The following is a 144,179-nucleotide window of genomic DNA, read 5'->3' on the forward strand; positions in this document are numbered from 1 at the left end:
TTATTCAGAATATATTGGACTTCATTCTGTATTCAATCCAATTAATCATAATTAACCTTTCAATATTAGTTAATAAAAAGCTTTTCTATTTTCTCAATAGGCTAATTGGTTTCTGATGCAGAGACAATGCTTTTGAAAGGTGGCATCAGCTGAAATGAAGGCAATTGTCATATTTGTCGATCTATTTGATCTAAATAGCAAAGAGCACTGCAGTGCAGTACAGGGCCTTTGGCCCACGATGCTGTGCTGGCCTTATAACCTACTCTGAGATCAATGTAACTCTCCTCTACAGCATAGCCCTCCATTTTTCTCTCATCCATGTGCATACCTAAGAGTTTCTTCAATTTCCCTGATGTTCCTACCTCTATCACCATCACTGGCAAGGTGTTCCACGCACCTGCCATTCTCCGTGTATAGAAACTTACCTTGGATACCTCCCCTATGCTTTCCTCCAAACACCTTAAATTTATGCCCCCTTGTATTAGCCACTTCCATCTTTGGAAAAAGTCTCTGGCTATCCACTTGATCTATGCCTCTTAAAAGATGGTTCAATTTTACAGAATGAGAACACTGATGGCGCTAACTCTATTAAAACTGAAGTAGACTGTTTAACTCCAATGAAATATGGTCAATGCCTGTTCAAAAGAATCTGTGGTTTGTTGTAATAGCCCGTGGAAGGAATCTTATTCATTAACTCTCATTATGCATATGTCAAGATGATATAGGTCTATTCAGTTTCTTTGCCTCATTAGAAGTAAATAGGTAGAGCTGAGTCCGACCCACTACTCGTACATATATGGCTGCAAAGACAAAGCTAATTCCTCCCAGGGCACAAAATTCTGCTGCATTACTCTTGAAGTTCATTGTCCTCACCTCAAAACCGCTGTGTAGTTTGGACAGCTGTTTTGTGCTATGGCAATTTTGCCAAAGGCTGATTTGGTGAATGAATCTCTCAACCTCTTTAATTATATGAATTGAAACTCTTTAAAGATTTGAACAGCTGGTGTTGGATGCTATTGTGTTTGGTGTTGTAGAGTCCTGTTTGGCCCGTTGCTATGCCGTTGCTAAGCTTTGTCTCTGTCTGTGTGGCTTGTGTTCAGATGTTACTTATCCAGCAAAGGACAATCTGATAGAATGAAGCAGATGGTAGGAAAACAGTCCCAAAGGAGAAATTAGTCAAGAGAAATCCTTGAGTGCATATTCTCATAAATAATGGAATATAATTTACCTTAACATCTAAAGGAAGTAGAGCACTATACTTTTTCCATCACATAAACTTTACATCTGATTGTTCTGTTAAACATTTTGTGACATGCAATAATTTATAGCTAGCGATGATGATGTTTCTAACAGCATGGAAGAATTAACAAATAACCTTTGAAGCTTCTGGGAAGTATAAGAAAAGCACACATCTGTAACACTGAACTCACTGAGAAAAAGAGATGACTCAATTTAGAAACTTTACCACAAGGATGGATTTTTAAAATTCATTACAAAGAATTATTGGATCATGGAACTGCTACAGTGCTGAATGGGGGTGGGGAATGAGAGTGTTGCCATTCAGTCTACTGTATCAACACTACATTCTAACAGAGCAATCCATCAATTCCATTCAATAAGTCTTAGAGATTTGCAGTGGAAGCAGGCCGTTCAGCCCAACTCTTCCATGCTGATCACGTTATCTTCTTAAGCTATTCCCATTTACCTACCTTTACCAAATCCTTCGAAACCGTTCCAAAGCATGTATCTGTAAAAATATCTTTTAAACATTGTATTATCTCTTTCATTGTATTTGTAAAATATTCTTAATCTTCCTCAGACAGTGCTTGATAGCTCTGGGCCTGTACTCGGTAGAATTTAGAAAAAATGAGGGTAAATATCATTGAAGCATACAGAATAATGAACGGCCTAGATAGAGTGGATATAGCGAGAATGTTTCCAATATTGGGAGACTCTAGGATCAAAGGGCTCAGCTGCAGAATGCAAGAACGTCCTTCCAGAATAGAGACAAGGAGGAATTTCTTTAGCTAAAGGGTGGTGAATCTGTGGAACTCATTGCCACGGATGGAGGCCATGATTAGGTATATTTGAAACTGAGATTGATAGGTTCTTGATTAGTAAGAGTGTCAAAAATTGTGGGCAGAAGGCAGAAGAATTGGGCTGAAAGGGATAATAAATCATACAAAATCAATTGGTGAAACAATTAGCCAAATATTCTGATCCTGCTCCTACGTTTTATGGTCTTATCTTGGGAGCTTGCCGAAGGCCTGGCTAAAGTCCATAAATACCTGCTTCAAATTATGTTCATTTGCCTATGAGTTTTCTTTCAGAACCCCTGGTTCTTTTTCCTGTCTCCACTATCTATGCAGGTAGTGTGTTCTATATCATAAGTATTTAGAGTAAGAAAGAATTTTTCCTCATAGCTAATCTAGAAAAATACACCACAGAGGCAGGCCCTTTGCCAACAATGTCTGCACTGACTATAAACTAATCCCATCTGCCTGCATATGGCTGTATCATTCTATTCACTGCCTTTTGTCTAAATGCCTTCATACCTGCTTCTAATTTCTCCCCTAGCAATGCACACTGGACTCCTACAGTATGTGTAAAATAAATTTGCCTTGCCTATCTCATAGAACATAGTACAGCACAATAACAGGCCCTTTAAACTTTCCATGTTCATCTTAAACTTTGACATTTTACCCCGGGAAAATGACTGTCTATCTTATCTATATGCACCTCATGTTTGTATGCTTCTTCCAGGTTATTCCTCAATTTCCAACACTCCAAAGGAACAATCTAAGATTGTCTAATCTCTCTTTATTGTTAACGTACTCTAATCCCGGTAACATTTAGTTGAACCTCTTCTACACCACATCCCTCTCCCCAAGCCTTCACATTTTTCCTAGTGTGCTACCAGAACAGCACACAATACTCCTAATGTTACCTGATCAACACTTGTACTCAAGTTTTCTGCTGACTTCCTCAAGTTTCTATTTCTTTGATAAGTTTTGAACCTGTAGCGCTAGTGATGACAGCATTCCTCTATTTACCTGTTTCTACACTAGTCCTGTTCTTGAATGATTTTATTAAATCTCTTTTCAAATGTCTTTAGTACAAAAGGAATAATTCCAACTTCTTGAATCTAATCTCACATTTTACATATCATAACCCTGCAGGTAAACTAGTTAATCTTTTCTGGACACTCTCTGAATCTGGAGTCGATGTTTAGCAATGAGCCTTAGAAAAGCAGTCTGGTGTCTGAAAGTAAATGCATATGATGTGACCACAAGCCATTATTTTATTGTTGTATCTCATTTTACATTTGAATTCCAGTGCATCGAACCATTACAGCACTTTGCCATCATTATACAATTCACAGCACTTTTTAAAAAGTAATATATTGGTAAAGCAAATCTCTAAAGCAAACACTATGTATTAATGTTTCTTCTGAATATGCTTGAGAAACTGGTAGTGGATTTTCTTCATGATATGCAGGACTATGAGAAGTGACAGGACTGCTGCAAAGCCATTAGCCAGCAATGGCTATTTCTTACAGCCATTCAACTGAAGGATGCATCACAGAGAAAAATGAAACTCGTTTAATGGGAGTCATAGTGTGAAGCAGCGATAAGGATGCAACAAAACAGTATATATAGTGTTCAAAATATATTTAAATTCATTTTTGCACCTTCCATCTTTCAAGTGGCATCCCTTTTTTGTTTTATATTTTAATTATAATTAAAGCACATAACTAGTTTGTGCTTTCTAAGCATTCGATTTTTTATCATCTATTTTTCAAGATGTTTTTCATTTCATCTTGGAGCTTTAATTTTTCCCCAGTGTTCTGGTTTCTGTGAAGTATTTCCTCGTACAGGCTTGCTTCAGTTTGCTGGCAATAGATACACGTATGTTAATGAAAATTTCTTCTGTGATTGAGACTGACAGACACGCTCAGTATATTAAAAAGATTAACACTAATATAATTCAAATAAATTACAAAATATATAAATAGTATCTTCTTGTCTTTGAAATACTAAAATACAGCATTAAATTTTAATTTAATTTAGTTAAAATTATGAAAATTCAAAATGTTTATCTAGCCACTAATGACATATGTTCTTCTGAATACAAATTTATAAGAAAGTTTAGGCTATTATTTTATTTTGGAGTTGATTGGATAGTGGAAGCTTCCACTCTTCATTTCCACCTTTCATCAGGATTAAACAACCTGCTCATTTGAGTCAACTGTTAAGTCCATGTGCAGCATTGATAGCAACAAGAACAGGTGACAGAGCTTTACTCAAAAGTGATGATGACGAGAAAATCTGCAGATTCTTGAACCTTTGGAAATTGCCCCCCCCTTTCTCCATTCCTATTCTCATTTCCCTTTCTCATCTTATCTCTTGACCTATCCATCACCTTCCTCTGGTGCTCCTCCCCCTTTCCTTTCTTCTATAATCTTCTACCCTCTCTTATCAGATGCCTTCTTCTCCAGCCCTTTATCTTTCAACTATCAATTTCCCAGCTCTTTACTTCATCCCTACTCTTCTCCTGGATTCACCTATCACCTACAGACTTGTAATTCTTCCTCCCCTCCCCCCACCTTCTTGCTCTAACTTCTCATCTTTTTTCAATCCTGATGAAGCATCTCAGCCCAAAATGTCGACTGTTTACTCTTTTCCATAGATGCTGCCTGGCCTGCTGAGTTCCTCCAGCGTTTTGTGTGTGATACTTTACTCAAAAGTGATTGTATTTGCAGGGAAGTGTAACATGACAATGATCAATTGTGAGCCAATGAAGAACTGAGACTTCATCTTTGCTTCTCCAGATTGTACGTTAAAATAGTCACTTAGTACACGGCTTAAAATGAATCCTTATTGGAGTTCACAGGGGGATTCCTCATTGCTGAATGAGTATGGACTTCAATGCTTTGAAAGTCTAGCCTCTCAATGCATACCCATACCCCTGACATTTCAAATTGATCGATATGTTATGACTTGTTTCAGATTCATTTGCTTTGAGGGTGGCTAGCCACTACTGATACTGAATATTGTCTGAAGTTTGTAAGCCTGCTGCTAATACTTGCAGAATCATGATCCTTTAAGGAAAGTATGATTTGTGTAGATGTTAGTTATTTTTTAAAAATAAGGTGTTGCTCATCAAGGGCAGTGAACTGTGATAAACTATTGAACTAATTGGACCAGGATATATTGATTATCAGAATCAAAATTAGATTTAATATTGCATGAGTGTGAATGTGGACCTGCACAGCAAGATGTGAGATGATCTTATGCATCTTCATTCAGCAGAATATTGGTCTAATATGTTGATTATAATTTTATGGGCCACTTATGAAAAGCATTTCTCTATCATGGAGTCCTTCTTTGCTGCCTTCTTTGCTCAGGATTCTGAGGTTAGAGTCATAGTTATAGAACGCTACAGAACACAAACAGGCCCTTCAGCCCATCTGGTCTCTGCTGAACTATTAATCAGCCTAGAATCGTCAACCTGCACCCAGACCATAATGCTCCACACCCCACCCACCCATGTACCTATTCAAATTACTCTTCAATGTTGAAATTAAACCTGTATCCAACAATTCCACAGGAAGCTCATTCCACACTCTTTGAGTGAAGATGTTCCCTCTCATGTTCCCCTTAAACATTTCACCTTTCATCCTTAACCTATAGTCCCACCTGTAGTCTCAGTAGAAAAAGTCTGCTTGCATTATGCCATTGATACCCCTCATAATTTTGTATATCTCTATCAAACCTCCCCTCATTCTTCTATGCTCTAGGGAATAAATTCCTTATCTATCTAACCAGTCTGTCTAACTCAGGTCCTCAAGTCCCGGTGACATTCTTGTAACTTTTCTCTGCACACATTCGATTTATTGATAGCTTTCCCGTAGGTAGGTGACCAAAACTACACATAATCCTCACCAAAGTCTTACACAAATTCAACAAAACATTCCAACTCCTATACTCAATGTTATGATTTATGAAGGCCAATCTGCCAAAAGCTTTCTTTAAAACTCTATCTAACTTTAGCAGCACTTTCATGGAATCATGGACCTGTATCCCCAGATCCCTCTGTTCTACCACACTCCTCAGTGCACTCCCACTCACTGTGCAAATTCAACCCTGATTTGGCCTTCCAAAGTACAATACCTCACTCTTACCTGCATTAAGTTCCATCTACCATTTTTAATCCATTTTACCAGCTGGTCCAAATCATGCTGCAAGCTTCATTGTCTTCCTTGCTGTCTAGAACAACAATCTTGTTGTCTTCCGCAAATTTGCTGATCGATTATACCACATTATGACCCAGATCATTGATATAGATGACAAACAGCAATGGATCCTTCACTGATCCCTGGACACACCAGTAGTGCACAGCCTCCAATCAGAGAAGATTCCATCCCTGCCACTCTCTGGCTTCTCCTGTGAAGCCAATGTCTAACCCAATCTACTACTTCTTGAATGCCGAGCCTATGAGCCTTCTTGAATAAGCTCCCATGCAAGACTTTCAAAAGACCTTGCTAAAGTCAACGTAGACAACATCCACTGCCTTGGCTTCATCAGTTTAATTCAATTCGATTCAAGTTTAATTGTCATTCAACTATACAGCCAAACGAGACAGTGTTACCATGGGGTCAAGGTACTAAAACACATTACCAGCAGCAACACACGAGAACACATTCATGGAACAGAAGTGTTCCAATACACACCCCACCCCATCCCTGCGCGATGCCCAGTCTTCGCACATACAAGTCAACAAACCCATTATGAATATTAGTAAGCTACAATGACTCACATTATGCATGTATATAGTCCAGACCTCCAAACCTACTGAGATCATCTCTCAACTGGCCACGACAACCACAAGGCGACACCATGGCTTAGAGGCCCAGTCCTTGCATAGGCAGGTACATAGAGAATGTTAGTAAAGACACAAACAGACAAATATGTATATAGTCCAGACATCTCACTCCAATTGAAATCTTCAGTCAGCCACAAGTGCACTGCGCTTCCCGAGAAGAGTGTGACAGCTCAGATATCTCTCCCCAGTAGCTGAGAAGCAAGTGACCCCACACTTTCCCTCGGGATCAATAAAGTATGTCTGTCTGCCTGTCTGTCATTTTGAGGCCCGAGTCTAGAGAGTGCCACCAAAAAATTATGCAGTCAGCCACAGAAGAGCTTGCCTAACGCCGAGCAAAACACCGAAAGGGCAGCACCAACTCAGTTCTGGACGCCGCACCACACCGCTCCTGCTGAAGTGCAATGACTTCATCTCCTCACCCAATGACTGCAAACAGGTGACAGCAAGACTTCAAGCTTAGTTCTTACTATGACCAAGGCCAAGGAGATCCTCCGCCGCTCTCATCCAATAAACCAGTGAATCAAACTTGTGGTGCACCAGATTAGCAGTGTCCAAAGGAGACTAGCGATCACAAGAAAAGCGAGCATGACAGCCACTCACTATTTGACTATAAGCCTCCATGTTGTACAGCTCCTTCATTATCTCCACCAGTGAGCAACTTGCTGATGGTGTAGGTCTGCAGAACTTGAATTTCTTAATGTATATCAGGATCTTGCAATCATTAGCAGTACATTTTTGTAGAATGGCAGCACCTTTTGTTGATCCTATAGAAGCTGCTGCGACAAAGTGCCACTATCTTTCCAGAAGCCTTTCCCGGTAACTTCCTCAAAAAATCTATAAGAGTGGTTAGACACAACCTACCATGCAAAAAAGCCCAGGTTCTTGTCTAATCAAATACTTATGTATCCAGTCCCTTAGAATACCTTCCAATAACTTAGCCACTACTGATGTCAGGCTCACTGGCCTATAATTTTCTGGCTTATTCTTAATAGAACAACATTAGCTATCCTCTGGTCCACTGACACTTGATTCATGGCTAAGGATGTTTTAAGTAGCTCTGCTAGGGCCACTGCAATTTCTGCAGTAGCATTCCACAGGGTCTAAGAGAACATCTTGTCAGGCCCTGGGGATTTATCCACCCAAATTTGCCTCGAGACAGCAAACACTTTTTTAATCTGCATACAGTCACTGCTGCTGCTTTACCTCATTCCTATGGACTCTATGTCCTTCTCTTGGGTAAATACAGATGGAAGTATCTATTTAAGATCTTCCCTGTCTCTTTCAGTTTCATGCATAGATGACCACTCTCATCTTCCAGAGGACCAATTTTGTCCTTTGCTATCCTTTTGCTCTTAATATATCTGCAGAAGTCTTTGTGATTCGCCTTCACCCTAACCTCATACACTTTAGTCCTCCTGATTTCCTTCTTAAGTGTTATCTACTCATGAAGTACCTCATTTACTCTTTCCTCTTGCCTATATCTACTATATACCTCCTTTTTATTCAACTTGAAAACTAAGGATCCCGAAACTTGTTATTCTTGACCTTTATTCTGACAGGAACATATAAACCCCATTATCTAAGTATCACTTATGAAGGCCTCCTACTTACTAACTACAACTTAGTCAGAAAACAACCTGTCCAATCCACATTTGCCAGATTATTTCTGAAACCATCAAAACTGGCCTTCCTCTAATTTAGAATCTTAACTTGAGGATCAGACCTATCCACTGTTATTATCCTGAAACTATTGGCGTTATTTTGGGAGAACACATGCCATGGCAATCTTTATTTTACATTTACTCCTCCTGAACTTGCCTGCCTTCATTTGGTACGGGCTGCTGTTGTACATTCCACAACAGTAGAACACTAAAAAGTATATTCTGCATCTCCACAATGTATAGTCCAGAGTTCCCCTAAACCAAAGAAGACAATGGGATCTCATCTTTTGAAGCCCATTAATGTTCTTCATGATGACACTGATACTTGTGTGAGTCTGCTTTCAGATTCTCTCAATTCAGATTCCTCAGAAAGAAGGAACCATCCACAAGAGGATACTTATTGTCAAGAAGTTATCCACAACCAATTCAATTATCATGGCCGGATTCTCTTTTTGATCATTTAAAAAATCTAGGGTATTAATCAAAGCTGCTTTAATCTGCTGCAGCTACCTGTAACAATCCAGTCTTCAGCAAATTGAGAGCCACTGCCATCTTGACCTTCAGTGGTCTGAGAGCAGAAGAGTACCTAAAAGTTTGAGTTTTGAGTTTGAGTACTGTTGGGGGGGACAGCCTACCTGGTGGAAGTGACAGTGGCCGGGCCTCCGGCACAGAGGACGTCCCTGTAGCTCAGAAGGGTAGGGATAGAAGAAAGAGGACCATAGTAATAGGGGACTCAATAGTCAGGGGTTCAGACAGGCGGTTCTGTGGAGGTGATCGGGAGTTCCGGATGGTAATTTGCCTCCCTGGTGCCAGGGTTCGGGACGTTTCTGATCGCGTCCAAGATATCCTGAAGTGGGAAGGTGAGGAGCCAGAGATCATGGTACATGTAGGTACCAATGACATAGGTAGGAAAGGGGAAGAGGTCCTGAAACGAATGTATAGGGAGTTAGGAAGGCAGTTAAGAAGAAGGACCGCAAAGGTAGTAATCTCGGGATTACTGCCTATGCCACGCGACAGTGAGAGTAGGAATAGAATTAGGTGGAGGATGAATGCGTGGCTGTGGGATTGGAGCAGGGGGCAGGGATTCAAGTTTCTGGATCATTGGGACCTCTTCTGGGGCAGGCGTGACCTGTTCAAGAAGGACGGGTTACACTTGAATCCTGGGGGGACCAATATCCTAGTGGGGAGGTTTGCCAGGGCTACTAGGCAGACTTTAAACTAGTAAGATGGGGGGCGGGAATCAATTTGAGGAAACTATGGGAGAGGAGGTTAATTCACCAGTAGAGCAAGTAAAGAGACAGTGTGTGAGGGAGGAAAGGCAGGTGATGGAGAAGGGATGCGCTCAGCCCGAAGATGTAGGGGAGAAGAAAGAAAAGGATAATAAATTTTAATGCACTGTTAGGGATGAAAAGAGAGGAGGAGGTGGAGAGTATCTTAAATGTATCTATTTTAATGCTAGGAGCATTGTAAGAAAGGTGGATGAGCTTAAAGCGTGGATTGATACCTGGAATTATGATGTTGTAGCTATTAGTTAAACATGGTTGCAGGAAGGGTGTGATTGGCAACTAAATATTCCTGGATTTAGCTGCTTCAGGTGTGATAGAGTAGGAGGGGCCAGAGGAGGAGGTGTTGCATTGCTTGTCCGAGAAAATCTTATGGCGGTGCTTTGGAAGGATAGATTAGAGAGCTCCTCTAGGGAGGCTATTTGGGTGGAGTTGAGGAATGGGAAAGGTGTAGTAACACTGATAGGAGTGTATTATAGGCCACCTAATGTGGAGCGTGAGTTGGAAGAGCAAATGTGTCAGGAGATAGCAGATATTTGTAGTAAACACAAGGTGGTGATTGTGGGAGATTTTAATTTTCCACACGTAGATTGGAAAGCTCATTCTGTATAAGTGCTGGATGGTTTAGAGTTTGTGAAATGTGTGCAGGATAGTTTTGTGCAACAATACATAGAACTACCGACTAGAGATGGGGCAGTGTTGGATTTCCTGTTAGGGAATGTGATAGGTCAGCTGACAGATGTATGTGTTGGGGAGCACTTTGGGTCCAGTGATCACAATAGCATTAGCTTCAATATAATTATGGAGAAGGACAGGACAGGACCTAGAATTGAGATTTTTGATTGGAGAAAGGCTAACTTTGAGGAGATGTGAAGGGATTTAGAGAGAGTGGATTGGGTCAAGTTGTCTTATGGGAAGGATGTAATAGAGAAATGGATGTCATTTAAGGGTGAAATTATGAGGGTACAGAATCTTTATGTTCCTGTTAGGTTGAAAGGAAAGGTTAAAGGTTTGAAAGCACCATGGTTTTCAAGGGATATTAGAAATTTGGTTCGGAAAAAGAGGGATGTCTACAATAGATATAGGCAGCATGGAGTAAAGGAATTGCTCGAGGAATATAAAGAATGTAAAAGGAATCTTAAGAAAGAGATTAGAAAAGCTAAAAGAAGATACGAGGTTGGTTTGGCAAATAAGGTGAAAGTAAATCCGAAAGGTCTCTACAGTTATATTAAAAGCAAGAGGATAGTGAGGGATAAAATTGGCCCCTTAGAGAATCAGAGTGGTCAGGTATGTGTAGAGCCGAGGGAGATGGGAGAGACTTTGAACAATTTCTTCTCTTCTGTATTCACTAAGGAGAAGGATATTGAATTGTGTAAGGTGTGGGAAACAAGTAAGGAAGTTATGGAACCTACGACAATTAAAGAGGTGGAAGTACTGGCGCCTTTAAGAAATTTAAAAGTGGATAAATCTCCAGGTCCTTGAAAAGTGGATATTCCCCAGGACCTTGAGGGAAGTTTGTGTAGAAATAGCAGGAGCTCTGACGGAGATCTTTAAGATATCATTAGAAACGGGGATTGTGCCGGAGGATTGGCGTATTGCTCATGTGGTTCCAATGTTTAAAAAGGGTTCTAGAAGTAAGCTTAGCAATTATAGACCTGTCAGTTTGACATCAGTGGTGGGTAAATTGATGGAAAATATTCTTAGAGATAGTATTAGTAATTATCTGGATAGACAGATTAGGAGTAGCCAGCATGGATTTGTGCGTGGAAGGTCATGTTTGACAAACCTTATTGAATTTTTTGAAGAAGTTACGAGGAATGTTGACGAGGGTAAGGCAGTGGATGTAGTCTATATGGACTTCAGCAAAGCCTTTGACAAAGTTCCACATGGAAGGTTAGTTAAGAAGGTTCAGTCATTAGGTATTAATGCTGGAATAATAAAATGGATTCAACAGTGGCTAGATGGGAGATGCCAGAGAGTAGTGGTGGATAATTGTTTATCTGGATGGAGGCCGGTGACTAGCGGGGTGCCTCAGGGATCTGTTTTGGACCCAATGTTGTTTGTAATATACATAAATGATCTGGATGATGGGGTGGTAAATTGGATTAGTAAGTATGCCGATGATACTAAGGTAGGAGGTGTTGTGGATAATGAGGTGGGTTTTCAAAGCTTGCAGGGAGATTTATGCTGGTTAGAAGAATGGGCTGAACGTTGGCAGATGGAGTTTAATGCTGAGAAGTGTGAGGTTCTACATTTTGGCAGGAATAATCCAAATAGAACATACAGGGTAAATGGTAGGGCATTGAGGAATGCAGAGGAACAGAGAGATCTAGGAATAACAGTGCATAGTTCCCTGAAGGTGGAGTCTCATGTAGATAGGGTGGTGAAGAAGGCTTTTGGAATGCTGGCCTTTATAAATCAAAGCATTGAGTACAGAAGTTGGGATGTAATGCTAAAGTTGTACAAGGCATTGGTAAGGCCAAATTTGGAATATTGTGTGCTGTTCTGGTCACCGAATTATAGGAAAGATATCAATAAATTAGAGAGAGTGCAGAGACGATTTACTAGGATGTTACCTGGGTTTCAGCAATTAAGTTACAGAGAAAGGTTGAACAAGTTAGGTCTCTATTCATTGGAGCGTAGAAGGTTGAGGGGGGATTTGATCGAGGTATTTAAAATTTTGAGAGGGGTAGATAGAGTTGACGTGAACAGGCTGTTTCCATTGAGAGTAGGGGAGATTCAAACTAGAGGACATGATTTGAGAGTTAGGGGGCAGAAGTTTAAGGGAAACACGAGGGGTATTTCTTTACTCAGAGAGTGATAGCTGTGTGGAATGAGCTTCCTGTAGAAGTAGTAGAGGCCAGTTCAGTTGTGTCATTTAAGGTAAAATTGGATAGGTATATGGACAGGAAAGGAGTGGAGGGTTATGGGCTGAGTGCGGGTAGGTGGGACTAGGTGAGATTAAGAGTTCGGCACAGACTAGGAGGACCGAGATGGCCTGTTTCTGTGCTGTGATTGTTATATGGTTATAAGTTGTGCTGTGATATTTTATGCATCTCAGAATGACAGCCTTGGAAAAACTGAGTCTCTGGATATGTTGCTCATCAGACAAGTCCAAATATAACATGCCTCTGAAGATTCTTTTTTATTGGGCCTTTGTAGATGAGCATATAAGTATGTTAGGATCCAATAACTGCTAGTAAATTACTAGGTGCACAGAATACACTGTTTTGCACTCTTTGGAGTCCACCTGTCTTGAGGTACATTAGCACTTTCCAAACCTCTCATCCTTCCCCATAACAGACCTTAGGATGTGACAGTTGATAGTGCAGAAACAAAATGTAAACCTTCAAATTGTAGTCAGTAGCACATAGAATCTGGAGAAGTGTCTCCGGTGATTCAGCCCTAGGCAGATTCATTTAGAATTAAACAGTATACTATATGTCCTTTAATGACAATAGAGTTATGTCAGAATCTGTTTATTTGTTGCCCTTTGATGAATTTATTTTTATTAAATCATTGTTTCCATTTCGGTGAATGGAAATGTCCCAGTTTTTACTGATTTAGTTTTGTTCAAAATTTCCAATATCTGTTATATTAATTTTAATCAGTAACAAGACTCTTGAGGCTTAGTCAGTTGCTTTGAAAATGAATGTTGGCATAAATATAATGTTTCATTATTCATTTACCTTACAGTTGCCATGTTTCAAAACTGTCATTAATGCAAAAAGAAATGGCAGCAGTTCAGGCTGAATCTTTTACATTTTATTGTGTTGGCATTTTTATTTAAATATTAAAGACCTGCACATTAAGAAATATTTTAGGTGACCCTAAAAGAAAGTAAAGTGCACCCTATTGTGCAAAACATGAACCTATTTGTAAGTGAACAACTTTGCTATCTTTCTAAATCAAGCTTTCATAGGCATCTCCAGTTATGAGCATTGGGGAAGTTTTCCTTACAGAAATTTAAAATTGAATTTACAGATAGTTTTATTCTTTTCAAATGCAATGGTATGTGCAGAACTGCCATAGCAAATATTCTTTGTCTATGGCTTTCATAGAGAGTTCATAAAATTTTGTAATCATTATCTGTACTCTTCTATCTTGAATTTAGTTAACTCCCACAGCAGTTTACCATATAATCCCTAAAAAAAATTGAATAATCCTTGCATCATTGATAAAATTCATTATTCATCCAATGTAGATTTATTGGGTTTTCACTTTCAAGATGTGTTTTGATACCATTCATTCTGACTAAGTCACTAGCACATAAAGTAGGTCACTCTGTTCCATCATTCAATAAGATCATGGCCAACGTGTATTTGCTCTCCATCCTTCTGCACAACTTCATATTCCTTAATACCCTTATCTAGGTGATCTCAAATTAAAAATTATTAATGAAATAACATATGTTTTCTGAGAGAGATTGCCACATCTTTATCAACCTTTACGTGCAAAGGTGCTTCCAGTCTTTTCTTTCAATTTGACCCTTGCACTGGACTCAACATTAATTTAACGATTTTCTTTCAACTAGGTCATTAGTTCCTTTCAAAACCCTAGAAACCTGCAATATTTCTAAGAACACAAACTGTTTAAGTTAACAAATCTCAGGATCCATTCCTTGGAACCCTGATAATATTCTTATTCATCTGCACTACACTTCAATGTTTTCCAAGAAATTCTGCCAAGAATCGTACATGATATTCCAGATGTGGTTTGATCAGAGTTTTGTAAGGAATCCATAAGGAAAAGTTCCCACTTCTACATTGTAACTTCTTTGTACTCCTGCTTTTTCCAGATCCATCTCCAAGTTGCCCTATCACTTAATTATTCATTTTATTATTAATTTTATTTATGGCCCAATGAACCTGTGCTGCCCAATTAGACCTAGTGACCAGTTAACCTATTAACCTATATATTTTTGGAATGTGTGAGAAAACTGGAGTGTCCGGAGGAAACCCACACAGTCACAGGTAGAGTGTACAAACTCCTTATAGATAGCGCTGGGAATTGAACCCAGGTAGCTGGCGCTGTAAAAGGATATGCTAATCGCTATGCTACCATGCCATTCTCATAAAACTGCTACTTGGTCACTGGGGTGGAGGACTGTAGTTCTTATAATATTCACATCATCAGCAGCACATCTGCTGGCTTGATTGGGCCAATCACCCTTTCCCAGTTGGTTAATGATTGAAAATATACTTCTGATGGCAATGCCAAGATTTCAACTTCAACTCCTCTGATAGATTTTTCCTATTTCCTGCTGCTACCTCTGGTGTGCTTAAAGCTTCTATCTTATTCTTTGTCCGCAAATTCAATTATGTCATTTGGAAGCATAGGTTCATTTAACCCATGCATAAACATAGAAAAGCGATCATCAAGGAGTACAGCACAGGAGGAGCCCATTTGGCCCACCGTATATGTACTAAGCATGACGCCTGTCTAACTAATCCCATCTGCCGGTATATGATTAGATCCTTCTATACTCTGCCTGTCCATTGTTTGTCTAAAATTGTCTTGAACGTTGCTGTTGTACCTGCTTCACCCATCTCTCTGAAGGCACGCTTTCCATTCTCTGTGTAAAAGTTGGTCTCACAAATTTCCTTTACATTGCTCCCTATGGATTGACATGGGCTGTTTCTATGTTGTACAACTCTGTAAATGCAAAAACAAAAATACAGGTTCATCTTTCTGCCTGCATCTATTAGTTACTCTTTGTTCACTGTTTGTCTGGTATCAAGCCCTGGATGAGTCTGAATTTGATTAAGTTTAATATCCATGATACAAAACATTTGTTCTAAGAATGTGTTTGAACTACTTCATTGTTCATAAGGCCATTATCTGAAGAGCACCAGGAGATTCTTGGAATTTAAAATAAAACACATTTTGTGTGACATCAATGGAAGGGACATAGAGAATGGCAATAGGTTACTCTGGTATTCTAGAAACCAGCAAAGAACAATTAAAAGTTGATAAAATTGGAGAAAATTGAGTATGAGAGCATTCTAATGAGTTTTAAAGACAGATTCTAAGAGCTTTTGCAACTACATACAAAAGGATGAAAATAGCCAAAGTAAACACTAGTCCTTTAGAAGTTGGGGATGGGGAATTAATAATGTGATCAAGGAGATGGCAGAGACAGGAAACAAGACATTAAGTTTTAACAAACAAATTGGGAGATACTCTGCCAAAAATATTAGGACATACTAAAGTACAAGAAAGGTATCAATATAATTCAAGAAAAACACCATGTAAAGAGTAAAGGTTGACAAATTCTCTAGGCCTGATGGCCTGCATCCTGAGGAGTTAATAGTGTTTGTAGAATGGAAGCTATTTATCTATCTATCTATCTATCTATTTATTTATTTATCTATCTATTTATTTATTTATTTATTTATTTATTTATTTATTTGATATTTCCTCACAGATACAGCCCGGACTTTCAAGTCTGCACCACCCAATTACACTCATGTGCAGAATAAATCTACCAAGCCACAGTCTTCGGAACGTGGGAGGAAACCAGAGCACCCGCAGGATTGGTGTGACCTTTTAACATTCCTATAATTGAGGAAAGATCCTAGTATATAGTTGGATGATGAAGGATTCCACAATCCTGGCCTGTGCTCTATACTCAAACGCTAATGTCAAGGAGCGCGTGCAAACAAGAGGCACAAGGAGGCATGGGGATGGCAATCGGCGCTCACGGACATTGAGTCTGGAGTTTGGGCTCTCGTCATTGGCATCGATATTAAAGACTGAAGCCCAAAGGTTGATCAGAAGTCAAAGCCTGATGGCTGAAGTTTGGAGATTGGAGGCTGGAAGTTGGGGGAACAGTCTGTGTGTGTGTGTGTGTGTGTGTGTGTGTGTGTGTGTGTGTGTGTGTGTGTGTGTGTGTGTGTGTGTGTGTGTGTGTGTGTGTGTGTGTGTGTGTGTGTGTGTGTGTGTGTGTGTGTGTGGGTGAGTGGGAGGAAAGGGACTTGTTTTGGTGTTGTTTTGTCATTAGTTCTGTTCTGTGATGTTCTGCCCAGCATCGTGGGCATGTTATATTGGTGCCGCAATGTGTGACAACACTTGAGGGCTGCCCCCAGAACATCCCTAGGTTGTGTTGGTTTTAACACAAATTACGCAGTTCACTGTATGGCATGATGTACATGTGATAAATAGATCTCAGTCTCATTATTGGAGTTTACTACTCAGAAATAATAACACAACACTTACAATATCATTATATATTTGGCCAGGGAAGCTGTGTTGTCAAATGCATTCGATGTAACGAATGTAGTTTTGTCTTTTTGGAATTGAAGCTTTTGACAAGGTGCCACACTAAAGGCCATTATTCAAGATAAGAATCCAGGATGCCCGAAGTAATACATTAGCATCGATAGAGGTTTGATCACTACAGCTGACTGAAAAAAGAGAGTTGTGCAAGTAGGTCATTTACAAGTTGGCCAGCTGAAACTAATGAGGTATCACAAAGATCAACAGTAGTCCTTAAATATTTATAATATATATTAGGGCCTTAGAGTGCATTGTAGCTATTTACTAATATAAAGGCAGTTGTTGGAAATATAAATTGAATTGAATTGACTTTTTACTTCTTACATCCTTCACGTACATGAGGAGTAAAAATATTTATGTTACATCTCCATCTAAATGTGCCATGTGCAATCATAGTAATTTATAATAATTTATAATAAATAGAACCATCAATGTAATATAGAGCATGAGTTCATCAGTCTGATAGCCTGGTGGAAGAAGTTGTCCCGGAGCCTGTTGGTCCTGGCTTTTCTGCTGTGGTACTGCTTCCTGGATGGTAGCAGCTGGAATAGATTGTGGTTGGGATGACTTGGGTTCTCAATGATCCTACGGGCCCTTTCTACACACCTGTCCTTGTAAACGGCCTGAATCATGGGACGTACACAACTACAGCTGTGCTAGGCTGTGAACAGCCAGCAAGAAGTGCTGAAATAGAAATGGACAAATTATGTGAGTGAACAAAAAGATGGGAAATGAAGTAAAATGTTTAGAAATGAGGCTGTACTTTCAGTGAGGATTAGAAAAATAGAATATTAATTAGATGATGCGAAACCACTGGATGCTGGTCTTTAAAGAGATCGTGTCCCTTGATATTTAAAACACAGAAAATTAGCATGCAGGTAAAGTAAACAGGAAACCAAATTATATGTGTAATTTGTCTCAAGAGATTGAAGTGTAGAACGATAGAAATACGACACCTCAGTTTTGTTTTCTTTATTAAAGGAAGACTATATGGACTACACTGATACAGAAGTTGCAAGGAATCAGACCGCAAGATCATACAAAGAACAGTATATCCGCCAAGAGGATCATCAGGCCCTTTTTGTGACATTAACCAGCACCACTGCAGACAAGGGCCCAAAGCATTGCTGAAGATGAATACCACCCATTACACAATCTCTTTGGCCCACTACCATCAGGAAGGAGGTACAGAAGCATCAGGACTAGAACTGCCAGAGTGGGTAGGTAATAGCTTCTTTCCTCAGGCTGTGAGACTAATGAATATCCCACCAGCACCGAAGTCCTGTCACTTTGGCAACAAGCTGCTACTGTACTGTTTACTGCTTACTGTTTACCTGTGCTGCCCTTTACCACATGCACTTTGAATTATATTTTACTAACTTAATATTTTGGTTTATGTGCTATGTGCGGAATATGTTGTGTGGGTGCACCAGGGCCTGGAGGAATGATGTTTCATTTGCTTTTATATACATATGTACAGTCAGACGACAGATGAACTTGAATTTGAACTATATTTGCAAAGCAGATTGTGCAGAGAAGGTTTACTGAGTTTATTCCTGGGGTAAAAGGATTATTTGATGAGGAATGATGAAGCAGGTTGGACTTATAACTCTCTGGAGTTTGCAAGTTGAGAAAAATGACTACATGGAACCATTCTAGTTTCTTGATTGTCAATCTCATGATAAAGGATTGCCTTTTCTAGGTAGAGGAGGAACTTCTGCTCTCAGAGTACCGTGGATCCTTAAAATTCTTCATTTCTGTGATCTCCACGTGCTGAGTAATTCAAAAGTGAGAAGGAAGATGTATGAAGAATTGAGAGTTATGAGGGCCAGGCTAGAATACAGAGCTGATGTCAACAATCAGATCAGTGATGATCTTAATGGTGGAACAGACTGGAGTGCCCCTATAGCCTACTCAGAGTCCTGTAAGTTTTTTTTTCTGTAACCTGTTTCCATGGCAAAACTGAGAAAAAGTTAGTAATGATTGGAAAATGTCGAGCACTTCAGATACGTTGTTCCGAAGAAGAATTTCCAAAACCTTGCAGGTTAAGGGCCATTCTATTCAACTTGCTTGCTGTAACACTCCACAGATTTTGGGAGTGACAATAGTTTTCAGGTAGTCAAGCAGTCCAGTGATACACTGTGAATGTTTGTTACCAAGCGTAGTTTTGGGATACAGAACTGGCTGATGCACTTTGTTTTCCTATCTTCGTGGCATTCAATAGTATGTCTGAACTGACTTTCTGTGGGTGGATAGGTTGCTTCCAGGTGGGTAGTCTGTTTTATCGTTCAGGTTGGCCGCCAGAAAATGTCTTGGCTTAGGCTTCCTTCCAGTCTGCACAATAAACTGAACTTGGCTAAACTAATGCAAAAGAGTGGGGAAAATAAGTAAGAAACACAAGGGATTCTGCAGATGCTGGAGATCTTGAGCAATACACACAAAATGCAAGTCAGGCAGCATCTATGGAGGAAATAAACAGTTGATGTCTCAGCCCAAGAACGTCGACTGTTTATTCCCTTCCATAGGTACTGCCCAGCTTGCTGAGTTCCTCCTGCATTTTGCATGTGTTATTGTAGAAAACTAAGTGTAAGCTATGTTGAGCAATAAGTCAGATAACTGTGACCTTAAATTGTTTTCAACTAACATTTTCTAATTGCTAATGAAAAAAGGAATGTTATTTTTGCCAACGTGAAACTACTCAAGAAGGATTTTCAGACTGCACCCATGTCCTTAAGTACGCAGGCTCAAGTAGGCATATTTCAGAAGTTATCACATGTAATAAAAACAATTTACAATGAAATTAATTACTGTTTATTAAAGAAAAAATGAATAGTGTAATTTGAAGTCTAGATTTTTTCAAAGTTCCTTTTAAATTAGACCAATTACAGGAGGCAAAGTTGGCATATTAAAATGTTTATCTTTGTGTTAAAGTCATTGCTACCACTCATATACATGTTTGTTTGTTTGTTTGTTTATTTATTTAATTGAAGATACAGCACAGAACAGGCCCTTCCAGCCCTTTGAGCCACACCATCCAGCAACCCACCAATTTAACCCTAGCCTAATCAATGATCAATTAACCTACTAACCTGTATGTCACTGGAACGTGGGAGGAAACCCACATACGTGCACACGGGAAGGAACATACAAACTTGCTTGCAGAGGAAGCTGGAATTCAACTCTGAACTCCGATACCCCGAAGTGTAATAGTGCCGTGGTTACTGCTACATTACCGTGGTGTATACATGGGATTTTAATCTTTAATGTAACTTTAACTATAAATGCAATTAAGGAAAAAAAATCTTGTAAATCGGCTTACCATTGAATTGATTTGGGTAATGGAAGGTGTTAATCTCGAAGCAGGATTGCATTGTGCTGGGCAACTGGCTTTCCCTAGAATAGATGGCAATTGACACCATTTCCAGATAGTTTTCCACCAAAAAGGAAATGTAATTATCATCAGATCCCTGCCATCAGTCACCTTGCAACCTTGACCTGACTTCCACATGGGAGACATATGGGATGACGTAGTAATTCTCCATACAATGTTTCTTTGCCCCTGGACTGTGTTAGCTGCTATTTGGTATTTCCACAATAACGTGGACCATCAGTGTTGTGACAAGCTGAAAATAAATTACATACCCATGGCATGAAACTTCTCTTCCCCTCCCCCTACTTCAACTCCTGCCACCCCCACTGCACTGAAATGAGACTACACCCCACTATTCAATTATTCAAAATCGCGAGATCCCTAGTCCCAAGAATCCCCTCTTCTTGTGTTTAGTAAGATATGAATTCCCCCTTCCTTCTCAACTCTCAATTACCCTTTAAAACATCTCCAGACTTCTCAACATAAAACTTGCTAGGCTCCTGCTCCCAACCATGGTGCCAGCCTCCCACAGACCTCCACATACAGTATTCTTGGATTCCCTTCCGTGAGTCCACTCCTCATTTCCCAACAAACACAATGTAGTTTTGTCATAATGACCCCTCCTCCCAACACCAATCTTCATTCTCCCAGTTTCACTTGTCAGAAACATGAGTGATGATAGAGTAATTGAATAGTCTAAGGCGTAGCATTAAGTCTCCAGCATCCATGGAGGTGTGGGTTCAAGTCCCATCACTACCACTGGGTGTATACGTATCCTTTTTCACTTGGGGGGTGGTATGAGTATGAAACGAGCTGTCAGCAAAATTGGTGGTTGCAGATTCAATTCTAATATTGTTGGGAAGAATTAACAGATGTGTGGGATCAATTTTGGTTGTATGTTAATTTAAACTTAAATTAGAAGGTTTTTTTCTGTTTCTTAGTTTTATATGTTTTCCTTTCATGGGATGGCTGTGTAAATATGCTGTACTGTATCTGCTGTAAGATATGTTGTGCTGCTTTGTAAAATAACAATAAGTAATAATAAAAATCTGAATTACAAAAAGGAAAGTTTGAGTAGGTACTATACATGTGTACATGGATGAGGGGAGGATAGAGGACTATTGTCTAGGTGCAGCTAGATGGAACAAGTGGAAAAACAAGTTAGCATAGACTAGATGGGCTGAAGGGTGTGTTTCTGTGCTGTAGTGCTCCATGACTCTATGACAATCCCCATACACCCCAATTCTTTCTGTCCCAGGCAGAGTTCCTTGCCTGTCTTTCCCCATGGCTTTTGTGCCTTGTCCCCATCCTTCAACCACATCATACTTATCTGTTGCCAATATGATCTCAAACTAGGCTTGGGATGGATGGACCGAATGGTATATTTTAAGCTCTCAGCCTTGAGGAACACTGATGTTTATTGCAGGAGTTGGTGTGATAATGACCAAAAGAGTTATTGCCACTCTGTTGGGCACATTTAAACCATTTTTCGTTCCTATCTATGATTATGCAAATTCTATGGTACGGAAACTTGAGATGCAAAATCACTCTTAAAAATTAACATAATTTCAAGTATCATTTGCAGACAATTTACTGATTGCACCCATTGCAGAAATCATCTTTCAAATTGTCTTAAGATTGTGTTACAATAACATGCTTGTCATGGAGATGTAATATTTCCCATTAACTCTAAAAGAATGTCTGTGTTGTCAGTGCCTCATCATGAAGGAATGGTGCTTCACCGGAAAGAGAAGTATTTAAAAAGAACCAGTGGCTTCAAGGATTGCAATGAAAAGATTTATTCTAACCCTTGGTAAGTAGGGCTGCAGTATAATCTCATGCTATGAAAATAACTTATACCATAACCAATGCTAAAGAATTGCAGCTAGAAGAGTGCCAGTATCAGGAATTCGGTTGTGTGAGGAACATAGAATCTAGAAGAGCACTGCACAGAGCAGGCCATTTGGCCCACAATGTTATACACAACCAGCTAAAAATCAAATCAAAAACACCCAAACTAATCCCTCCTACCTACACAATGTCCATATCACTCCATTTTCATCACATCCATGTGGCTATCTAAACGTCTCCCAAAAGCCTCTAATGTATTTACCACCATACCAGGCAGCGCATTCCAGGCATTCACCACTCTCTGAGTGAAGAACTTACCCCTCACATCCCCTTTGGGCCTATGCCCTTTCACCTTCAATGCACACCCTCTGGTGTTAGGCATTTCTACACTGAGAAACAGATACTCCGTAACTACTCTATGTATGCCTTCACAACCGTGTAAGCCTTGATCAGATCTCCACTCAGCATCCGCTGCTCCAGAAAAAACAGCCTAAGTTTATCCAGCCTCCCATGATGGCAGATGCCCTCTAAACCTGGCAGCATCCTGGTAATCCTTTTCTGCACCCTCTCCAAAGCCTCAACATCCTTCCAATGGTGGAGCGACTAGAACTGTATCCAATGCTCCACATGTGGCCTAAGCAGAGTTTTATAAAGTTGAAAGGCGGAAAAAGGGAAGCAAGACTCAAGCAGGCAAAGAAGAGATGCACTTTTATACTGTTCCCGATCATAATTTACCTCCCTGAAAGAAGCTGATGTGATGAGAAAGTTCCAGTCGCCTTTGCCTTTAAACACATAAGTAAACCCATACTGAGTTTTAGTAAAAGGATTAATGACTTCCTCTTTCTTTTAGCTGATGGGGATCACACAGAATGAAACAAAAGCAACATAATGATTTGTGAGAACAGAAGGAATTCTAAATTCTTAAAAGCAAAATGAATAACTGAAGAAAGTGAATTCTGATGGGGATATGGACCAGCTGTAACTGCTTCAGTGGTGTGTTACAGAACCTTTTAAAATGAATAGTATCTGCTAATTCAGAACAGATGGTAGAGTTCAAAGCTCCAGCTCACAGAGGTGCAGTGCTACATCCTACTGTGTAATATTTTCAACAGTCTTATAAGAACTTAAGACTCCTACACAATATGTTGGTGTATGCATCTGAATTGCTATTATTACATTTATTCACCTCAAGTACTTTTTGAGTATCTGTTATTCTCAGCTGACAGTGCATTTGAGTCAGGTGACCCAATCCACTTCACCATTACTCTGGACATCTTGTACTGCAGTGATGTGATGCAAAGTGAAATTGCAAATCCGGGAACAGCTCTTACTTTTTAAAAATTAATGGAATGGAATTTAAATTACCATACAGCTTATTCTACCAGAAGGAAAATTTGAGTGGATTAAGAGTAGTTGAAGTTTACAATCCAGTCCATTCTTCATGACTAATTGCTAACAAAAACTTCTTCATCTAGGTTAGTTAAATGGAGTAATAAATCTTTTTTACATACAACTTTAATAAATTTCATTATGTTTAATAAAAGAGAATGTATGGTGGGTGTGGAATCAGAAGCTGAAACTATAAGCTCACATTTCTCAGTGGTTAACCATGGAAACTCCACCACAACATGCATCCAATTCTCTCAATCAGCATCCCTTCCTCATCCTTAAATGTCCACCCCCTTTATCTTTGAGCTGTCATGGCTGCAGTGTGTGTCATCCATAGGATGAGAAGCAGAAATCATGTTTAATATCAGTGGCAAGTCATGAAGTTCGTTATTTATGGCAGCAGTACAGTGCAATACATAACAAAAAAAATTATAAATACCTTTGCACAGTACTGTATATATATATATACTGTTTATAATTAAATAAGTATACTGAGGTATATAATACTGAGGTAGCAAACATGGGTTCATTGTCCATTCAGAAATCTGATGGCAGATGGAACGAAGATGTTTCAAAAATGTTGAGTGTGTGCCTTTGCTCCTGTACCTTCTCTTTGAGAGTAGAAATGAGAAGAGGGCACATCCTGGATGATGGGAATCCTGAATGATAGGGCCATCTTTTTGAGGCATTGTGTTTTGAAGATGTTCTGGATACTGTACAGGATAGATTCAATGATCTGAGTTTGCAAACTTCTGTAGCTTTTTTCATTCCTGTGCAGTGAGTGGTCCTCTATACCATATACTGATGCTCTCCAATGTACATCTGTAGAAATTTGATAGTCTTTGGTGATGTAGCAACCTGCTCAAACTCCTAATGCAATATAGCTACTGTTTTGCCTTCTTTGTAATCAGTCCAATATGCTGAGCCCAGGATAGATCTTCAGAGATGTTGACACCCATGAAATTGAAACTGCTCAACCTTTCCATTGCTGATTTCTTAATGAGGACTAGTGTGTGTTCCCTCAGCTTTCCCTTCCTGAAGTATTCCATAATTTTATTGACAGTCAGTGCAAGATTTTTGTTGTGACACTACTAACTGATCTATCTCACTCCTGTACACCTCCTTGTCACCATCTGAAATTCTGTCAACAATAGTTGTGTCAACAGCAAACTTATAGATGGCATTTGAACTGTGGTCTAGTCACACAGTCATGGGTGTCAAGGGAGTGGAGCAGTGGACAAAGCAAACATTTTTGACACACTAGTGTTGATTGTCAATGAGGAGGAGACGTGATCTCCAATTCACTCTGACTGGAAGTTAAGGATCCAGTTTTAAAGGGAAGTACAGAGGCCCAGATTTTGGAGCTTATTGATTAGTATTGTTTTGGTTTCAATTTCGTAAGTTTTTTACTCTGAAAAACTTTGTTCTTGATAGCCCTATTTTACTTAATTTTTTTTTCAAACCTTCTTTGACAGATCAAGCTTTTAGCATATGGAAAAGGAAAGGTATAAAATGTTTTCGTGATTTTTTTTTTGAAGGTAGTTTGATGTCTTTTGACCAACTTTCCAACAAATTTAAGTTACCTAAATCTAATTTTTTTAGATATTTACAAATCAGAAATTTTTTACATAAAGTTCTACCATCTTTCCCTAATCCAACTTCAATGGATTTCTCAGATTTGATTTTTACCTTAAATCCCTGTCAGAAGGGATTAGTGGCTTTTATTTATAATATGATTATGAAGATACAACCAGAAATATCAGGTAGAATTAAACAAGAATGGGAAAAAGAACTTCAATATAATATATCAACAGAAAAATGGGAAAAAATTTTACAAATGGTTAATTCTTCTTCTATATGTGCTAAACATGCTTTAATACAATTTAAAATTGTACATAGAGCTCATATGTCTAAAGATAAGCTTGCTCGATTCTATTCTCATATTAACCCTCAATGTGACAGATGTCATTCAGAAGTGGCCTCATTGACCCATATGTTTTGGTCATGTCCCACTTTACATAACTATTGGAAGGACATATTTGCTACCATTTCCTCAATTTGGAATATCGATTTACAACCTCATTTTATTACTGCAATTTTTGGTATACCAAATGAGGATGGTAATTGGTTTTCCCCTTCAATTAGACGAATGATTGCTTTTGTAACATTAATAGCCAGAAGGTCTATATTACAAAATAGGAAAGAAGTAAATCCTCCTACCATGTTTCAGTGGTTCTCTCAAACTATTTCTTATCTGAGCTTGGAAAAAATTAGAAGCACTATTTTTGACTCATCAATTAAATTTGAAGAAACTTGGGGACTGTTCATTCGACATTTTCATATGAATTAATTTGACCTCTTCCAGACCTTCTCTTTACTTATCCTTGTTCAGGTATGGAGTTCCGGAGTTTTTGACACTATCATATACATATAAACTGTTATTATTGCCCATGTTAGTTTAGTTTAGTGTTTTTTTTCTCAATATATATTTTTTCTTGTATTTTTAATTTTTTTTTCTTTGATGATTATTTTTATTTTTTTCATATATAATTATTATAGGCTTGATTGATTAATATACTATTTTTTGTTGTTAATATTTAATAGGATATTGTTATCTTATTATTAATGCAATTTCAAGTCTATTGCACTTATAACCTATTTACTATTATGTTATGTTTTCTTTATATATGAAATTCAATAAAAAGATTGAAAAAGAAAAGAAAGATTAGTATTGAGGGTAGGATGGTGTTGAACACTGATCTGTAATCAATAAAGAGCAACCTGACGTAGGTATTGCAGTTGTCTAGGTGGTCCAATGCACTGTAATGACAACTTATCAAAAATATTTCCAAGGCTTTTCCCAGACCATAACTCTACCACTCTGGCAAAGGAAGCAAGCACATGGAACTGCTACCATTTCCATATCCCCATTAAGGTACCCTGAATTGGGAAGATCTTTCACTTTTATTCATTCTTGTTGATTCAAACTCCTGAAACTGCCCACAAAAAAAACACTTCTTGTCATAAGATATGATTAAGGATAGACAATCAAGGATGGCATTGTCAGTATGGCTGCATCCTTGTTTTTTTTTCTGTCCATATCCCATGAATGAAGAAACAAGAAATGAAACTGCCTAGCCGCTTGACTCTATAGTGTCTAAGCCAACATAAGCCTTGACATCAAAATAATAAATAAATAATAATGTAAAATTTGACATCTGCTCCATGCTTTGCAGTTGGTGTTATGAATTCAATGATTAAATGAAAGCTGTTATGGATATTTATGAATTAGTCCCTGGAAACAAAGTAATTACAGTGTGCGATAGCATAGGCTTAAACTTTTTCTTCTGAAGACAATGTACTCAGATACAAGTTTAACACAGTTTACTAGAGAATGGGCAAGGAGTTCTGTTATGGTAAAAATCTGCAATATCCTAAAGCACAGGAATGGAGTGTAACTGCTTGCAAGGTGTAACCTTTTCCACTCACCTGTCTTCACTTAACACCTTCCAGCTAGCCTTCTTATTCGGGTATCTTCCCTCTTCCTTCTCCCTTCTCAGTCCTTGAAGGGTCTTGGCCCGAAATACCAACTATTTATTCATTTCCATAGATACTCCCTGATATGCTGAGTTCCTCCAGCATTCTGTGCGTGCGACTTTACACTACTTATTTAATTCTGTACCAGCATCTGCAGGCTTTCTTATGTTTATTGTTACAGAATCATCATTTATTAACAATGTTTATGATCTTATTGCAGATTTCCTGCTGAGCAATTCAAATCCTGAACATAAGAAGTAAATAATCACATTCTGCATCAATTAGGACTAGAACAGGTTTTCGATAACTAACAAAATAAATTTATTCAAACACTGAACAAATTTTTAGATGTATTTGTGTAAATTGGAATCCAATACTGTTCCCAGATGTTCTACAATAAGCACAGCTTGTTTGTAAATTTTTGATAGAAAGTTTGATGTGGGTTTAGATTTTTAGGAAATTTATATTTGATGTCACAGCAGACTCACAATAAATTGAAAAGCTTGATTCTCAAGCTGTTAGCTCACAGCAAGGGAGGACGCGGTAGAATCCCCAGATGTGGATTCAATAGAAGTTAAACATTGATCACAAGCTAGAAAGTCCCTTGACTACTTTTGGCAACAAATGGAAGCTCAAATGTTCAGTACGTAGAACACAAAATAACAATGCAATTTGTCTTGCTTTTCAGATTTTTTCACATATTGATTCAAAGAGTCTGAAACAGATTGTAAACTAATGAACTAATGAATGCATAGAATATTTTCTGGATATTGAAAGACTAAAATGTAGAAACGATTCTGTTAGTTATGCTCCAATGTGTATACATTATTTGCATCAAATATTATGGTTATTTGGTTTTCTTTTTATGTCTTTCTTTCCCAAGACTCATCGAAACCAGTAGTACTCAACTATTTTGCTGAAGTGTCTACTTCTTCAATGCAAAGGTAGGCAGAATGTCATCAGTGATCCTATGACAAAGAGAGCGAAGGGGTCTAGGATGGAAAACTCTAAATATGTGAGTTTTATTTTTAATCATTTCAGAAGTTGTATCATTGGACCTCAAGAAGAGAAGCGTAGTTTCACTCTTTGGGTAATCACCTATCTCTGTTTAGTTGGCATAATATGGTCTTGATAGCCTTCAGAGGTCCAATCTGTGTCCTGATCATTTATGCCAGAATTTGAGATCAACGCTGAGTAACTGTACTCACCACTGACCTTAGAAACAAGTTCAAGGTCGTGCTGTCTACTTAGTGCCAGTATAATCATAATACATTGTAACCAGTGAGGAAAATGGGAAATGTTGGAAGTAACCCCACCTGACATGAACATGGACTAGTGCAGCACAGAAAATGGCCCTTCAGCCCACAATGTTGTGCCGTACCAACTAAATTAGTAATTAAAAATGGCCAACCTAATTAATCACTGTCCATAATCTATTTTCCTCACGTTCATGTACCAAACTAAACATCTCTTATGTTTCTGCCTCTACAATCACCCAACAACTTCCCCCTCATTTCTCCTTTGAAGTTGCCCCCTCTCACCATAAACATATACCCTCTGGTATTAGATATTTCAGTTCTGCAAACAACATACTATTTGTCTACTTGATCCCTGGCTTTCATAATCTTATAAACCTCAATCAGATCTCCCCTCAGCCTCTGCCACTCCAAAGAAAACAGTCCAAGTTTGTCCAACTTCTTGTTAGAGCACACACATGTTCTCTAACCCAGAGAGCGTCCTGGTAAACCTTTCCTCTGCCCCAAAGCCCCAACATCCTTCCTATAGTGGGGTGACCAGGTGTGGCATAGCTGAAGTTTTATAAAGCAGCAACTTAACTCCTTGACCTTTGAACTTAGTGCCTCGACTAATAAAGGCAAGCCTTCTTAACCATCATCCTATCAACCTGTGTAGCCACTTTCAAGGAGCTATGAACATCGGCTCCATGATCCCTCTTCTCATCAACACTTTAAGGGATCGTGCAGTTAAAAGAATGCTGTCTCTTCACCTTTGACCTACCAAGGTGCAACACTTCACATTTCGCTGGCTCCATCTGCCATTTCTCTTCCCATATCTGTAACTGATCTATATCCTGTTGCATTCTTTGCCAATCTTTTATGCTATCCACATCACCATCCATCTTCATATCATCTGCAAACCTGCTAACCCACCCATCTACATTAGCATTTAAATCATTTATATAGATCACAAGTAGCAGAGGGACTAGCACAGATCCCCGTGGTTAATGTCTCAAAGACTTACAGCATGAAAGCACCATCTTCAGCCTACCAAATCTGCACTGACCATTTGGATTAATCCTACATTAATCCTATTTTCTTGTTCTCTCACATTCCCATCAGCTCCCACTGATTCCATCATTAAACCACACAGTAGATGAAACTTACTGCCGTCAATTAACCCACCAAACAATGGCTATTTGGAATGTGGGAAGAAAGCAGAATAGACTGAAGAAATCCACAGTCACAGGGAGAAGCTGTAGACTCTACACAGGCAGCACCCAAGGTCATGGTTTAATCTGATTTGTTGGAACTATGAGGCAGCAGCTCTACTTGTTGTGTTAACGTGCTGGCCTAATATTAGAAGAAATGTTGGAAGAAAAGAAATGGAGTGGGGAACCCTGGATGATGAATGCTATCAAGGCTCTGGTCAGGAAAAAGGAAGGATGGGTCAGGTACAAGCAGGTACAAACTTACGAACCCTGTTTCCATCCAAGGGGTCAGTGTGGACATGGTGGAGGATTACAAATACCTGGGGATATAAATGGACAATAAAGTGGACTGGTCACAGAACACTGAGGCTGTCTACAGGAAGGGTCAGAGCCGTCTCTATTTCCTGAGGAGACTGAGGTCCTTTAACATCTGCCGGACGATGCTGAGGATGTTCTATGAGTCTGTGGTGGCCAGTGGTATCATGTTTGCTGTTGTGTGCTGGAGCAGCAGGCTGAGGGTAGCAGACACCAACAGAATCAACAAACTCATTTGTAAGGCCAGTGATGTTGTGGGGGTGGAAGTGGATTCTCTGACAGTGGTGTCTGAAAAGAGGATGCTGTCCAAGTTGCATGCCATCTTGGACAATGTCTCCCATCTGCTCCATAATGTACTGGTTAGGCACAGGAGTACATTCAGCCAGAGACTCATTCCACCGAGATGTAACACTGAGTGTCATAGGAAGTCATTCCTGCCTGTGGCCATCAAACTTTACAACTCCTCCCTCGGAGTGTCAGACACCCTGAGCCAATAGGCTGGTCCTGGACTTATTTCCACTTGGCATGATTAACTTATTATTTAATTATTTATGGTTTTATATTGCTATATTTCTTCACTATTCTTGGTTGGTGCAGCTGTACTGAAACCCAATTTCCCTCAGGATCAATAAAGTATGTCTGTCTCAATGTGTATAAGGGAAGCAGGAATATACTTACAAAGGAAATCAGAAAGGGTCTACTTTAGATCATTTGGAAAAGAAAGTTAAGGAGAATCAAAACATGTTTTATCAGTATATACAGAGGAAAAAATAAAAGGGGAGAGAATAGGGTCCCTCAGAATTCAAAGGGGACATCTATGTGTGGAGCTGCAGAAGATGAGCAAGGTTCTCAATGATGCAAACACGAGGAAATCTGCAGACGCTGGAAATTCAAGCAACACACATGAAATGCTGGTGGAACGCAGCAGGCCAGACAGCATCTATAGGAAGAAGTACAGTCGACGTTTCAGGCCGAAACATTTTTTCCATAGATGCTACCTGGCCTGCTGAATTCCTCCAATATTTTGTGTGCTTTCTTCGGCTTTCCAGCATCTGCAGATTTTCTCTTGTTACTGTTGGTGGAACTGGATGCCCACAGCTAGGGATGTGTCTGAGGTGTTATTGCTAGGAACATTGATATTTAACATCTCCGTCAGTGATTTGAATGAGAATAAACAAGGCATATGCCCTGCACCTGCCTAATTCCACATCACAAATAGAGGCTGGATGAATAATTTAAGGAAATGTATTTCTGATGGGCTTAAAATTAACAATGTAGCTTCAAAGAAAAATCTTAGGAATATAGAAAGGAATAGTTTCAATGAAATGTATCTGTGCTGTGACTGTATTTTGAATGTGCACCTCTAAATAGAGTGAACTTAATATTTCTTTAATTCTGGGAGATGAAAAGCTGATATACATTATAAAAGTTCATCTAAAAGACAAAAGAAAAATTGCAGAGATAATGTACATTTGTTTTTAATATTCCTTCATCATAAATCGAGAGAAATCAGCAGGTCCTAAAGGAGATAAGTGGATAAGCTGAGCTGAACACATCAAAAGAACCTTTGATAAATAAGCCAGATCCCAATAGTACTGTATACTGAAAACTATAAAAACTTCTGCTTATGATATAACCTTTAATTTTGCCTTCCCTTTAATGTTTCCTAGCCTCCTTCATAGGCTGGGGTTAGTTTCGAAATCCTAAGTTAAGTATTCACAAAATAAAGCTGTCAGAATGGCAATTGAAGGACTGTTCTGATCACCATGGTCTCAAATATTTATTTTTGATTTATTGAGATACATCATGGAATAGGCACTTCCAGTCCATCAAGCCGTGCTGCCCAGAAATCGCCCAATTGAATCCTAGCCCAACGCAGGACAATTTGCAATGACCAAATAACTTACCAACCGGTATGTCTTTGGACTGTGGGGGTACTGTGCATCCAGAGGGAGTCCACGCAGTCACGGGGAGAACATACAAGCTTCTTACAGGCAGCCATGGGAATTGAAACCAAGTCGTTGGGACTTTAAAGCATTGTGCTAACTACTACGCTACCACGCCACCTTGAATTATAGTACTCACATTATGAGTTGCACCACTGTTAAGCCAGTAAAAATGTACTTGCACTCAAACCTCTGGAAAGACAGTTATGGAAGACTTGCTGAATTGGCCAACAGAAGCAGTCATTAAGATTATACCTATGTAAAACAGATGTAGTTATCTTATGCACATGAAAGCAGCCATTAAATAGATAATCTAGCTTTTTTAGCTTCAAAAAGAGGCTAGCAGATAAGGAACAAAGTTTTCTTGGCTTATTTATGTGTCTCATAAATCATTTCATAGAACTGAACTGATTTAGACCTCCGTGACTTTCAGTGAAGAGACTGAACACACAATACAAAGATTCTTGGTTGCGGAAGATCACCAAGTACAGGTCATCAGGCACCAACTGTCTCATCAGCAAGACTAGAGGGCAACATGGAGAAAGAAATTCATGGCCTCACCAAGAAAACACGTTGGATTCTCTCAGCCTTTCCTTGGCCAACTTGGGAAGCTAGCACAATCTTATATTACACATAGTTAAGTAACCCTTCAAAACAATACTCACTAAGTTGTCTTCAGGATAGGAATTCATGTCTCTTAATGAAAATTTCTCAAACTTTAAGTCAGTTCCTCCACATTATTATGTGAATATTCACATGTATCTTACATCAGTTCTCACTTTCTAACTGGAATATTCTTTGACTGAAAGGAAACATGACCATATGTGGAAAGTTCAATAGCATCTTATCTAATACATTGTATTGCTAGACCCAATACTATGTGAATCAGATTAATTTCACATAGGACTCATATATCCAGCAGAAAGCAAAAGATCTGACCACCAGAAAATAAAGGACAATTGTCACAACAAATCCTCTTGAAATTTGATTGTGAATGATAAAATTACTTTACACAGTCAATTAACATTTCCCCATTTAAAAAAAACATACATCTTTGAAAATTATATGCAGAACTCAAATATTTACTTCATAAGAAATGACTGAATTAAAAAAAGTTCATTCAGAATAATATTCCTGCGAAGGAATAGAGAGTAGTTAAATTCCAGGAATGGTGAGTGGGGATTTGGCATGGAATGAATAGTTACTTTAAAATAGTTGAGTGTTTTGGGCATTTTCCAGGTCAGTAAGAGTTTGCTGTAAATAGGCATTTAGATTGGATGGTAGAAATTGAAATCACTAATTCGGATAAATTAACACAGTAAGTAAAATGTTGGCAGATACTTCAACTAATATTGGACATTGAAAAGTAATACCAATCTATGAAATCATGAGTTTTAAGTAAACACGTTTGTAACTTTGAATATAGTAGACCAATATTGCACTAAAACAGTTCCTCAACATCCAAAAAAAAGAAAATGTTTGATTTTTAAAATGGATGGTCTTCAATAATCTTCGGCAAATTTAAGGTAAGATCTTGGTGAGGCCCATTAAACCACAAAGTGTAAAAAGTAAAACAACACAATTAACATGTTAGTCACAAGTCTGACATTCTTTCCTCTGTCTATGTTTATCTTCTGCTTTGGCAATTTTACTTCACTGAAATTGTTGAAACTCCTTGCACGCACACAGATCACACAGCTTCCTGCCTTTGATGGCATCCTTCCATACTATATTGCTTTAGGTTCATTTTGAAACTGTTGGCTTCCGATATAGCTCTGCAATTCTCCTTTGAAGAGCACAGATCAGAATAAGGTAGTTAGATTATTATTCATGTTAGAACAATCATCAGTCCAAATTTTGTAGTGCTAAAGATTGAGAGATGTTATACACAAATAAATTGACCAAAAGCAGACATATCTGTTAGATATTCTGGATACTTTTTCACATAAAATACCATTTACTTTAAGCAAGTATTTTATAAAACATTGCCTTTAGACATACAAAATGCTGGCGGATCTCAACAGGTCAGGCAGCATCTATGGAAATCAAGAACCAGTTGATGTTTTGGGCCAGGACCCTTCTTCAGGACTGAAAAAAAGGGGGGAAGAAGCCAGAACAAGAAGTGGGGGAGGGTGGAAGGAAGATGACTAGAAGGTGATAGGTGAAGCCAGGCAGGTTGGGAAGATGTACATGGCTGTGGTAAGGAGTTTGGGTGAGTACATGATTGAAAAGTCAAAGGGTAGCAGGAATCACAAAGGGGCAGCAATGAGAGAAGGTTTCACTGAATTCCCATGAAAGAAAAGATTTAAACTTCCTCAAGGTTGGCATCTCTCAAAGAGGCGAACTGTGACGCAGCTTTTGAAACTGTTGCTTAAGAAATAGGAAATGAATATCATATAGCAATTTACTATCATTTTAACTCCAATGTAACAAAAAGAAACCATTCTGCAGATTGTAATTTTACTTAATAAGTTTCTTTTTAAGTTGTAGACCTTATTATGATGTGATTGTTGCATGTTTTTACATAAAAAAGCCCAGAAGTCCAACTGGCTCACTGGTATCTTTGGGGCAGATATCCAGTCGGGTTATTATAACATAGAAGTTATTCTGCTAGGATTCACTCTTGTCTTCACCTTTATAAAAGCACAAGTAAGACAAGAAGAGAGCAATTTCTGTAATCTGTACAGAGTCTGGCTAGCCTTAAGTGAATCATGTTTGGCTAGTTATAAGCAAGGTACTGGAAGACTAAAGGATAGCTATTATTGTACCTTTATTTAGGAAGAACAGCAGGGATAAGCCAGAAAACTTCAGTCAGTAAGCCTGACATTAGTGGCAGGAAAACTACTGAAAGGGATTTTGAGAGACAAGATTTATTTCATTTGGAAAGGCAAGGACTGGTTAGGGATAGTCAACATGGCTTCTTATGCAGGAAATTATATTTCACAATTCACACAAAATGCTGGAGCAAATCAGCAGGTCAGGTAATGTCAATGGAGAGGGATAGACAGTCAATGTTTCTTTTGATACCCTTTATCTGGACTGAGTTCCTCCAGCATTTTGTGTGTATTCCTTTAGTTTTCCAACATCTGCAGAATTTCTTGTGTTTGTATTTCACAAATATGACTGGTTTTTGATGATAATATTGATAAGCTCAGAGCAGTAGACATTTCCTTCAACTAAGCCTTTGACAGAATCCCATATGGTAGGTTAGTCCAAAGGATCCAAAATGAACTAAGTAACTGGATATAGAACTGGCTTGATTGGAGGAGGTAAAGTGTAGTGGAGGGCAGACAAATGCAGACAATGATGTTCCTAGTCTGAAGGGCTTGAGCAATAAAGAAAGATTGAATGGACTGGTTCTAGTTTCCCAGGAATAGGAGAATCAGAATCAGGTTTAGTATCACCACATGTGTTGTGAAATTTGTTGTTTATGCAGTGGCAGTACAATATATAATGGTAAATACGCGTGTGTGTGTGTGTGTGTGTATGTGAAATTGTTAAATAAGTAGTGCAATAAAGTAGTGAGGTAGTGATCATGGGTTCAATGTTGATTCAGAAATCTGATGGCAGAGGGGAAGAAGCTGTTCCTCTATTATTGAGTGTGTACCTCCTTCCTGATGTTACCAATGAGAAGAAGGCATGTCCTGGGTGATGGGGGTCCTTAATGAAGAATGTTGACTTTTTGAGGCATCATTCCTTTCAGATGTCCTTAATGCTATGGAGGCTATTGTCCATAATAGAGCTGACGGAGTTCACAACTTTCTGCAGCTTTTTTCAATCCTGTGCAGTAACTCCACCATACCAGATGGTGCTGCAGCCATTTAGAATGCTTTCCTTGGTACATCTATAGATACGTGAAGTGTGTTTAGTGACATACCGATATTTTGGACCCAGGATAGATCCTCAGAGATTTAAACATCCAGAAACTTGAAATTGCTCACTCTTTCACCTCTGATCCCTCTGGATGACTGGTGTCTACTTCTTATACTTTCTGAAGTTCACAGTCAATTGAGTGCAATATTATTGTTGCAACACCACTCACACAGCTGATCCATCTCGCTCCTGTACAGCTCCTCATCACCATCTGAAATTCTGCCAATAATAGTTGTGTCATCAGCAAATTCATAGATAGGCATTTGAACTGTGCCTAGACTCATGGTCATGGATGTGGAGAAAGTAGAGCAGTGGGTTAAGCATGCCAGTGTTGATTGTTAGTGAGGTAGAGATATTATTTCCGATCCTCACCGTCATTGGTGTTCTGGTGAGGAAGTCGAGGATCCAGTTGCTGGGGGAGGTACAGAGGCTTAGGTTTTGGAACTTTTTGATCAGAACGATAGGAATGATGGTGTTAAATGCTGAACTGTAGTCAGTAAATAAGCATCATGGCACAAGTATTAATATTGTTCAGGTGATGCAAGACCGTGTGAAGAGCCAATGAGGTTGCATCTACTGTAGACCTATTATGGTGATAGGCAGATTATAGTAGGTCTAGTTTCTTGCCGAGAGAGGAGTTAATTCTAACCATAACCAACCTCTCAGAGCACTCATCACTGTAGATGTGCTACTGGTGATAATCGTTAAGGCAGCTCACTCTGCTCTTCTTGGGCACTAGTGTGATTGTTGGCCTTTTGAAGCAGGTAGGAAATTCCAACAACAGCAATGAAAGATTGTAAAAGTCTTTGAACACACCCAGCAGTTGTTTGACATAGGTTTTCAGAGCCCTAACAGGTACTCCGTCAGGGAGATGAGATGTGACATGTTAGAGATACCTAAAGTTATAAGAGGCATAGAAAGCGTAGATAGCCATGTTTCAGGGATCTATGACTACAGAGGTAGGTTTGAACTGAGAGGGATGAGGTTTAAAGGAGATCTAAGGATAATTATTTTTGCAGAGTTGCTGATATCTAGATTAAGCTGCAAGGGGAGGTAGCGGAGGCAGAAACATCAACAATATTTGTGATTGGGCTGGAACTGAACAAGGCATAGAGGGACGTGGGATTAATACAGGCAAGTATGTTTAGTATAGATAGGCATGATGATCAGCATAGACATGGTGATCCAAAAAGCTTGTTTCTTTGTTGTAAAATCTAATCCTGAAATTCCACCATAACAAATGACTGGAATTCTGAGAATGACCAAGAAAGGTCACAGCATTCTTCTACAAATAAATTAACTGGGAAGGAATCATTGCTTCACCATCATGATGTTATTACAAATTACTTCAGTTTTCAGACCAGGACATTGCTTTGGCTGATATGAGTGTCTAGGAGGGACCATGATAAAATGTATTAAAGGTTAACTACCATCAGCTACAAATACAGATTGGTGATGGGAAGAAGGGCTATTGATGCTCAATACAACTTTCAGTCTTGAGTGAAAATAGTTGAAGAGTTAATCGAGTTTCTGATTTAATCAGGTGGCAAATGCATAATCAATCTGGGAATTCCTCCCCTTCAGTCTGTCACCAACATGGAAAAAAACAAGTTTACATGTTTTTATTTTATAAGGGAAGAGTGGTAACAAGACATGAAGTACTGCAAGTGTCTGGAACCGAGCAGATTACAAATGAGGCCTGAATATAAAACTCACACTCTAGCCCCTTCTTAATCTATGGAATTCATTGTCACAGACATTTGTGAAGTCCAAGTCCTTGAGTATATTTAAAGCAGAGGTTGATAGGTTCTTGATTAGTCAGGGCATCAAAAGTTATGGGGAGAAGGCAGGAGAATAGGGTTGAGAGGGATAATATATCAGCCACGATCAAATAGCAGAGCAGATCAGATAAGTCGAATGGCTTATTTCTGTTCTTATGTTTTATGGTCTCAATATCATGCTTACTTTAAGAGACTACAGTTCTTTAGATTGTAACAGAATATTTGACTATGTTCATCATACTTAAACAGGTCTATGATACATCTGGTGAGAGAATGAGGAATGTAGAGTGAGAAACCTAAGGGATCACACTTTGTTTAACCAAATCTTTGCTGCAGAGTGTAAAATAATTTCTAAATATTCTAATGTAGGTAAATTACACAACAATGGATTTGGTTTATAAATAAGATGATGTCCTAAGCAGCTATCTTCTATTTAGATTCATGTTGTTTGGCTGTGGATTGCAGAATATGTGATTTTACTGTTTAACTGAAATATCGGTGATGTGAAATAATGATAGTTGTAGCAGCCCAGACTTTCCTAAAGCGTACAGTATTTACTTAGCCAGAGGTTGTGGACCTGTGAATTCATTGCCACAGACAGCTGTTGAGGCAAAATCATTGAGTACAGTTGGCCCTCCTTATCCGCAGGGGATTGGTTCCAGGACTCTCCGCAGATACCAAAAAATGTGGATGTTCAAGTCCCTTATTTAACCTGTCTCGGTGCAGTGGACATTGGGACCCAGCAGCGCAGCTCTGAATCTGCAGCGTTTACGTTCATGAAAATCACGATTGAAAATAAAGTGGATGTAATAAAGCGATCAGAAAGAGGTGAAATGCCATTGGTCATCGGAAAAGCATTAGGCTACAGTCGGTCAACGATCCAAACAATTTTAATGCAGCATGTGAAAGGCCCTGCCTTGATGAAAGCCACAATTATTTCTAAGCAACGCAGTGGTTTAATTATTGAAATACGTGTGTTTCTTAAGTGTTTTATATGCATAGAAAGGTAAAATATATACTATATACTAAGACAAGTGTTTGACTAACTGACGCTAAATAATACCGGATGTACCTGTTCAGACTTCAAATCCGACTTAAAGACGGACTCAGGAATGGTACTCGTTCATAACCCGAGGACTACTTGTACTTTAAAATCATCTCTAGATTACTTATAATACCCAATACAATGCAAATTTTATGTAAGTAGCTGTTATACTGTATTGTTTAGGGAATAATGACAGGAAAAAATAGTCTGTACATGCTCAAACAATGAGTGCTGGAGAGAGAACTTCTGGGTTTTCCCGATCCGCGGTTGGTTGAATCTGCGCATGCAGAACCCGCGGATAAGGAGGGCCGACTGTATATTTAAAGCGGAGGTTGATAGGCTCTTGAATAGTAAGGTTGTCAAAGGTTAGGAGAGAAGACTGGAGAATGGGGTTGAGAGGGATAATAAGTCAGCCATGATAGAATGGCTGATCAGACTCAATGGGTCCATGGCTTATGGCCTAATGGTATTGTTACTGTTTTAGATCACAAATGATAAGTTCAATGACTTTATGACACAAGTAAAAATACTGTTGCTACAAAGTTTTCCATACATCCAAAACAGAAAAATTATTTTAAAGAAATCAGGCAACCTAATAAATATGATATCAATATCATAAGACTGCAGATTCCCAAATAATGAAGGTTCCAGTTTTGTAAAAAAAAATTAGCTTTTATGATAGCTGCAAATTGCCTCAAGGAAAAAGCATTTTAAGAACATTTTACAGAATAAATTTTAAAGATAAATACATATTTAAAAATGTTTTCTAACATATTTGGAAATATATATAGTTACCCTTACCAAAGCATTGGTGAAATAGCATTAAACTGAACTGTAGCTTGTGACATGCATATATCTTAATACTGATATGAGACAAACACAATCAGCACACATATCAGAGAAAATACAAACATAAAAATTAAAAGGAAACAATATAATGTTATACTGCAGAAAATCTTTCGACAGATTAATGTTGGCTTATTTTCAAACAATATTTTTGAAACTAAGTCATTTGCAGAAACACTCTGCTGAATGGCACCTATCTAGTGAAATTAAGGTATTTGCTAACACTTAAACACAAATTGGAACATACATATATAAAGGCACGCACTTTGATTCAAAATGCAGATATGAACAACGTGCATGCATATACAAGGGAACTATACACATATGCACTAATGCATAAACTTACAAGAGCATGGAGATATCACACTTTTTGGTATTTAACTGAATTCTTTGTTGAATTGACTGTAGCTTCAAATAAGATTCCATGCCATTAATAAAGCATAATGCAATCACAAGTGATGTAAAAAAAGTAACAATGCAACAAAAATGTACAAACAAGCAAGCAATATGTAATCATAATGAGGCAATGAAGTATTATGGCCATATAGACATTCAACTGAGAAAGATTGTGCCTCAGAATTCAATGTTTCTGGAAGAAGTTTGGATGACTTATGGTTTGCTTTTCAGTTCGTATTATTTGCCTTTCTTCAGAAGAGCACCACTTAAAACTGAAATTTAATAACAAATACATTTTAACTTGCAATACGCTCATCAATGCATAATGGACACATACAATGAGACTTGATGTCATTAAATCATAAGTACTCTGGAATGCTTGACCTACCTCTCTGAATCCTTGGGTTAGCAACCTGCAACACAAAATTGAGATTCTGATTTTCGTAAGGAATGTCCTTAAAAAAAACAATCAGTTTCATAAGATAATGGATCCATCACTTGTGACTTGATCACCTTCAAATACCAACTCTTTTCAACCCCTTATATTAACATTTTCTCCACCTTTTGCATGCCTCTACATTATACATTAATTGTTGGGTAAATTTCTCACCAACTCACTTACTTATAATCAAATAAGTGAGGAGCTTATTAAACATATTCAGCAGGATGTTGTCCAAACACCCTTGAAGAGTTGCTTCTGATGGATGAGATTGCTGCCTTTTATGTGGATTTATGCTGTGACCTAACAATCTGAGGTTACTGCTTTGTTTACTCAAGAGCAAAGAAATGTTTCTTACCAAAAACCCTCTGCTTTTACTTCCTGAGGCTTTGTATTGAAATAATTGGTACAATTAAACTAGCCTTGAGATTTGATAATATTTCTGCAAGGCACTAACAAAAGTCCTATTTTACATAGTGTTGTTAGTGAAAATTTTAACTGAATCATACCCTGGCAGGCCGGACTCCAAATCGCAGGATATCTTCACTGCTGATCTCCATGCCATTTTGATTTTCTAGTGATCGTCTTGCATCTTGTAAATGAAACATAATATTTGATTAACAGCCAGTGTCTTTGTGCAACAGTGAATTCTCAGATAAACCACTGGCCAAAAATAAATGATCATATACCAATTCTTCTGTAATTCCAAATTAATTCCAGGTACTTAACATTTAAGAGAAGTGGGGATAAGTCCATAGATAGGAGTATAGAGGGCCATGATCAGGTGCAAGTAAATGGGACTAGGCAGAATAATAGTTTGGCATAGACAAGATGGGCAGAAGGGCCTATTTTTGTGTTGTGGTGATCTATGATTCTGATTCTATAACTCAATTTGCATCCATTAGCTTCTTGATTATACTGTCCTTTATATATATTTTTAGATAAAGCACCAAGAAACTCTCCTTGGTGTCTGTTATCTTTGAGTCAGAGTCATATAACATCGAAACAGGATCTTTGGACCAGCAGGTCCATGTTGGCCAAGATTCCCATCTCTAAGCTCGTGTCAATTGCCTGCATTTGGCCCATATCCCTTGAAATCCTTCCAATCTATGTGCCTTTTAAGTATTGTTAATATATCTGCTTAAATCACTTTGTCTGGCAGCTCATTTCACACATGAACCATCCTCTAGGTTTCCATTAAATTTCTCCTCTTTTACCTTAAGCCTATGTCCCCTAGTTCTTGATTTCCCAACTCTGGGAAAAATACTGAGTGCATTCACCCTATCTATACCCTATTTATCTATCAATTTTATACATCACTCCTCATTCTCTTATACTTCAATGAATAAAGTCACAACCTGCACAAACTCTCTCCATAAATTATTTGCTCGAGTCCCATCAACATCCTTGTAAATCTCCTCTGCATTCTTTCAGCTTAATGACATCTTTCCTATAGAAGGGTGACCAAAACTGAACACAATGTTCCAAAGCAGACTCATCAAGATCTTCTACAATTGCAACATAACATCCCAAATTCTATACCGATCTCTGACTGATGAAGGTCAACATCCTAAAACCCTTCACCTTCACCACCCTTTCTCGGCATACACATGGCCAAAGAGCTCACGCGGTCTACACACACTGGCTGTGAGATGAAAAAAGCACAACAGTGTCTCTTTCACCTAAGGTAGTTGAAGAAGTTTGGCTACTATCCCCAAATCCTAAGGACTTTCTACAGGGGCACAATTGAGAGCATCCTACCTGGCTGCATCACTGCCTGGTATGGGAACTGTACTTCCCCCAGTCTCAGGACTCCAGAGAGAGGTGCGGACAGCCCAGTGCATCTGTAAATGTGAACTCACATCTACAGAGACAGGTGCATAAAAAGGGCCCAAAGGATCATTGGGGACCTCAATCACTCCAACCACAAACTGTTTCAGCTGCTGCCATCCAGGAAACAGTACCACAGCATTAAAGCCAGGACCAGCAGGTTCTGGGACAGTTTCTTCCACCAGGTCATCAGACTGATTAATTCACACTGATACAATTGTATCCTATGCTATAATGACTCTCCTGTTGTACATACTATTTATTACAAATTACTATAAATTGCACATTGCACATTTAGACAGTGATGTAATGTGGAGATTTCTACTGCTCATGTGTGTGAAGGATGTAAGAAATAAAATCAATTCAATCCAGTTCTACCTGTGAGGTCACTTTCAGCAAACTACGTGCTTGTACTCCCTAGTTCCTCTGTTCTATAACACAGCCAGGCCCCCAACATACATTATGAGAGTCCTGAATTAAACTCCATTTGCTACTCTTCAGGCCACTTATCTGGCTAATAAAGATTAATGAATGTTGACCTTCATTAATTGCATCATGTTTACGATTGGAAGTTATTAGCTGGAAAGTGTCTTACGATCAATGACCCAAGATATTTTCACATTTTATTGTTCCACAAATGCTGCGTGGCCTGGGGAGGATTCCTAGTATTTTCTTTTTTTATTTAAGATACTCAGTATCCGTTGTGTTTTTACCTTGACTTTAGTTGAAGTTTGTCCTGCACTCTAATTCATTGACACAGTAGTTACACGACATAATTTGCTGTTTTTTATAAGTATAATGTTGCTTACCAGAAGGTTGCAAGACCCTGCCAATAGCATGGATGACACCATTGGTTGCCATTATGTCAGCTTCTTCAACTGGAACTTTATTTACATTAATGATGAGATTTTTCTGAAAGAGAAGACATATTAATCCAACTTAATCAGTGTGTTCACTAAAACAAAACAGTGGAAGAATTCAATGTTATGACCAAATACTCACTGCTCCTATTTCCAAGTTAGCACCTTGTAGGGATTTCAACATCACGATCTTGCTGGCAACACCTCCACTAACCAGGATTTGTTCGCCAATATGATACTTCCACAAAGTGGGATCATCTGAAGAGGTAAAGAAACCAAAACTTCAGCAACATTAAATATTTTGAAGGCTTGAATAACTATATTTTCCTCAGTATAACATATCCATCCAAACAATATGAAAAGAGAAAATGCTGGAGATAGCCAGCGGCTCACTCAGAGTTTCCTTCCTTCACATACAGTTTGTTTCCTGACTTTCTAAATACTTCCAGCTTTTTCCCCTTTCTTACCTTGCATTTTCAATATCAACTGTTTATTTTTCTTTTATCTTTATTTGAATACGTCTAGATTAGCTGAATGCTACAATTTCAAATTCAAAAGTGACTGCTCATCTGTTTCTACATATTTAAAACATGAAAGTTGGCTTGAATTAAGACTGCCATTGATACTCGACTGTAAATCCATTTGTTCTGAAATCTGACCATCTGTTAAGCTTAGATTCAACAGAGTTTCAAAGTTCAGAAGTTCAAAGTAAATGTATTATCTAAGTACATACATGTTACCATATGTGACATTGAGATTCATTTCCTTGCAGGAATTTACAGGGGAAAAAGAAAATACAACAGAATTTACAAAAAAACAATGCATAAATAGAGAAAGACTTGAAATTAAAGGCAGCCTTGTGTATTTCATTGTGTTGAAATACTTAATGGTGTCTGGTGTTATGCATTGGAGTAAATTCCAATGTTGGCATTCATAGCAAAAGGATTTGAGTACAGGAGCAGGGAGGTTCTATTGCAGTTGTACAAGGCCTTGGTGAGACCGCATCTGAAGTATTGTGTGCAGTTTTGGTCCCCTAATGTGAGGAAAGACATTCTTGCCATAGAGAGAGTACAAAGAAGGTTCACCAGATTGATTCCTGGGATGGCAGGACTTCCATATGAAGAAAGACTGGATCGATTTGGCTTATACTCACTGGAATTTAGAAGTTTGAGGGGGGATCATATTGAAATGTATAAAATTCTAAAGGGATTGGACAGGATAGATGCAGGAAGATTGTTTCCAATGTTGGGGAAGTCCAGAAGGAGGGGTCACAGTTTAAGGATAAAGGGGAAGCCTTTTAGGACCGAGATGAGGAGAAACTTCTTCACACAGAGAGTGGTGAATTTGTGGAATTCTTTGCCACAGGAAACAATTGAGGCTGGTTCGTTGGCTATACTTAAGAGGAAGTTAGATATGGCCCCCATGGCTACAGGGATCAGGAGGTATAGAGAGAAAGCAGGTACAGGGTTCTGAGTTGGATGATCAGCCATGATCATACTGAATGGTGGTGCAGGCTTGAAGGGCCGAATGGCCTACTCCTGCAGCTATTTTCTATGTTTCAGATTACATGATTAACATTTGATAAAAGATGTTGCTTTGATAATCTGCTAGTGGTCGGAAATTCCAGACTAGCTGACATATGTAGGCTTGGAGAGACTATCCATCTTACGCCCAGGTTCTTCTGGTAATACTGAACCATGAGCTAAGCAACTGGAAAGTACTGTATATCAATGCAATGTGTCTGGTGTAGTGCCTGGGTCAGGGCAGAACCTGGATTGGTGCAACTCATTTGACACAGTGAATCCGTATCTATACTGTGAATCTGGCTCAAAGATTAGATCAGAACAGTGTATCCAATGTAGAATCTGATTCAATGCGGTAAATTAATCCGCTTCGGTGAGATCACTGCAGAACCATAGATGGTAAGGTGTTCCAATGAATCCAATATGATCAGCATCCCAGGACCTTGAAGAAGCAATTTTACTTTGCAGTACACAGTTGTACTATGGAGGAGGCAAATTAACTATAAGAAGCCAGTACTTGAAAGTAAAGTCTTATTAACCAACCTGAGCCTGACCATGAACCATAGGATATAGGAGCAGAAATAGGCCTTTTGGCCCATCGAGTCTGCTCCGCCATTTCATCATGCTGATCTAATTTTCCTCTCAGCCCCAACCTCCTACCTTCTCTCCAAATCCCTTCATGTCCTAACCAACCAAGAAGCCTCTGCCTTAAATATACATAAAGACTTGGCCTCCACAGCTGCCTTTGGTAAAGAATTTCACAGATCACCTCTCTCCATTCTAAAAGGTTGCCCCTCTATTCTGAGACTGTGTCCTCTGCTCTTAGGCCCTCCCACTGTAGGAAACATCCACTCCAGATCCACACTATCAAGGCCTTTCAGCATTCGATAGGCTTCAATTAGGTCACCCCTCATTCATGTGTTGAGGCTGGGTTTGAACTGCCTCAGACATTACAACACAGAAAGGGCCATGGGCTTGTGAGAATTCATATACGAGCAGACCTTGGGTGCAGAGGGTGTTTTAGCAACTGAGTGAAGTGCTGATCAAATGGATTTTTATTGTCTTGAATGAAAGAGAGTTCCTTAAATATTACTGCAAACAGATGGAAAATGTTCCTCATTTGTGTCTCACTGACAGGAGGAAGACTTGTGGAGTCAGGAAGGGATCTATTGTCTACTGTTTTATAACAGTATTCTGTGGCTGGTTCCATTGAATCTGCGGGCAGTGAGGAGGCACTTAACCGTTGTAGTATCATTGACAATCAGGGGTGGTTGTTTTGATGTCTGGGAGAACTGGTATCATTAAATAAAGTAGTTAGAGTGGCCAACAGTACCTTAAATAACCACACATATAAGACAGCAAGGCACTGGTATAACTCAAATAATTAAGCCAATCATCAATTCAAGCAGGAATAATATTCCACAACTAAATTAGGATCATTAGGTAAAAACTGAGTTAAAGTCTCAGCCAATCCCATCACTTTGTGATTGGTTGGTGAAAAGATTGTGATTGTGCCAGGACTGTTGAGAGTTTCAATGAGGTCTGCTCTCTGGAAATGTTTATCAACATACAATGCTGGTTCACAAAATTAATCCAGAAGGGTTTAGATGGAAGAAAGAGTAGCTAAAATAAACTAATATTCAACAGAGGGTTTATATCACAGAAGCTACTGGTGGTAAATGCTAGGCATTGGGACTACAGACTAAGAGACTCCTGGATGGCTACATGGAGCTTAGAAAAATAGAGGGCTACGGGTAAAGCCTATGTAGTTCTAAGGTAGGGACATGTTTGGCACAGCTCTGCGGGCTGAAGGGCCTGTATTGTGCTGTATGTTTTCTATGTTTCTATGTTTACACCAGTCAAACAATTGAACCCAGTCATAAATGCCAGACAGAGGAACTATGAGGCATATGCACACTCTATTGAACCAGGTAGAAAAAGTCAAGGTAGGTAGCCTACACATACACGTGCTACTAAATCCTGTGAGACATTAGTGAAACTGAAGTTTTAAAGCAGTTTCTTCCGAAAATTTTTATCTGTGTTAACTTGACCTATAGATAGCACACTGCAAGTTTCCATTGGTTTCAGTAAGTCATCATCTGTGCTGTGGAATCTGAGAAACAGGGTTAGTTAAGTTAGTCTCCTACAATAACTGGAAGTGACATGATGACTGTAGTCTAGTTTTTACCCATCATTCGTTTCTGTTCATGGCTGGATAGAGACAGGATAGCATCATTGGTTGGGGCAAAGACGGTGAATGTGCCAGGCCTGTTGAGAGTTTCAGTGAGTCCTGCTCTCTGGATGGCTCCCACCAGTATGCTGCAACAATAAAAAAAAAGACTCCTGAGATTTTAAAATGTTAACTCTTTCCCTTACCTCTGAGTACTTTTCAATTCTGTATGTTACTTCTGCTGAGAATTTGTGCAAGTAATTGATTGGAAGATGGCTGTCAAAGGCATTCTATCACCAACCAAGTTGGTTAGTAACATTTTTGGTATTTATTTCAAACTTTTGGCATTAACACTATTTCTTCTTGCTTCACTGCAAAATACCCTAATCCTTCATCATATTCTTAATCATAATTTTACAGATTAGAACTAGTTCAAGTTGCAGATTGACCATTCCATTATATGTAACTCCATACCTGAAGCGATCATCAGCTTTCAGAATGTCCATGACCGTGCCTTCTGGAGGAGTCAGTATTTTGTCCATTACCATCATGGAGCCATACCTCCCTCTTTTGTCATGTGCAGCAATACATATATTTTCAACACATAATGCCTTGAACAGAACAAAGACTATCTCAGGTAAGAAGGTATTTTCCTATATCCCTTTTCAAAGACGTGACAAACCTTAAAATTCTCACTAACTTTGTACCAATATAGATATGTAGGGTAGAAACTCTGATCACCAATCCTTATCAGGTGACTTCAAGGGTGTACCACAGACAAATTAAGCTCTAGCATCTACTTTGAACCAAAAATTATTTTTAAAATTATTCACATTTGGAGAAAAAGACAATTAGTATTCTAAATATTAAGATAAACAATTTTAATTATTTATTTATTCAGCACTAGAGAACAGAGTAGGCCTTCCAGCCCTCTGAGCTCTGCCACCCCAGCAAACCTGATTTTCCCTAACCTTATCACAGGACAATTTACAATGATCAATTAACCTACCTGGTATGTCTTTGGACTGTTGGAGGGAACCAGAGGACCCAGACAAAACCCATGCATTCCACAGGGAGGATGTATAGAGACTCCTTACAGAACAGCGGTGGAATTGAAATTTGAACTCTGGAGAGCCTCGGGCTGTAATAACATGCTATGCCACCATGGCATCCCTCCCCACCCCTTTGAACGGTTATGTTAATGTACATTGGTAATTGAATTTACAGATGGCAATTTGCACCAGAATAAATATTTTTAATGTAATGCATGCATCACTGGTAAGAGAAGAACTTTTTTGTCCATAATCAATTGCCTTACAGAAGTTAGTGTTGAACTGTTATCTTGATTAACAGCAGGCCCACTTTAGTGTTCCCACGCTGCTGTTTGTGGGGGAGCTTCAGGATTTACACCAAGTGAGTGAAGAATTGATAATATACAAGTCAGGATGTGGAGGGGATCCTGCAGGAAATAATGTTTCCATATACCTGCTCAATAGAGTGGGTTGCAGACAGGTGAGGGCCACTTTACTATTGGCAGTCACTGCAGGCAACATGCCACTGGTGGTGGGGAGGTAAAAAATTTGCTGAGTTTATCAGCTGGGCTCATGTACTTGGATATGCCCTGTTTTGTGAGCTTTGCTAGAGCTGCATCTGTCAACACAAGTGGAAAATGTTTCATTAGACCCCTGCCTTGGGAGCCATAGAAAAGTGTTTCAGAGTAAAAAGCCACATAAATTACCTCTTGCAATTACCTAATGTCTCATTTACCCATGTAGTCAATGTTTATAAGGCTTTTTAAAATTTCTAACCAATGATGGCTGCAGGATGTTAATTAGTGATGGAATCATTGATGGCAAGGTCACTGAACATCACTGGTGGGTAATTAGATGTCCTTTCAGTGGACGAAGCATCAAATAGCTCTTGCCTGGTATAATGACCACATTTTGACTGATATGCCTTTCAGCTAATAACTTCCTGTTACTTAATGGTTCAATTGTTCCATTTAATATCAGACAATGTACACAATATACAACCTGAAATTCTTACTCTCTGCAGACATTCACAAAACAGAAGAAGAACCCCAAATGTCTCCAACACAAAGGAAAATTCTCCTCAAGCAGAAATTATATCTATGATAAAGGAAGATCACTGGAGTTGTTCAAGACCAGCCATCACACCGGTATGACAACCAGAATGGAGTTCCTTGGAGTATGATCAAAGATGGTTTTGAAATATTCAGGTTTTTCAATTACTTTTCACAGAATGAAGTGACCATACCCACATGCAGTGAGTTTTAGACAACATTCACTCATGGCCTAATCAGAGGGAAGGTTCTGGAATGACAAAAATGCAATCCTCTAGCAGGATTTGAAATATTATTAATGCTTTGATTTATGTGTAACTGCTTCCAAATTCCAGGTGTTGGCTTGAAATTCTCATCTAGCTCAAAAATATGTGGGTTAATAATTTATACACTCCTTCCAAATTCCAGGTGTTGGCCTGAAATTCTCATCTAGTTCAGAAATATGTGGCTTAATAATTTATATACTCCTGAGTATATATAAATGTCAATCATGATAAAAAGATGGCACTTGTGTCATGCCACAATGGAAATTGTATTTCATTAGACCGAAATTCCAATAAAATGTTATATTTTATTTCCAGTTGCAAATTATTTCTGTCATTTACAGGATTTTTTGGCTCATTATTAGCACACTATGTATCAGACATCTGTCCATGATATAGCCACCACTAACTTTATGATCTTTAGTTGTAATTAGCACTATTACTGAGTCAGAAGATTTTGTAAATAAGGGTTAAATGGAGGCTGTCTGCTCTGATGTTTGGATGAGAAGAACACACTTTGGAAGAAGAGCAGAGAAATTCTTTCTAACTAAAACCATAAACACAAATCTTCTGAATACTTATCCAATGCTATATTTTGAAAGTATGTTACTAGTCATAAAGCTCTTTGGGGAATTGGAAGGTCATGAAAAGTCCTCTGTAATATAAATCTTTATTTTCCCACAAAAAAGTATCTAGAAATTAGGAAAAAACACATACATTACGATAAACAAAGACTCTGAGTTTCTTGCCACTCAACGTTTCAAGTATCTGCCCATGGTATAGATATTTAGAAGAGAGCTGCTCTTTCACAATGTGGTCCAGCAGAAGTTCCTTTGTTTCTTCATTAATAACCAGAGATTTTTCTATTATAAAACACAGGAGACAACTTTTGATGAAAATTTTCCCCAAGACAATTATAATCTGTACAAAGTCTAATTGAAAACCTGCTTTTGTCCCTATTATAGTCAAATCTGTAGGAAGGGCATAATTAACTGCACCTCTATTAAAAAGGCAGCACCACCATAAAATTTCTAGAAATATCAATGACGATAAAAATAGCATGAATCATACTACAATGGTGCTTAATAAAACAGGTAGAACTAATAAAATGGGCTATGTTTTATTTCCTCTTTTCAGTTTGTTGCCAGCTTTATTAGATTATTAATTTGCTGTTAGCTCAGCACATGACCGTAACCAGCCTCCCCGCCAGTCTGCGCTTCTTACTACCTCAGTGAAGTAACCAACATAATCAAAGACCCCACCCATCCTGACATCCTCTTTTCTGCCCTCTCCCATTAGGCAGAAGATAAAAAAGCCTCAAAGCACCACCATAAGGCTCAAAATAGCTTTTATCCTGCTGTTATTAGACTAGTGAATGATTCCCTAGGACAACAAAGTTGGACTCTTGGCCTCATAATCTGCCTTTTTATGATCTTGCACCTTACTGTATCTACCTGCATGGCACTTTGTAGCTGTGGCATTATATTCTACATTCTGGTATTGTTTTACCTTGTCTGAGCTCAATGCACTGTGTAACTAACTGATCTCTATGAACAGTAAGCAAGATAAGCTTTTCAATGCACCTTGCTACATGTGAGAATAATAAATAAATTCAAATTCCAATTCCAGATTTTCCTCCAGGCCATCCAAGAGAAGGTCACAATGCATCCTCTGTGATGATTTCCTGAGCCAGTTAAGACCAGGAAAAGAAAAATCACAAACAAGCACCAAGATCTTGCTTGGCTGCTAATAAGAAGGGCTCTTTCTGCCGGCCTTCTTGCATATTTGGAATCCCTAGCCTTGAGTCAGCTACAAGGCGATGAGAAAATTGTCTACCTCTGTTTAAACTGAAGACTGGCAAAAAGAAAAGTTCTTCACAAAGAAGACACTTTTGCCTGCCCAAAACTCATTGGTCCCCCAGTACACCAAGATGCCTTGAGTGAATGGAGTTACTTTGCACAACTTGGGCTGCAGGAGAAGGTGCTATGTGACACACTGATGCTTGTGGGGAAGAACTTCAGTCTAAGGCCCCTCAAACACTTGAAGGGTGGGTTGTTCAAAAAAGCCACATAAGCTGCACTGGTGATTTCTACATCAAAAGCATTAACTTGATGATGTATAGACATGAAACACTTTGAATGCATAGACTGGCTGACACTATGAATGTAAATGAAGCCATGTACTGTTTTGTATTTCTTGTATACATTTCTGAATAAATTTTATTTTTGAAATAAAGAAGACAAGCTTTGAGCAAGAGAGAGAGACAGAGACAGAGAGAGGGAGAGAGAGTGTAGACACGAGGGGTGATTGATAAGTTTGTGGCCTAAGGTAGAAGGAGTCAATTTTAGAGAACCTAGCACATTTATTTTCCAACATAGTCCCTTCCTACACTTACACACCTAGTCCAGCGGTCGTGGAGCATACAGACCTTGGACCTCCAGAAAGCGTCCACATGAGTTATACAGCTCTCGTTACATGCACATGCAGGTAAACTCTGAGTGATTATGCAGAAAGTTTGAAGTTAATAACTCATCTCCTTCTACCTTAGGCCATGAACTTATCAATCACCCTTGTATATGCTGAAACTAGGCATCTTTTTCCTATTGTGATCCCTTATAGTTTTGACAACATACACAGTTTTGTAGTTCATAAGACAGGAACAACCTCAGCTCCAAAAACTCTGGGTTAATCTCCAAAGACTTAGGAAATTATATTGTTCAGGTTCCTAATGTGATGAAAATCTATTAAACAGCTCATTAAAAAATGCTGATAAACCTAGAGGTACTTCCATCTAAATGCCATTTGTGTTATTGTGTATATTGTGCATTGCAGGCAGTTCACCAGGAACCAGATGTGATTTTGGTGAACAGGGCAGTCACACACACTCTTAGCAGGCCGGGGTGTCTGGAGTAAAATATGGTCGAGCTGAGGCCATTCTGTAAATCTGTAATTAAAATAGTTCTAGCATTTTTACCCATGCAAGTTTGTCTTTATTAAAGGACAAACATGACGTGGCATGTGTGTGGTTCACCTGGAACCGAAAATGACATTGGTGAATGGGTCACACACATGCTCTTGGCGGCGGAAAGTCCCGGGTAAAATATGGTCAAGCTGAAGCCATTCTGTAAATCTGTATATAAAATAGTTCTAGCGTTTGTCTTTGTTAAAGAAAGACACTATTGAGTGAAAGGACAGGGTATTTGATGGCATTTTCACATTGATATACAGAGAAAATGCATTCAGTGTGAGATGAACTAGTCAATCTACGGCCAGAAGGTGCCGTAGATTGATTGGCAAGAGAGCTGGCAGTTGGAAAGAGTGATCTGATCAGTTATTAGAAATCATACCTTATCAAATTGACATCTCAAATAGTAATAAATATGAGACTCATTCCATAACTCTGGGGAAAGAGAGTGAGAGTATCAACATGATTCAAGTTCAACCTCAAAGTAAATCACCACAGAATCACAAGCTCTATTCTTTTGTTATTTGTCAAATTTCTGAGTCGGACTCTTGTACATCAGGGGGTTAGTTCAATCCTGGAATGTTGTAAAAAGAGTAGGAATGGGGGAAACACTATGTAACCATCAACAACTGTTGCATTACCTAGCAACATTAAATGCCCTTTGCAAATGGGATGGGATCATTAGGGATTTCAGAACCAGGAGCTACAAAGAATGGACTTAGCATAAAACTTTGAACAGTTCCGTACAGCACAGGGCTTTCAGCCCATGATGTTATGCCAACTTTTTAACCTGCTCCAAAATTAATCTAACCCTTCCCTCCCACATAACCCACTATTTGTATTTCAACCATATAGCTATCTCTGAAAGTTCCTTAATACAGCGACCTCTACTACCGTCCCTTGCAGTATTTTCCATGCACTTACCATGCTCTGCAATATAAAAAAAAACTACCTCCAATATTCTCCATCACTTGAAAATTATGCCTTTTCACGTTAGCCATTTCTGCCCTGCGGAAAAAGGCATTGTCTGTCCACACTATCTATGCCTTTTTTCTTATATTTCTATCGTCACCTCTCATCTTTCTTCCCTGTAAAGAGAAAACCCCCTAGCTCACTCAGCCTATCCTCATAAAACATGCTCTCTAATCCAGGCAGCATCTAGATTAATTTTCCTCTGTGCCCTCTTTAAATCTTCCACATCTTTCCTATAATGAAGTGACCCGCACCGAATACAATATTTTTAGCAAGTATGATCTTAACCAGAGTTTTATAGAGCTGTAACATTACCTTGCAACTCTCACTTATTTAAAGATACAGACCAAAGTACCTGCACTACCCAATTACAACCCTATGACCAACTAACCCATGCATTTTGAATGTGTGAGAAAACTAGAGCACTCAGAGGAAACCCACATAGTCATAGGGAGAACATACAAACTCCTGAAATTCTTAAAATTCCTCAAATCAGTGGAATTGAACCCAGGTCACTAGCACTGCAATGGCATTCAACTCAATGCTATGCTCACGCTGCCTTACCATGAGTCTTGAACTCAATCCTTCAAACTCATGAAGGCTAACACAGCTTCTTAACCACCCTATCAACTCACACTGCAACTTTGAGGGATCTATGGCCAAGGATCCACCCCTCCATTCTGCTAAGAATCCTGCCAATTAACCTTGTGCTCTGCTTTCTAGTTGGACCTTCCAAATTGTATCAATTCACACTTCTCCGGATTTAACTCCATCTACCACTTCTCAGCCCATCTCTGCATTCTATCCATGTCCCACTGTAACGCATAACTGGGGCAACATGGTTCAAAGGGCCAGAAGGGTCTACTCTGTGATGTATCAATAAATAAATAAATATAATTCACAAAGAACATTGGCCCCAGATCAGATTCCTGCAGAACCACTAGATCCACAGTATTCTGCTTGGAACCTCCAGGCAGAATACACTCCACCTACTACCACCATCCCCCTTCAGTGGGCAAGTTAATTCTGAATCCACATAGCTAGGTTTCCCTAGATCCCACACCTCTTGATTTTCTGAACGAGCCTTTCATGGGAACCTTGTCAAACACCTTACTAAAATCCATATATACCACATCCACTGCTCTGCTTTCTCATTTCCTTGAGTTCATTCAGGCTGATAAAGTACAACCTGTCACTTACAAAGCTGCACTGACTATCCCTAATCTGACTCTTTCTCCAAATGCTCATTAATCCTGTCTTTAAGAATTCTCTCCAATAGTTTGCCCACTGCTGATGTAAGACTGGTGTATAATTCCCAGGATTATGCCTACTACCTTTTTTGGACAAAGGAGTAACATTTGTCACCCTCCAACCTTCTGATACAACTGTGGCTAGTGAGGATGCAAAGATCATCACCAAAGCTGCTGCAATTTCTTCCTACGCTTCCCTAGGGTATATCCAGTCCAGACCTGGGGGCTTATGTATCTTAACACTTTACTAAAGTTCCTGCACAACTTTCTTAACTATGACATGTTCCAGCATATTAGCCTGTTCTATGCTAATGTCACATTCATCAGTGTCCCTTTTACTCGTGAATACTGAAGCAAAGTACTCATTAAGGACCTCCCTGATGCACCATCAATAACTCTCGGAGACGTGAGGCGAGATATAGGTTTTTATTGGCTGGAAGAAAGAACAAGCAGCAATTGACCACCACACTACATCCTGGAGACTGAGGCCGGGGCTGTGTCTCCAATCGCCTTTATACCGGGGTCCGTGGGAGGAGCCACAGGTATATGGAGTTCACCACACTCCCCTACCTCCTTGAACTCCAGGCACATTTCTGTTAATGGTCAAACACCCAGGGAAAACATAAGGCTTTTAAAGGCAGTACAAATTAATTTCCTAATCGGCAGAAGCAGTAAAACTACTGTATGCTAAAACTAGCAGTGCTAAAACAAAGATACACAGTAAAGATCCCAAAAATTCTTACCTGACTAATGCCTGTTATATACAAATCAAATTGCATTTGTTAATTCTCTTACCTTGTTAAATTGTAGAAAAGACAGAGTCTCATCCAGTAATTGAACTTCAGTTAAAATAATCTTTTAGCTAGATTGCCTTAGTTACAGAAGAGGGTTGTTTTTTGATCTTTATATCTTCTGACAAAACTATTATTAAATTGTGGTGTCTATTCAAAGCAAAAACCAGATGCTAGAGGAACTTACTGGGTCAGGGAGCATCTATGGAGGGAAATAATGGTCAGCATTTTGGGACAAAACCCTTAATCTGAGAAAAAAATTTAGTGGGGAGATAGCCAAGTATAAAGAGGTGAGGGGAGGAAAGAGATGGGGCAAGGACTGGTGATCAATGGATAGATCCCAGAGAGAAAGGGTTAATTGGCAGATGGAGTCCTTTGGGGAGGGAAGGAGCAACGAAAGTGGGAAGTGATACATGAAAACAACAAAGAGCTGCAGAATGTGGAATCTCATTAGAAGCAAAGGTGAAGGATGAAGCCAAATAAGGAAGGGAAGAAGGACAAATTGGAACTGTGGCGGGAGGGGTTAGGGCACCCAGCGGGCGACGATCATATGGAGAAGGGGATGGTGTGGGGAAAAAACCGGGTGATAAGGACCTATAGATTTTTTTCTTGGAAAGAAAGAGGTATATGACAGGACATTGGTAAATCAGAACAAGAAAGAAGGGGATGGAAGGAGTGTAGAGTGCCTGAAATTGGAGAATTCAATATTCATGTCATTGGATTGTAGTTATCTGGGTGGAAAATAAATTGCTCTCCTACACCACACCACAACTGTGTTCCAATTAGGATGCATTTACAGTTGGCTCAGTTTTAGCTATGAATGCCTTGTGTAAATACAATAATAACTGAAATTATGTCAGGTCAGTTACTGGCAGCTAAATGCTTCTTCTTTGCCAAGAGTTATTTTTGACCCCAGTAAACTAAGCCTGAAAAGGAATCAGAGCCTAAACCTAAAACAAATTGGCATGTAACCCCTTCATTGGCATCTTCCACATCAATTCGGAATCATTAGAAATTTTGTTAAGTAACTTATAATTGTTACGACTGTGCCACAACTCTGAGGGGCCGAAGGGTACAAAGTCGCCCCCTCCTTTTTGAGAATCGAAAGATCGCTATTAATTCGGGTCTGGGACCCAGGAAATGAGAGAGAGAGACATGCAGAATCCTCAAGATTTGGAATGTGTCCTGGCCTCAACAAAACAAAAACCCCCGATAACAGCTATTATCTCTTGGAGATGGGTTTGTGTATTGAGTACTGTCCCATTCAATGAAGCCCTCAGGGGATGACCAGAGTGGGCTGGTTGAGGGATTGCATCATCCCAACCCAATTGACATGAGTAAGGATAAAAGAGGGTCTGGGGAACAACCCCATTAGACGCACCTGGAGAAATGCTAGAAATCCCGTGACAGCGTTTAATAGCGACAGCCGGTCGGGGCTCGTGTGCGTCCTTTTCCTTGCCTGGGTTGGCGGGCTCACCACGGAAGAACGGCTTTAGCTAAAGGAGAGGCCACAAGTGAACGGCCACACCAACGGGACTCCCAACGGATCAAAATCATAAAAAGGAAAGCCAGCAAGTTTCTAAAAATCTCTCTCTCTCTCCAACAAAAGGCTGCAGCCTGAATGAACTGAGTGACTTTTATATTTCCATCAGACAATACATTATCCTCGAGACAACAATAGAGCTATTTCTTGTTGATTATTATTATACCCGCACTTTTAGATTTAGTATTGATGATGTATATTATCTGTATGTTTGCATTGATATTATTTTTGTGTATTTTTACTAATAAATACTGTCAAAAATAGTACCATCAGACTTCAACGGACCCCTCTATCTTTGCTGGTAAGTGACCCAGTTACAGGGTTCGTAACAAAGTGGGGCCTCGTCTCGGGATTTGATACCAAATTGGAGGGCCAGTGAATCGGGCTTGTAAGTCCAAACTTGGAGCTGGTTGCACGGGTAACTAGACAGGAAACCAGCAAAGATGGACGTGGATGAATTTATAGAAAACCTGACTCTGGAGGCGCTAGAGGCGGCCACAAAGTCGGACTTGATAAATATTGCGAAAGGACTAAACCTCGCAGAGGTGAGATTGTCAATGAAAAAGCAGGAGGTGCGGAGGGCCATAACTCAGTACTATATTGTGAAGAATGTATTTTCGGCTGAGGTATTGGAAAATATCCCTGAAAAGATACCAGCTAGTGGGATGGCTCAGTTAGAGTTGGAGAAATTAAGGTTGGAACATGAAATTAATTTAAAACAGCTGCAAGCAGCTGAAAAGGAAAAGGAAAGAGCCGAGAAAGAGAAAGAAAGGGCTGAAAAGGAGCAGGAAAGAGCCGAAAAGCAAAGGGAGCATGTGCTCCAGCTAAAGGAGTTAGAGTTGAAGAGGGAGCAGGAAAGAGCTGAGAAACAAAGGGAGCATGAAATTCAGCTAAAACAGCTGGAAGCAGCTGAAAAAGAGAAAGAAAGGGCTGAGAAAGAGAGAGAGTATGAGGAGGCAGAGAAACAGAGGCAACATGACTTGGGTTTGGAGAAGTTAAGGCAAGAGTGAAGAGCTCAAGGGTCAGACCGAGAGGAGCGGTTTAATGTTAGTCGGGAGTTTAGGTTAGTACCTCCGTTTGAGGAGACGGATGTTGATAGTTATTTCTTACATTTTGAAAAGGTGGCAGTGAGTCAGAAGTGGCCCAAAGAGCAGTGGGTGGCGTTGTTACAAAGTGTGTTAAAAATGAAGGCACAACGGGCATATGCGGCATTGTCCATGGAGGAGGAGGAGTCTGAGAATTATGAGAAAGTAAAGGCGGCCATTCTTCGGACCTATGAATTGGTTCCTGAAGCGTATAGACAAAAGTTCAGAAATTTAAAGAAAGGGTGGAATCAGACGTATACCGAGTTTGCCTATGAGAAGGGTGTGCTCTTGGATCGTTGGTGTGCAGCAGAAATAGAGGAAGATGATTTTTGGCATCTCAGGGAGTTACTTCTGATTGAGGAATTTAAAGGTTGTGTTTCAGATGATATCCGGATGTATTTGAATGAGAAGCCGAATAAGTCCATCTCCGAATTTGCTAGGTTCGCAGATGAATATGCCTTAATCCACAAGACAAAGTTTTCCTCGAATAAAAGTTCCCAGAGAGACCGTGGGAATGGTAGAGAAAGCCCGCTGGCTGAGGCAGAGATCCTGCCAGGAGCTTGGGGTAAAATTAAGGAGGAGGAAAGGCAAGACAGCAGGAGAGGTCCTGGCTTGACCTGTTTTAATTGTGGAAAGGTGGTCATATTGCATCTCAGTGCCTTGCTCCGAGGAAGGAGACAGGAAAATGGAAAGCAGCAGTCCCTACAGGATGTGTTGTGGTGATCAGTAAATCGACGAGAGAGCCTCAGGTAGACAGAGTACGAGAAGGGTCTGAGAAATGTATTTCAGAAGGAACCGTGTCTGTGAGAGAGGGAGACACACCAGTTCCAGTGCGGATCTGGAGAGACACGGGAGCTGAGCTGTCATTGATTAGCAGTAATGTACTGGATTTTGGTCACAAGACTGGAGAGGTGGCTTTGAGAGGCATAGGAAAAGGGACAGAAACGGCGCCCTTGGATAGGATCATTATAAATTGTGAGCTGGTATCTGGACCAGTTGAAATAGGGATGTGATCAGAATTCCCGAGAACTGACGTGGACGTCCTTCTGGGTAACGATTTAGCTGAGGGTGACATTTGGTTGGCCATGGAGCTGACGAGCCAGCCTGTAAGTGTTGAGGTCCTGCCCCTAGGTTCCAAGATCTATTACACATGCGTGACCACTCGCAGCATGTTGAGAAAGGCAGCTGAGAACGAGACCAGTTTAAATCCGGCCAGTATCAATTTGGCCGAGACATTTTTACCGACCCTGTACCATGAGGGGTTAGAGGGTGGTAAAACGGAGAATAGGAAAGTGAACGAGAATAAGGGAGAGGAGGTAGTCCTGCCCTTAGCGAGGAGGAAATTTATAGAGGCACGAAGTAAAGACGAGAAACAGATAAGGCTGTTAAAAAGTCCAGGGTTGGATATGGATGATCTGTCTGGTTTGGCAGAACTGTTTGAAGAAGTTGAAAATTCTAAAGGTGTTCCCGATAATGAAATGAGGGCAGTCCTAGATGAAAAGGATGCCATTACCTTGAAGAAGTCTGCTGGGTTGGCAGATGAGGTTGTTTCAGCCCGCAGGGTTGAGTTTACTCCGGAAGGGAGTTGCCCAGAGAGTAACTGGGAGGATCAGGGGAATTTAGAATTTGAAAAGTGTACGGGTATTGAAAGCCTGGAAGAGGCAAATGTCCCGTTTGAGTGTGTTCAAGATGTGGATGCACGAAGTACTGAATCTAGTAATGGAGCTCAGAAAAAGTCTGAGGTATTTGATTCGGTTGAAAAGGAATGCAGTCCTTGTGGGTCAGATGGACTTGGTTCAGTGAAGAAAGGGTTAACCTTGGTAATAGTGGGAAGTGAGAATTCCCAGTTGTTTGTGTTCGAAGGTGTGTTAAAAGTTAGTGAGGAGACAAAAGGTGGTGATGTGAATATTATTATTGAAGGGAAAGGGAAAAGTGTAGTTCCTAAATTGAATGAAGAAAATTTAAAGTCTGGATTGATGTCAGAAGCAGCCACCAGGCTACAGAGACAATGGCTTGGTAATGCGATGCCTGCGAATCAATTACAGGCTGATTTGGAATGTAAAAGTGCCCCACACGCTAATGTTATTCAAGAGTGTGCTGTGAAAAAGCAGAATTTGAAATGCTGTTTGAACAAAGAGTTTAAACTGAAAACTAATAGCATGAAGGGTCCTGAAGAGAAAACTAGCAACTTGCTTAAAATTAAAGAATTGTGTGGAAATTCAGAAAATGGTCTAAGTTTGGAACACATTATTGATAAAATAACTCCTATGAAAGGAGCATGCAGAGGCCTATTCCACACTAGTATACAAGTTGACCACGTGGGAGTTAACTGGAAAAGGGGCGAGGGTTGACAGGATGCCATTTTAAATAACAGGATCTGGTTTTAAGGGATTTCAATAAAGCATGTGAATAATAAAGACAACCCCCATGGAAGATTGACTGTTAAGTTTGAAAGTAACATAAAGATTAGTATTTGCATGAACTTTTGTAATATACACGTAAGCTAAGATCACAACTCTTTAGTATTGTTTGCTGAAGGAAAGGAATAAAAATAGGTGGTTATTAAATTGGAATCTGATGCTATGAGAATTTATTAAGGTACAAGATGTTAAGATATTAAAAGGAAGTGACAATGTAATCATTAACTGTTTAGATGCTGAATTGAATGTATAACTGTATTACTCTGTAGTGAAAAAAAACTTTTGTATTGTGTTAGATTCTAAAATCCTGTAAGACTCTGTATTAATTCATTTTTAACGATGGTAAAAATCTTTGAAGGAAGGGGGTGTTACGAATGTGCCACAACTCTGAGGGGCCGTAGGGTACAAAGTCGCCCCCTCCTTTTTGAGAATCGCAAGATTGCTATTAATGTGGGTCTGGGACCCAGGAAATGAGAGAGAGACACACAGAATCCTCAAGGTTTGGAATGCGTACTGGCCTCAGCAAAACAAAAACCCCTGATAACGGCTATTGGTTCTTGGAGACGGAATTATGTATTGAGTACTGTACTATTCATTGAAGCCCCTCAGGGGATGACCAGAGTGGGCAGGTTGAGGGATTGCATCATCCCAATCTGATTGACATCTGAGACCCCTTGAGTAAGGATAAAAGAGTGTCTGGGGAACAACCCCTTTAGACGCACCTGGAGAAATGCTAGAAATCCCGTGACATCGTTTAATAGCGACAGCCGGTGGGGGCTCGTGTGCGTCCTTTTCCTTGCCTGGGTTGGCGGGCTCACCACGGAAGAACGGCTTTAGCTAAAGGAGAGGCCACAAGTGAACGGCCACACCAACGGGACTCCCAACGGATTGAAATCATAAAAAGGAAAGCCGGCAAGTTTCTAAAAATCTCTCTCTCCAACAAAAGGCTGCAGCCTGAATGAACTGAATGACTTTTATATTTCCATCGGACAATACATTATCCCCCTAGACAACAATAGAGCTATTCCTTATTGATTATTATTATACCCGCACTTTTAGATTTAGTATTGATGATGTATATTATCTGTATGTTGGCATTGATATTATTTTTGTGTAGTTTAACTAATAAATACTGTTAAAAATAGTACCATCAGACTTCAACGGACCTCTCTATCTTTGCTGGTAAGTGACCCAGTTACGGGGTTCATAACATAATAAAGATTTCAAACTTGGAACTGCTAACCATTGTGAGGCAACATTATTTATGCTGCAATTTGAAAAATACAAAATATGTCTTATCATGAACTTTATGATATCATGATAAAATAGTCAAATTAATATGAACAATTTTTAAACAACACATCAGGATGATTTATCTTAATGCACAAAGCGTGATATTTTGACAAACAAGCATTTACTAGCCAGAAAAGATTACAATTAATATCCAAAACTTTCAACGTCCTGAAACTGTCAACAAAATGATGATTTGCAAAACAAATTTAGCTCAGAAAGGAGTTCAAACAACTTAACAAACAAAATTGAATAGCAAAAGAGTACAGGAAAGAGAGCAAGAGCGGGCAACTTGGAACCTCGTTCTCTATTGATAAAAATCATGACTGCTCTTTATTTCAGTGCCACTCTATTGAGCAAATCCAACATCTCTTAATATTCAAACATTATCAACTTGCGACTTTTGTATATTCAGAAACTGTGCCTTCTCAGCCTCTCTGGGTGGGGAATTGCAGAGTTTCATTACCTTCTAAGTAAAGTGATTTTATCTCTATTCTGATTGGCAGACTTCTTTAATTGAGACTGAAATCGCTGATTACTATATATCCCAGCAGGGAAAAATAGAATTTTGACATCAGCCTTCGCAGTTCAACACTTGCCCCCCCCCCAAAAAAAAGATAAACAAATTCTGCATTTAGGAAGATCAAGAACTTTGTCAGTGTGCTTATCAGAAGAGGAAAGTGAGAGTTCAAGACAGGAGGATTGAGGGATGGTGGTCCAAACGCAGGGCAATGGCTTCTGAAGGCACAGTGCTAATTGCCAGTTTTGGAACAAATGAAACACAAGGTTGCCTGAGATGTCAATAAATCCCCAGTAGGCTGAAGGTCCTGCGAAGAACATGGAGATGGGGAGAGAAGAAGCTCTGAAATGTCATTCATTCCGAATGTTATACCAGCAATTAAAATTACCAAATTATAGCAGCTGAAGATTTCTGAATGATTTAAGATTACTTATGATTCACCATGCCATTAAGGAGAAAATCATAAAGTAACCATAATTTTAATCACACTTAAATATCCAGTTTTCCCACTATAAAGACAATAATTAATTTACACATAAATGTAGAGATAAGTATAACTCCAGTTTTCATTTTTGAGGAACTGTTTTAAATAAATGCTATTTTTCCACAAAGTTCCATTAATTTTCAATTGTTTTTAATGTATGTCAATTAACTTAAAAATGCTGAGATTTTGGCAGGTCTGATGACAAACTAAGCTGGGATGTGGCTTAGCTGCAAGTCAAAAGTTCCTTGTGTAGTTTTGTGCATTGGGTAGCTCTGCACCCATACACCCCACCCATTGATGCATCTGTTGAAAATTTCACAAAGCTTTTAACAAAGTCCCACTTGATATACTTTCCAAAAAAAAAACTCCTGGGACACAAGGGAAATTAGCAAATTGGATGTAAAATTTTCTCAGTGGAATGAAGAGCTGGATACACATTAATAGATGTGACAAAAACATCACTGAGATTTTTAAGATTCTGAGGGGATCAGTGAGTGAATAGTTCCGTTCTTTTAGCTGGATAAGGGTGGTGGGAATAAGGGAGCTGGTTAGCTGCCAGTTGCATGCCATTTTAACCTTTCTTCCCACCCCCACACTAACCTGTCTGACCTCAGCCTTCTCTATTGCAATGGAAAGCTCAGACACAAACTGGAAGAACACCATTTCATATCCTGCTTGGATATCCTACAATAAAAATGGTATGAACACAGGCTTATCAAGTTTCAGGAAACCCATTTCTCTGGAGCTTTTCTTCCATGTGGAACATTTTGTGTGTAGACAGTTTACACATAGGGAGGGCATTAGAAATAACTCAGAGGTATTTTAAGAACCAGATACTTAATATCCAATTGTATTTGGAGAATTGGTCTTGATTGAATTCCTATGCATTGTGCACAAAAATATTAGGCTATGCACATAGATTACCTGCAATGGTGACCACTCTGATTGGTTAATGTTTTCTTTGAAAGGTATACTTGCTTGTAATTTTAAATATTAAAGGAAGAATTCAACTTGCTTGTTTCAAGATGCAAACAGAGTTCACTTACCCTTGAATGCAGAATCCAGAGGAGCAAGAAGTGTCAAAGGTTCTTGTCTTTCCAAATAGGAGATCATTCCAGCTTGTCTGAAGAGGTCACCTATCTCGGTGACACCAGGCTTTTCTGTCAATTCCAAGATGGTCTTTGCTGTAAGGCAGTTAAATTAAATCATTCAAAATAAGAAGTGCAGAAAGTAGCTTGCATATACAAGTATTACATAATGACACCATTCACAAATGTGTTCAGCAGCATGATTTGCAATAGCAAATGCATCATCAATTTTAAAGTCATGCTATTAAACTGTTAAGCAATTTTGAATAATATTTAATTAGGTACTACAAATGCTCATATGCACTATTATAAATGCTTGAATCAAAAATTATTCTTGATCCCAATGGTTTCCCAATGAACCTGGTCATGTAACCGATCTCTCAGACAGTGAAAATTTAAGAGATAGTGACTACAATTCTCTGACCTTTATCATAGCCTTGGACAGGGAAAGTATTTAATTGGGGGAGGAGAAATTATGATGCCATTAGGCAGGAAGCTGGGGGAATAAATTGTGAACAGACGCACTCAGAAATACACGACAGAAATATGGAGGCTGCTTTGGGAGCAGTTGCATGCGATTCTGGATAGGTTTGTCTCTTTGAGGCAAGGGAAGGATGGTAGGGTGAAGGGACTATGGCTGAAATGCGATGTGGAAGATCTAGAGGAAGAAAGATATCTATTTAGGGATTAGGAAGCAAGGATCAGGCATGGCTCTAGAGTGTTTCAAGACAGCCAGGAAAGAGCTTTAGAATGAAGCTTTAGAGAGTAGATTACGAAAAACCCCAAAGCATTCTAAACATAATTGAAAAACAGGAGGAAGACTAGAGTGAGTATATGACTGATCAGAGATAAAAAAGGAAGCATGGGCCTGGAGTCAGAGGAGGTAGGGATAGGATATACCCCAGTTTACTACAGGAAGCAAGGGCAGAGATTGCTGCACCCTTGGTGATGATTTATGCATCCACAATGGCTACAGGAGTAGTACTAGAAGATTGGAGGGTGGCAAATGTTATCACTTTGTACGAGAAAGGGAATAAGGATAATTCTGGGAATTATAGACCAGTGAGTCTTATGTCATTGATTGGCAAACCATTGGTGAGGATTCTTAGTGAGAATCTACAAGCATTTGGAGAAGTGTAGTCTGATTAGAAATAGTTACATGGCTTTGTAAGGTGCAGGTCATACCTCATGAGTCTGATTAAATTCTTTGAGGAAGTGACAAAATGTACTGATGAAGGCAGAACAGAAGATATAGTGTATATGGCTTATAGTAAGGCATTTGACATGGTTCTATATGGTGATCTCTTTCAGAAAGTCAGGATGAATGAGATCCAAGGAATCTTGACCATGTGGATTCAGAATTGGCTTTGCAACAGAATGCAGAGGATGGTAGTAAATGGAGTCTATTCTGCCTGGAAGTTGGTAGCTAGTGGTGTTCTGCAGGGATCTTTTCTGGGTCCCCTGCACTCAGTGATTTTATTTATGACTTAGAAGAGTGAGCGAAAGAGTGCGTTAGTAACTTTGCAAATTACACCAAGGATATTAATGTTTTGGGTAGCGCAGAAGATAGCCTTGGGAGAAACAGGTTAAAGAGTTGGGGAGGAAAGTGGTAAATGGAGTTCAATTAGGAAAGACGTAGATTTATTCACTTGAAGGCAGAATAGAGGGTTAATGGCAGAATTATTGAAGGTATAGAGGAACGGAAGGATATTGAAGTCCTTATCCATAGATCCTTCAAAGCTGCAGCACAAATTGATAGGGAGGTAAAAAAGACATGTGGTGTGTTGGGTCTCATTGGTGGGGTGATTGAGTTCACGAACTGTGAGGTAATGTTGTAGCTCTCTAAACTCTGGTTTAACCATATTTGAAGTATGATGTTCAGTTCTGGTCATGTCATGATAGAAAGGTTGTGGAAGCTTTAGAGGAGATGCAGAAGAGATTGACCAGGATGCTGCCTGGATTTGAGGACATGTCTTGTGAATATAGATGGACTGAGCTAGGGCTCTTTTCTTTGTGAGTGAAGGTGGAAGAGAGGTGTGCAAGATGCAAAGAGGCATAGATCGGGTGGACAGCCAAAGACTTTTTCAGGGTGGAAATGGTTAATACAAGAGGCATAGCTTTAAGGTGTTTAAGGGAATGTAGAGTGGAGATGTCAAGGGTATTTTTTTTTTAAACAGAGTAGTAGGTGCATAGAAAATGCTGCCAGGAGAGGTGGTTGAGGGAGATAAATTAGGGACATTTAAGAGACTCTTAAATAGGCATATGGATGAAATAAAAATGGAGGATAATGTGGAGAAAAATATTAGCTTCAGCTTAGAGTAGGTTAAATGATTGGTGCAACTTCATGGGGCAATGGGCCTGTTTGGGCTATGCTGTTCAATATTCCAATAAGTTGAAATAAGTACTTTATTAGTTACCAAAGAAACAAGCAATTGTCAGATGGTTACATTAATTTTACTTAGGATTGCAAGGATTTTTTGCTAACCATGGAAACTTAAAAAGTCAAAGATTAAGTAGCATCATGTGCAGATGAGGAACTTAAAGCTACCCATGGTTCAGTAAGCTGAAAGTACATTAAGTTAAAATGAATTTGCAATAGTCCTACAAAAATTAGTGCCATGAACTCCATTTAAGATGCAGAAAACTAAAGATGATGGCCATAATTGGGTTGGATTTTCTCCTCATTAGTTAGGAAGGGTGAAAAATCAATGCTCGATTAAACTCTGATCTTCCATTGTGAAGAGCAGTAGAAAGCTGATATTTGGTATTTGAGTGCTTCATGAAGAGAATCTCATATAGTTGAAAATGTTCAATCATCTTGAAATGTCTCAATTCCAAAGAAATTCACTTCAGAATTTCAAAGTCAAATATTGAAGCAAACTGCCAAATGATCCTTATAGAACCTTTATTTTTAGAATGTCATAACCCTATGAATTAATTTTGGTTGTACTGTAAGATTTTCAAAGAAACTTGATACTTGTTAATGTGATCGGTTTAAATTAAACATAGATGTTCAGCTTTGATTTATGAAGGAACACAAAGCAGATCTTTTGTTCAGCAATCCTTACACGGGGGGAGGGGGAATCTTTACAGATCTTCAATATTCAGTCCCATCCGATTTTGGTTTTTATTTACTTGGACAGGATTTCAAAATTGCATTTCCTGGCAGGGGTTTTCTGAGTCAGTTAGATGCTAGTGTTCCATGATTGTGGGTTTTGATATTTAAACAGTTAATCTATACATAAAAAGTGGACAGAGCTTTTACAGCTGAAGTCAGAAGTTTACATATACTTAGGTTGAAGTCGTTAAAACTCATTGTTTAACCACTCCACAGATTTCATATTAGCAAACTATAGTTTTGGCAAGACGTTGAGGACATCCACTTTGTGCATGACATAAGTAATTTTTCCAACAATTGTTTACAGACAAATTATTTCACTTTTAATTGACTATATCACAATTCCAGTGGGTCAGAAGTTTACAAACACAATCAAAAGAAATCAGCCAAGACCTCAAAAAAAAAATTGTGGACCTCCACAAGTCTGGTTCATCCATGGGAGCAATTTCCAAATGCCTGAAGGTACCATGTTGCGTACAAACAATAGTACGCAAGTATAAACACCATGGGGCCACGCAGCCATCATACCACTCAGGAAGGAGACACATTCTGTCTCCTAGAGATGAACGTACTTTGGCGTAAAAAGTGCAAATCAATCCCAGAACAACAGCAAAAGACTTTGTGAAGATGCTGGAGGAAACAGATAGACAAGTATCTATATCCAGAGTAAAATGAGTCCTATATTGACATAACCTGAAAGGCTGCTCAGCAAGGAAGAAGCCACTGCTCCAAAACTGCCATTAAAAAGCCAGATTACAGTTTGCATGTGCCCATGGGGACAAAGATCTTACTTTTTGGAGAAATGTCATCTGGTCTGATGAAACAAAACTTGAACTATTTGGTCATAATGACCATCGTTATGTTTGGAGGAAAAAGGTTGAGGCTTGCAAGCCGAAGAACACCATCCCAACCGTGGAGCATGGGGGTGGCAGCATCATGTTGTGGGGGTGCTTTGCTTCAGGAGGGACTGGTACACTTCACAAAATAGATGGCATCATGAGAAAAGAAAATTATGTGAATATATTGAAGCAACATCTCAAGATATCAGCCAAAAAGTTAAAGCTCGACTGCAAATGGGTCTTCCAAATAAACAATGATCCCAAGCAAACCTCCAAAGTTGTGGCAAAATTGCTTAAGGACAACAAAGTCAAGGTATTGGAATGGGCATCACAAAGCCTTGATCTCAATAGAAAATTTGTGGGCAGAACTGAAAAAGCATGTGCAAACAAGGAGATCTACAAACCTGACTCAGTAACATCAGTTCTGTCTAGAGGAATGGAACAAAATCCCAGCAACTTATTGTGAGAAGCTTCCCAAAACGTTTGACCCAAGTTAAATAATATGAAGGCAATGCTACCAAATACTAACAAAGTGTATGTAAACTTCTAACCCACTGGGAATGTGATGAAAGAAACAAAAGCTGAAATAAATCTTTCTCTCTACTATTATTCTGACATTTCACATTCTTAAAATAAAGTGGTGATCCTAACTGACCTAAAACAGGGAATGTTTTCTACGGTTAAATGTCAGGAATTGTGAAAAACTGAGTTTAAATGTATTTGGCTAAGGTGTATGTAAACTTCTGACTTCAACTGTATATATGTTTGCTTTTACAATCACATCACATAAGTTGTTAACTGTCCTGCATACCGCAGGTCTTTTGAATTATATCTAGGATTATGCATGGATTTCTATTCCTGAACTAATCTCACCAGAAGAAGAGTTATAAAAAAAACTTTAAAAGGCTGGAAGCTTTGACAAGTTTTGCTAACTTTTTTGAATTTCTTTTTAAGAATTTACTCTGTTAAAACATTTAAATTAATGTATCTGAAAACAAATTTGCACAAAATATCGATAAGATTTTAATAGCCAGAATATTATTTCTAATGGCTCTTTGTGTATTTAATATTTCAGTAATATTTGAGTAATATTGTAAATAGATTGTATGAATAAGCATTTCTTGTTTAAGTAATTTGTTACAGATCATATGTAAAAGTATGTGAATGACATACATTATCATGCCACAACGCCATATGTCCATGCCTCACTTAAAGTAAAAATGAAGTACGCATGCATCTCCAGGCTCTGTGCTTTTCTTTCAATTAGATTTGTGTTTTGAAGTTACAAAACATAACAGTGGCAACAATAAATTTTAAACAAACGTGAGGTGACTACATATCTGCTGAAATGCAGCAAGAAATAAGAGTTTTTTTCAAAAGCACAGCAGGATGTTCGAGTTTTAAAAAAGCACAGAGAGAAGATTTGAGTTTAAAACAGAAAGGCAGGAAATGGATGAATTCACAGGTCCATAAACAGTGAGTATTGGGTGATAATAATTATAAATAAAATTTGAAAAGAGCAGAAATGGATGACTATATCAGAAAGATAGATGTGTTCAATTGCTCAGTGGATGACTGGCTGATGTATACTCAGCAGATTGACTAGTGTTTTAAAGCAAATGGAATAGCCAAAGAAAATCTAGTGCCAGGTTTGCTGAATGTTGCTAATGAGAGAAGTTAAACTGTTTCTACCAAACCAGCCAAAATGTGCTTTGATGATATTGGGAAAGTAATGCAAGAACGTTTAGAAATAAAACCATTGTTGATTGCTGAATACTTTATGCTTCATAAGTGGAATCAAAAAAAAAGGGGATTCCACTCCATCTTTTGTGGCTGAATTGAAGAAATTGTCTGAACATTGTCAGTTCAGTAATGGGCTTAATAATGTGCTGAGCAATCTTTTAGTTTGTGGAATCTTACAAGAAAGCATTAAAAAAGCTCCTATCTGAAGCACAACTCACATTTAAAGCAGCAGTTGAAATTGCTGTAGCAATAGAAACTACAGAGACAGAATTGAGCTGCAGTCAGAAATTGAAGTAAGTGTGAACAAAATTGCAACATCAAAATAGAGACCAGCCTGGCTGAACAAATTGTGTTACTGTTGTGGCAGGGGCTCACATACACCAGGGCAATGCAAGTTTAAAGGCAAAACTTGCAGGAAATGCAATGGAGTAGGACACATACAAACAGCATGTCAGGTAGGCAAAAATAAACAGACTGCACAGGGAAGAGAAAAAGATACAAAGTCAAGTTATAGCTTCAAAAGAGCGCTCATCCCCATGCTGTTGATGAAAAATCTGATCATGTTGAGAGTGATACAGGACTGGGTAGCCTTGAGATTTACAATGTGAAACTAATCATATGACAAGCAATGTGGCTTGCACCAGAAGTGAACAGCAAATTAATTTAAATGGAATTGGTACTCCTCAGCTGTTTCAGTCATTCCACAAAATCAGTTTGGGATTTCAAAGATACTATAGTGAAGCCTACAGATATCCAACCAAGAACTTATACTAGAGAAAAGAATATTCCTAAGGCAGTGACATTTATTACAGTGAAGTACAAAAATTAACAAGCCACATTTCCAGTGGTTACAACAGCCAGCTGATCATTAACCACTAGTAAGAAATGACAAACAAGAGAAAATCTGCAGATGCTGGAAATCTGAGCAACGCACACAAAATGCTGGAGGAACTCAGCAGGTCAGGCAGCAAGTATGGAAAAAGAAGTACAGTTGACGTTTTGGGCCAAAAGGGATTGATAAAACAGAAAAACTATGATTCAGGATGGAAATAAATTACTTAACATCACACAATTGTCATTTCTCTGAATGATCTTCTCTGAGTTGAAGGGATCAGACAAAATGATGCAAGGTATAAGATGATACAAAATATAGAGAATTGAGTCAACAGTACATGTCATTTATAAGAGATAATATAGATAAATGCAGAATCTGTACCAAGTATATTCCATTATGCTGAGCAAAGAAAAGACTAAGAAATTTAGAAGTGGACTGGATTTCAGAAAATCTGACAATGCTTCCCATATGTCTCTGCTTGTCTGACAACTGAATTAAAAAGGTTCTCAACTTCTAAACCCATTTTGGTGACAATACCAAGTCTCCTCAAACTTCTAATGTAATCTAGTTGTTTTTGGGTCTTCTTCGTAATTCTTTCAATATGTTGGGGCCAGGATAGACCTTCAGAGATGTTGACATCCAAGACCTTGAAACTGTTCATTCTTTCCACTGCTGATCCCTCATTGAGGACTGGTAAGGTGTTCCCTCAACTTCCCCTTCCTGAGGTCCACAATAAATTTATTGGTCCTAATGATGTTGAGTGAAAGGTTGTTGTTGCGACACCACTCAACATCTAATCTATCTTACTCCTGTACGCCTCCTTGTCACCATCTGAAATTCTGCCAACAGTAGATTTGTCATCAGTAAATTTGTAAATGGTGTCTGAACTGTGCCTAGCCACACAGTTGTGGGTGTAGAGTGAAGCAGTGGGTTATTCACGCATCTTTGAGGTACGTTAGTGTTGCTTGTGTGTGAAAAGGAGATGTTATTTCTAATCTTCACTGACAATGGTCTCCCATTGAGGAAGTCAAGGATCATTTGGAGAGGGAAATACAGAGGCCTAGGTTTTGGAGCCTGTTGATTAGAATTCAGGACTTGATTGTGTTGAACACTGAGCTGCGAGCAATAAAGAGCAGCCTAATCTAGGTATTGCTATTGTCCAGCTGATCAAGGGCTAAGTAAAGAGCCAGTGAGATTGTATCGCTATAGACCTATTGTGGTGATTGACAAATTCCAGTAGGTCCAGGTCTTTGCTTAGGTAGGAGTTGATCCTGGCCATGACCAACCTCTCAAGGCACTTCATCAAAATAGATGTGAGTGCCACTGGATAATAGTCATTGGGGCAGCTTACCTTCCAAAATAGAATTTTAGTAAAATGAAGTGAAATTATTATTGTAGTTTTACAGTAGTTCGAGGGAGCCACTGTGACACTATATTATGCCGCCCTTCTTTTACTTCTGATGCAAATCTTCAATTTTAATTGGGAAAAAATTGGTAGAAAGTTGTCTTTCCATCAAATTATCTGTATGATTATTGTTTTCTGATTTCTCCCCACCCCCCCCCCCCCACCTTCATCAACCCATTTGGCCTTCCTAAACACTTGTTAAAATGCATCATATCGCACACTATTTTAAATTAATTTGTCAGTGACATACATATTCTGTAAATTTATTAATGTGTTTTATGGTTTGTTGCAATAGTTCTCATTGTTATCTCCATCAAATATCATCAACATTGTTTAAAGTTGTGTGCCCAACAGTCAAACACAAGTTTGAGTCCTTTTAAAAATGAGGGCGTGAGATTTCTTTTGGCTTTATTAAATTATTTAAACTGGACATGCTTGGAAGACTTGAATATAGTTTATATTATAATGGATGCAGCCTTGATAAGTTCTTTTCACTGACTAGAGAGCAAACAATTTATCGAATACTACATGCAGTGAGAATGGATTCAGGTTAAAACATTCAGAATGAGGATCATATTTGTGCTGAGAGGAGGGGGGAGAGAGAGAGAAAATGATAATTAAATCTATGCGGCAGAGCCTTTCCTGCAGTCTACTTGGATGTCCTTGCCTCAGTAAAGACAGTTGGAAGCTGATGAGCAATGACAACACCACATTAAAATAATTCCAACACAGAGTTATCTTCCATTCCACAGACCAGGAGATGGAACTCGATATCCTTGATTCCAAAGGAATGGTAAAGCAGAAGGCATTGATATTATGAGTTAATGTGATATCCTAAGACTTGTTTGATCTCCTTTGAGGTACAGTTGTAATGGCAGTTGCCAGAGTTTATTTTCCTAAATTACAATGACATTTTCTTTTTTATTTCTTTTTCAGGAACTGGTCAGGTTATTTAGGAAATAGAGATGGATGATGTGCATGGTTAGTACCATAATAAAATAATCATCTAGCTTTCCAAGTACAAAAATATTTGGCAATATTTCCATTATCAATAATCATCTAACATTATTCCTTACTTGTGCTATAAAATAAAGTGAAATTAATGTAAGGGATTATTGAAATTATATATTTTTATAATATGTAATAATATTTTAAGAATGATATTTTCAATTATTTATATTTACACATTACATTAGCTCATCAATAAGATTAACAGATAACAATAATACTGTGCACTTTGGCTTACCAGAATCAGGAATCAGAAGCTCATCAATCATATGAATGACCCCATTTGTTGCTAGCATGTCCTTTTCAGTGATGACGTCCTTGCCATTGAGCGTAATACTATTAGCACTGCAGCCCACCTCCAGTGATGAGCCCTCTAAAGTTTCCATGGGTGCGCCTGAGATTATGGCTTCTGCGCATTGCACTTTTCTCAAAATATGGTAATTTAGCAGAGCTGTGGAAATAACACGAATACATGATTTTCGGTCTTCAAGTTAATGAAATGTCATTTCTTCAATCAATATATTATAACTCAGTTAAAATAAACACATAAGTGGTCCACCAACATATCATCAATGTTTATCTTCAATGCAATATTGAGGGAGTGCAGCATTGCTAACTCTCGTCCATTAAAGCTCTCCGGTAAATACACAGATGAAATTGTGATTAAAAATACTAAAGCATTAGAAACCCAAAAACACAAACAGGAATGAGCTACCTGGACCGTCAAGCCGACTCCATCATTCAGTATGATCATGGCTGATCTGAACTAGGCCCGGATCCCAACCTTTTGTCTGATCAATGTGACTGTTCACAGTTTACAAATCTTTCTCATTCAGATAGCTCAAAAATGGCAGAGAATTTTTAACAACTACTTTCAGACTTATACATAGAATGTTTATATTTGTCATATAATAAACTCGTGACCAACAGAATAAGCAGTAAGGCCAGAAAATTATGGTGAGGAGGCTAAAGATCCGTCTCTTTTATATGCACTAATGTAATTGCTTGGAATATATGCATGGCTCACTCCACTTTCAATGGAGTCAAAATGCAAAGTGCAAACATTATTATCTTACTTATTAAGCCAATTCAATTAAAGCCATCCTGTACTCTGTCAAGAAACCAGCAATAGAATGGATAGCAAATTGGTTACAAAACTAAACAGGCAGTAAGTGTTGTAGCTGTTGCTCGTATTTGTAAATGGTGAAACTCACAATGTCTATTTCCATTCACAATTTACACAAATACTTGGATCGATTTGGATTTTGGAATCAAGTATGTTCAACACTTGTAAAAGCTAGCAGAATGAAAAGAATATAATAGTTTAAATGACTATATTGTATTTACAAGTATACAGATATAATATACTCCATGAAAAATGGCAAAAGGGGAGTTGAAGAGTAGAAGTTGCAGATGCAGGCACTGAAATTAGTTTACCCAGTGATGCTAGTAAATAAGGGTGAAACTGGCCCTGCAGCTCATTTCTAGAATGAAAACAAATAAAAGTACGGAAGTTGTATTAAATGATTAGATCAGAGTTCTGTGAACAATTATGGTCTCTATATTACAAAGAAAAATACTTACTAGAACAATATCAGAAATGAATGGATGGTTATCAGGACAGATAAAACAGATTGAGAGATGTTACCACAGAGTAACTGCTGGGTGATCTAATGGAATTTCAAGAATATTAAAAATATCCTTAAAATTGTGTTAGGTCACCCAGCGTATAAGAATATTAAAGGGTTTGTTAAAGTAACAAAAATAGTTCAGCACTCTAGGGAAGCCAGGACCAGACTTCTCAACATGAGTTTCAGGCTGAAACGTCATCACTACCTCCTCCCATAGATGTTGTCTGGCCTGCTGAGTTCTGCCAGCATTTTGTGTTTTTATTTACCAGACTTCTCAAGTATGGAATAGAAATACAAGGGAAGTGTTTTTCTCAGAGTGGTAGAAACGTGCAATTCACCACCACAAATAAGGTTTCAGGTGATTAACAGCATTTAAGGCTGAGCTAGAAAAATACATTGGTGAAAAGGAATACAATGAAGAAAGACAGCAGGAGGTTATTGTGGACCTGATGAATGAATAGTCTGGAAAAGTGTTGCGAAAATCATTTTGGTTGAATCTTAGATTCTTTGTGGACTGAATTAATGCTGAAACATTGTTTAAAATTAGCTTACATTTCAATGCCTCTGGATCTCCTAAAATCCGGTTCAGAGTAGCGGGCGGTACTTTCCTGAACGCTTCATCAGTGGGAGCAAAGAGGGTATACTCGCCTTTGCTGCTGAGTATAGTCTCAAGACCTGCGGCAGCTATTGCAGCCTGGAGCACACAGAGAGGCAGAAGAAACACAGGTCAGAAATCGCAGTGCAGAGAAAAATAATCATCCTCAAACTCAGATTCACATTTTTATTAAAGACTTAATGTTTCTTCTGAGTCACCGCATTTAAGAAATGCAATTTGTTGGTGTGGATCTCAATCACAGTAAATTGTCAAAAGGGCCCTTATCATATTTCTGATATGTGGTCCAAACATTTAAATATTCCCAGCAGCAAAATTAGTTTATTGAATTTATTTTTAAATTATTTAAATAATATTTAATTGAACAATCATTAACAGTAGACATACGAGATTTTGCAAATGCCCGAAATCTTGAACAACAGGTATGAAATGCTGAAGGGACTCAGCAAGTCAAGCAACATCTATGGAGGGAAATGAATAATCGATGTTTTGGGTTCTGAAGAACATTCTCAGCCTGAAATGTCGACTGCTTCTTCCCCTTCATAGATGCTGCTTGATTTGTTGAGTTCCTCCAACACTTGTGTGTTGAGATTAATAAAATAATACTTGTATGAATATCCCAACATAATATCAATTTGTCTTAACCAGTGGTTGGCAACCTTACACAATGATTTGTTCTGGATGAATGGTTTCAACCACTTCTCCTTTTATTATTAGAGGAATTGAAATGTTTCCTTGCTCCTTGCAAGTACTGGCACATTATCCAAATCTGTGTAGCAGAGCTGGGACAGATTAAAAAGCAACATCATCGTATTAAAGTGGTCCTCAGTTCAGATGAAACTCACATTCCAATGTAAATTTTGAAAGTGCAAATCTCTAACTTTACTATTCTACAGACTGATGCAAATTGATCTATTACTGGAAAAAGAACTCTTATATCCATATGAATGGAAATTGAAATGAATTTAATATGGAGTCCCAGAGTGAGTTTCAAATATTTGCAGTCTGCAGTCCATGCTAGTACTTATCCAATAACAATGATTTTAATTCACTTTGGCACAATAACCTAACAAATATATTTTTATCCTTTTTTGGTGCGCTGTCAGTGCGCAGGGTTTAAAATTGACATACAGGTGTGAGTTGTAGAATCAGACACTCGGACAAAAACACAGTTAAGATCATTAGGCTGCCTTCTATCCAGAATCATGGGTTAAAATGGTTCCTACATGATTCCAGACAGCTGCATGAAGAGCAGTTTCCATCGCGACAGCTAAGTTGCAGAAAAAAAATTCTCTACGGGGTAGTTGCAGACCAGCTGCAAGAAAGGTTGCCATGGAAGTGAGAGAGAACACTGGGGAAGGGACAAACAGCACTCTCCAGAAAGTGACCAGTCCCCCAGCTTCATCATTAGCCCTGCTTCAGTCTTGTACCACTGAGGATCATAACATGAAATTGCTGCCATCCATCGTAGAAGGGACAGAACACACTGCATACCTAGTGAGAAATGGAACTCAAGTTCATTACTGTGTTCAAGATCGGTGACATGGTGGGTATCCTTTAATAAACATCTTTTCACTGATAGACCTGAATTTTGTTCTTTTTTTGTGTGACAGATAAATGAAGGTCAAAGATTACACCAAAACCACTGGTTTACTTAGTTCATTGGGGAATTGGGCACAATTCAAAGTTCAAAACTGTGTCACTGTATGCTACCCTGTGATTTATTTACTTGCAAGCAGTCACAGTAGAACAAAGAAATACAATAGAATCTGTGCAAAACTATGCATAAATATTGACTGACGAATAAGCAATGTGCAAAAGACAGACTGAGCAAAAACAAAAACTAACAAATTGAAAACTAATACTGAAAACGTGAGTTGTAGAATCCTTGAAAGCAAGTTCTTAGATAGCAGAATCAGTTCACTGTTGAGGTGAGTGAAGTTATCCACACCAGTTCAGGAGTCTGATGGTTGAAGGTAATAACTGTTCCTGATCCTGGTAGTGTGAGACCCAAGGCCCCTGTACATCCTTCCCAATGGCAGCAGCAAGAAGAGAGCTTGGCCTGGATGATGGGGGTCCTTGATGATAGATGCTGCTTTCTTGCATAAGCTCTCAGTATGGATGTGCTCAATGGTGGGGAGGAAATTTCCTCTGATGGATTGGGCTACTTTTTGTAGGCTTCTCCATTCTTGGGGATTAATGTTTTCACATCAGGTGGTGATACAACCAGTCAGGAAACAACAATTACATGATTAAGTGGCTAATTGTCAGATACGGCAAAGTGAATAGCTCATGGATATACAGTAGCTGAGCCATTTCCCCCAGGAGTGCCACTTTACCAAAAAGGTGATTGCTAGTGAAAATATTTTTTTTAAATGGCATGGTGATTTGTGCAAGAGGAAATGGGTACAATTTAATCTAATTTCTAGGCAGAGATCGCACAAGAAATTTACAAATTATACTGAAAAATTTCCTTTAGATCACTTTCAATTTGACTATTCTGAGACAGAAACTAACTACATCCTATCAAGTTCCGTTAAAAATAGAGTAAGTTAGTTACTGCAAGAAAATTTGATGATTCCTAGAAAATAGGAAGACAACTTTTTGTTTCTGGGCACTCTTCGGTTTTCTGCCTGCTACCATAATAAGACAGTCAGTTCAGATGATGATATGCTTCTTAGCTTATTATAGCTTCTTTGGGCAATCCCCCAGTTCAATCTAGTAAAAATCTGAACGAAATAGGGTGAAATGTTCTAAGTATCATATTCCATGCCTCGCTTTATCCTGCATTTATCATAGTGGAAGCACAGTATCTCCCAGGAGATCTGGAATCACTGATTAAGTGGAAGGAGGTAATTGTTGCCTTGTGCTAAAGCCAGATGTTTTATCTTCAGTGGCAAAATAAACATCAAACAACATAAAAACTGGTTGTGAACTCTAAAATGAGAAGTTGCAAGAACAGAATCCTAAAGTTAACAATAGAAGCAGATAAGCATTTATCACATTCATATGTTATCCTTAAACTAGCATTTTAACAATAGTTTTATACATACTCTAAGCTGCTGAAAGTTATCATCAATTTCAAGAAAATCCTGAATCGAATTTGTAACAGCCATGAGGACTCTGTCAATAACATGCACAACTCCATTGGTCGCAAACTGGTCAGCCCTGATTAGTCGTGCACAGTTGACGGTGACGATCTGTATTGAATATAAGCATATAATATTTAAGCAAGTCTTTAAAATGCTTAAAACAGCAATAGTGAATTGATAAGAAGGAAGACATTAACTAGAAGGGGAAAGACAATGCATTTATGGAATAGGTAGAAAGGATAAATCTTACGCCATTGGAATAGTGGTGTACATATATATTTAAATCCTGGTACATTGAAGGCAAGGCCACTCCATGCTTTAGCTCATCCGTGACAATACGCTTGTTGATCATATGGTAATGCAGGGCATTGAGCAATTCAATATTGACATTGCTTACGAGAGCATCAATAATTTCCTACAATTGAAGTAAAAAAGACAAATAGATTACATTACTTAGTCATGAAACAATCTACTAGAAGATTTGTTTCTTTTCTCTTGTAGTCTCCAGTAGGTCGCAAAGGCATACAAATAAAGAAATATATTACTGATCCCATTTGAGACAAAGTAAAATAGCACGTATTTCTTTTGGCCTCATATCCCTTTTTAAAATGTAAGTAATAATTATTTTTCCTGTTTATCATGACTGTCTACTGGCCCTTCGCTGTCAATGTAGCTATGTTTTCCATGTAAGGAAATATTTGCTGTTTTAGCTAATATTTCAGAAAAGTCTAGATTTTAACTTGTGAGGTTTGTGGTGTCAAAAAGGCACTTGAGACAGCATTACTTTTCTGGGTCTACTGAGAAGCAATACCTTATGTAGAAACAAAGAATTAACTCAATGAGCGTGTAAAAGTGTTCCAAATACTGAAGAACAGTAAGGCTCCCGGTTATAGTTCTTATAATTGCTGTAGGACCTAGATTAATAGCGAGCTATGAAAAACAAAGATTATTTTAGCACTTGGTGGCCAGACACTTTTAAAGTGCCACTAACTGCAGCTGGGCTGTATGGATCATGGATCTGTGGCCACGTCCTTGATTTCATGCATGTTCCAAATCAACCCTATCATATTTTGGATAATGTCTATAATATAGTGCTCTCTGTGGAGATACCACGTTATATCTGTGAGCTGTGTAAATACAACATTATTCTTTATCCACCTATTGAAAGAAATGATTTCTGAACTCTATGAGCTAGACATTAAATGTTAAGCAGTGAAATCTAACCAATGACATCAATAATAATTTCATCTACAATCACTTACTCCTTTACAGAAGAGGCCATATTGGCAGTAAAATGCTTTCCGAAGGTGTGCAAGGCAAGACAGTCTATGTCTCATTTTTAAAGAAAAGTAAATTGAAAAGATACATTGAATTCTTACCGCAGAGAGAGCTGACCAGGCTTCATTACTGGGAGCAAACATTGTGAAGGAGCCAGGTCCTTCGATCTCTGGTCTGAGGCCGGCACGGTCAGAGTACAGTTGAGTGTCACTCGATCCAACATTTCCCAGTGTATTGTAAATATTGTTAACTGGTAACGCTGCAAAAGTAGGGAAGGGCAAACAGCATCAGAACATGTCAGTTATTATAACAATTGCTGCATGAATCAACTTGAAAACTTGCATGAAAAAATATGTTTGCAGGAAAGCTATAAAGTATGCATTGATAATTAGGAAATATCTAATCTATAAAAGTTTCTAAAGCATCCAATCTAGGGTGTGTGATGTTCCTTTACAGGGTGAAGATAAACTGATTTTCAAAATATTGCAAACAACTACAGAATATATATTGATCATATCTTACCTACTGGACAGCCCCTCTCACCCTGCACCTTGGAATATCCAGGACAGCATTCATAGCTTATAATTCTGTAAAACAAATCAAATATGGGCTTCTAATTACTGAAAGTTAGCTTGAGTAGAGTAAAATTTAGTAACATTTGCCAAAGGTATGCCTGAATAAAAGTTAAAATTACTACATTGACAAATAACATCTTATATTAATTGTTTAATTTAGGAACTTTCATTAGCAGAACAATATAGTTCTCAACCATTTTCTGTGGTCTTCAATGAAGTATACTGAATACAAGATATACACTTACTGTATATACGCCTTTTATTTTCTTATCACCTCAAAGGTGGTTGTTTAGCCCATCAAGTCATCCAATGTTCCATTGTTTTCCTGTAACTTATTATCTTTCACATACCTGTCAAATCCTCCCTATTTCATAGTGGTCATTCTTGGGATGTAGGAAGTTAGCATTTGGCTTGTAGAAGCACCCAGAAGAAGAGGAGAATATGCAAATACCACATAGATAATGAGCATGCAGTCTCATTATAAACTAAGATGATGTATGTTGTGGATTTTCATGCTGCCACTGGGTGCAAAAACTGGAAGAGCTTTCTATACCTTTCCATTTTGGAAAAGTTTCTGTCTTGGCTTTATATTAGAAGGCCATGCTCCTCAATAAATGCCTTTAAGTTTTGTCAGACTAATGTGCTACATATTATATTCTCAGACTTTTGAGTAAATTGTTAAAATTAGATCATATTTCTCAGCAAATAATTCAAAACAGATTCCCATTGGTACCTTAGTCAAACTTAGTTCACATCACAAAACATTTAAGTGCTCAATTAGAAAACAGTATCTGAGGAGGGAAAAGAGAAATTGATGGACCAGATTATGGAGTCGTGGATTAAATAACTGATCTCACAACTGACTAAGAAGAAAAAAACTGCGAAAAATATTTATAAAGCAGCTTTCCCTCAGCCTGGTGTTAGATTCTGCTGTCATTTGTAGAGTGTTTCCGATTTCTAGCGCCGTTCGCTTTCTTTGTGAGAAAACAACGATCTTAACCAACTTATCAAACATTCTGAAAAAGCATTAAGGTTAGGGAGAAAGAAATGGGATTAAGTTAGAAGAGGCAATTTCATAAGGTAGTGTTCTTTTAAAAGAGGAAAATAATCTTTAGCTATTTTTATTAAGTATCGAACTTTGAAAAATTAATTCTAAATGAAGTAAACTCAGCACACAATTGCACATACTGGGCCACCGAGAAGTTCAGCGATAATTATGGCTTACAATGTAATGGAAGTTCAGGTACAGCTCCTTAAGTTTCTGATGTATGGAAAATTAGTGGGAGAATGGGATTGTACAATTAACGGAACAGCCTCCTTTCATTTTTGAGAAATAGAGGGAATATGGAAAAGTTTTAGTTAAAATTGTGTAAAAAGTAGCAGTTTTGCCAATTCCAAAAAAATCCTCTTGTAAGCAATTGTATGAGCAATCTATGTAGCAGTAGGATTTTGTATGCAGTATCTACAATGTCTGCACACTAAACAGCACATAGGCAGAAACTACTTTCAGGTAACACTTATTGATAACTTCACAGTCATTACAACCACAAAATCTAGACCAGTGTTTCAAGGATAAATGATTCATAAAAAATGTGAAACAGAAATTCATGGGTCAATAGGAAACAGGAAAGAATACTGGTGGTGGTGGTGGTAGTGATGAGGGGTGGCACCAGGGAGGTGGGTGGAGTATGTGGTTAGTAAATGTCTGAAGTGAAATTAATATAACACCATTCTGGGAAATAAGAAAAAAGTGCCATTTTTAAGATACTGAGAACATATGAATATTTGTGTATACCAAGTTTTTTTCGTGTGAATACTGCTTATCTGATGACACGTTCCTGTGATGCTGCTATAAGCAAGTTTTTCACTGTACTTGTGCATACATGTACTTTTGCGTTCAACAATAAATTTAACTTTGACTTTATTTGAGGAGCTAGGGAATTAAAATAGAAACAGCAGTGACTAGGAATGGAGTGTAGGAATTTTTTTTTCATAAAGGCAGATCATCAGCATAATCCTCTGGATGGGTGCCCCACTCTAAATGGCTTTACGTTTTCATCATTCAAAAATACTGTAAACAGATATGATATGTTCACATATACAGGGAGGGAGAAAAACTTAACTACACAACCCGCAAAATAAACAGCATTGCAAAGAAAAAAATACTGTGGTGATAGCCCGTTTGGCACACTCAGAACAAATGAACTCCTATTGACATTAAGGCATGGACTTCTTGGTGGAGTATTTCTTGTACCCTTGCTCCTTTGCTCAGTTGTGCAACTTACCTAAATGTTATCATAAGATGTACAACATCCACAATTTACTTCTGGTGAGACTTTGAATCATATTGATGACCAAGGCTTTTCATTCACAATTTTTTTTTTTTTACAAACTTAATTTTGAAAGTTGGTGCTATTGAAAGGATGTAATGCATCTCCCTTACAGTAACAGGCAGAGTGCCACATGACCTTCTGCCAAACAAATTCCAAATAGACTGACCTGAATTGATATCCTGGTCAAACCCAGCCCTTCCTTCCCCTCCCACCCCTTCCCAAGTAATTTATTAGGTTCCCTTTTTAAATGAAGATGCCAGAAATAAATCCTGCAAAAGAAGAGTGGTTCCAAATTGATCTAATTAGAAATAAATAAAAATCAACAGAAAGACATCTGATAAGGGATGAGACCAAGCACCTCTCCAGGTTAGGCTGGTAATACGTCAGACTGCAAGTACAGCACTTAGCAGCACCTTCACTTTTAGTAAACAGTCTTTTGATGTAACAGGGATCCTGTCAGTACTTTACACAAGTAAATAATTCACAATGACTAGACATTTTACTGGTTGCTCTTCGGACTAATGGGACCGAAAGCGTCAGTGCTTTCTCTATCACTACTTCCCCTATGAATATTATATCACTTACTATGACTACTTACCATATGCTTTGCTTACTTAATTTATACATTTAGTAAAAGTACTGGAATATACAAATTTGTACCAGAATAACAACTGTAACAAATTTCAGATCATTTCCTGGACATTATGATTAATATAAATTGGCTGGGTTATCAAGCTATCGCACTGAATTTGATTGTCAGTCCATATCATCTGTTAAATTTCTTAAGTAAAGCAACATGATTGAAGGCTCATTGTAACTATATTTTCTATTATAGATGTAGATTGCAAAATTGATGCTTAAACACAATAACTGCTTTTTTCTTGTATGTACTTACTGCACACAGATTGCATAATAAGGCCACTTGTTTCTCATAAGTCACCTCTTCGACATGTGTCAGAAATATTCTTTCTAGTTTTTTTTTCTCAGTAACTAGAATTTGTGATGTTCAAAGTAAGAGTCCATGAATGCTCACTATTCCCCTTTTACCCTATATTTAATTTTGTAACTTGTAGTAATATCTATGTCTTGTACTGTACTACTGCCACAAAACAACAAATTTCACGACATATCAGTGATATATGAGCAGATGGAGCTCATCAGCCATGGTTGGCAGCTCATTTAGGAGAAGGAAAACTCTGATCAGAAACCTTGCAGCTATCCCACTCATGGGGAAAGCTTTGGGAGTAAACCCCGATGGAAAAATGCGGAATTGGAGTCCCTAAGGCAGTCCTAATTTGAGTTCAATGTTGACTGGTAACTCTGGTTCTGAACTGTATCTGTCTCTGCCGTTCCTTTGAGTTCATCAGCTTGCTATATGGGCAACAGCTGGCTCCCCATATACTGCCCAGACTTTCGTACCTAGACTGCTATAACACAATATCCATGGCCAACTCTGACTGACAGCACCCTCAGATCAATGATAATAAACCTGATTCTTATACTAATAAACCTTTACCCAAGGGCTATAATTTCTACCAAAGTCAAGGCTTAGATTTAATGTTTTCAATCTATAACCAGTATTTTTTGATTGTGATATAGCTTAATCAGCTCAGAGTTCGATCAGAGTCAAAAATTCTACCATCAGTTTCATATGTTATGATTTCATAGGTCATTCACCCATGTTATAAAGGAACAATGCAGCCAAATTCCATCCTCCAGCATTGGATGCACTACTCTACTGCTCACATCTCTTCCACATTTAAACAAATTGTGGATGCATATCGTTTGTCTCCATCTAACACGACTCCTGCCATCCACAGGATTTTTAAAAATCCTTACCATCAGATTCTTCTACCATTTTCTTAAAATTTGTGCCCTTGGGTCTTTGACTCCTCTGTGAAGAAAAATACATCCTTCCAATTCATTTGAGCACTCTATATTATGTATCTCAATCATTTTTTTTTGTCCTCATTCCCTCTGTTCCAATGAAAACACCGCCATGTCCAACTCTTCCTCTCAGCTACAATATTCTAATCCTGGCAAGATTCTTGATAAAAGAGAACAGAAACGTGGAAGAATTCAGCAGGTCAAACAGCATCTGTGGAAGCAAAAGGTCCATGCTTCTGTTTCCACATCACCCAGGACATGCCCTCTTCTCATTGCTACCATCAAGGAGGAGCCTCTGCCATCAGAGTCCTATATGGAGATTGAACCCACTGAACCTCACTATCTTATTTGCTTTGTTTTTCCTCCCTTTTTGCATTATATGCAGTATATTAGTATTTAATTTAGTAAGACAAAAGCTAATGTCTTAGATTTGTTCTTCTGTTATATATTATATACTGTATATATTTCTTATTGTAATTTATAGTTTTCTATGTATTGCTGCAGCAGAGCAGCAAATTTCACAATATATTCCATCGAAATTAAACCTGATTCTGATTCAGATTCTAGTTGATTTTCTGCATCAGGACCAAGAGGGGAGAGGGCAGATTACCAGTATATAATCAGTCTAAGGGAGGGAGACAGAGGCAGGTAGGTAATAGCTGGAACCGTTTGGGGAGGGGATGATGGGCAGATGGAGCCTGGTTGGAGGAGATGGAAAAGGTGATTGAAGGGAGAAGAAAACTGGATGGACAAGTTGGCATGTGGATTCACTGAAAGTGGAATATTCAATGTACACACTTCAGGAAGTAAGCCATCCAAGTGAAAAATGGGATTGATTTTTGACCACTCTGTAGCAATGGAGGAGGTTGAGGATGGACACGCTGGCGTGAGAATGGGAGGAAGAGTTAAATAACATGTAAGTGGAAGCTCAAGAATGCCATTGCCAACAGTGCAACGTGTTCTGCAAAACCATCACCTAGGATAAATTTGCATTCATTAATGTAGTCAATTCACATTGTGAATGAGAACTTGGAAGGGCTGTTTAGGACTGAATGGTAGTGAGGAAGGATTTGAAAAGGTAGGAGGAGAAAGTTCCAGGGATAGGAATGGATGGTGAGGGGTGAGGAGATCAAGGAATCATGAGAGTGATCCCTGGAGAAAGCAAAAAAGTGGTGGAGATGGAATACATGACATATAATGGGATCATGTTGAAACTGCTCACTATAGAAAAGAAGGATACGTTGGATGTGGAGGCTGATGACTAAGAGAACGCTTCCTCATTCCCAGTTGTGAAAGAGGGAGCTTGGCCTGAAATGTTAACTCTGTTCTTCTTTCCAATGATGCTGCCTAACCTGCTAACTGCTGTTTTTGTCTTAGCTTTCTCCTTCTGCTATGCTTTGAACTCTGGTGCTCAAAATATCTTGTTATATATTTCACTTTAATTTGCTGCCTCATGACATTCCCTTTGTACAATTCATTCACAATATGTAAAGCACTCTGAGCAAAATGTCAGGGGTAGGAGTTGGGGAAAGAATTAGTTTCAAAAATTTCCAGGATTGTGTGTAATTTGGAATGGAATCCTCAATTGTTCACGTAGCAGAAAATCTATCTGAAGATATTTGCAGATAAGCTTTCTTTTCAAAACCAAGGAGAAAGACATATTCATGCAATGAATACTCAATTATAGTTTTCTCATCTATAGGAAATTTTGCCCTGAGGAACTTCCTTCGCTCCTGATGAATGCTCATTATTTCCACAAGCTGTTGTAACATTTGTGTCTCCTCTGGGAATTTGCTCCAAGCTATACTTCTTAAGGAGGGATATCTTCCTTTCCAGCTAGTCTAATAAAGATTGAGCATCACTGCTTAATTTAGTGAATAATTCTACTTAGAACATCATTATTTATATCTCTTGAAAAGGTTTCCAATTCTGTGCTGTAGCCACTCTCATAAAATCTAACATTTACAATATTAAAAAAAGGCCAGCGGTTTGTTCAGATCTTATTTCTCTTCTTCTGAAAGAATATGTGTTTCAGCGAAATAGTATTTGATTTATTTATGTGTTATGATTAACTTAGCTGCACAATTTCCTGATTTCCAAAATATGACCAAGACAATGTATTTTAATCTAAGTTCCTGCTGAAGCAGATGAGCACTTTTACCACATTCTGAAAACATGCAAGTTAAAAAAAAAAATTCCAGAAGTTGGTGTTGGAGCTCAGAACAGTGTGTACCACATAACTGCAGAATTTTACAGCACAGAAGAGGGCTAGTCAGCCAATGTGTCTCTAGTCGCAAGCAACCCATGAGGCAAATCATTTCACAGTCTAACAACTCTGTAAAATAAATTTTTCTGAAACTCTGTCCTCACTCAATATAAATTGATCCCTCATCAGCAATCCTAGTAATGGCCTTATTCTGTTTTCTCAATTGAAAGAAAGCTTTATAATTTAGAAAACAAATATTGTATCTTAATTAGCCTTCTCTGTTTCAATGGAAGTAGGCTTAGCCACTTAAACATCTCTCAGAATTAGTTTCTTACTCCAGTACCCTCTTGCCATGTTGGCCTAGATATTAGAGTGCACATAGATGGGTGCACTAAATTTTTATTGCAGTGAGGTTTCAACAACTATTTCATGACCTCGGTGCAATCAACTGACACTTGCACAGATTTTAAAATAAAAATGTGGCACTTGTGGTCAAAGGAGTCAGCCTTGGCCTTGTCAGGCTTTTGCTGTGGTTGGGGACATGGGGAGGGGTGGATTAGAGAGAACCTTGAGCCTGTGCTTTGCTTAAAGTGGAGGCAAAGGAATGGTGCCTTTGCTTTGATTGGCATGCATATCAGGGTGAATGGAGATTGGAGCTGATGAGTTGTCAAGAACAAAATAAAGGGCCCCCAAAAACATTCTAAGGACAAGGGTCAGGTGGGAGAGTGGAGATGTACTTATGAATTGGGAGTGGAAATGAGACACATGGCCCCTCACCAATTAATAAGATCATGGCTGATCTGATTGCAACCTCATGTCAACATTTTCTGCAGCAACCTTTCTCATCTTTTGCTTACCAATAATCTATCTACTATATCTTATCAAGAGTCATTCCACTTAAATATATTCAAATACTCTGCTTACTTTGTACATCAAAGGAAAGTATTCTGAGCATTTTTGAGAGGAAACAACTGTTTTGTTTTTGTGTTAAATGAACAAGGATTTATTTTAGAAGTGACTCCTAGTCCTAGATACTCCAGAAAAAATGCAAACATACTTTCCTTATCCACCCTATCAAAAGCCCTCAGGATTTTGCATGTTTCAATCAAGCCACTCCTTTCTCAGTGGAAACAGTCCTGGTCACAAGACAATCCGCTATTCTAGATGTCACTTTTGTATCCATTTTTCTTTTTTTGTAATTTATTTTTTTATTGATGTTCATCATCAAACAAAAATTTCCATGAGATGTATTTCAGACATTATACATATATATCATATAATCATATATGTCACAAATCTCCACAAGGTATTTATCTGAGGTATACTCTTATAGAAAAGAGCGGAAAGAAAAACAAGCAAAAGGAAAAAACTATGTACAAGTAGGAAGTGATTATTTTTTTACAACATAGTCATTGATTTGTGAGAATAAAATCAGGCCTATGAGGCATTATGTAGTTAAACCATTTTTCCCCAGTATGAATCAAATTGTTCCAGCTTCTGATTAACAGATGCTGTTATCTTCTCCATTACTGCATCCTTTCTTAAATAAAGACAACAACACCTTAAGCAGTGTTGCTGATCTTGTCACACCAGTGTCCTATCTAACAGACGTACATAACTGCGTCTCACTCTCGGTGGAGGTGACAGGCGGTTGTGGATACAGTGTCTGAACACTAGTTAGACGGTACAATTGGTAATTGAAGTACTTACGTGTTGGTGACCAGGTGTAAATTTGGACTTTTGGAAAGAACATTTAGAGCTAGAGTGTAGCCAGAGAGGAAAATGGTGTCAATTGTCAGTGTGAGGCAAGAAATGAAAACATTTCTCAGTGCAGATCGGGAGATAGTTAAATTACATCATTGTTGGATTGTAGGACAAGTAATTTAATAGTATATTATTCAACAAGTATAAAATTGAAACAGAATGAAGAAAAGGCTGATAAATATTACTTTTCATGTTTAATTTCCAAGGCCTACTTCCTTAGGTGTCTGCAGAGTTTTGACTTGACATCTAAAACTTTGACAAACTTCTATAGATGTGTAGTGTACAGTGTATTGACTGGCTGCATCATGGCATGGTATGAAAACACCAATTCGTTTGAATGGAAAATCCTACAAAAGGTAGTGGATTCAACCTAGTACATCACGGGTAAATCCCTCCCAACCATTCAGCACATCTACATGGAATGCTGTCATAAGAAAGCAGTATCCATCATCAGAGATCCCCACCACCTGGGTTATGATCCCTTTTCACTGGGGCTATCAAGTAGAAGGTACAAGAGCCTCAGACAACACACCACCAGGTTCAATGACAGTTACCACCCCTCGACCATCCTGCTCTAGAACGAAAAATGATAACTATACTCCCTTGCCCCATCATTGAAATGTTCCAACAACCAATGATCTCACTTCAAAGACTCTTTATCTCATTGTCTCATGTTTTCATTATTTATTGCAATTTATTTATACTTGCATTTGCACAGTCTGTTGTCTTCTGTGCTCTGGTTGATTTTCAACTGTAAAAGTTACTATTCTGTAGATTTATTGAGTATGCCCACAAGAAAATGGATCTCAGGGTTGTACCTGATTGCATATATGTACTTTGATAATAAAATGTACTTTGAACATTGAACTTTGGAATCTACAATCTACCCTGTGGTCAGCGGGTAAAGCGTTTCTCTGTGCCTCTCAGAAACGGGAGTGGGATCTCTTCGTTTTCTGTCACTTCCCATTATGTTCTACTGTGGAAGCTGTGAGGAATAGCAAATAGCTCAGAGTCCCACCAGAATGCACCCTCTCCACTCTTCACCAGAGCCAGAACTGCATTACATGTCATTTAAAAAGCCCCTGAAAAACATAAAGGACTCAAGAGTGTTAGAAATTAGTTCTTGGCATGTTATAATTCTGTCTCTTAATAGTCTGCTATAAAACCACAGCTAAGGAAAGAGAAATTATATATGCTGACCCACTTCTTTTAAACAGAGCTCTCCTCTATAGGAATGTTGTTGATAAATTAATATATAGGAAAACCGGAGAGCAGAGAGGGAACAAACAAGGAACTGTTGCAGCGAACCTTCCAGCCTCTCCAGTAGCTTAAAAATATTTGATGAACAGCTCATTTGTACACAACAAGAAAGTCTTAGGATTTGTAGCCAGTCTGTACTTAGTTGATGACCCCTCATTAAACAAGGGATTAATCAGCCAGAGCTTTGGCTGTGAAACCCACAAATGTACATACACAGAGACGACAGAATTAGGCTCTGATGCAATCTCCTGTGTGATGGACTAACTACTGACATGGCCAAAACTCACACTATTTGATGGAGGAAAGCTGCTGAAAATGGACTAACATTCTTCCAAGGAGCAGATAGGGACCAGTGAATTGGCAAGAAATGGATTAGCTTTGGCCAAGGGTTTTACTGCCCTAGACAAGCAGGCTGGGAGCCATTTTCAAATTGCAATTGATCTATTTGTGAATGAATTTATTGTTGAATACTATACTACTGGGGACCACATAGAGCCAGCATATCCAATAGTGGATCTAGGGAGACAGATGGTTGAAGTTCCGGGAGACAATAGGGGAAAGTCATCCACCAAGTGAAAATGTTATGGCAGAGAAACTGGAGTGTTCTAAAAGGGCATGCCATGTACTGTAATTGTGTCACTATCAGTGACTAACTCACCCAAGATCCAATGGACATATTTTGCATCCTCTTTGTGGTGAACTACATATACCTGTCTGGACACGCCCCCTGCTGACTGCTCCTGTGGCTCCTCCCACAAACCCCGGTATAAAGGCGATTGAGGCCTGAGCCCGGCCTCATTCTCCAGGATGTAGTATGGTGGTCAACCACTGCTTGTTCCTTCTTCCAGTCAATAAAAGCTGATATCTCGACTTCACGTCTCAGAGAGAGTTATTGATGGTGCATCAATCTTACAAAGGAAAGTTCCTCTTTCCACTCTGATCAGATTGGGGAATTAGAATGAAATAGCACCAGTGAGTAGAGATTTCTCAGTTGATCGAGGTAGGGTGATGGAGAATGCCAGAGGCCAACAGGATCCAGACTAAATTGAGTCAGCAAGACAAAGACAGGGGTTGGGTTTTGTGCTCTGGATATGGACTGAGGAAAGAAAGTAATATATTGGAGATTGGGGCTTCCAACTACTGTGATGGTGTCTCAGATTCAGGAGTCTGGGGGCAAATGGAGAGGGTAGGCCCAGGGACTGCATCATTCTGGGGTTCTACATTGTACTCAGCAGGTAGAGCATGTCTCAGTAGTTTCACTGGGAGGAAATACAGAAGATAGAAGGTAAACATCATACCTCTGTGAGGGTCACTCTTAGGTATCACACACTAAATTAATTAGGCAAGTAAACAAGATAATCTCAATAATACACACAAAATGCTGGAGGAACTCAGCAGGCCAGGCAGGATCTATGGAAAAGAGTATAGTCAACGTTTCCGGTCGAGACCCTTCAGCAGGTCTCAGCAGGACCTTCTTGAGAAGGCTCTACTGGCCCTCAGCCAGTCCCACAAGGCAAGCCATATCATTTGCCTGCTCGATATCTAGCTTCCTTAGCAAGAGTCAAAGAGAGAAGACACTTCAACAATGTTCTCAAAGGTGCTTAGAAGATACACAATATCCTCACTGACTTGTGGGAAGCCTGTGCCCATGACTGCTCAAAATCAAGGAATATCTGGGAGATTATTGAGAACAAGCCTCTTTATGAAAGCACGTCAAAGTCCAGTGATTACTGCCAGACTTCCATCACCTTCCGTACCACCCTCCTCTTACCCTGTCACACACCTCCTGCCCCAACTTTTGCAGAGTCTGCTGGTCCCAGATTAGCACAACCATCTGAGACTCCTTGGCATAGGAGAGGAAGCAAGTCATCCTCAGTCTTATGGATGGGTCTCTGCTGTTCATTGGTAAAGTGGTATTTCTTCAAAAGTGCTTGTATTCTTTGGATATTAAATTCCATCTTGAAATTGTGTTATATTGAAGTCAGTAGAAGGTTAACAGCATCTACTGGTTGGAATTAAACCAGGCACAAAGGAAAACAGTTGTTGTTGGCCATTGAACACCTTTAGGAGTTCCATAAACACACACAAAATGCTGGTGGAACACAGCAGGCTAAGCAGCATCTCCAGGACAGGGTTGTGTATTAGATCTGACCATCAGCTGCATCATCTATAACCCCAATTACCAAGTCAGAACACAGAATATTCACAGGTAATTAGTCTTTAATTCAATTCACAACTGTTCAAATAATAGATTGTGCCTGCTATCAGCAAGTCCCACATACTCTCACTGGCCACTTTATTAGGTACACCTGTACTCCTGCTCATCGTGAATGCAAATATCTAATCAGCCAATCTTGTGGCAGCAACTCAATGTATAAACACATACTGACATAGTCAAGAGGTTTAGTTGTGGTTCAGACCAAACATCAGAATGAGAAAGAAATGTGATCTAAATGACTTTGATCAGGGAATGATAGCTGGTGCCAGATAGGGTGGTTTGAGTACATCGGAAACAGATGATCTGGGATTTTCACACACAGCAGTCTCTGGAGTTTACAGAGAGTAGTACGAGAAACAAAAAACATCCACTGAGTGGTAAAGAAGAATGGCCAGACTGGTTCCAACTGACAGGAAGGTGTCAGTAACTCAAATAACCACGTGTTACAGCAGTGGTGTGCAGTGGAGCATCTCGCAGCAAAGTGGATGGGCTACAGCAGCAGAATTGAATATACACTCATTGGTCCAGGAGGTACTGAATAAACTTACCTCTGAGTGTATAGATTCATGCAGACAATAAAACAATAAAAGCAAGTAACATACATATCTCATAAGTATCAGATAGTTGTTATCTCCATCAGGAGAGTCTGTTAAACCTGAAACATTGAACAATAGCACAAGGGCTGAGCACTCATGTTGCACAATGCCTTGTCTCCTGGTTCAGTTAGAATAGGAAGAATTTTATCAACTCATACTTCTTTAACAACTGCAGATGTGAAAAATGAGCTTTGCTTCTCCAATGAAGCTTGCAGTGAAAAGGTTTTGAATCCATTTTATGTATTTAATCTATGATTTAGATAAACTATTTAAAGAATCTAAAATTCCAATTAAAGTCATCTTGATCTGACCATCTATGACACAAACTGCAAGCCAGATGTCAAAATCAGTTAATCTCAGTAAAATATGCAGCACTCCAGTGCAGAGAAAGAATCCAAAATTTCAAAAAGGGCAAGCAAAATTAATCCTGAAAAAGCCCTGTGCAGTGCTGCTCCCAATAACCATAATGACATTTTTTTATTCAATCGAAGTATCAAGAAGAAATAACATTATCACTTTAACACCCACAGTAATGTGCTTTTCATGGAGTGCAGTCATCTTTTTTTCCCCCACTTACCTACCAGTGGTTGTTTGGAATAGAAATCCCTTGTGCCCTCATCTTATCACAAGCACTCTCTCCATCACTGGAACTTCATTTTACCATCTTCAAGATGGGTTGCAGCAATTAACCAGTAACTCAGACATGCATAAAGGTATGAGCATCAGGGACTCGGAAACATTATCACCTCTGGGTTAACCCCGAAAGCATACAACTTGCTGATTTTGATTCATTTTATCAATTCTGCGAACTGTGTCCTTATCCATGGTGTTCAACATTGCTGACCTTCATTAGTCCTCTGCCAGGAACATAATTCACATTTCAGTTAAACCTTCTAACACTTAGGCATTCAAAGCCACATTGACAGTTGTCCTTTACTTATTGATTCACTTTACAATGGACAATTTACAAACGGATCAATCTGTAGACACAAAAGGCATCACGGTTTACAGAAAGAGAGTGCTGTTGAGATACAGGATCAAATGTGACTGAATTTAACAGTGGAACAGATTCAAAGGGCTTTCCCCTGCTTTTATTTAGCTGTGTTTCTTTTTTCCTATTCCTTTCTCCTAAAATTCACCTTGAAGAAGACAAACAGTGCTAGCAAATTGCCAGCCCTTTTACCTCTGATTGTATTCTTTTCAGAAATACGCACTTTAATCACTGATAAACATGTTTGTAAAAAGGTCTGGATATGATTGCAAAGGGATTATTCCAACCAAAAAAAAAAATCTGGGTTCAGTTTAGATGTAGTCATCACCGGAATGAGAAGTCTGCCAATTTTAGTAGCTGCTCGTGTGTGTGTAGATAGAGCCTTTGCTTTGCAAACTCTGTGAAGGCAGTGAAGTTGAATTTTTCTGCTCAGTCATTCCACACGGTTTTCCCATCCAGAACTCAGGATCTGATGTAGATAAGTTTAAATTTTGAAAAAAAACACATTCTTATCTAAGACTGCCGAAATAAAAACATTTTTGATGGAACGCATTTTCATATCTTAATTCTCAAATAAGAGTAAATCTGCAGGAGCTGGAAGTCCAAGCAACACACACAAAATGCTGGAGGAACTCTGCAGGCCAGCCAGCATCTATAGAAAAGAGTAAACAGTCGACGTTTCAGACTGAGACCATTCACCACTACTGGAGAGAAAAATAGGAGGAATCAGAGTTAGAAGGTGGGGGAGCGGAAGGGAGAAACACAAGGTGATAAGTGAAACCAGGAGGTGGTGGTGGGAGGAGTTGAAGTAAAGAGCTGGGAAGAGCTGAGCAGCAACCAAATGGTATGAACATTGATTTCTCAAACTTCTGGTTATGGCTTCCTCCTCCTTCACCATTCCCCATCCCCTTTTTCCTCTCTCACTATCTCCTTGCCTACCCATCGCCTCCCTCTGATGCTCCTCCCTCTTTCTTCCATGTCCTTCTGTCATCTCCTATTAGATTCCCCCTTCTCTAATCTCTCACCAATCAACTTCCCAGCACTTTATTTCACCCTCGCTCCCGCCCCCCAGGGTGTCACCTATCACTTGTGTTTCTCCCTCCCCCTACCTCACCTTTTACCTCTGACTCCTCATCTTTTTTCTCCAGTCCTGCTGAAGCGTGGACTGTACTCTCCTCCACAGACACTGCCTGGCCTGCTGAATCCCTCCAGCATTTTTTGTGTGTTTCATATCTTAAATGATTATTTCTTTTCATTTTTAAGAATTTGACAAAGTAAAATTAGTTTTACTCACACCTGGCCAGTGGTTGTTAAAAACAACACACTGGGAGGGAATTTAGTCTACTTGTCTACAGTAAAGCTCTCAGGAGTATTTAGCTTCTTAGAACAATATGCAAATAGTTCCTAGCGCCAGGGGATAAAGATACTTCCTAAGTGAGAATGTTCTGACTCAATGATCATGCAGCTGTTGTTGCTTTCATTGGTTTCTTTGTGCTGATTACTGTCTCTCTTCACAAGATTTATGAAATCTTGCTTTCTTGGCAAATCTGACTTCCTGTAACAGAGTTCATTCCTGTGGCCTGTACAGACTTTCCATCTCAAGTCAATATTTCCTCTGTCTTAATTTTTGCTTTGAGTACATACTTTATCCAGTGTTAAGTGTCGCAGTTGTATCCGTGATATTTTTAAATGAGTCCTTGAATAAATGAAAAATTTAAATATTGTTATCACTCTTATTAAAGTATAATGCTAAGAATTATTAATTTATAAGATATTATCACATTGCATTTAATAGAATGAAAAACCTATTCATTATAACTTTGAAACAAGGAATCGATTTTAGAGAAGATGTGATGTGACATATGCTTAAGTGGACCCAGTTATTCAAGCAACTGTAAAATCCCCAGTCCTCACTGCTGGTTATCAGCAAGAACCAGCATGTTGTTTTTGGCTTGATGTAAAATCACTTATTCTATTAAAGAGAACTAAAAATAATATTTACTAGAGAATAACCAAGATTAACTATTAGCAGACTGCTAGTCTCCAGAACAACTATCGGCCTCGGTATGGAAATTGACTGCTCACTGAAGCATTGAATGAATTCAGACATTTCTTTCCGGGGAATCATACATGTATTAATGAGTTGAAAAATTCAAGGCACTGAGGCAGCGGTAGGATTCATAATCCATTTTCCTGCCATTTCTCTGACTGAGCTTTCAAACAAAATATTTCAATGAATTTGCCTCCCTCATCTCAGTAAGGCCATGTCTTCTTTGTGACATTCCACCAACACTTACTGGCCTTTCCCGTCTGATTACATTAGAGTTCAAATTGCTTAGCAAGTACATGTTGAGCATGTCACCACCATCACAAATTCCCACTGTACCATATTGTAAAAGCACACTGCACTTCATTGTACATTATAACATCACCACTATTGTACACAGTGACTGCACCTGCATTCTGCATGCTCACTGCACCAACATCATACATGACTACTGCACCACTGAGGGTCTCAGTCAGAATCCCAATACTTCACACACTCATGGCATTGGGTTTTAAACAGACTCAACCTTATATAATAGAAGGCTATTCCATCGCATGGAATAACCATGGAGATAAAAGAAATGAAACTAGCAAGTGCCAGATTCGGGCCATTCAGTTTCAAAGGGTGGGGAATGCAAATGGTTGTCGATGGAATGCTCGGATATCCATGAAGGTCCATTGCAAGCAACTGGTGTTGTGGCGTAGACAGTCTGCAGCCATTGGTCACGGTCTGCAAGTGATCACTTGATGGTTGGATGGAAGGATAAGTGATGATCATTGGACTGAGTTCGGAAATTGGTGAATGGAAGGAGCTAAATAATCAATGGCAGGAGTTTGTAAGCTGGGCAAGGCTCACTCTTGAGTATGTACTGTAGGTATAGGTCACTACTATGGAAGGGTATTGGTGGACTCCAAGAAAATCTGGAAAGGAAACTGAATACCACTGGAGCTCTGGTTTGGTGTTTGATATTCTATGTGCTGTTCACTCACTCGTTGCCACTTGCACAATTTGTTTCTTTTATGGTGCAGTGGGTGTTTGATGTTTTCTCGAACAGTTTCCATGGTGTTTTTTGTTTCATGGCTGCCTGTAGGACGAATCCCAGAGTCTTAGAAAAGTACAGTACAGTAACAGGCCCTTTGGCCCATCTAATCCATGCTAAATCAGTTGTATTCTATATGCCATCTTTTCATAATAATTGAACTTTGAATCTTTGAGTGTAAAGGTCAAGATGGTGCTGAGCTCTGAAATCCATCGAGTTTGTGGCCCAGACTCAGCATTTTTTTTAGGTTTGTAGGGGTAGTTTGGGGATTGTGGGAGGAATTTAGTGGTTAGGTTAACGTTTATAGACAGGGTTGATGGGGAGTTAGAGGTCAGGGGCATTAAATGAAGAGTCAGGGCAGGAACCTGTGGTCAGAGTAAAAGTTGGAGCTGTCCGCGGTTGGAGATCCTGGGGTTCGTGTTGTCAGGCACTGAGGGTGAAGACCAGCAATCTCCGTGGTCAAGGACTGTATTCAGTGAGCCACAAGGACAAAGGGCAGGTGACCCTTTAAGTCAGAATGTCCTAGGTTTGGAGGTCCATGCAGACAGAAGGCACAAGGATTGGTGATCTGCCCCCCAGGGTGGCAAGTCCCATGGTCAAGATTAGTGCGAGTACTGAGGTCGAGCTTAAATTTCAAAATCTGGTGATTGTTGAGTCCTGGGCTTGATATCAGAGAATGAAGCCCAAAGACAGAAGACCGATGTTGGTGAATCTGGATTTCAGAAGCCCCTTATCTGCAAGTCAGGTCATGGACTGAAGGTCGGAGGTCCGATGCCTGTGAGTTTGAGTGTTTAGGGCCAAAGGACTGCAGTCAGAGGTCTGGCGCTGAGCTGTCCTGGGGCTGAATGCCTGTCTGTATGTGAACATGGCTGAGTGCACAACTGGGAAAAGGGCCTGTCCTGCTGTTACTTTGATTTGTTGCTGTTGTTATTGCTTGCGTTATTCTGATGAATACTGTGGACATGTTATGTTGATGCCAGAATGTGTATTGACACTTGCAGGCTCCCCCAGCATATCCTTATGTTGTGTTGGCACTTAGTGCAAACAATGTGTTTCACTGTACATATGTTTCAATGTACATGTGTTAAATAGATTAATCTGAATCTGATTCTAAAGGGTACCCACATCTGTCCTGTTCACAGCATTGGCCTAGTACTTGCCCTGGGAAGTCCCCTATAAATAATACAGCAGCTGACTTTATAGGACCTTTGACAATCCATTTTTACAAGAGTGACTTCCGGACTGCATATGGGACTCTAATGCAAATAAAAATCCCAGAAGTAGCTCCTAAAGAGGCACTGCACATTATTGAATACCACCAAGATTGTTGCTTCCTTTATGAGTTCAGTGGCAGCAATATCAAGAACTCGAGAACAAAAATCACAGGCTTTGTGAACATTCATGAGTTTCTCTCATGATTTACCTTTATAGAAATTTAATTACATTGTGCACATAAGTATTTTAATTTCTCAGCAACCAATCGTGCTGCCTGCAATACTGATGGAGCTGAATGGTGATGTATCATAACCATCTGATGCCATAATTGCAGACAGTAATGGCAGGGCAGACAGGAGCGAGATTCATCAGCTAGTTGAGTGGTGTAGCAGCAACAACTTTGTAATCAACGTCAGTAAGACCAAAGAAGTGATTGTGGATTTCAGAAAGGGTAAAACCAGGGAACACACACACCTCATAGAGGGATCAGAAGTTGAATGTGAGCAGTTTCAAGTTCCTGGGTGTCAATATCTCTGAGGATCCAACCTGGACCCAACATATCAATGCAGCTACAAAGAAGGCAAGACAGCAGCTATATCTTTTGTAGTACGAGGAGGTTTGGTATGTCATCAAAACACTCACATATTTCTATGGATGTACCATGGAGAGCATTCTGACTGGCTGCATCTCCATCTGGTATGGGGTGGGCTGCATAGGATTGAAATAAGCTGCAGAGCTGTAAACTTAGTCAGCTCCATCATGGGCACTAACCCCATAATATCCAGGAGATCTTCAAGGAGCGATGCCTCAAAAAGATAGCATCCATCATTAAGGACCCCCATTATCTAGGTCATGCCTTGTTTTCATTGCTACCATCAGGAAGGAGGTACAGAAGCCTGAAGGCACACACTCAGTGATTCAGGAACAGCTTCTTCCCCTCTGCCACCTGACTTCTGAATGCACATTGATCCCATGAACAGTGTTTAACTATTCTTATTTCTATTTTGCACTACACACATACATATGCATATACACATGAACACACACAGACACACATATTTGTGTTCTATTATGTTGTTGCAAAGACAGATTTCACAATTTATGCTGATGATATTATACCAGATTATGAATGTACATTTTGCTGTACTGATGAGTTCATGCATGTGCAATGCAGAGAAGACATTCTTACTTCTGAGTCAACTCATAACTTAAAAACATTATTTAAACATGACATTAGGAATTATTAAACTGTACAGCAAAATGTTGTGTTGAAAATCTGTGATCAGTGTGAATTATGGTTGTAGTATATAATTAATTGGTAGTTACTTGGGAACAAATTTCTAACCATTACTACATTATGAGTCATGGAATTAATCCGCAGACATACCCCAGCCGCATCATGACAATCCAGTGGTCATACAGGAAATATACCAATTAAGACTCTTAGGTTTTTTGTTTGCAACATCAGTGCAAAATGTATCCCATTTAAAAAGTAAGGCTTGCATTTATATATCTGCTTCATAACCTCAGGACATCCAAAAAGACTTCAAAGTCAGTATGTTTTTTTAACAGCTGTTTCTTTTGAATGTAAAGAACTCTGCAGTCAATTTGTCCATAGCAACTCACACTCCTACATAATAAAAGGATATTCTATCTTTATTTGTCTTCTTTAAACAACATGTACCAAAGGGAGAACATGAATGGTGAAGTACATGAAAGCAGGTTTGTTTACACATTTAACTACATTTTATGAATAAAGAAATATCAGCAATAAGTAATATTATGATGGTGGTGGAGCAGTGGTTAAGCAACCTAATTCATAATCCAGAGACCTGCACTAAATTTCCAGTGAACTGATTTCAGATCCCACCTTAGGACCTGTGGAACTTAAATAAAGATAACCTAAAATTTATGAAGACAACCGTTGCTAGGTTTTTGGACTGATAATCACAGAAAACATTGAAATATTACTCCATAAAAACACTTCCAGTTCATTAATGTTACCAAGGAAGTTCTTGATACATATAAAGGTGGATAAATACTTAATGCCTGCCTAGGTCTATTCTAGAACATTGTAGGAACCAAGGGAGGAGATTGCTGGATCCTAGGCAGAAGTCTTGGTATCTTTGTTCCTGCTTATCTCCCTCCAGCAGCTGTCTCTCATCTTCACATTTACTCCCCATCTTGGTCCATTCGTTGTTTTGTCTTTGCTATAGTGAATGATACACCAAGAATCTAACCCAGCCCACCTCCCCAACCTGACACTACCCACCTTAATCTTACACCCTCCTCAGTCTATCAACCACCTCTGAATCCCTTCTTGCCAATTCTCTTCTCCTTCTGTCTCCCCTCTCCATTCTCGGTCCTGATGTGAAAGAAATGTCAGCAATTTCTTTCTTCCTATCAATACTGATTGACCCACTGGGCTCCTCCAGCTGATATCTTCCAGATTCCAGCATTGTTGTCACTTGTGTCTTTGTATCTCTGTTAGCCTCAGCTATGGTATCAAAAGAATGTGCCTTTATTTAATGTGGCAGCAAAAACAAGCCAGGGAATTAGGTCTTTTAGCAGCAGAGGGGAAATTACTGGAAAGGGTTCTGAGGGACAAGAGCTATTTGCATTGAGAAGCGAGAACTAATTAGGGATATCAACATGACCTTGTGATTGACAAATCAAGTCTCAAGAATTTGTCTGGATTTTTTTTTGAAGAAATGACTAAGAAGATTGACAAGGACAGGATGATAAATGCCGAACTTTATAGAGTATATACTTGAACTTTAGCAAAACCTTTGACGAGGTCCAGAAAGTTGAAACACATCAGATCCTGGACAAGTTTGACAATTGGATACAAAATTAACTTAGTGTTAGGAGTTGGCAGGTGATAGTGGAAGGTTGCTTTTGCAGATTGGAAGCCTGTGATCAGCTATGTGCCACTAAAGTCAGTGCTGAGTCTTCTGTTGTTTGCTATATAACGTATATTAATGATTTGGTTAAGAACATTGGTGGCATGCCTGGTAAGTTTACAGATAACTACAAAATTGGTTGTATAATGTAGTAAAGAAGGTTATCTAAGGTTACAACTGGATATAGGTCAATTGAGAAAGTGGGCAGGGGAATGGCAGATGAAGATAAGTGCAAAGTGATGGATTTTGGGAAGTTATACCAGAGCAGGAAATGCACAGTAAATGGAAGACCTTTGGGGAATCTTGTTGAACAGAGGCTTTGGATACAAGTATATACCTCGCAAAAATGGGAACACGGGTAGACAGGGTGGTGAAAAGGGTGAATGGCATACCTGCCCTCATCGATGAAGGCAATGAGTACAAAAATTGAGATAGAGTGTTACAGTGGTGCAAATTATTGGTCGGACTGAATTTGGAGTATTGTGTTTAGTTGTCATATGGTAGGAAGAATGTGATGAGGCTAGGGATGCTGCAGAAAAGCTTTATAATGGCATTGCTGGTCAGGAGGACTTGAGTTATCGGGAGAGAATGGATAGACTATAGGCATAGATAAGCTGCTAATTCCAATTGTAAAGTGTGGATTTAATGAAAAAAGGGAGGAGATTTTAAATGGATCTGAGGGGTAAATCTCTCATTTAAAGAATTTTTATCTGGACTGAGTAATTAGAGGTGGTGGAGGCAGGAACCGTAACAATATTTAAACACTATTTGCATGTGTATTTGAATGAGCAGGGCATGGAGGGATATGGAGCTAATGCAGGCAGGTGGATAGGCAAGATGCAATGGGCTGAAGGGCTCGTTGCTATGCTCTGTGACACTGCCATTCAAACTCAGACTGGTTTAATTCATGTTGCTGACTCATCCCCACTGAAAAGGCTAAATAAGCAGCTCACTACAAACTTCCCACGGGACAAACATAGATGGGGAATAAATACCGGGATGGCTAGTTTTGGCCAGGTCCCAAACTGGATAGTTTTATTTTAAACTGTTTTTTTAAAAAAAGTTATTTCCTTTTTTTAAACTGCCATGATGGATTGCCACACATAATATGGGTTTAATAACAAAGCATTATCTTTACATCATGTAACATTCAGTACATTGAATTTGTTTCAAACATTTCCATTCATTCTGTTATTTATAATCTAAATTCCTTGCTTAACCATAAAAGACTCTAACATTAAACTTAAAAGTTAACTCCAATTTAGTTAAGCATTGCCTCCAACTAGATGATGAGCACACAGAGAGATTCGTAATTTTACAGAGCAGCCATATCATGCAGGGCATATGGAAGTGTGGAACAGTTACAGCCTGTATTTCCCAGGCAGAAGTGTATGTTGAGACCACAGCAACAAAGAAAATTAACTAACTGTTTGCACTGATCATGTGAACCTTGACTCAATGAACCAATTCAAAGAAGAAGGCAATGCAGTTATTGGTAATGAAATTAGGCAACAAAATATACCAACTTTAAGCCAGCTTCCTTCAAGGATTATTAATTTAGAAACATAGAAACTTGGAAAACCTGCAGCACAATACAGGCCCTTTGGCTCAGAATGCTGAACCAAACATGTACTTACTTTAGAAATTGCCCATACCCCTGTATTTTTCTAAGGCCCATGTACCTATCCAGGAGTCTCGTAAAAGACCCTATTGTATCCATCTCCATCACAGTGGCCAGCAGCCCATTCCACGCACTCACCACTCTCTGCATAAAAACTTACCCCTGACATCTCCCCTGTACCTGCTTCCAAGCACCTTCAAACTGTGCCCTCTCATGTTAGTCATCTCAGCCCTGGGAAAAAGCCTCTGACCATCCACACGATCAATGCCTCTCATAATCTTATACACCTCTATCAGGTCACATCTCAACATCCGTCACTCCAAGGAGAAAAGGCTAAGTTCACTCAACCTATTCTCATAAGGCATGCTCCCCAATCCAGGCAACATTCTTGTAAATCTCCTCTGTTTCACATCCTTCCTGTAGTGAGGCAACCAGATCTGAGCACATTGCTCCAAGTGGGATCTGACCAGTCCTGTGGAGCTATACCATTACCTCCTGGCTCTTAAACTCAGTCCCACGGTTGATGAAGGCCAATGTCTTCTTAACCACACAGTCAACCTGCGTAGCAGCTTTGACTGTCCTAGTAACTCGGACCCCAAAATCCCTCTGATCCTCCACACTGCCAAGAGTCTTACTATTAATATTATATTTTGCCATCATATTTGACCTACCAAAATGAAGCACCTCACACTTAACAGGGCTGAACTCCATCTGCCACTTCTCAGCCCAGTTTTGCATCTTATCAATGTCCCGCTGTAACCTCTGACAGTCCTCCACACTGTCCACAACACCCCCAACCTTTTTCCCAATCAGGAATTTTCCTAATCCATCCCTGCACTTCCTCATCCAGGTCATTTATAAAAATCACCAAGAAGGAGGGGTCTCAGAATAGATCCCTGAGGCACTCCACTGGTCTCTGATCTCCATGCAGAATATGACCTGTCTACAACCAGTCTTTGCCTTCTGTAGGCAAGCCAATTCTGGATCCACAAAGCAATGTCCCCTTGGAACTCCTTACTTTCTCAATAAGCCTTGCATGGGGTACGTTATCAAATGCCTTGTTGAAATCCATATACACTACCTCTACTGCTCTACCTTCATCAATGTGTTTAGTCACATCCTCAAAAAATCAGGCTCATAAGCCACGACCTGCCTTTGACAAAACCATGCTGACTATTCCTATTCATATTATGACTCTCCAAATGTTCATAAATCCTGCCTCTCAGGATCTTTTCCATCAACTTACAACCACTGAAGTAAGACTCACTGGTCTATAATTTCCCGGGCTATCTCTACTCCCTTTCTTGAAAAAGAGAACAACGTCTGCAACCCTCCAATCTTCCGGGACCTCTCCTTTTCCCATTGATGATGCAAAGATCATTGCCACAGGCTCAGCAATCTCCTCCCTCACCTCCCACAATAGCCTGCTGTACCTCTCATCCAGTCCTAGAGACTTATCCAATTTGATGCTTTCCAAAAGCTCCAGCACATCCTCTTTCTTAATGTCTATATGCTTAAGCTTTTCAACCCACTGTAAGTCATCCCTACAATCGCCAAGATCCTTTTCCGTAGTGAATACTGAAGTAAAGTATTCATTAAGTACCTTTGCTATCTCCTCCAGTTCTGTACACACTGTTCCACTGTCACACTTGATTGGTCCTATTCTCTCATGCCTTATCCTCTTGCTCTTACTAGCAATCAATGCTATTGACTTGAAAATTATTCATTCTGAGGTGGAAATTGTATGCAAGGGCAAGAGCAGTTTTGGGTATGCTGGTTCCAACGTTCCATTCAATCATAAACGACCATAGTTCAGGCATACAAAAAGAATGCATATTTTCCCATTTTCCCATATAGATTTTGACACGCAGTTTCAGAGGAACATTGCTCTATTTGAATAATCATTTAAAAAATGATCATTGCAACTGAAATACAACAGGCGGGCATTTATAAAGGAATCAAGGGATTAAAACTTGGTCACCGAGCTACAGAGTGATTAAGATTTCATTGCTGTGAACGTGGTTCAAGCTCAGAAGCTTCTTGCTCCTGCAGTTAAACTGAAGATGGGGCAGCAGACAAGAGAGTAGCAAAGTTTGCCTCAAAGCTTGAGAGACTGCAGTTTGATCCTGATCTCCAGTGCTGCTTATGTGGAACCTACATATTCTCTCTGTAAATGCCTAGATTTCCTCCGGGTGCTCAGAATTCCTGCCACATCCCAAGGATGGGTAGGCTGGTAGGATAATTGGACACTGTAAATTGCTTGCAGATGAGTGGCTGAAGCGGAGAGGATCTGATAGGAATGTGGAGAGAATAAAACAGGATTAGTACTTTATTGGATTAGTGTAATGTCTGTTTAATGGCTTGATGGATTTAGTTTAAATGTGAATTTCTGAAAGCATTCATGAGGTACTGAGGAAGTTCACCAAGATGTTGCCTGGAATGGATTATTTGAGATTTGAGGAGAGACTGGAGAGGATCCATCTGGTTTTCTTAGTGTAGAGGGATCTTAGGGAGAACAGGTTAGAGGGGTGCAATGTTCTGAGAAGCATAAAAATACAGCAAACATTTCCAGACCAGAAGACTGAAGTGTACAGTCAGGAGTAAGTTTAGAGTGAAACAGCTGATTTTTTTCACTAGTGGGTGGTTACAATGTGGAATGCACAACCTAAGAAAATGGTGGAGACAAGTATTCTCAGAACATTTCAGAAGTATCTTGACATGCATTTAAATTGTCAAGAAATGGTACACCATGGATATATGGAATTAGTCCTGCTAGGACTTGAAGGTCAGCATGCATATAGCAGGCTGAAGGCATGTTGCATGTTATATATATTTCCCATGTTTCTATCTCTATTGTATTATATTATATGGTATTCTATTGAGAAAAAAAACACCAAATGCTAGCTACTTAAAATTGTAATTGATGTTAGTGTTTAAAAACTAAGGTATCTTCTCTGTATTCACTTGCCTTGATACCACATTATAGATAGATACTCTAATCTGACTGGTTTACAACTGCCTCTTCCTTCTGATATTTAATGTTTCCAACAATTAAAGTCCTTATTATTTCTGAAGTACTCCATATATAACCTATACAGTTGTAAAAGCTTTGTTTTATCTTTCAACTGGTTCTTAACTTAATAGCTTGATAGATTTTATATATTCAGCCGACTTAACCATCATGCTTCCTCCATATATTGTGCTGACACATTGTTACTAACATATTGATCAGTATGTGGGAGTGACATCACAGTGGAATATTTTTCTCATGCCATTTGTTCCTAATTATGATGCCATTGCATGCATATAAACATTAGGTTTAAACTTTTCCTTAGAGAATTAGAAACAACTGACTTATAGATCTACATGTTAATTTCAAAAAGATGATGAAGAATAAAGAACATTGTTCCATGGCAGTGAGAAAAAAAAGACAATCATGCAAGATTTCTTTTACACTGTCTAGACATATTAAATCAATTTAAAGTTTAATAATCCACAAACTCAGGTTTCTGTCATTGTTTTCCTTCTCCATTACATGCTAATGTGAAGTGGCACCATATGCCTGTGTGGTATCCAGAGCCAGGTTTAACTTGAAGATTTCCAGCTCCAGAAACAAAGGGAGATTTGTCAAACTTTTATACAACAGGTCACTTACCACAGCCTCCTACGCATGTCCCAAACGCACTACCTTATTAGGTGATGAGATATTTTGTTTAAAAGCTTTACGTACAGTACATCGTAGCATTGTTTCCTTGACAGAAATTCCATTTGTTACTTAATGCATCTTAATTACAACTATAGTGAATATATTCAGACAAGGGAGATTTGAAACATTTTCTTTTAATAATTTGTTCAAGGAAATCAGATCTGGCTGTTCAAAAAGATTTCAGAGGCAAGCATCCTTTTGTAACATTTCTACTGGTATTGTTCTAATTATGCACTTTTGCTCATCATTTAACATTCAATCCCAAGGTTGTTTGGTGAAATGTAATACTAACAATTTAATTTTGGGCAGATCACTTGCCAATACATGTTTCCTAGTCCTAATATGGACCTAATCAGAACAGTAGCTGTGGAAATAAATTACTAACTTATAAAGCAGTGACTTTGAGTAATATCTATATATACGAAAATATTTATTTGCACATATTCACAGTAAAAGGATAATAAAATCTGAACAATTTTAGGACTATCACTGACATGGTTAAGAAGCAGTGATATATAATTCTGATGAATATATTCCATATAACATTGAAAGCAAAGATTAAATTTGATGTTGCTTACGTTGGTTGACCGCAGATTTTCCGCCGATACCACTGTTTGCAGTTGGAGAAGTATTTCTTGGAGGATCCTACTACTTGCTGCATAGCACATACATTGGGGCTAAGGGGAACACACATATTTTACTTCTTAAGTAAAGAAAGCCGAACAGGATTTGCTCAGGAATGAGCAAAAGCATAATCCATCCACCCCACAACCATTCAATGAAACTATGGTTTCAAATTAAGATTAACCAAAAACCTTCTTCATCAAAATCAATTTTCTTTATTTTAAAAGCTGAGAAGTTATTTAGACAACACTAGCTTAGGTATTGTACTTTGCATTATTAGTCAAAAGGAATATTCCAACAAACTTGCCTTCATAAACTATATGAGCTTGAAAGAACAATTCAGCCTTGGCTTTGTTTTTAAATCAAGCCTCTGAGTTTTTTCACTCACACTTCAGTGTATCTACACACATGTGTACTGCTTGGCATTTTAGACACTACATTGCACCCAGTTTCCAAGGATATGATTTTAAAGTTAGGAATTTCAGACAAAACTTTTAAAGTTGCTTTAAAAGTTACTTACCCATGCTGCCTGCCCCTGATCCTGCTGTGCTGTAATACTTGTTGGTAGGATGATATAGCATTGGTCAGAGTAATGCAAAAGAAAACTAAAGCAAAAGTAAGGAGAATAAGGTACTTCATTCTGACTGTTTCCTCTGCAAAATCTAAGCAGTCCGCTGAGGTAAAAGGCTGCCTTTTATGCAGCTGCAATTTATAGAGCCCTGAGCAGGAGGGGCGGAGAGGAGCAGTTAGCAAGCAAAATCTAACTGATGTAATTTGTGGGCAGGTCAGGACCCTGCAGGCTGGGGGAGTAGCACACAGTTTTGTCAACTGAACTTTAAAGAAACTTCTCTCCTTCTCTCCTGTTTACTTTGGCAGGGTGTTTGCATCATTTCTAGGCTTTGAGATTGAAACAAAAGGAATGATGGTTACTGTGGTTGGTTTATCCATAGAATGAACAAACTTTGGAGGAGTTAAAAATTGAGAGATAAAAAGGCTTTGAAATATAGGAATAGAAGCAGCCTATTCAGCCCTCCAACCTGTTCTACCTTTGGGAAGGTATCACAGTGAACAGCTTGTTCCAAGTGAGTTCCATTTTAAAAGAAGCCCATGTTTTTGTCTGCAAATTGGAAAATTCATTAAATCACTCAATATGGTTAATATGGTGACCAAACCTCCCCAGTATTGAACTAAGTAGCAAGAAAAGCACATGAGATTGATACTAAAAGCAGTGAGAATGAACGTAAGTATGTACATTGAATTTTTGAAATTAATAATATTATGGCAGCTCATGCATATGGAAAGGTATTTATTAGGTGGGTGTCTGTAACTCAGGAATTGTCTGTAAAATGTTATTATAATTTTTTTATTTGTTCATCATATCTCTGCATCAAATAGAATCACAGATTCGTCCAGCTTGGAAAGAGGCCATTCAACACATTATATTCATATCAATCAGTGGGCACCCATCATCATACTAATCACTTATTCCAACACTTGACACATAGTCTTCAATGTCCAAGGCAATTCAAGTGTTCAACCAAGTCCTTTCCAGTTGGTAACTCATCTTTCACCACGCTCTCAGACAGTGCATTCAACATACACATCACTCTCTTAGAGATTAAAAGGTCCCCCTCAGATCCCCTCTAAATCCCTTCCCTATTTCCCCAAATGTATGCCTTCTAGATTAATCTATTCCAATATGGAGAAACATTTTGTTGCAGACTACTCCATCTCCACTCTTCACAATTTTAAATATTTCATTCATATCTCCTCTTAACTTTCTCTACTCTAGGTAAAATAGGTAGTATTTTCCTCATAACTAAAACATTCTATCTGAGGCAACATCCTGGTGAATCTCCTCTGCAGTATCTCCAGCACTATCACATTTTCCCTCTTGTGTAGTACCAGAACTGCATGCAGAGCTCCAACTGAGTTCTGACCAATGTTGTATAATATCTATGCTCTTGCATTCACTGCCCCAGGCAAATGAAGGCCAGTTTTCAATATGTTTTCTTAACATTATTTACTTATGCTACCACCCTCAAGGATCTTTTATTTACATGCAAAGTTCCCACTGTTCCTTAATATGCCTTAAATTCTACTATTCGTTGTATATTTCTTGGTCTCATTAGCACACCTAACACACATCATTTCACATTAAGCATTAGAATTAAACTGCATCTAAAATTTCTCAGCTCATTTCCCATCACATCAGTATCACCCCATAGCTTGCTAAACTTCACACTATCAGAAACTTCACTATTGTGCACTATTTGTCATGCACAAACATTCTGATCATGCCACCTATATCCATATTTGCACATATTAAAGACAGCAAGGATCTCAATGCCAATCCCTATGGAATAACAATGATCACAAGAATCTAACCACAAAAAAAAAGCTCTCTCAACACTTTCTGTGTCCTATTGCCAAGTCAAATTTGGATCCAATTTTCCAACTTTCTTAGATCCCCTTTGGACCAATCTCCCAAGTGGGACTTTGTCAAAGGTCTTACTAAAGCTAAAGTAAACCATATCTATTGCAGTGCTCTTGACAATACAATTTGTTATGTCTACAAAAATTCAATCAGGTTGATCAGAAAAGATTTGCCCTTGACAAAGCCATGCTGGTTAGCCCTGATTTTTGATCCTTGATCCCTGAGTTCTGAAGTCCCTGCTTTCCAAGTAATCATTAATCTAGTCCTTCAGAACTTTTTCCAATAACTTCACTACTATTGATGTTAGGCACATGTTAATCTCACAGGAATTCATTGCCACAGACAGATTGAAGGCCAATTTATTGGGTATATTTGAAGTGGAGGTTGACAGGCTCTTGATTAGAAAGGACGCCAAATATTATGGGGAGAAGGTTGAGAGGAAGAATAAATCAGCTACAATCAAATGATGGAGCAGACTTGATGGGCTGAATGGCCTCATTCTGCTCCTATGTCTTATGTTCTTACAGTTTATAATTGTCAGGCTTTGCCCAGCTGCCCTGTATCACACAATCATTACAGGAGCCTTCGTCTGAGTGCACAAACTCAGAGTGATCATAGCTCTTTGAGACTTCAGCTAAGAGAGGCTTCAGTCAGAGAAAGCAAAACAAGAAAGCTCAAGGTTAAGTTCTTTTTTCTCTTTCACTTCTCTATATCCACTCAGCTAGGACTGTAGAGATGCCAGGCAGGATAGTGGAGTGCTCCTTTCATGGGAAGGCAGGGAGATCTCCAGCACCCCTGACGACAATAACTGTGAGATGTGCATCCAGCTGCAGCTTCTAGCAATCCGCGTTAAGGAATTGGAGTTGGAACTGGATGAACCCTGGACCATTCAGGAGGCTGAGGGGTGATAGATATTGTTGTAATGTGAGTATTATTAAAAGTAAGTTAATACTACCGGGGTTGGCGGGGTCTTTACTTCCGCTCTTTACTCCCAGTATGCATTGTATATAGTTCCTCCACCCAGGCCGCACGAGGTACCGGGAAGCCTCTGTATTGTAAATATCATTTGCCGTCCCCGACAAAGATGCTCTTTTGGCCATCAAGTTGTCGAGTGGTCTTTTTGTAAAATAGAAGTTACCACATATTTTTGGCGACGAAGTAAACTGGTTTTGTGGACGGGTCGGCCCCGTTTTCGATCAGGAGCTGTGAGCGGGCGAACAGCCTCATGTTCAGATGGCTACATTCAGAATGGTCGGTGTGTTTGACAAGCAAATCGAGGAGTGGCCGGAGTACGAGGAAAGGTTGGGCCACTTTTTCTGTGCTAATGGAATTACTGAGGAGGCTAAGAATCGTTCTATTCTCCTGAGTGTGTGTGGGGCAAAGACGTACAAGCTGATACGGAACTTTGCTACACCGCGGAAACTGGGAGAAATTCCATATGACGAACTGGTCAAGCTCGTGGGGAACCACCACAATCCGAAGCCTTCAGTGATAGTTCAACGGTTCAAGTTTCACAGCCATGTCCGGAAGCCAGGTCAGTCTGCGGGTGATTTTGTGGCCGAGCTTCGGCAGCTGTTGAAGCATTGCAATTTCGGAGCCGTGTTTGATGACATGCTCTGTGACAGGTTAGTATGCAGCATTAATAATGACACTGTACAACGCCGTTTGTTGGGGGAAACCCCACCGTTGACTTTCAAGCCAGCCCTAGAGATTGCCCAAGGCATGGAGTTGGCTGCTAATAATGCCAAGGATATACAGAAAGGATACGGGGGGTCGCAGTCGACAGTAGTCAGGAAGTCAGGAAGGAGACGAGTAGACAGGAAAAGCAGGTGAAATGTTTTCGATGTGGAGGAACGCACTATACAAATGTTTGTAAATTCAAAGATGCTGTCTGCTATGCTTGTAGCAAGAAGGGACATATGGTTAAAAAGTGCAGGAGCATAAAGGGTAAGTTTAAGCCTGGGCAGGGGAAAGCTCAACAGGCTCGGGCAGCCACACACCACCTAGGAGAAGCAGACAAAGAGGCAGCGTGTGCCTACAACATGTTTGGGGTGGAAACGGATGACGGACCACCTGAACCATATTATGTCACAGTCACTGTCAAGGGAAAGGACATTAAGTTTGAGATTGATTCAGGGGCTACTGTATCGGTTATTAGTGAAGAGACCTACAGGAGGACATGGGGATCCAACCTGCCTCCCATCAGACCATCTAAGCTCCAACTCAGGACCTATACGGGGCAGCCCATACCTCATTTAGGGGCGTTATATTTAGATATTTCGGCCGGGGTCCAGGCTGGTGATAGCTGGGGCAGTGGGCCCAGTCTTTTGGACTGCGATTGGCTTCACAAAATCCGGCTCAGCTGGCATGAAATTAAATACGCATGCACGATGGAGGACATTCTGCAGTGGTATAGTGATGTTTTCAGGGAAGAGCTGGGCACACTGAGGGTTGTGACCATGAAACTCTATGAGGCCACTCCACGTTTTTTTAAGCCCAGGTCAGTGCCCTATGCCATGAAAGGCAAAGTCGAGGTGGGGCTGGTACATTTCCAGGGGCTGGGCATCATTGAACCTGTCCAGTTTTCAAGGTGGGCGGCTCCTATTGTTCCAGTTTTGAAGGCGAATAAAACGGTGAGGATATGTGGGGACTACAAGCTTACGGTGAATCGGGTCTCTAAGCTGGAGGAGTACCCATTGCCATGGGTGGATGACCTGTTTGCGACCCTGTCAGGGGGTAAGCTGTTCACAAAGCTGGACATGAACCATGCTTACCAACAGCTGCTGCTCAACAAGGATTCAAAGGAGTACGTCACCATCAATACGCACAAAGGATTATTCAAATACCATCACCTAGTGCTTGGAGTGGCGTCTAGCCCTGCCATTTTCCAAAGCACAATGGACTCTCCTGCAGGGGATTCCGCATGTAGCAGTGTATCTTGATGATATTTTGATCACGGGAGCCAAGGAGGAGGAGCATCTGCCTAACTTTGAACAGGTGCTGAAGAGACTCTCAGATGCTGGGCTGCGGTTGAAACGTGGAAAATGGGTGTTCCTGGCTCTGAGTGTGACTTACCTGGGGCACAAGATTACAGGTGAGGGGCTTTGCCCGGTGGAGGATAAAGTGAGAGCGATCAAGGAGGCCCCAAGCCCCAAGAGCGTCACTGAACTCAGATCATTTTTGGGCCCAGTGAATTATTATGGCAAGTTTCTTCTGGACCTCTCAAAGATTTTGGCCCCACTGTATCAGCTGCTTCACAATGACACTAAGTGGCAGTGGGGTGAAGAACAGGAGGAAGCTTTCAAGAAAGTGAAAGAACTCCTGCACTCAGCGAGCCTGTTTGTTCACTATGACCCAGACAAGGAGATCACCCTTTCCTGCAATGCTTCGCCCTATGGAATCAGGGCAGTTCTCTCACACGTAATGGACGTCCGTTCAGAGAAGCCTATTGGTTTTGCTTCACATACCCTGACGGCTGCTGAGAAGGGATATTCACAGCTAGACAAAGAAGGTCTGGCTATTGTTTTTGCGGTTAAACATTTTCATCAGTACCTCTATGGATGTGCATTCACAATTTATACGGACCATAAACCACTGATGAGCCTTTTTAGGGAGACCAGATGCATCCCACCGCTAGCCTCAGCCAGGATACAGCTTTGGGCTCTCACATTGTCAGCCTACCAGTATACTATCGTGTACAGAGCGGGTGGGGATAATGCAAATGCTGATGTGCTGAGTTGACTACCTTTACCTGAGACGTCTGTTACTACATATGTGCCTCCAGAGACTGTGTTTTCATTGGAGAGGCTGTCAGAGACAGATCAAGGTGACCCAGATCAAGCAATGGACAGAGAGGGACCCAGTCCTGTCTCAAGTCAAGACTTTTCTTTTACAAGTTTGGCCCAGAGTTATGGAAGGAGAGAAACTGAGGCCTTATGCCAAACACAAGACTGAACTGAGTCTGCAGGATGGTTGCATTTTCTGGGGGGCGAGGGTCGTCGTGCCTCCCCCGGCCATTCACAGATTGTGGAAGAAATTCATGAGACTCACCCAGGGATGTCTGGAATGAAAAGCCTTGCAAGATCCTATGTCTAGTGGCCAAGAATGAATCAGGATCTGGAGAACAAGATAAAATAATGCACGCAATGTCAGACCAATCAGAACATGCCACCACCGGCTCCTTTGTACCCATGGGAGTGGCCAGTCTACCCCTGGTCTAGGCTACATTTGGACTTTGCTGGCCCCTTTCTGGGACAGATGTTTCTTGTAATGGTAGATGCGCATTCCAAGTGGATTGAAGCTCACATCAGCAGCAACATCACAGCCCCACCAACCACAAACAAACTCAGGCAAGTGTTTGCAGACCACGGGTTGCCTGACACTCTGGTCACTGATAATGGCCCGACGTTCACCAGTGAGCTGTTCAGTGAGTTCATGCAGCAGAATGGCATTCGTCACATTCGGGCGGCCCCTTTCCACCCACCCTCAAATGGTTTGGCTGAGCAGGCAGTTCAGACAGTGAAGAAAGGCCTGAAGCGGATGACAGGGGACTTCCTGTTTAAATACCGCCTCACTCCACAGTCTATGACTGCACGCACTTCAGCAGAGGTGCTGATGGGGCATAGGCCCAAGTCAAGATTGGACCTGCTGCACCCAGGCATGAAGGCAAAAGTGGAGAGAAAGCAGGAAAAGCAGAAGGATGGATGTGATCAATATGCGCAAGACAGACAGTTACAACCGGATGACAATGTCTATGTGAGAAACAATCAGCAATGGCTACCTGGGGTTATTCTTAAGCAGAGTGGCCCAGTCTCCTATGTTGTTAAGCTGACTGATGGGTGTGTTTTCTACAGACATCAGGACCATGTGCGCCTGCGTCATAATTCCAGCTCAGAGGTAGACAGTTCCATGGAGTTTCCAATGGTGAGACAGTCTACTGGGGAGGCATGTCCACCAGTGACTTGTCCCCAACACTAGATCCACCAAAAACATCCTCACCAGCAGTGCCTGCTGGGTCACTGGGGGTAGTGCGTAGATCACAGTGCCCTCACAAACCTCCTGACAGACTGAATCTTTGACTGGATAGTTTCTTTTGCTGTTAGATTGAATGTTGAACTTGCCATGTTTTTTAGGTGTTTTTATTATTAGTAACCTGTTGCTAATGATACCACTGTTTTTGTTTCCCAGTTCTCCTATATTTGGGTTTTAAAGGGGGAGAAGTGTTGTAATGTGAGTATTATTAAAAGTAAATTAATACTACCGGGGTTGGTGGGGTCTTTACTTCCACTCTTTTTACTCCCAGTATGCATTGTATATATTTCCTCCACCCATACTGCACGAGGTACCTGGAAGCCCCTGTTTTGTAAATACCATTTGCCATCCCAGATAAAGATGCTCTTTTGGCCATCAAGTTGTCCAGTGGTCTTTTTGTAAAGTAGAAGTTACCACAGACATGCCATACAGAGAGGCAGTTACACCCAAGGTGCACGACACAGGAAACTGGGTGAAAGTCAGGAAGGGGAAAGAGGATAAGGAGCCAGTGCAGAGTATCCCTGCAGCTGTCCCCCTCAGCAACAGGTATATCACTTTGGATACTGTCAGGGAGGAGGAGAGAACAGAGGAAAGACACAGTGGTTGGGTCTTTGGCATTGAGTCTACTTCTGTGACTCAGAAAGGAAGGGGGAGAAGAGGCACACTATAGTGATAGGGGATCTGTTAGTTAGGAGAATGAACAGGAGGTTCTGTGGGTAAGATTGAGATTCCTGGGTGATATGTTGCCTCCCAGGTGCCAGAGTCAGGGATATCTCAGATTGAGTCCTCAGCTATCTTAAGTGGGAGGGTGAACAACCAGAAGTCATGGTCCATGTAGGTACCAATGACATGGGGATGACAAGTGATGAGGCTCTGCATAGTGAGCTCAGGAAGCTAAAGGGCAGGACCTCTAGGGTTGTGATCACAAGATCGCTACCCTTGCCACATGAGGCTAGAACTAGGAAGGTTATACAGTTTAATATGTGGCTAAGGACTTGGTGTAGGAGGGAAGGCAGATGGTTTTCGGATAATTGGGCTCTCTTCCAGGGAAGGTGGCCACATTACATAAGGGACAGTTTACACCTGAACTAGAGGGGGACTAATATCCTAGTGGGAAGGTCTGTTAATGTTGGGGTTTAAACTAGTTGCAGGGGAATGGGAACCAGAATGCCAGAACAGTTAGTGAAGAGGTTGTGGAGGCAGAAGTTGGTAAGACCTCAGACAAAGTTAGGAAGGAAAAGGTTGTGCATGGTGTGACTAGTATCCAGGGCTTCATATATTCAATGCAAGAAGTATCGTAGGAAAGGTGGATAATAGTGCTGAAGATGAGGAAGCTGGTTTACAAACAGAGGCAATGTGTAGTGAGGAGAGGCTGTTGATAGGGCAAAATTGCAGTCAAGAGAATGAGTTGCAATGGGAAAATCGAAAAGGGTGAATACAAGACTGAAGGAGTTATATGGAATGAGGTGGATGAACTTGCGACACAGTTGCAGATTGGCAGGTATGATGTTGTAGGCATCACGGAATCATGGCTGAAAGGGCAGGCAAGAAGGCAGAGCGGTCGGCATTGCTCTGTTACTAAAAAATGAAATCAAATCATTAGAAAGAGGTAACATAGGGTTGGAAGATGTTGAATCATTGTGGATACAGCTAAGGAATTACAAGGGTAAAGAGACCCTGATGGGAGATATATATAAACTCCCCAGACAGTAGTACGGATGTGGGCTACAAATGATAATGGGAGATAGAAAGTGCATGCCAAAAGTGCAATGTTACAATAGTCATGGAGGATCTCAATATGCAGGTAGATTGCCGCTGGATTCTAGAAAGTGAAGCTTCTACAATGCCTGTGTGATGGATTTTTAGAGCAGCTCATGGTTGAGCCCACTAGGGGATCAGTTAGTCTGGATTGTGTGATGTACAATGAACCAAAATTGATTAGAGAGCTTAAAGTAAAAGAACTGTTGTGGAAGTGATCATAATATGACCAACTCACCCTGAAATTTGAGAAGGAAAAGCTAATGTCAGATGTATCCATATTACAGTGGAATAAAAGGAATGACAGAAGCATGAGAGAAGAGTTGGCCAGAATTGATTGGATAAGATCACTGGCAGGATGATGGTACAGCAACAATGGCTGGAATTTCTGGAAGCTATTCAGAAGGCAATGGATTCCAAAGCAGAAGAAGTATTCTAAAGAAAAGATAAAACAACTGTGGCTGACAAGAGAAGTCAAAGTCAATGTAAAAGACAAAGAGAGGGCATATAATAGAGAAAAATGCGTGAGAAATTAGAGCTTTGGGAAGTTTTTAAAAGAACACAATGAAAAGTCATTGAAAGTGAGCTAGCCAATAATATTAAAGAGGATGTCAAAAGTTTTTTCAGATACATAAAGTGTAAAAGAGAGGTAAGAGTGGATATCTGACCACTGGAAAATGATGCTGGAGAGGTAGTAATGGGGCACAATGAAATGAATAAGTATTTTGCATATCTTCTCTGTGGTAGACACTAGTAGTATGGTGGAAGTTCCCAGAATCAGGGGTCAGAATTGCGCAAAGTTGTTATTACTAGGGAGAAGGTTCTTGGAAAACTAAAAGGTCTGAATGTAGATAAGTCACCTGGACCAGATGGTGTATATCCCAGAGGTCTGAAAGAGATGGCTGAAGAGATCGTGGAGGAATCAGTAATGATCTTTCAAGAACCACTAGATTCTGGAATGGTTCTGAAAGAATGGAAGCTTGCAAATGTCACTCCCCTCTCCCAGAAGGGAGAGAGGCAGAAGAAAGGAAATTATAGATCAGTAGGCCTGACCTCACTGGCTACAAAGGTGTTGGAGTCCTTTGTTAAGGATGTGGTTTTGGGGTTCTTGGAGACACATAATTAAATAGGTTGTAGTCAGCATGGTATCCTCAAGATAAAATCTTACCTTACAAATCTGTTGGAATTCTTTGAAGAAATAACAAGCAGGATAGACAAAGGAGAATCAGTTAATGTTGTGTATTTGGATTTTCAGAAGGCCTTTTGTTGTTTTCTTTTATATTAATACATACCGTGGGTTTTTAATAACGAACCATATTCTGGAAGAACAGAACTTTTATTTACAACAGCAACAACCACACGTGTCTTACAACGCCATGCTTCCAGATCATTCTATCATTTCTGCACAAGCTCAGAACTCTCTCCAATCACATTCTTACACATCTTCCTTTCCTTAAAAAGAAAAACAATTAGCAACATTGACCAGAGCAAATGCATCATTAAACATGTCTCTATCGGTCTCTCCGGGTGTTTATGAACATGAGTAGACCTTCTAAGTGGTTCACGTAGTTCTTGTGTTTCACTGGTATTTTCACATTCTGTCTGGTCTGTATCAGTTAACTGAAATTCTGAAGTTGGTTCTTTCTTGAGGTCTTTGCGATTTCTTCTTAACACTGCTCCTTCTTCTGTTTGGACCATATATGATCTGGGTTGAACTTCTTCAAATACTGTAGCTTTCTTAATTCCTTCCACTTCCATTTGTAATGAAATATGAATCTTCTTTACTTCACCTAATTCATTCATTAACTGTGTAATTTCCTTTTTTATGCCGAGACTTCATCATTTCAATAAAACTTCTTAATTCCTTCACTTGTGTTATCACTTCTTCATTTGGATCCTGATTCTTGTCACTCCTTGGCTTCAGATCATTATTGTACTGTACCGGCAAGCTTGGCCTCTGTCTTCCTGCAGAGGTGAGATTGTGATAGAATGCATGGCCTATTAATGCATGTGCGTTACTTCCAGGGGGCAAAATTGCAACTCCTTGTTTTGGTGGCAGATGCTGGTAACAAAGGGATGGGTCTGGGAACTTCCTTTATGACTTCTAGCCATTCCATTCTGTCCTGCTCTGTTCTCAGTTGATGATGTAATGCAAAAGGCACTTTTCTACATGGATGTACTACAGGTGGAACTGTGTTGTCAGTTTTAATCGTGTGCTCTCCTGGAAGACAACCAAGCCCTTTGACCAAGTCCTCATACTTTTTCATCAAGTCACTGTATTCTGACTCTGTGTCATTGTCCAAGACAATGACAATCTTTTCCAAGACAATCTTTTCACCAAATTTAGTAGCAGATAAACTAAGCATTGACTGTACATTCTTTGACACCACCACAAATAAAAGTGCGTGCACAATATTTTTGTGTGATACTTTTGCCACACATGTTCCTATAACTGGAATGTCTGCACCTGAATACCCAGTCACCTTTATATTTGTCTTATGTAACTTTGGTCTTGGCTTTAATGAATTAAACTCAGATTCTGCAAGGACATTTACTTGCGCTCCAGTATCCAGTTTAAACAGAATATGGTTTTGGTTCACTTGCAATGGAATAGTCCAGTCATTCTTCCTTTGTTTGTTTTCACAAAGCACATCAATAAAACTCTTCAAGTTCATTTTCAAGCACCGCATTGCAGTTTTATTTTCTTTCCACTTCTGCAACAGCGTGAAAAATGATTACTCTTACCGCAGTCGTTGCACATTTTTCAATACGCTGGACACTGTTTTCACTGATGCTGCCACCCACAGCGATCATATAGCTTTTTTCTCTCAGACAACGTCTTGCTGTCTGTTGGTTTTGTTGTCATTTAATTATTTTTTCTAACATGTTCGCGATTTCTCACGGTATCTACATAGCAAATCTGAATGAAAAGTTCTTTAGCCTGCAATGACAAGGTTTCTGAAGCTTTGCAGAGCATCAAAGCTTTCTCCAAGTCTAAGTCTTGTTCTTGTAACAGTCTTTCTCGCAGACCATTATCCAGAAAGCCACAAACAATTCTGTCTTTAATGAGAGAGTCTGCCAGTTCTCCAAACTCGCATGTTTTACTCAACTCTAACATATTGATCAATAGTTTCACCAGCTCTCTGCATACATGTAAAACATCTGTACCGTTCATACGTCACGTTACACTTCGGTATACAATATGCTTCAAATTTGTGCATTATTGATTTTAAATTTAAATTATCTCCATTTTCAAAAATAAAATGATTATATACCTCAATTGCATCGTCACCTATTAAATGGAGTAGAAGCGCAGCTTTCATTTTTTCCAGTTTTTTATCCGTTCCAATCACCGATAAATAAATTTCAAAACATTGCTTAAATTTTCTCCAGTTCTCAGCTACGTTCCCAGACAATTGAAGTATCGGTGGAGGCTGCAGCCCTTTCATTTCAAAAATTGTTAGCAAACACCAAAACAGTTCGAACTCTTTTCAATTATCTTCAATTCTCCCATGTTAGGTAACATATTATTCTTCCTGACCAATTTCTGACACCGTGCTGTATTCTTTTATATTAATGCATACCATAATAATGAACCATACTCTAGAAGAAAAGAACTTTTATTTGCAACAGCAACAACCACGTGTCTTACAACACAATGCTTCCAGATCTTTCTATCATTTCTGTGCATGCTCAGAACTCTCTCCAATCACGTTCTTACACGTGACATGCTACCACACACAAGGCTGCTTAACAAGCTACAAGCCCATAGTATTACTGGAAAGATTCTAGAATGGATAAAGCAGTGGCTAATTGGCAGAGGCAAAGAGTGGGAATAAAAGGAGCCTTTTCTGACTGGCTGCCGGTGACTTGCAGTGTTCCACGTTGTTGGGACCGATTCTTTTTACATCATATCTCAGAGATTTAGATGGTGGAATTGATGGCTTTGTTTCAACTTTTTTGATGATATGAAGATAGGTGAAGGGGCAGATAGCTTTGAGGAAGCAGAGAGGCTATAAAAAGACAGATTAAGAGAATGGGTAAAGAAATGTTAGATGGACTACAGCATCGGGAAGTGTTTAGTTATGCACTTTGGTTGAGGAAATGAAAGGGTTATCTACTTTCTAAATAGACAGAAAATATTAAAAAAACAGATGTGCAAAAAGACTTGGGAGTCATTGTGCAGGATTCCCTAAAGGTTAACTTGTAGATTGAGTCTGTGGTGAGGAAGGCAAATGTGAAGTTAGCATTTCAAGAGAGCTAGAATATAAAAGCAAAGATGTAATGTCGTGATATAAAACACTGGTAGTATTGTGAGCAGTTTTGGACCCCTTATCTTGGAAAGAACGTACTGAAACTGGAGAGCGTCCGAAGAAGATTCACAAAAATTATTCCGGGATTGAATGGCTTGTCATGTGAAGAACGTTTGACGGCTCTGGGTCTGTATTCACTAGAATTCAGGAGAATGAGGGGTGACCTCATTGAAACCTATTAAATGGTGAAAAGCCTTGACAGAGTGGATGTGGAGAGGTTGTTTCCAAATTGTGAGTGAGTCTAAGAACAGTGGAAATAGCCTCAGAATAGAGGGGTGTCCTTTTAGTACAGAGATGAGGAGGGATTTCTATAAAGAGGTGAATCTGTAAAATTCTTTGCCACAGGCAGCTGTGGAGGTCAATCCTTTATGTATATTTTAGGCAGAGGATGATAGATTCCTGATTGGTCAGGGCATGAAGGGAAATGGGGAAATGGCAAGAGACTAGAGCTAAGAGGAAAATTGGCTCAGCCATGATGAAATGGCAGAGCAAACTAGGTGAACCAAATGGCCTAATTCTGCTCCTAAATGTTACAGACCAATGTCTGATAGTCTTTATATATGTTGCTCCCGATTACCAGCATCTGTAGAATCTCTTGTCTTTCTGGTACCTCACTGTCCAGACCAATATGTACCTAGGACTGATTCTTGATCTGTGCTGAAATATTTTCATCTCCAGAGGTAGTGAAACATTAGGATTGACATTACTGCCTTGAATCAGGGAGAGAATCAAAAGTCAAGTTTCTGACACTACTTCATTATAACAAATCCTATTAGAAGTCAAGTTGTCAAATCTATGACATTGGATATGGTTATTTGTGGTTATTTTGCTATGCTAGTAATCTAGAATGAGGGATTAATGATTTGCAGATATCTGTTCAAAATCTAATAAGACATAGGAAATTTAAATGCAATTTCAAAGTTCGTGATTGAAAGTCTTGTACAAGCCATAATAGTGTCTTAAACAGCCTAATTGTTTCAAACCACTATGAAAACATATAATAAGAATAGTTACAGTACTAAAATTGGCAAAAGACAATCCTACTGTGCATAGCTCCAGGAACCTGAAACTGTCACCCTTTCCACCTCTGACACATCAAGGAAGACTGGTGTGTGATCTCCTGACTTCTCCTTCCTGAAGTCCACAATCAATTCCTTGGCCTCACTGACATTTAGTGCATTGTTGCTGTTACATCACTCAACCTGCCAATCTGTCTCACTATTGTATGTCTCCTCATCACTATTTGAGACACCACCCCAACTCTCCACCCTTCTCCCCCACCAGCCAGTGCCTGTCTTCCAGTTTTAATATAAATTTCATCCACTCTGACAATGATCCTTTAGTTATATTGTGTAAAGTAAGCTTCTTACAGTAACATTTTCCATAGAATAAGACTGTCTCAGGAAGATTCTTCTCTTTAACATCCTATCAACAGATGAAACGCAATGTTATATTTCTGAGGTCGGAAGAAAACCTGGGCTTCACATTTCTGTCTCGCAAGTGCCTATCAAGGCCTATGCCAATAGCAGAATATGACTACCTTAACTCAGCGTTTAATATTAAAATAATTGCTCAATTTTCTATTACAAACCATGGGTCAACATTGATATAAATACCTGGATCAGACAATAAATCACTGTGGATACAAGGACAAGGGAGATTGTCCATATCCTCACATCTTAAACCTTTCCATCATTAATAAATTGCATATCAGAAGTGAGGTGGAACGTTTCCCACTTGACTGAGAAAATGATGCTCCGATAATACTTAAGAAATCTGACCCCAAAGCGGACAGCAAACCCTGGATTGGGACTCAACCCTGTAAGCACTTGTCCAAATTTTCAAGTCACCAGCAAAGAGTTTGTACTCACCATCAGCATTATATAATTGTGCTCATAGTTACTGTCACATGGATTTTCCCTTTCTTGGTGTGAGCTTCAATCAGGCTAAAGGGAATTCATAACAGAAATAATAACATCAACAACCAAAATGTACAACAAATAATCCAAATCTTCACAGAAAGTAACTTGTGTTTATTTTGTTGTACCATTCTAAACACTTTAAGGAAAGTAAATTCAATATTAGGAAAGTTACACAAGATCAAATAAAATCAGAAGTATGTTAAAAAGCTGTTTTAATAATATTTTAATTTATGTGAGTTTCTGGAATAGAACTACTAATATTCCACACTTCCAAATTTAGTTGTTTCAGACCAGAGAGGTTATTTATCCGTAATTATATTTGATTACTTATTAAAGCATTCAACAAGACTTAACAACTTCATTTTATGATGATAATTAAGATGCATAAATGTAAAATGTGCTGTACATCAATAATTGTAACTGTAAAGGTTTCAGCGTCACACACTGGAAAGGAATATGAAATCACAGTTTTACTCAGATCGGGCATGGTCTTATGAAATGCTAGAGCAGAGTTCTGTAGCTGAGAGGCCTGCACCAGCTCTGTGCATGTGATTGTATGTTTGCAAGCACAAGAAATTCTGCAGATGCTAGAAACCTAGAGCAACACTGAAAATGCTGGAGGAACTCAGCAAGTCAGACAGCGTCTATCAGTAGGAATAGGCAGTTGATGCTTTAGGCTGAGACTCTTCGTCAGGACTGGAAAGGAAGGAGGAAGAAACCAAAATAAGGTGGAGGGAGGGGAAGGAGTACAAGCTTTCAGATGATAGGTGAAACCAGGTAAGGGGAAAGTGAGTGGGTGGGGGAGAAGGGATGAAATGAGGAGCTGGGAGGTGATAGGTGGAAGGGGTAAAGAGCTGAAGATGAAGGAATGTGAAGGAAGAAATGAGGACAGCAGACTATGAAATAAAGGAAGGGAGGTGGGACACCAGAGTGAGGAGAAAATAAAGGGTAAGAGGGGAGCCAGAATATAAAATAGAAGAAAAGAGAAGGGGAAGAGGAAAAAGAAGTTAGAGAAATTGTTGTTCATGCCATCAGGTTGGAGATAGCCAGATGGAAATTAAGGCGTTGCTCCTCCAGCCTGAGAATGGCCTCAATATGATAGTAGAGGAGACTATGGGTTATCATATTAGAATGTGAATGGGAAGTTGAATTGCCTCAGCACACCACCGCATAGAGGATTATACTGGTGACAACAGACTGATAGAACATGTGAAGGAGTGGCCTGCATTCTCCAAAGGACCTCAGTCTCCTCAGGAAATAGAGGCAACTCTGGCCACTTTGTGGTAGATGGTGCAATTGTGCTCAATGAAATGGTTGCCCAATCTATGTCAAGTCTCACCAATGCAGAGGCTGCACCAGGAACACCGCATATAGTAGATGAACCCAACAGACTCACAGGTGAAGTGTTGCCTCACCTGGAAGGAATGGTTGGGGCTCTGAATGGTGGTGAGAGAGGAGTGGTAGTAGTAGGGGTAGCATTTGTTATGCTGGAAGGGATATGTGCCAGGAGGGAGAAGAGTGGAAAGGGTTGAGTGGACAAGGCAGTCACGTAGAGAGCAATCCTTGTGGAAAGCAAACAGTTGCAGGGAGGATAAGATGTGTTCAATGGTGGGATCCCATTGCAATGGCAGAAGTTGCAGAGGTTGATATGCTGGATGTGGCGGCTCGGTGAGCAGTAGGTAAAGACAAGGGGAGGTCTATCTCTGTTAAGATGAAAGGAAGATGGGGTGAGGGCAAAAGTCCATGAAATGGAGGAGATGCAGTTGAGGGCAGTGTTGATGATAGAGGAAGATAAATCCTGTTTTTGAAGAAGGAGGACATCTCAGATGTCCTGAAATGGAAAGCCTCATCCTGAGGACAGACGCAGTGGAGACAGAAGAAATAAGAGCAAGGAAAAAACATTTTTACAAGTGTCAGGGTGGGAAGAGGTATAGTCAAGATAGGTGTGAGAGTTGGTATATTTATAAGAGATATCAGTAAACAGTCTGTCTCCAGAGATGGAAACAGAGAGATTAAGAAAGAGGGAGACATGTCGGAAATGGGGCAAGAAAATTTGAGGGTAGGATGGAAGATAAAGGCAAAGTTGATGAGGTTGAAAAATGCAGCATGGATACATGATGTAGCACCTATGCAGTCATTGATGTGGCATAGAAAGAGTTGGGGCCCCTCTTCTCTCTTTTTCCATTTTCCTTTCTGGTTTGTAAATTGGAATTCCTCAATTCTTCTGTTAACTGCTTACATGCAGACATGAGAGCATGACCACAAATTCCAGGACCATGACTCTTGTGTTCTTCAGAGTAATAAATCTTCAAGAACGAAACTGTTCAGTATCTAGTGGCATCTTAACATGCCAGTAAAAAGTTAATATGATAATTCCACTGCATTTAATTAGATTACACTGAGCTGAAGCAAAGGAATCAAAATATTTAAAACATGCAAGATTGTATCTCAGAATAAGGAATGGAGTATTGTGCAGGAGTAGCATATGTGACTGTAGTAAGATAAAGAGAGAGGTACTGCCAGCAAATGAGTAGTCAAGCTCTAGACTCACATAACTTTAGTAAATTAAGTGTTAAAACAGCACAATTTACATTTGACAGTGCTCAGTTATTGGAACCCAGGGATAAAAATTCAAACTTAGAATCTTGGCCAGTCATTCTAAACGTGAAGTATAGCAGACTGTCCAAAATTTGATCAGAATCAGAATCAAGTTTAATATTATTGGCACATATCATGAAATATGCTGTTTCATGGCAGCAGTACTTAGCAATGCACAAAACAGTAAAAAAACTATAAATTACAAAAGAAATATATTTAAATTAAATAAATAGTACAAAAAGAATAGTGAGATGTTGAAATCTGATGGTGGTGAGAAAGAAGCTTTTCCTAAAATGTTGAGTGCTTGTCTTCAAGCTCCTGTACTTCCTCGTAGATGGAAGCAATGAGAAGGTATGTTCTGGGAGATGGTGGTCCTTAATGACAGATGCCGCCTGTTTGAGCCATTGCCTTTTGAAGGTATCCTCAATGCTAGGGAGGTTAGTTCCCATGATGGAGCTAGTTGTGTTTGCAGACTTCTGCAGCTATTATGAATTCTGTGCCTTCATACCAGATGGTGATGTAATCAGTTAGAATGCTCTCCATGGTGTATCTATAGAAACTTGTGACATTCCAAGTCTCCTCAAACTCCTTATAAAATATAATCACTGCCATGTCTTATTTGTATACTTGAATTCATACTTGTGTCAATGTGTTGATCCCAGGGTAGATCTTCAGCAATGTTGACACCCAGCTGCTTACCCTCTCCACTGCTGATCCCTCAATGAGGACTGATGTGTGTTCCCTTGACTTCCCCTTCCTGAAGTCCAAAATAAATTCATTGGTTTTACAGAGATTGAGTGCAAAGTTGTTGTTGTTGTGACACCACTCAACCAACTGTACATCACACTCCTACGTACCTTTTCGCTACCACCCGAAATTCTACCATCAGCAAATTTATAGTTGAGCTGTGCCTAGCCACACACTAATGGGGGCAGAGAGAGTAGAGCAGTGGAATGAGTACACATCCTTGAGGTGCAGCAGCATTGATTGTCAACAAGGAGAACAAATGTTATTTCTGTTCTGCACTGACTGTGGTCTCCCAATGAGGAAGTCAAGATTTCTTTTATTTCAACAGGAGCAGCAGTACCTGTAAGTTCTACTTTGTGTCACATACAAAGAGTGATTATTTTTTAAATCTTTTAAATAGATTGGGTTTTCCTTATTGTAGAGCAAAGTTCAGTATGTCCTACATAATAATAACATGAGGATGGATTTGCCGTCTGAATCATAGCGATTCATGAAAGCAATTCATCAGCAGCTCTTAGGATAATTAGGGTCGGGCAGTAAATCCATCCTATGTATGAATACAATGAAGTCTGTTGGAGTGGACGATTTTGATCCAGGCACTACAAGACTCTATTCAGCTCATTTTATTTCTTGAAATTCAAGTTGACAATAGGTTATGAAAGCAACTGGAATTTTGAATTAACAGTATTTTTGAAATCTAAATAGCTCAGCAGCATGATCTTCTCTGAAACATTCTTAAAAGCTTTCCTTACTAGAACCTCTATATACTGCTGCATTCAGATAACTTCCTTCTGGCCTGCCAGTTTCTGAGCTCAGTTACCAGGGGTTTTACAAGTCTGTTGGGCACTAGGTAAAGCTCTGACTAACAAACTGCAGTTCCACTGAAATCAGAGCACCCCAAATTTGTACACTCTATTGGGCACCGTTAATTTTGACAAATTTTCATGTAGGAGCTAAAATGACCATTAGCAATTCCAGACAGGAAGAAACCAAGGCCAAGTTTCTGTTGCAGTTTTAATCCATTACACATCCCACATCCTTAAGTGAATTCCACTGGATTACTTACTTGTCCTAATTTTCCATTGTTCACCAATGTCAAGCGCAGCCAACTTGTAGAAATGAAAAGTAATCAAACAAATGTTTGCATTTGTAACTTCTGTTGTTCATTAACTCACAGGCAGTGGATTTAACCCATGAGTGTGTATTTTTGGAGCATCCTGAACATCAATGCATGCTGATAGGGATAAGATGACTTAAAAAGGAATACAACTAACTGAAAATGATACAGATGGTGTGTAATACATCTTATTTTCTGAACTGCACTGTGAAAGATCTGCTGAGTTTTATTTGTCTAATGAAAATTCAGAAATAATTTAAAAACATTAATTTCAGAAGTGTTTACTTAAAATCCCTGTTGTGTTCTTACCATTCCATTATTTTAAAAACTTTACTTTTAGCTTTAATCATTTGACTTAAAACATACTCAGCATTAAAAAAAAACATGGTCTTCATGCTCATGAAAAACTGCAGGTGGTAATTTACTCTATTTCAGTAGAGATCTTGTGGGCAATACAGACTCCAGCCATTGTACAATAGAGAGAAAGAACACTTAAGATGTGAAGATAGGGTACCTATTAAGTGGATTGCTTGGTTTTAGAGGGTGCCAAGCTTCATGAGCGTTTTGCTGCAATTATCCAGGCAAATGTAGAGCATTCCATCGAATTCTAGATGTGTGTGCTTTGTGGATGATGCAATGGCTTTGGGATCAGTTGCGCTGCAGGCTTCCTTATAGAAAAAGCAGATATTACTTTGCAAGCTCCTCAAATGACCTAAATTAAATGAATTAATTTCATTGTCAGAAGGAGAGCTTGAAAAATAAATTAAATAGATGCTTTTGTTGACCAGCTGCTAAGGAGTTCATCAACGATCATAGGTAGATAGTTTATCGATCCCAAAGGAAATTACAGTGCCACAGTAGCATTATAAGTGCACAGATATACAAGGATTAGAAGAGAAGTAAAAATGAATAAGTTACCTCAAACTGTCCAACAGGAGGGGGTCATCATTTACTCGGCTATAGGTTGACTCATTATAGAGCCTAATGTTTGAGGCTAAGAATGACCTCATATAGTGCTCTTTGGAGCAGCATAGTTGTCTTAGTCTATTACTGAATGTACTCCTCTGTTCAGCAAAGTGGCATGCAGAGCATGAGAAACATTGTCCAGAATTGCCAGGATTTTCCGTAGGGTCCTTTGTTCTACCACAGCCTCCAGTGTGTCCAGTTTGTCTCTTATAACAGAGTCAGCCTTTCTAATTGGTTTATTGAGCCTCTGTTGGCATCCCCAACGTTGATGCCATTGCCCCAGCACACCACCACATAGAAGATTGTACTGGCGACAACAGATTGGTAGAATGGGCGAAGGCCTGCACCTACAAATGATCTCAGTCTCCTCAGGAAGTAGAGGTGACTCTGGCCCTTCTTGTACACAGGCTCTGTGTTAGTGCTCCACTTAAGTCTATCATCCAGGTACACCCCAGGTATTTATAGGTCCTCAGCACATCTACATCTTCACCATCAATAGTAACAGGGAGCAGTGCAGGCTTAGTCTTCCTAAAGTCCATTGCCATCTCCTTTGTTTTACTGATGTTGAGCTGCAAATGATTCAGCTTGCACCTTTTGACAAAGGGCCCTGTATTCATCTCCTGTCCTCCCTTTATACACTCATCTATTGCTGAGTCTTCAGAATTTCTGCAGTTGACATGACACAGTGTTGTATCTAAAGTCCAAAGTTTACAGGGTAAACAGGAAAGGACCCTATGGGGCCCTGTTGCTGCTTATAGCCGTGTCTGGCACACAGCTCTGAAGCTGCACAAACTGTGGTCTGCCAGTAAGCTAGTCCATTAACCAGGACAGATTGGAAGTGCCAATCTGCATTAAATGGAGCTGAATGAGGGCTCTATGGTTTTGAAGGCACTTGAGAAATCAAAAAGCGTGATCCTCACAGTGCTGCCCTGAACATGAACGTGGAATCGTCATAATGCCACCAATTCTGTAGGCCAGACTATTCTACCAATATGAGGACTCTGATTACCAAAATATCCACATTCATGTATGATGTCCAATACTGAAAAACTGGAATACCCATAAAGTGTTTGTTCTAAAACACTCAGCATAAAGCTACCTTATTCACGTACATTCCTTACAGTAGGAACCATTTTAACACTTCTGCCTATTGTTAAGAGATAGCACTTGTGTGTTTGTTCTTCACATAAGGCATTCGATATTGCACATTGTTACGATGCATAACCCTACTGAAAAAGTAGGCTTTGTAATACTCAAGCATGCAAGTTCTTGCATGACATGTATGTGTAGAATTATTGACACAGCCAATGGCTGACTTCCATGAAGCAGGAGGTCTTAGATATCAAATTTCAGAGCGACAGTATTTAAAGATAAAGGAAAGATTAGCTTTATTTGTCAAAGGTCAAAACATGAAGTGAAATTCATCATTGGAATCAACGAGCAACATAATCCGAGGATTGTGCTGGGTGAAGTCTACAAGTGTTGCCAGACTTCTGGCGCCACAGTAGCAAAGCTTACGAATGACTAACCCTGACCTCTGTCTCTTTGGAATGTGGTAGGAAACCAGAGCACCAGGAAGAGACTCACACAGTCGTGGGGAGAGCATACTAACTCCTTACAGATAGTGGCAGGAATTGAACTCTGATTGGTGATTGATGGCGCTGTGCATTAATGCACTAACAACTACTCTACCAGCTGCACCAAAGTTCTTTCTATCCATGAAGTTATCTTTAAAGGGTCACAGACATGCGAAAATCTGCAGATGCTAGAAATCCAATGTAACACACACAAAATACTGGAGGGACTCAGCAGGCCAAGCAGCATCTATGGAAAAGAGTAAACAGTCAATCCTTCTTGCTGGGATCCTTCTTCAGGACTGAAAATGATGGGGAGAAGTTAGAATAAGAAGGTGGGAGGAAGGGAGGAAGAAATACAAGGTGGCAAATGATAAGTGAAAGTGGGAGAGAGGGAGGGGGTAAATTAAAGAGCTGGGAAGTTGACTGGTGAAAGATGTAAAGGGCTGGAGGAGGAGGAGAAATCTGATAGGACAGGATAGAAGACCTTGGAAGAAAAGGGAAGGGGAGGAGCACTAGAGGGAGGTGATGGGCAGGTAGGGAGATTAAAGTGAGAGAGAACCAAGAATGGGGAATGGTGATGGGGAGGGGGCAATAACCGGAAGTTCAAAAAAAATCAATGCTTATGCCATCAGGTTGGAGACTACTCAGGTGGAATATAAGTAATTGCTGCTCCAATCTGAGCATGGCCTAAATGAACTTGGCCTTTTTTCCTTGGAGCAATGGAAAATGAGAGGTGACCTGATAGAGGTGTATATGATGATGAGAGGTATTGATCATGTGGATAGTCAGAGGCTTTTTCCCAGGGCTGAAACGGTTAGCAGGAGAGGTCACAGTTGTAAGGTGCTTGGAAGTAGGTACAGAGGAGATGTCAGGGGAAACTTTTTTGCAGAGTATGGTGAGTGCGTGGAATAGGCTGCTGACAATGGTGGTGCAGGCGGATACATTAAGGTCTTTTAAGAGACTCCTGGATAGGTATATGGAGCTTAGAAAAATAGAGGGCTATGGGTAACCCTAGGTAATTTCTAAAGTAAGTACATGTTCAGCACAGCATTGTGGGCCAAAGGACCTGTATTGTGCTGTGGTGTTCTATGTTTCTATGTATGCTGCCCCCCTCACTGGACCCCTGCAGTTCATGTACCGTCCCAACCGTTCAACAGACAACACCATTGCCATCACCCTCCACATGGCCCTAACCCACCTGGACAAGAAAGGCACATATGTTTGAATGTTGTTGATAGACTTCAGTTCAGCATTCAACACAATCATCCCTCAGAAACTGATTGTAAAGCTGAGCCTACTGGGCCTGAACACCACCCTCTGCAACTGGATACTAGACTTCCTGACCAGGAGACCTCAGTCAGTCCAGATCGGGAGCAGCATCTCCAACACCATCACACTAAGCACGGGATCTCCCCAGGGTTGCGTGCTCAGACCACTGCTGTTCACTCTGCTGATCCACAACTGTGCTGCAACATACAGCTCGAACCACATCATCAAGTTCGCTAATGACACGACCGTGGTGGGTCTCATTAGCAAGAATGACAAGTCAGCATACAGAGAGGACGTGCAGTGGCTAATGGACTGGTGCAGAGCCAACAACCTGTCTCTGAATGTGAACAAAACAAAAGAGATGGTTGTTGACTTCAGGAGGGCATGGAGCGACCACTCCCCACTGAACATCGACAATTCATCGGTAGAGATCGTTAAGAGCACCAAATTTCTTGGTGTTCACCTGGCAGAGAATCTCAGCTGGTCCCTCAACACCAGCTCCATAGCAAAGAAAGCCCAGCAGCGTCTCTACTTTCTGTGAAGGCTGAGGAAAGTCCACCTCCCACCCCCCAGCCTCATCACATTCTATAGGGGTTGTATTGAGAGCATCCTGAGCAGCTGCATCACTGCCTGGTTTGGAAATTACACCATCTCAGATCGCAAGACCCTGCAGCGGATAGTGAGGTGAGGTCTCTTTTCCTACCATTATAGACATTTACACTACACGCTGCATCCGCAAAGCAAACAGCATTATGAAGGACCCCACGCACCCCTCATACAAACTCTTCTCCCTCCTGCTGTCTGGGAAAAGTCATCGAAGCATTTGGGCTCTCACGACCAGACTATGTAACAGTTTCTTCTCCCAAGCCATCAAACTCCTCAATACCCAGAGCCTGGACTGACACCACTTTACTGCCCTCCACTGTGCCTATTGTCTTGTTTATTATTTATTGTAATGCCTGCACTGTTTTGTGCACTTTATGCAGACCTGGGTAGGTCTGTAGTCTAGTATAGTTTTATTTTTCTGTGTTGTTTTTTACGTAGTTTAGTGTAGTTTTTGTGCTGTTTCATGTAGCACCATGGTCCTGAAAAACATTTCGTTTTTACTGCATACTGTACCAGCAGTTATGATTGAAATGACAATAAAAAGTGATTTGACTTGACTTGAACTACTATATAACAACTATTAATTGCCTGATGACAACTTTCACTCCTAATCTGCTACATGTATAATATTGACCAGATATCACTGTGGACAAACCTATTGCCTTCAAAATATTACCATGGGATTTTTAATCTCCATTTGTGCCTAACATCCTGCACTGCAATATTGCAAGCCTAGTTTGTTTCCTGTTTCACAGCTCCAGGGACCAGCATTTAATCCTATCCTGTAGTGTGTCTGTGAGCTTTGTACATACACCCTGTGCCTACCTGTGTTTCCTCTGGATGCTCCAGTTTCCTTACACATCTCAAACTCATGCTGGTTGAGGGAATAACACTCAAAGGCACAAACATCCAATCAATGTCGAGTCTCATTAATGCAGAGGAAGCCACACAGGGAGCACCAGGTGCAAATAATAACACTGATAGATTCATATGTGAAGGACAGCTTAGGGTACTAGGTGGTGGTGATGTTAGAGGCATAAGGGCAGGTGTTGTCAGAAGGGGAATGGGTGTGAAGAGACAAGCTGACAAGGGAGTCAAGGAGAGAACAATCCCTGGAGAAAGTGGAGAGGGAGGGAAGGGGAGATGTGTGCTGGAGATGGTGAATGACATGTTGGTGTGTGGTAGATGAGGACTAGGGGAGCTTACTCTACCGGTTATACTGGAGGGAGGAAGGAAGTTGGTGACAGCAAATGTATGGGAGTTTGAAGAGATGTGGCTGAGGGCTTGATTGACAGCAGTGATGGTGTGGGGGAGTTAGGTTTTCTGAAGGAGGACATTTCAGACAGCTGGCCTTTGTAAATGACCTCATGCAGGTGAATGATCAGAGGCAGAGAGAAGCCATTGATCGACATATGAGAAAGAGCTGTCACAATGTGAACTGACAATGTCAGAAACCAAATGCAGAGGAACAACAGACTCTGATGTAAAAATTGTGACTATATGTTGTTCATAAGAATTCCAAAGAGCATCAGTGGCTCAATTGAGCAAGACAAAACATTCTCAAAATTAGGACTCCATGATTAGCACTAATCCGGCATCCACTTCAATAATACAAGTAGAAAGGGATCCCAGAGCCTATCAAAATAAAGTTAACAAGTTTAAACTGAAACCTCCAGGAGACCCTACCACAAAGAGTGAATCACTTGAGAAAAACACAAGGAAATCTAAATGATTAATGACTCTCATTAAGCTACAATTAACCTATTCAGGTGCTCTAAAATCTCAGAGCCCAACACTTTCCAATGCCTCACACAAGCTTGAAGAGATTATTACAAGAATAGATTGCAGGGAAATGTGTAGCAAAATGGAAACAATGGAATAACACTGAGAGCTGGTGTAGACAGGGGTTTAATAGGCATCTTTCCTTATTGTAAGAAAATCTAAGTATTTGGTGCATTTCTACTTATTTGAAGTTCCAGAAGTTCACATTCCCTTTGTGCTTATCTTTATTGGACCTTTGGTTATTCCACTGCTCATCTCCAGTGCTTCCCCAGTGACAGCATCAAAGCTTGTTGAAGACTACTAATTTTCAAAAAGAGGTGAGAGGTGAAAGACAAACTCAGTTCATTATCAATGTGTAACTGTTAGCAGGCTGTTAATTGTGTCCTCTGCTACCTAACTTCAGCATTGTGCAGTTGGAAGGTCAATTAGTTAATACAAACTGGATTAGAATAACTCTGCTGCCTAACATGTTATCACTGGACATTTTATTTCCATCTGTGCTAATATTCCTGTACTGCACTGGAGTGTAAGCTTAGGATGATCCCTTTAACTGTCACTTGAGAGTAAACCTTCATAGAAAATAGAATAGAGGACAGTACAGTACGTCTTTTGGCCCATGATATCTACACAAACAGTATGTTAACAAACTAAATCTCTTTGACTGTTAAACCATCCATATTCTTCAATTCCCTGCAATGTTATGTATCTATCTAAAAGCCTCTTGAACACTCTCAGATCTGCTTCCAACTCTACTCCTGGTAGTCTATTCCAGACACGCGTTACTCTCTATAAATAATTCCCCCTGTATAACTACCTTGAACTTTCCTCCCCTCACTTTAAATGCATGTCCTCTAGTTTTTGACATTTCCACTCTCGGAAAAAGATTCAGACTCCCTATTTATGCTTGTCATTATTTTATAAACATCTGTCTGTTGCTTTGTACTGATCAGCAACCGGTTTATAAAACATCAGATCATTATACAAAAAGGTGAGCTGTGCGCTTGCTTCCTTTGTGGTAGCAGCAGATGCTCTTCCAGACCTGGATAACCGATATAGTGACTGTTACATTTCTAGCTAGAAATGTGCTCACTCCAAATTAGGGTGTAAGTGCTCAAAGAAAATCTTAAAGAATGCTATTCTCAAGAAATCAGAAGCACACCTCAAAGAGTACAAGTTATATAATGAGCATGGTCCGAACTACATAAGCTCCAGTTGGTTGCCATATGTTATAAAGACAATGATTCATCTTCAGCTGTTGTGATTTTACTTTTCTCATTGCTATTCCAAATGAGCTTCGGTCACATTCTAAATGTGGGTGGCTGCAACGTGAAGCAAGCCCTTTTATTATATTTAACATCTCCTTGTGCTCTAATTCCATCTGAGTGGGAGGCTGCTGGCAACTCTGTTCTGCAGCTGTTTTCTGGAACACTAGTCATGGTAGATAAGAAGTTTTTCCTCCATCTATGATGAAGAAGCTTTTCCTTTCAGCTGGGCTCTGCCTAGATAGAGATAAATGGGAACTGGTGCTCTCTCTTAGTGAGATTTATCATGATTTTGTGTGATAGTGTAAATTGGATGTTGTTAACTCAGCTGTCCAATTCGTCTCTTAAAATTTCTATTGACCTCAAGAGGAAAGCATTAAGTGCTGTGAAGGCTGATAATTTTCTTTTGCATTATCACATAAAGTCTATCTTGTCCCAATTCCTTTTTAAGGGGAGCTCTAAATTATGATCAGAGTTATAATTTTTATTGTATACCTACAATGATTTCTCACTTGTGTTTCTCTTTGCTGGGATCCTGTTTGCTCAAAGTCTCTCACCAAGATAAATTAGATATTTACGCTTATTCAATTAGAGGGAGAGAAGCAGCTTTGCAGCTGTTTAGTTTGCTGTTTTGAGGCATTTTTTTGAGAGTAACATGGTGCTGACACAGAACTAAACTAAGTGAAAGACAACATGCTCTGTCAAAAGCTATTGATCGTATAATTTTCTGAAGAAATTAATAGTTACTAGGTCAACTTCAGCCGCTGTTTGGACAAAAATGCTTACTTCTGGAGAAGTCTGGTCCAAAAATTGATCTTTAATTCTCAATCTATAAACCACTGTATTTCTCAATCTCATTAATATGTTTTGTTGAAGGTTATAACCGCTTCCAGATGGTGCTGTCATTGATATAAATTTTAAAAACCTGTCTCAGCTACCTGTCAAACAGAGCAATAAAAGTTCAGTCAAGAGCCTTGTCACAGCTATCTCTGAAGAATTCTTTTCTAATGCTCTCAAACTCTCTTATGCTGTAAAATCTTAACCAAAGTGACTGAATATTTTTATATTCGGCCTCAATTTTACAAATTACATTTGACATTAGGGCAAACTCATTTAATATTTTTCTAAAATGGGAATGAACACTTGTTATTGTTTATTTTGATTATTCTATTAAGAAAGCAATAGAGACAACATTTGAATATTTTAAGCGAAAAGAGCCCTTTTGAAAATTTGTTCAATACCCAACAACTTTCCCATGGAGGTGATATGCAAAATAAAATTAATTAGTCATATTTCATGGCCTACCTAATGGGGGTATAGGATCCTTGAAGTGATCCATGTTCAGCAGCAGTCAAATTGACTCATAAGCAGGAATTGCAGTGAATACCCAAAGGGACAGGCAGCGTCCCTGGAGAGTGAAACAGAATTAATATTTCAGGTTTGCAACCACTTTAGCAAAACAATCAGAAATCCCCTGTAACTGCAGTATATTGCATTTCACTGTGTATTTTTTTTTACAAACTCCTCCTTCTCTGTTTTCATTCAATTCATTGTATTTATATCTACTCCAGAACTGTGATTAACAAGCCCATAACACCTCCTTTCATCCGGCATCATTGCTTGTGTCATAGAAACATAGAAAACATTTAGTACAATACAGGCCCTTCAGCCCACAAAGCTGTGCCGAATATGTCCCTACCTTATAACTACCTAGGCCTACCTATAGCCCTCTATTTTTCTAAGCTCCATGTATCCATCCAGGAGTCTCTTAAAAGACCCTATCATTTCCACCTCCAGCACTGCCGCCGGCAGCCCATTCCACACTCACCACTCTCTGCGTGAAAAAAAAACAACTTACCCCTGATATCTCCTCTGCACCTTAAAACTGTGCCCTCTCATGATAGCCATTTCAGCCCTGGGAAAAAGCCTCTGACTATCCACACAATCAATCCTCTCATTATCTTGTACACCTCTGTCAGGTCACCTCTCATCCTCTGTTGCTCCAAGTAGAAAAGGCCGAGTTCACTCAACCTATTCTCATAAGGCATGCTCCCCAATCCAGGCAACATCCTTGTAAATCTCCTCTGCACCCTTTCTATGGTTTCCACGTCCTTCCTGTAGTGAGGGAACCAGAACTGAGCACAGTACTCCAAGTGTGGTCTGACCAGGGTCCTATATAGCTGCAACATTACCTCTCGGCTCTTAAACTCAATTCCACGATTGATGAAGGCCAATGCACTTCCAGCCTTTCTTTGATTTCATCCTCTAATAAATATTATTCACTCACCCACTCCCCTTCAGAGTATTTTAGAATGTCTTTGATTTCTAACATTTCCTAGTTTTGATTAAATGTCATCAAAAGGAAATTGATAAATTGTTAAATTGGTTTATTATTGTTGAATGCACCAAATTACAGTGACAAACTTGTATTTCATACTGTTCACACAGATCAATTACCACAACAGAGCATTGAAGTGGTAGAAGGTAAAGCAATAACAGAGTGCAGAATAAAGTGTAACAGTTACAGAGAGCATGCAGTGCAGGTAGACAATAAGGTGTAATATCTTAACAAGATAGGTTGTGAGTTCAAGAGGCTATCTATTGTACCAGTAAACCATTCAATTGTCTTATAGCTGCAGAATAGAAGGTACCCTCAAGCTTGGTGTTAAAAGCTTTCAAGCTTTTGTATCTTCTGCCCAATGGGAGCGGGAGAAAGAGAACGTCTGGACTGGGGTCTTTAATTACACTGGCAGCTTTATTAAGGCTGTCAACCTTCTCAGCCTCAGCACCATTGACGTGAACAGGAGTAAATGGCCAGCTCTTTTATTTTGCTGACATCGAGGGAATGTTTCTTGACATAATACCATGTCATTGGGCGTTCAATCTCCACCCTGTACTATGACTCATTATTATTTGAGAAATTATCATTTGCAAACTTCAGAATCAGAATCATTGGCATTAATATCACTAGCATATGCCATGGAATTTTTGTTCTGTAGCAGCAATACAGTCCAATACATAGAAAAACTATATGAAAAATGAAAAAAATATATACATATAATTAAATATGTAAGTAGTGCGGAAAGAGTGAGGTAGTATTCATGGGTTGATACATTGTAAACAGACTCTCAATGCTCTTCATTACAGTAGATGTGAGTGCAACTGGGTGATACTCATTGAGACAGCTCACCCTGTTCTTCTCGGGCACTGGTGCGATTGACACCCTTTTGAAGCAGGCGGGACTGTGGCAGTGAGAGGATGACGATATCCTTAAACACTTCTGCCAGGTTGTGCCCCACCAGGTACACAATCAGGGCCTGAGGCCTTGTAAAGGCTCTTGAAAGATGTTCTGATATTGGCCTCCAAAACAGAGATCACAGGGTGAACAGATGCTGCTGGCAGATCTGGAGCAGAACTTGATCTCACAATCATATGTATACAGTGAGCGTAGTAGGAAGCTCAGGATACAGATCTCTATAAATGCTGCCTGGCCTGCTGAGTTCCTATAGTATTTTGTGTGTGTTGCAGCCTTGTGGAGCACTAATTTTGAGGATATGTTGCTGCCTATCCTTACTGATTGTGGCCTTTTGGTCAGCAAGTTATGGATCCAGTTACAAAGAGAGATGTTGAGTCCCAGATCTTGGTGTTTGGGGATAAGTTTGCTTGGAATTATAGTATTGAAGGCACAGCTGCAGTCAATAAACAATAATCTAAAGCAGATGTCTTTTCTGTCAATATACTGCAGAGGTAAGTGTATGTGCTGTTGGCTTGTACTGGCAGTAGGCCGATTGCAGTGGTTGGAGGTTGTTTGGGAGTGATGCACCGTCAATAACTCTCGGAGACGGGAGGCGAACAGTAGGGTTTTATTAGCTGCAAGAGACCATGATTAGCAGCAAGAGACCACCACACAACATCCTGGAGACTGAGGGGGGAGCAGTGCCTCCAACCGCCTTTATACCGGGGTCTGTGGGAGGAGCCACAGGAGCAATCAGCAGAGGGGCGTGTCCAGACAGGCATATGTAGTTCACCACAGGGAGGCTGGAGTTAATGCATACTATGAACAGCCTTCATGATGGTGAATGTCAGTGCCTTTGGGCAGTAGTCATTCAGGCATATTGATAATGGTCTTCTTAAGCAGGTAGAAACTACAGGTTTAAGCAGAGAATGGTTAAAAATGCCTGCTCTTACCCCCATTAGCTGATCTGCATAGGATCTAAAGACACTGGCAGGGACTCCATCTAGGTCAGATGCTAAATGCTAATGGAAGCTCTTTCTAGACTCTATATATACACTAGCTCTGTGTGAAGAAGTTGCCCTTCTGGTCCCTTTTAAATCTTTACCCTATCACCTTAAACTATGCCCTCTCACCTTTGATTCTCTTTCCTCGCATTTATTCTCTCTATGGCTCTCATGATTTCATATTGCTCTATAAAATCACCTTCTCCATTTCATATGCTCCAAGGAATAAAGTTGTTGCCCATCCAGCCTCTCTCGATTACTGAGGACCTCAACTCCTAGCAACATTTGCGTTCTTCCTAGCTTAATGATGTCTTTGCTTTTCAAAACTGAAATTAAGAAATGCCCTGCTTTCCAAATCACTCACTTTTCCCAGCTGAAGGGAAGATGGCAGACCTACTCTTCACAATGTGTGGTAAGCTCTAGCAATCTGATGAGGCCTTAGAAAGTCTTTTTTTTTCTCATACAATTATTTCTTCTATAATTAACAGTGCAAAGACTTTAGGATTACAATACTAAAGCAGCTTGTTAGGATTTTTAAAACATGATGTTCTGTAGATGTATTTCTAATGCAATGAAATTGCTAATATTAACACACAAACTAACACACATTTGGAGTTCTGTTGGATTTATTGTCATAATAGCAGTTCTTGCCATACCTGGCTTGGTACCAAATAAGGGTTATTTTTTTTTACAGTAAAAACTGTATTTTCTTGCCTGTTAAAGTTAAAATAACAAAGAAAAAATATCAAAAACTGTAAAGTACCAGAAATAAGCCAATGTTTTTAATGTAGAAGCTTCCTAAACCTTCTGTGAGTAGTTAAATGTTGAAAAGGGAATTGAAATAGCCAGAATTTAGAATTGAGTGTTTCACTGTAAGATTCATCTGATTTTATTTGATTTGTGAAGCATAAAGGAAGTCAGTTAGAATTATCTTAAGAACATCAGTTAATATTCTTAAAGTGATCTATGCACAGACTTTCAGAGATCTTGTTCCTGGCAATCAGCATCATTACGCATAGCTGTACTCTTGCTGTATGTCTTTTCAAGTGTCCCCATTGATCCAGACAGCTTTCATCCTTAGCCAGTAAGCAAGCATTTGATATCAACTTTAATTTGTATAACATGCACCACACACCCATCTTTTCTTGTTGCACCTATGACCTCATTGTGTATAGTTGCTGAAGGGTTTATTGTAAATAAAATAGGTGAATGGTAAGGTCTTGGAGATGTGGTATTGTGCAAAAGTCATAGGCACATAAATATAGCAAAGGTGCATAAGACTTTTGAACAGTATTGTATTTGTCAATGCACAGCAGAGAATGGAAACGAGGAGACATTTCTTTAGCCAGAGAGTGGTGAATCTGTGGAATTCTTTGCCACAGGTGACTGTAGTGGCCAAGACTTCGGGGCAGAGTTTGATAGATTGTGATTGCTCAGAACCTAAAGGGATACAGGGAGAAGGTAGGAGATTGGAGCCATGGTTCAGCCATGATGAAATGACAGAGAAGACTCGATGGGCCATGTGATCTAATTCAGCTCCTATATCTTATGATCTTATGGTGTTAATCTAGATTTCCAGCATCTGCAGTATGCCTTGCGCTTATAGAAACTGTGCTGTGGCATTAGAGAGACACACCACTAAGAAATCAAAAGGTAATCAATTTCAAAGAGATTTAATTCTGGGACAGCAAGTTTTGTGTCAAAAGATGAATCAAAGATATCCTTTCTCTTGTTGACCTAAATTGCCTCTGGATTCCAAAATGAGCATAGCAGAATGTTAATACAGGTTAGGTAGTACTGATAGTCACTGGCTGCCAGACTATTGTGAATATTATGCCAAACTCTGCTGCACAGGAAAACAGGAAGTGAGATCATCACAAAAACATTGATCGGCAAGGATTTTATTAATTCCACTAATAATCTGCCTTACCATTACCAGGCAGATAATACCAGGAATGACGAACTTTTACATCCACTTTTTATCCTTTCATGTTCAAAAACCTTGCCTTTTACTCATGAAACTTTGTATTCATGTTTTACATCTTGGTGCATTGAAAGACAGGACAAACCTTGGCATCGAAACCTTATGATAACAAGTCCAATATTTATATAATCAAATTTCTAACCCAAATATTATTACTACACGACTGACTTTCAAGAATACTGACTTTTCACATCCTGAGGAAAATACCTTTCATTCCACTGTTCTGATAGCTTAAAGTTCAAAGTAAATTTCTCATCAATCAATTTGTCACCATATACAGCCCTAAGATTCGTTCTCTTGTGAACATACACAATAAATCCAAGAAACACAATAGAATCAATGAACAACCACACTCAACAGGATAATTAATGTGCAAAAGATAATGAGCTACAAATACAAATTAGAAGAAAAAAAAAAGAAAACATAAGCAAACAGTATAGAGAACATGGGATGAAGAGACCTTGAATGTGAACCCATATATGGTGGGAACAGTGAAGGACGAGTGAAGTTGAGTGAAGTTATTCCCTTTGGTTCAAAGCCTGTGGTTGAGAGGTAATAACTGTTCCTGGACCTGGGACTTGTGGATTCTGAGCTTCCTGTAGCAATGAAAAGAGAGTGTTACCTGTGTAGCAACGGTCCTTCAGGACAGCTGCTGCTTTCCAGCAACAGCACTCCATGCAGATGTGCTCAGTGTTGGGGAGGGCTTTATCAGTGATGGACTGGGCCATATCCGTTACTTTTTGTAGGAGTTTGCTTTCAAGGGTATTGGTGCTTCCATACCAGGCTGTAATGCAACCAGGAGATGATGTGTTTCATCACCAGCTTCTCAAAGCACTTCATCACAGTGGATGTAAATGCTACTGGACAATAGTCACTGAGGGAAATTACCACATTCTTCTCAGACACCGGTATAATTAGAACATAAATCATAGAAATCTACAGTATATTACTGGCCTTTTCAGCCCACAATGTTGTGCCGACCATGTAACCTACTCTAGAAACTGCCTAGAATTTCCCTAGTGCATAGCTCTCTAATTTTCTAAACTCTATATATCTAAGAAGTTCTTAAAAGACCCTATTGTATCTGCCTCTACCACTGTAGCTAGCAGTGCATTACGTGCACCCGCCGCTCTCTGTGTGAAAAACTTACCCCTGATTTCCCCTAGATACCTACTTCCAAGCATTGTAAAACTATGCCCCCTCACATTAGCCATTTCAGCCCTGGGAAAAAGCCTCTGGCTATCCACACAATCAATGCCCCTCATCATCTTATACACCTCTATCAGGTCACCTCTCTTCCTCCGTTGCTCCAAGGAGAAAAGGCCAAATTCACTCAACAGCAGCCTATTTGAAGCAGGTGGGTACCTCAGACTGCCAAAGCAAAGAAGAAAAAAGTTAAAGATATCGCCGACACTCCAGTCACTTGATCAGTACAGGTCTTTAGTACTTGGCCAAGTACCCATCCTGGCTAGATGCTTTTTGTATGTTCACCCTCCTGAAGAATGCTGTCACGTCAGCCTCAGAGACTGAAATCACAGGGTCATTGGGGGCTGTGGAGTTTGTGAAGATTCCTTCGTTTTGACATTCAAAGCAAGCATAGAAGGCATTGAGCTCATCTGGGAGTTATACACTTACCTTGAACTTGGTTGTGAAATGAAATGTTTATACTATTAGTGTTTCTCAGTTTTATGCAAGTCAAATCATCCAACTTATCAGAATGCTCTTCAAAAAGCTACCGATGCTCCTCATTGGTACATTGTTCTTCCTTTCATATATTTATTGAATTTCGCCTTGAAAACACTTACAAAATTTTATCACTCAATTTCTTCATCTGAATTCTAAATCCTTTACCAATCAGCTTGAATCTGAGAGTGTGATCCTCCATCAGTTGAAATCATTTTTGTTTACTAAATCTGCCAAAATATCCAAGACTAAGAATAAATGAGTAATCCTACTTCATCTTCTCTAACTTGAGAAGAGCATTACAAGTTTCTCTGGTAACTGAACGTCCTGTGCATTTTATTCAATATTTCTCCTCTGGTATCTGTTCAAAATTATGGTACGCAGTATGGTGCCTAATATTCCAGTTGATCTTGGCCAGTGATTTACTTTGTACTATTGCTTTCCCTTTTTGGTCCCAAGACTGTAATTTTAGAAAAGATCATACATTTTCTCTTATAAGAGGTTTATTTCGTGCCCTTCCACAGTCAATGTTGTGTGAATGAGGGATTCAAAGATTTAGTGATTTCTTAACAAGCCTCCAATGGAAAAGGTAAATCAATAATTCCTTTTCAACTGATGTTCAACAAGGAAGTTCTACTAAAATGATTAATATTTGATTTGTAGAATTGATAAATACTAACCAGTTGATGTAGTGAATTTAGGTTTTCAAAAGCCTTCACCAGGATGCCACATAGGAGATTATTAGAAGGAATTAGACAATATGATATTGAGGATAACACACTAAAGCAGACTGTGGAATGGTGAATGAACAGAGAAGACAGAGCAGGAATAACTAGGTCATGTTCAAATTGGATAGCTGTGATGAGTGAACTGTCATAGGAATCAGAGTTGTGACCTTAATTGTACCTAATTTAGACCAGTGATTTGGATGAGGATTCATGTGAAATATGCAAATATAATGATAATGCAAAATAGGGTGGCAAGATTGGTTCATGAGGAGGATGAAAGATGTGTCAAGAGAATATAGGTTGGATAAGTGAATGGACAAGGACATGGCATATGGAATATGATACAGAAAGCTGTAAAGCTGTTCATTTTGCTGGAAGAAATAGAAATTTGAAGCATTTATTTTAGTGGTGAGAGATTGAGATGTGCTGTTCTCCTGTAGCCTTTTACATGAATCACTGAAAATTTACATGCAGCAAGAGAAATATTTAGGTGTACAAAAGGCAGGGATTTCATCCTCCAATTACTATCTAGACTATCTCTAGAATAATGCTTTAAAGTCTTACTTTTCTGTTAACTGGAGGATTTACTGTGGATAGACAGAGTACTGCAGTAAGTCTCCAGATTGTTTCCTGCATTGGCAGGTTTGTCAGTTTAAGAGGAGTTAAATAGATTGGTACTTCTAACAAGGTAATTGCAGGGATGATGTCACCCTAAGGAAATAATGGATCTGCCATTTCAGGCAGAAATGAGGATTCATTGCTTCATGGCATGGGTATCCATTACACAAAAGGGCTATGGAAGCTCAGCCCCTAAGTAAGTTCAAGACAGACATCAATAACATTTTGGATATTAACGGATTCAAGGGTAAGAGGGTTAGTAGTTAGAAAAGTGGTGATCGTACTCAGTGGTGGAGTAGGCTGAGAAGTTGAAAGGCCTCCTACTACTATTTGATATGACTATCAGGGTAGACTGATCCAGAAGATTAAGCTACATGGGATCCATGGTGATTTGATAGCTAGGATTCTAAGTTGGCTTGCCATAGAAGAAAGAGGTTAGTGGTGGAAGGGTGTTACTTTGGCTGGAGGTTGTGATAGAGATCAATGCTTGGAACTCTGGTTTGTGATATACTTCATATTAATATAAATGACTGGGATGAAAATCTAGGTGCTGTAAGTGGATTTGTATGTTTGCAGATGACACAAAGAAAGGAAGAGTTGTAGACTGTGAAGAAGGTTGTCAATGACTACAGCAGAAAATAGATCAGTTACAGCTATGGGTGCAGAAATCAAGCTTAATCCAAGCAAAGAGGAAAGTATACAGTTAATGACGGGACCCTTAGCAGCATTGATCTATAGCAGGATCTTGAGGTCCAAGTCCGCAGCTCCTTTAAAATGGCCAGACGAGTAGGAAGGTTAGTAAAGAAGACATATGGAATGCTTGCCTGAGTACTAGAGTAAGAACGTCATATCAAGTCAAGTCAACTTTTATTGTCATTTCGACCATAACTGCTGGTACAGTGCATAGTAAAAATGAGACCATGTTTTTCAGGACCATGGTGTTACATGACACAGTACAAAAACTAGACTGAACTGTGTAATATTTAAAAAAACAACACAGAGAAAGCACACTAGACTAGACTACACTGGACTGCATAAAGTGCACAACAACAGTACCAGCATTACAATAAATAATAAACAGGACAGTAGGGCAAGGTGTCAGACCAGGCTTCGGGTATTGAGGAGTCTGATAGCTTGGGGGAAGAAACTGTTACATAGTCTGGTCGTGAGAGCCCGAATGCTTCGGAGCCTTTTCCCAGATGGCAGGACGGAGAAGAGATTGTATGAGGGGTGCATGGGGTCCTTTATAATGCTGTTTCCTTTGCAGATGCAGTGTGTAGTGTAAATGTCTGTGATGGTGGGAAGGGAGACCCCGATGATCTTCTCAGCTGACCTCACTATCCGCTGCAGGGTCTTGCGATCCGAAATGGTACAATTTCTGAACCAGGCAGTGATGCAGTTGCTCAGGATGCTCTCAATACATCCCCTGTAGAATGTGATGAGGATGGGGAGTGGGAGATGGACTTTCCTCAGCCTTCGCAGAAAGTGGAGACGCTGCTGGGCTTTCTTTGCTATGG

General features: G+C 39.5%; 1 protein-coding gene across 1 annotated transcript; it reads right to left on the minus strand.

Moving 5' to 3' along the window:
- Positions 1-39,317: 39,317 nt before the first annotated feature.
- Positions 39,318-106,719, minus strand: tgfbi (transforming growth factor, beta-induced). Its single transcript, XM_059990407.1, has 17 exons — positions 106,546-106,719; positions 105,980-106,078; positions 79,563-79,627; positions 79,142-79,299; positions 78,013-78,177; positions 77,724-77,870; positions 74,610-74,751; positions 72,665-72,877; positions 63,437-63,574; positions 49,788-49,933; positions 47,199-47,335; positions 46,743-46,873; positions 43,174-43,289; positions 42,981-43,083; positions 40,851-40,933; positions 40,291-40,315; positions 39,318-40,174 (listed from the first exon to the last, which is right to left on the minus strand). Exons 1-17 carry the CDS (start codon positions 106,662-106,664, stop codon positions 40,140-40,142), a joined length of 2,022 nt encoding a protein of 673 aa, XP_059846390.1. The 5' UTR covers positions 106,665-106,719; the 3' UTR covers positions 39,318-40,139.
- Positions 106,720-144,179: the final 37,460 nt, after the last annotated feature.

Source organism: Hypanus sabinus, chromosome 15 (assembly GCF_030144855.1).
Source record: "Hypanus sabinus isolate sHypSab1 chromosome 15, sHypSab1.hap1, whole genome shotgun sequence".
NCBI lineage: Eukaryota > Metazoa > Chordata > Chondrichthyes > Myliobatiformes > Dasyatidae > Hypanus > Hypanus sabinus.

Excerpts from the sequence above, each read along its gene's own strand:
- tgfbi (XM_059990407.1), bottom strand. The coding sequence starts at position 106,664 with ATGAAGTACCTTATTCTCCTTACTTTTGCTTTAGTTTTCTTTTGCATT. Across the intron at positions 46,874-47,198 it reads AAAGCTGATGATCGCTTCAG|CATACTGGTGGGAGCCATCC; the intron begins GTATGGAGTTAC and ends TTATTGTTGCAG. Across the intron at positions 43,084-43,173 it reads CTAACTTGGAAATAGGAGCA|AAAAATCTCATCATTAATGT; the intron begins GTGAGTATTTGG and ends CTTCTCTTTCAG.